This window comes from Zalophus californianus, chromosome 14 (genome assembly GCF_009762305.2).
Source record: "Zalophus californianus isolate mZalCal1 chromosome 14, mZalCal1.pri.v2, whole genome shotgun sequence".
In the NCBI taxonomy this organism is placed as follows: domain Eukaryota; kingdom Metazoa; phylum Chordata; class Mammalia; order Carnivora; family Otariidae; genus Zalophus; species Zalophus californianus.
In genome coordinates, this window is record NC_045608.1 from 4,395,268 (window position 1) to 4,539,446 (window position 144,179).

The window sequence follows — 144,179 nt, forward strand, 5'->3', positions numbered from 1 at the left end:
TTTAACTGATGCAGCAAATATGTGCAACATTTATCACATGCCTCCCATATACCAGGCATTGCTCTAAGTATGTTATTCACATTATTACATTAACGTTTCAGAACAACTCCTAGTGAAGTTACCCTCCCCAATTTTGTGGATGGGGGAAGCTGAGGAACAGGGAGGTTATGTAACTTGTCCCAGGTCACAGGGCTCTACGCGACCAGTATGACTCAATAGCCCACACTTTAAATCCTAACACTGTAAGAAATATTGGTTCATATTTACAGGTTGGATACATAAGAAAGAATAATAGCGGGGCAGCTGGGTGGCTCAGTCGGTTAAACATCCAACTCAATTTCGGCTCAGGTCATGATCTCGGGGTCGTGAGATCTGGTCGTGGGGTCTGACACGGGGCCGTGTCAGGCTCTGCGCTGGGTGGGGAGTCCGCTTGGCATTGTCTCTGTCCCTCTACCCCACCCCCCTCCCTGTCTCAAAAAAAAAAAAAATAGGAAGGGGCAGAAGGAATGATAACCTTTTAAGCCCCTGGTTGCTTTTTGGGCATTATTTCACTTGGCCTTTCAGCCCTCCTATGGGGCGGGCACTGTTATTATTCACGTGTTAGATGAGATCATCAAGGCTCAGGGAAATCAAGTCAATTCCTCCCATGAAACTTGCAGGCATCGGCCGCATCTGCCTCTGAGGCCATGATCTTCATGCCCTCTGAGCCTTCCCTCTCTGTGCGCGCAGCGGAGTCAGACCCGTCAGAACCCCAAGCACAGACCACTGGTACCCTCTGTGGTTGCTGCTTCCCTGGGGCCTGGGCTCTCAAGGGCCATCTGCCTCCCACAGCAGTTTGGGCCCCGGGGCCTCAGATCCCCAGTCTTCTCTCTGACAGGCACCCCCTCCTTGGGTCCCCAGTTTCTGTTGGGGCCACAGAGAAGAGGTCTGCTCTGGACTGAACCACCCCCCCAGCAAAGTTCCCATGTTGGAGCCACCACGCCCAAGGTGACTGCCCTGGAAGGAACGAATTAAGGTTAAATGAGGTCATGAGGGTGGAACGTTGGTCCAACGGGATTAGCATCCTTGTAGGAAGAGACACAAGAGAACTCTCTCTCTCTCTCTTTCTCTCTCCACCGTGTGAAGACATGGAGAGCAGGCAGCTGTCTGCAAGCCAAGAAGAGAGCTCTAGCTTGAAACGGAATTGGCTGAATCTCCATCTTGGACTTGCAGCCTCCAGACTGAGGAATAAACGTCTGTAGTGTAAGCGGGCAGGTCTGTGGTGTTTTGTTGTAGCAGCTGGAGTGGCCTGAGACAGTGGAGTACAGGGGTGGAGGGAGCAGAGCGCCTTTCAAAGCCTTGGCCGGGAAGTGGCGCAGACCATGTCCTCTCCGGTGTCCCTGGCAGGGTTACTCTGGCGTCTGCGCCTTGATGCAGGGGGCCCCCAGGAAAGGCAAGCCAGGAAAGGCACTTGGGGACCACAGGCCCCCCCCACCCCCCGCCCCACGTCTGCCAAGCACCCCCGGGCAGGCACCTGCAGCAACGCACAGAGAGGGGTCCTTGCTGCTGCGAACAGACCCCAGGAACCAAACAGACCAAGGTGATGTGCGGTCAAATACAAGAGCGTGCTGATGATCCTTCCCTGACTCTCCAGCCAACCTTCTCCAACAATGCAGCTCCCCTTTTCCCTCGGTGACTCGGCAATGTTTCAGTGAGCTACTCTATTGTGACAGATTCTGTACAGAACCATACAGAGAAACCCTCCCCACCCTCCTGGGGCTTGAGTTCTGGTGGAGGAGATGTGCAACACCTGGAGCAAACACGGGAGGCAGGGGTGAGTCTGGCACTAAGGGAAAAGGTCGGCAAAGGGTCTAGAATCGCCTTTGACTGCCAGTCGGTCATACTCTTTTCATTTGAGATTCTCAGCAGACCTCATAACACTGCTCAATCAGCATGTATTCTTGAAAACCAGGCCTGACCCAAATTCCATGTTAAAACAACATACGGTCTAGTGTATTACGTATACAAATGTGCGTATATATGCCTTAAACATGGACGTGAATATATATTGTCTATTGTATACATCTTCTCTATGTCAGATGAATACACTAACTATATACTTAATGCATTATCCCTGATACCCTGTAAATGTTAAGAAGTTACTGGAAATCTGTTCAAAATGAAATGCTCTGCATCCACATGCTTCCCTAAGAGCAAATACATAGATATTGAGTGCTTTTAGCTCCGGTCATGTGCGTGCACCAGGAGTGGCCAATGTGTGGGTTCACGGATTTATTTTGCCTGATATTTTGATTTGTGTATGCTGGGCAGTTCAAAAGCATTTGAGCCAATATTTTTCAATGGGCAGCTTTCACTTAAAAATTCAAAATGCTAGCCCTCTCTTGAAAAAGACAGAATAAAGTGAAACGAAATCAACAGCTCTGCATGGCACCCGACTGGCTGGAACTGAGCGAGTGTCTCCGTTTCAACACTCAGGCCCCTGGGCCCTAACAAAACTTCACCCCTGAGCAGATTGTCAGCTCTTTATCATCCTGCTTGCTCTGTGTTCATGCCCCCTCATGGGTAGGGAAATGTCAGGTAGCCTGCAGGGATGGGATTTAGAAGGAAAAAAGTAGGGCCAACACAGTGCTCTATAAAGTCAGTAATATGTCTAAGGGTTTAACATGCAAACAAAATAACGCTAAATGATCCGTCCACCTACTTGTGCTACGTGCCTCTCTCTTGTTGGCCTCAGGTTTTGCGACCTCTGCTCAATGCTCGTCCACCTGGACCTGGGACAGCAGACCAGGCACCAGAGAAGGTTAACGTCCGGCCCTCCTCCTTCAGGCGTTAATGATAAAGAGGTGTGGAAGAATTGGAGAATAAGATCAGACAGTAAATTATTATAATTGCAGGAGAAGTTCAATTCCTAAAATCTATGCTAGCTGGTACTAAAATCTACCGAAATTGTCTGAAGCTTCTTGAAATTTCAAAGTGATCCAATTTCTATTAGAGATAAACAATGACATTGAAGAAATCCCCCCCCAAACAAAAGAATTCATGTGAAGATCAGAAGGGCCTTGGTGGTTAAGCTGAGTCCTGCACAGCCCCTGAAATTATTAGTTATTAAATCAGGAGGCTCTAGAATTTCTTAAGTGTTCATATCACAGCAAAGGCTAAAGGCAATTATAAATAAAGGGTATGGAGGAAGCTCTTGGGCATGATGGCCGTGTTTATGGTATAGGTGGGGGTGATGGTTTCAGGGTACATTCCTCTCTGCAAACCCAGCCAGCTGTATGTATTCCGTACACACAGCCTTCTGTACGTTCATCGTACCTCAACAAAGTGGGCTTAAAAAAACAAACAATGACTTGGGGGGTGCACCTGGGTGGCTCAGTCGCTCAAGCATCTGCCTTCGGCTCAGGTCATGATCTCAGGGTCCTGGGATGGAGCCCTGCATTGGGCTCCCTGCTCAGCGGGAAGCATGCTTCTCCCTCTCCCTCTGCCACTCTCTTGCACTCTCAAATAAATAAATAAAATCTTTAGGGTCACCTGGGTGGCTCAGTTGGTTAAAATGACTGTCTTCGGCTCAGGTCATGGTCCTGGAGTCCCGGGATCGAGTCCCACATCGGGCTCCCTGCTCCGCGGGGAGTCTGCTTCTTCCTCCAACCCTCCCCGCTCTCATGTGTTCTCTCTCTCTCTCTCAAATAAATAAATAAAACCTTTTTAAAAAATAAATAAAATCTTTTAAAAAAATAAAAAATAAATAAAAATTTAAAAACCCAATGACTTGGACATTCAGCGGTTCCTAAGTATATTTATTGTCAAAGGCTGTCGGAGAGAGAATGCCATTCCTCCCTAGAGAAAGGGGGTGTCTGGTGACAACCGCCAAGGTCACTGGTAGGTGGTAGGTGACAGCACGGGAGGTGATGTCCTCTTAGATTTGTAGCTACACAGGTTTCCAGGGAACAACCTACAGCCCAGTAAAACCTCACTGGGCCTTGGAAATGCCAAAGGTTGTTGGGTAGCTGTGGAAGAGCATTTGTAAACCCTCCGCGTCCCCACCAAAAACCCTTCTGACTCTCCCATCCCTTCCTTTGATTGCTGTTATTTAAAAAGGAGAAAGACAAATGGCCAACCACGTAAATCACGGGGCGCTGAAAAGGTCACACTAACAGAGCTGGTAACCGACTTTTAGAGCACGTTTGAAGGATTTAAAAGCTCATTACTGTGTCCAGGATTGTAAAGAGCAAATGGTAACAGGACTTGCAAGAAGCACAGAAAGCAGAGGAGCTGACCATGTTCCCGATATCTGAAAAGCATTTGATGCTAACAGTGGGGAGCCCAAACGCCGTAGCTTCGGGCGGGGGACTGTGGACACCCCCGGGGAGGAGCCCCTCACCCCCACCCAGAGCGTGGCTCCGGGAGTAGCCAGTGGTCACGGGAACCCGCCTCGTCTTGCAGCAGCCTGCGTGCCCACCTACGAGCGGGAAGGGTTTTGTGTTGAAGAAAACACCGAAGCGCATCGTATCCCAGGTTTTCATGAGCTATTTCTAGAACTTTCTCCTTCCTGCCACAGACAGGAATAAATTCAAATTACTTCATTTGATGAGATTTCCGACTCTTGTTCACCACGACCTGTTCCATGTCTGCTTGCTTCCCACCCCCCCCTCCAAATTCCTCGTTCAAACATTTCTTCCGGCTTTACTGAAGTAGAATTGACAAGTCAAAGTGTGAATGTTTAAGGTATGCGGCGTGATGATTTGATACACACACACACACACACACGTTGTGAAATGATTACCACAATCGAGTTAACACATCCAAGACCTCATGCAGTTAGTGTGCGTGTGCTCTGCTGGCCAAACGCAAACACACAATGCAGTATCGTTAGGTGTAGGCATCATGCTGCCCATTGGTTCCCAGAACTTACTCATCTCATAACTGAAAATTCGTACCTTTACCAACATTTCAAGGCATTTTCACTACATCTTACTCTTTCTCTTTCTCTTTTTTTTTAAGTACTCTCTACCCACAATGTGGGTAGACCAAGACCAAGAGTTGCATGTCTGTACTGACTGAGCCAGTCATGGGATCCCAAACACAACCCATTTTAGTCACAGGATCAGAACTAGCTTCGGAAATCTTTTTTTTTTATAAGATTTTATTTATTTATTTGAGAGAGAGAGAGAGAGCATGCGAGCACGCACAAGAGAGAGCACAAGTGGGGGGTGGAGAGGCAGAAGGAGAGGGAGAAGCAGGCTTCCTGCGGAGCAGGGAGCCTGACGTGGGGCTCAATCCCAGGACCCCGAGATCATGACCTGAGCCGAAGGCAGACGCTTTATACCGAATGAGCCACCCAGGCGCCCTAGCTTTGAAAATCTTAAGGCTCTTTTTATGCAAAATAAATGAAATCCTTATTCTAAGATGCTGTGTTTGATTGCGTTTACTATTAAAAAGGATGGTTAGAATCCACAGCTGTCTTGTTGTACACAGCCTGAGAAATTATCCTCTCAGAACAAAATTAAGAATCCCTTCATTTGAAAAGCTATGATATAGGAAAACCTGAATTTGCAAGAGCAAAAAACCAAACCAAAAACAAAAAAACAAAAACTTCAAATTAATCTAACTGTAACAGAATTCAGAATTCAATTTACAAAATGTCATTTATCTATAATTTTTCCAGGGTCACTATCTAGGACTATTTCATGAGATACTGTTGAACACATAAGCAGGAACTAAAATTAAAAAAAAAAAAAATTCCTATAGGGTCCAGGCAGGTAACAGGAATCCATGAAGTAGATCTGGGATCAGTATTAGAGAATGCCATCCTCTGTGGCCAGTGGGAGTGAACCCCACCCAGATCACTGATCAGATGGACCCAATTGTTGCCAAATGAGAACATGGACACAATACGGGTGAATTTTCAGATTTTTCAAGAAAAACAAGAAATTGAGAATCTCCTAATTTCTCATGATCGGTAAAAAAGAAAATCAAACAATTTTTAAAGCAAATAATGCAGGTCTTGAGCTATATTTGCCTCAAGAATCATCATTTTGTAACCCGATTGGGCCTTTCTGATTCCACCAGAATTCCAACTTTTGATATGAGTTCCGCTGTCCGAAATGCCATCATCCACTCTTACTCTTGTTTGCCTGCTCAATTCCCACTCAAGTTCACCATTGGATTCAGATGCTCCTCCTTTGTGTATCTTCCCTAGCTCTCTGGTCTCAATTCTTCTATGTCCCATTACACTTTGTTCCCATGTTTACAGGGAAGTTTTTCAGATGGTCTTACGTATCTCCTAATACAGTGGGAGCTATTCAAGATCATAAATCATATCTTCATTACCTGTGTATCCCTAGCATCTAGGCAGAAACAGATCCTATGCTCGTTGGATGGGTGGGTGGGTGGGTGGACGGGTAGATGAGTGTGTGCGTGGGTGGGTGGGTGTGTCAGTGGACGGGTGGATGGGTGGATGGATGGGTGGGTGGATGGGTGGGTGGGTGGATGAGTGGATGGGTAGATAGATGAGTGGGTGGGTGGATGGATGGGTAAATGAGTGTGTGGGTGGGTGGGTGGCTGGGTGGATGAGTGGATGAGTGGATGTGTGGATGGATGGGTGGATGGGTGGATGGATGGATAAAGTGATTACCCGGTACTACACAGAAATGCAAGTCAATGGCCTCTCTTAGGTCAAATTTTCCCAAACTTCTGTTATTCATGTGGTACTTCCACAATTTCTGCCATGTCCACATTCTAGAAATTATGATTTTTATGGGACACTGCAAAGAACAGAGCGTAGCATGGTACTGTAAATTTAGAAAGTGAGGAACTCTGTTGGTGATTCCTGTGACCCAATCTCCCCCCTTCCATCTGCTGTGATAGAAGGGCAATGTTTACCTGTTGAAGTTTTACATTCATGGGCACATCTGCCCACATACCTATAATTCCAGCACTCATTTCCCCTAGTCATTGATTTCATGTTGCACTTCCACTAATTTCAGACACATATTCAAATAAATATTAAATAATAAAACACAAGTGTGTCCCTATACCACCAAAACTCACATTATAAACCTCCAGTGGCACATGAGCCATGCTTAGGGAAACAATGATTTAAGTGATTTGTTCTTGAAAGCACACCATTTGACACATCACTTGGATGATCCATCCATCATTCTGAAGATGCCATTGACTGGAGGATATCTTCTTTATGGACAATTAAGCAGAAACCCCAGGAATACAGCATTTCCTCCTTGGTGAGCATCATGAAGATCACTCAAACAGATGGTGTGACACACAATTCTTATACCCTAAATACCAGCCACTAAGAGCCGATGCACAGCATTTTATTTTAACAAGACTGCAGCTTGCATAATCCTCTTTTATTCCTTTACAAATGGAATTAGTTATTGATTCTCCCTTTTATCACAGAGAAGTACAATCCAAAATCACAGTAATCATTTTTAATATATGGACACCCATGCCTAATGGCCCCTGGGCATCCTTGTCGAAGTAGGTCACCAGTACTGCCTACCACAAAGAAGCCGGTTGCCCCACTAAATGCTAGAGTAGACAGGCAGGCTGGGTGACGTCAAGGCCCAGAATAGCCTGTGGAACACACAGGGATAGAGCTTTCTCCGGGAAAGTGGTTCTGGTTCTTTGTCTGATTTCATGCATTGAAATCCTGTGTGCCCATCTGAGAGCCACTTCCTTTGTCCAGCAAGAACAGGTGTCACTGTTCCAAAAGGAGGCAAAGGAAACTCACCCAGGAAACACAGACCTCAGATTTTGTAGTGTCTACCCCACTCCATACCTAAATCCCAAGTTGGCTGCTTGGTAGTACAGTCTCAGTTACTTTGTGTCTTTTTATCTTCCTTTATCTTAATAATAATTATGATGAAAATAAAAGCAAAATACCATCATTGATACAACCGATTACATTTTTTTTAAAGGTTTTATTTATTTATTTATTTATTAAAGATTTTTATTTATTTATTGAGAGAGAGAGAGAGAATGGTAGAGAGAGAGCATGAGAGGGAAGGAGGTCAGAGGGACAGGCAGACTCCCTGCTGAGCAGGGAGCCCGATGCGGGACTTGATCCCGGGACTCCAGGATCATGACCTGAGCTGAAGGCAGTCGCTTAACCAACTGAGCCACCCAGGCACCCCAACCGATTACATTTTAAGGTGAGTTCATTTAATCATCGTGGTTATTCCTAAACCTCCACCATTTGTGCACTGTATTCAAGACCTTCTCCATACCTGGCACCACCTTTAATATTACTCCCTTAATGCTTCTTAAGAATTCCCTTTAAATTGACTTTGTTCTTTTTTATTTAATCAAATGCTAAAGCACCTACCAATGAAGGTATATACTGAAACAACTACCCAAGTATTATTTTTTAAAAAGGATCTCAGCATCCTCTAAAACCATTTTCACCTCACTTTAGAGAACATTAAATTACCTCATTTGACTACCAGAGAGTCTTTTGAGGAGTGTGTTAGCTATTAAATTATTTCCTTTCATTGCCAAACTCACCCTTTATCATCTGCATTGCAAAAGTGGATATGGGTCCTTTAGACACGTTTCTACTGCTAGCAGGCATAGCCAAAAGCTTTGTCTAGTGGGACTGGAGAAGCATTATAGGGGGAATGCGCTCTGCTTCTTGATGTAAACAGGTGCCCTTCTGCACCCCGCCCGTAGGAGTCACTGGGCACAGGGAGAGCTGAGGCAAACAGGAAGTGTGTTGGAACTCACAGTCTTTTGTCTCTGACCCTGGAGTCTCGTGTCTTCTGAAGGCAATCCTGAAACTGTGGATGATAAATTGCTATAGGGTAAGCAGACTGGAACTTCAGCCCCTTTGTGATTCTTGACAGTGGGACGGAGAGAGCCCAGTCAGGGGAATGTTTACACAGGAAGACCTTTCGGGGCCTTGCTGGCCAAGAGCGGGTGAAGGCCAGCGTGAACTTGTGACGACCATATGGCTGCATTCTGCTGGGTCTTTAACCTTTCAACAGGCCTATCCCATAATTACTTTTTCATCCCTCACTTCGGTGTTCCAGTGGATTTCTCTTCCTTAGGTAGAAGAAAGAAACTTTTCAAGGATTTTCTCTCCTCTCCAATCCACATCCTGCCAAATTTCATTTGTTTCCAGGACTTTCTTAAAATCTTCTCCCAATTAACATTCCCCATGCTTCCCCAGTGGTGACAGGATATAGTCCACCCTCCTTGCCTTGGCTGACGTGACCGTCCCAATCTGGCCCCTACACCCTCCCCACACCCCCTCCTGACCTGCCCCCTATAACCTGTGTGCTCCTGCCAGGGAGGCAAGGTTTTATTAAAGCTGTTCCTTGGGGCACCTGGGTGGCTCAGTCGGTGAAGTGTCTGCCTTCGGCTCAGGTCATGATCCCGGGGTCCTGGGATGGAGCCCCACGTCGGGCTCCCTGCTCTGCTGGAAGCCTGCTTCTCCCTCTCCCTCTACGCTTCCCCCTCGCTCGTGCTCTCTCTCAAATAAATACAATCTTTAAAAATAAGTAAACCTGTTCCTTCTGTAGGAGACCCTTTTTTCACTAACTAACCACTTCACTTTCATAGAACCATTAAGACCAAATTCAACCTGTCCCCCAAGTCATCAAAATAGAGTTTAGTGACAACCAATTCTAGGTTTACGTTTCTTCCACATCTGACTTCTCAAAGAAGATTCAGGGAACTTAGAGTCAATGCCTTTGTGTCCGAATTTCCCAAATCAGTGGCTAAGCTTGGAAACAGCTTCACATCTTCAACTTGTTTCTCTGGAACAAAACGCCTTGCAGAGGGGATCTCATGCTCTGTGACTCCCTGCTAATGACTCCACTTTCTTCAGCCCTGGACCACTCTGCAGAGGAGTGGGTGCCCGAGCCAGCCCCTTGGCAGTCCTCCCTGCCGGCGCCCGGCCTGGGCCATAGGCTGGGAGCCCAAGCAGGGCAAGAGCTCTTCCCTAGGAAGCTCTAAACTGAAACTGGTAATAAAATGTCTTTTTTCCCTCTTATTACAAGTCTGTACGAATAGGAGCCTCACTGTGCATTTGGCCTCAATGTCTTCCTTGCAGAAGAGTTAGTTCGTCTGGGGAAATAAAACTGCAGCACAAAAGAGAAAGAGAAAGAACCTTGACGTGGGTCATTTTCTTCTAACTGTCACCACGAGGACCCCCATCTTCCCCTTGTCTGACAGTGGATAAACTCCTCCTCGCCCATCTGTTTTGGGAGGTGAGTCAGACCGACCTTGCCGCTTATTACGAGGAAACTGGATTAATTCACTTTTCCTTCTAATCCTGAAGGCTACTCCAACGCCCTGCTCTCCCCTATCGAGGAGAAGACACATTGTGAGGAATAAACGTTGGCACTACAAAGGGCGAAGATTTTGCTTCAAGTCAACTGATTTCCTCTTGCACACGTCCCGTACTGGAAGCAATGTCAAATGCATTTCCTTTATCCCCTGTTTGTCCCTATTCCTATAATCATTACAGCCTGATCTTTAGAGTTAAATCTGGAAACTACAGGACCCATTAGACTTGACTTTCTGAAATAACTCTAACTCTGTTAGGGATTCATGTTTTATTCAGACTAGAAATGTGGGGCCTATTGATTTAACTCTAAAAATCACACTCTTCGATTAGAGTAGCTGTTCACTTTCCTGCGGGTTTGGGGGCTCTGTGTGGTCTAACAAGCGCTGGTCACTAAAGTTCCATAGAGTAGTACAATAGTGCAAATCACTGATTTTTTTTTTTTTTTTAGTGGACCAGTGAACAATGCATAGCACAAGTAGATTCCTATTGACCCAAACAAAAAGAGATGTCTTCTCTAGCAGGGAGAGGCCTGGGTAGTCTTTGTCCATGCGTTTCTTTTCAGTAAAATGCAATTGCTCTATGAAGAGAATGACTCTCATGTGTTGGGGTGGTCCAAGAGGAAAGTGTTTGCTCTTGCCCAGTCTTTTCTAGGGAATCAAATTCTCAAAATCTCTGAGATTAACCTCAGCATTCATGGGTACCACATCCTTCAGCCTTCAGGGGAAAAACGCTATGTACCGCCCATCACAGCCATGCCACAAAGATCACAGCCTAACTCCAATAAGAAATCCTTGAGATCCACTAAGTCTTTCCTAAGTGTTATAGAAGAGATCATGGCCCGCACCACATACCCAACAGAGCACATATCGCAGAGTAAGGTAAATCCGAAATCAAGATCCATTTCCATTCGACATGAAGCTGCTCTGAGCTTTCATCTGCTTGTCCAGAAATTCAAGACTATATATTACTCATTATAAAGAGTTAGTGTGGCTTTCACATGAAACAACCCCCCTACCAAGTGTCAAAACACCTGGAAGATATTCAGTCACTTTGAGTCGCCCTTCTGTCCTGCTTCAGAATTAAGAGAGTGGGGTGAAGGAAGAGCACTCGGAAAGGGGGGAATGGAATTGGACATTTTTAAACAAATAATTCTTAGTAAAAAAAATTTTCACCTGGATTCACTAATTTTCTGAATATATGATGTGCACCTAGATCTTGGCCACAGGCAACAGGGAAGGTGTTGGGCGAGGCCCTGTTCAACCGCAGGCTGATGACTCGATGGCGCACAGTTGTAACGGTCTCTCTTCACAAGCACAGGATAGCATATATTTATTTATTTGGGGAAATAAATCCCTCTTGCATTCTATAGATGGCTAGGGGCCATAAGAATTTTTTCTGCATGAGACAGTTGGGCCAGATACTGCCACCACTTTTTGGCAGAAGAGTAAAGTGAAGTCAGAGATGCTAAGCGGTTGGCTAACGGCAGGTGGGTGGCACCTATAGGGCAAAGCGGGAGGCGAAGCCCCTTCTGCTGACACCCTGATCTATTGGTTTTTTTCTACTATCCATCCCTTTATAAAGAAAAGAAATCCGTATGAGAAGAATGTGCAATCATAGTGATGATTATGAACAGTTATTAGTGGCTTACCATATGCCACTCTGTAATAGGTATTTTTAACACACTATTGCAATGGTTAATTTCATGTGTCAACCTGACTGGGCTAAGGGACGCCCAGACAGCTGGTCAAATATTATTTTTGGGTGTGTCTGTGAGGGCGGTTCTGGATGAGATTAGCATTTGAATTGGTAGCATTTCCTGGGCCTCTGGCTTGCACAGGGCAGATCACAGAACGTCTCAGCCTCCACAATTTTATGAATCCATCTCTCATAATAAATCTCTTTCCCTCTACCTGCATCTAGCCTGTTGGTTCTGTTTGTCCGGAGAAGCCTAATGTAACTGTTTTGTTTAGGGTGTCACAAATTTCTGGTACGGACCCGATAGGCTAGACCACAGTTCCTTCTGCCCTGGGAGAGGCTACAGTAAAAGAACAGAGAACTGTGGCTAGCGAATCGGCAGCTTCTTTTCTTTTCTTTTTTTAAGATTTCATTTATTGATTTGACAGAGAGAGACACAGAGAGAGAGGGAACACAAGCAGGCTTCCCGCCCAGCAGGGAGCCCGATGCGGGGCTCGATCCCAGGACCCCGGGATCGTGACCTGAGCCGAAGGCAGACGCCCAACGACTGAGCCACCAAGGCGCCCCTAGCGAATCTGCAGTTTCTCACAGCACTGTGATGCCCAGCCCGCAAGGCTGTCGATGGGGAGTACGGGAAACGCAGACCCCGCGGCGGGGTCTCAGATAATGGATGTCTAGGATGTCTGTGCACAACTGTATTCAAAACAAATCGAGAGTGTAGCCCACATACTCACTGAACACCACACTCAAAGTATGTTAGGCCATATTTGAGTGATTTGCCATCCCGCGCTGGGTAACATGTCCCCTGGGAAATGGCAAGGTTGAAACCCTTGGTTAGCAAGAATGGTTTCTGGCCAGAGGAAGTGTTAGAAGTTGGCTTTATTCAGCAGAATGTGGGCTGGTGCTTTAATTTGAAAAAAAAAGGGGGGGTGGGGAGGTGCCTGGGTGGCTCAGTCATTAAGCGTCTGCCTTCGGCTCAGGTCATGGTCCCAGGGTCCTGGGATCGAGCCCCGCATCGGGCTCCCTGCTCGGCAGGAAGCCTGCTTCTCCCTCTCCCACTCCCCCTGCTTGTGTTCCCTCTCTCGCTGTGTGTGTCTCTCTCTCTCTGTCAAATAAATAAATAAAATCTTAAAAAAAAAAAGAAAAAAATAATCATGTAGGGACTGGACAATGGGGTTTTAGCAAAGGTCAGTAACATACAGACACTTGATTTGTCCGTATCCGGGAGAGGCAACCTTCCAGAAGGCTGAGGCACACCGTGAGGGGGGAGGAATTACGGATGGAGCGTGAGGTGCCCTCACCAGGGTGGCCCCAGCCCTAGCAGTCTAGCCACTTCCCTGGCAAATCCAAACAGCAGTTTAGGAAATGCAATTAGAAACGAAGGAATCAAGGCTATGGATGGAAATGATCATCTTTGCTGTCTGCTTTTCCCACTTGGCAATAACTAGAAGAAAGGATCCCTTCCCTGTTTAATGGCTGAGCTGTGTAAATTCGAAAATTCCTCTTGCTTTATCATTTCCTGAGGTTCTCAGCTCAGCTATGATTTGTATTTCCTCCAGCTCCTAAAGCCAGAACTACCGTCTGAGCATCCGTATGATCGAAGTGATATGCATCAATAAAAAGCCACTAAGTCACTAAGTTCCCTGCATATTTGAGGAGCAGTAAGAGAGAGGCATCCTTTCTCATCTCTGCCTCGGGCAATGCAAATGCTTTTTGAGGAAGAAAGGTTTCAGGGTCTTCCCTGCTGGATCTTGTGTGTGCCTTAATTCAGAATCTAAGCCAATATATATTCAGCTGTTTGCAGTGCTTTAGAAAGAAAAGGACACATGCCCAGTTCTGACACACAGTAACTCAAAACTGTCAGATCTTAACTTAAAACAAGTTATTTTGTGGACAATTCAAGAGCAAGAAAGTAAAATGAAGAAAGAAGCCACACCACTATTCACTCTGGGCTGTGCTCAGCAGAAGGCCGGGGTGCCTCCTCGTGGGACGGGGGAGATGAAGACAGCAGGTGCCGGAGCCCCTTGCCATCCGGGTCGCCTGGGGCACACTCCCCACCTTCTGTGTGCACCGGTTTCCCAAGCCAGGAAAATAGGATTCCCAATAGTTTTCTCCCCTCGGTGTCGCTGGAAGACTGAATGAGTTAGAATATACAGAGCATGGAGAATACCGCCGGGGACGTTAGCACACACACAGTGCCCGGTGGGCACACACCATCGCTAACACCGCTACATACAGAGGTGGTCCCTGTGGCTGACTGTGCCCAGCCCATCACCCGATCACATTCCCCCGTAGTGAGAACCGAGCCAAGAACAGAACGGAAGTCAGCCCAACTCCAAAGCCCTGCTCTCACCTCAGGACTAGGTGCATCATTTGCTGGGATAAATATGCTTCCCTAATGGGGTCACGCTGGACCCCTCATCTGACATAGATCCCAACGTCCTGGATTTTGAGTTGATGCTCTGGAAGGGTGAGTTTTCAGCTCTTGGGAAGGGGTAAGTGTATTTTGCATAGAGGAAAAGCATAAGTAATCTGGGGCCAGAGGGTAGACTGTGGTTACTTTAAAATACATCCACAAATCTTCAACACGTCTCTCTCAAACAGGTGGAGAATGATTCCCTCTCACTGAGGGTAGGCTGGATTTAGTGAGTAGCTTGTCTTGAATACAGTACGTCAGAACTGACAGTGTGTGTCCTTGAAATTAAGGCACGGAAGTCTCCATGTCCGTCTCTGTCTCTGCCTGTCTCTCTCAGATCGCTCACTCTGGGGAAATCCAGCTGTCATGTCACAAGAGCATTTAATTGGCCCTTATGAAGAGGTCCATGTGATAGGGTAAATTCTCCTGAGCAGCTGAGCCATTCCCAGATTCCTGACCCACTGGAAGTCTGTTTTAATACATGCATATTTTTCTGAGCAGCTAAGTTGTGGGTGATGCATTACGCAGTTAGACATTCCATAAGTCTTTGGTGGTGTAAAGCATTTCTCCAGTAGTTAGCAAATGGAGACCTGGAGATCTGCCATGGTGCCTCCTCACAGTAGGACTTTTAGCAACACCTGCTGGCTGCATTCTTCCTGAAGGAAAGGGAACATTCACGGGCACTCCTCATGGGGAGCTCAGGCCACGTCCGTCATTCTTGGCCTGCCCAGAGTGCAGGCCCCTAATGGCTGTTTTCTGCTGAGCTCTCCTCCCAGTCCCATGTCTGGATATGCAAGCTAAGTCTGACCAGCAGGCATACCCCACCCGTGTCCACGGCACTACTGCTCCGCACCAGGGCCCGAGAGCAAGGGCTTCTTGCTGAAATGGTTGCGAACCAAGGCTTTCCTCCTGCTGGACTCGAAGCTACCGTGACATAAGCCCTGAAACTATGAGGGCCCCAGCGCAGGTGAAGCCCGACAGCAAATGAGGACAACACAGAGGAACCAGGAGTGAGACACAGAAAGAAACCAAGCCCCAAGAAAGCCCTCAATCCAGCTTCGCCGTAAACCTTACCAGCCCTTTTCGGCTCTGGGATCCAACCAATGTCCTTTTTTAATGTTAATAAAATTCCACCTGAGTTTTCCTCATTTGTACGAGAAAAAGCCTAATTAATGCTGGGAGCTGCGTGAGAGGTGCCGGATCCTGCCTCCCACACCTGTCTGCAGCTTCTCCACCTGAATCTTCAGGGAGGTCTCTGTCTCCGTTACTGTGGTTCAGAGTCCTCTCTAGCGGGTCCCGTTCCGAAAACACACCACTGTCATCTTGCCCTCACACACCCAGCCTCCAGGAGCTCGTTCCTAGGTGCGGTGCCTTAACCCATGTAATGCAGATGCTATTTCAAAGCCAGTGTCTTTCTCCCTTAAAAGCCGGCTTTCTGCACATTTCTAAGCAAAGAGCAGGGCCATTTTAATTTTCCGTGAGACAGCTCATCCATCAGAAGACATTGCCTTAAGCGCTCTCAAGCCAGACTCAAAAACAAAGGGCTTCCCTGGGGCAGGGAAGTCTTAAACACGTTAACATCTTTTTATTAGGTCTTTAGCATCCCATTATTGTCTAGTCCGGCAGAAACCAGAGGCCTGGACACAATTATCGCAGAGATAAGTTGATGGGCGCTATCTCTGGGCCAACATGGATTTATTTATATTTCTTTTTCAAGAAGGAAAAGAGCTAAGGGCTTGCTAATGATGTGTGGTGGGCCTCTGGGGTCCTGGGAGCTACAATTTATGCACAGTGTAATTACTAGCCCATAAAAGCAAAAACCCAGCACTTCATCAGAAAAAGAGGCATGAAAAGATTGCCCCTCTGGAAATACATTTCTCATCCTCCCTGGGAAGATCTTCAAAGAAACCTGGCAACGAAAAGAAATCATGCCTTTAACCTGATGTGGCTGAAAACAACAGTGTGTTACAAAAGGCAGCGAAGCTCATTACTTGCCCACTGACCCATCCGACGGGGGAGCAGTGGGGACGGTGCCTCTCACCATGTCCTCCACAATGGCTGATGTGCTTTTAACAGTGCTGGGCCAACAATAAAGTTTCCCTATTAATACCCATTGTCTACATCCCACTACCAAGGGCAGAAACCACACGCGTTCTACTTTGGTAGCCCCCAAGCTCCAAGAGCGTTACGCTACCCACGGTGGCGGTTCGGTGAATGTCTCTGGACTACACGCACTCCCTGGGGACCAGAGGGAACTTGGCTCACAGTATCTAACTACTGAGGTCCAAGCCCCCACCCACTGAAAACTCACGTGACCATAGAGGCTCCATATTTCTAGGATCACCTGCAGTGAAAAGGAATTCACAGGAGATGTTCCAGGAAACGTGTCAAGCATGAGACAGCTCATGAAGGTGCTCAGGCCACCACTGGATCTTCCTGCTTTCCTTCCTCCCTTCCTTTCTTCTTTCCTCCCTCCCTCCCTTCCCTGTGACGCAGTCCTAGAGCCTCTGAAGCTTCCGGTTGAGTGGGGTGAAAACCTATACACATATAAATACCTACAAATACATACGGCAAGTCAAACATTTGCGAGGTCCTTTTTACAAAGGTAGCCCTTCCTGGTTCCCCTCCAGAAGCGACTGCACGACTTACACATTTAACACGTGGCAATTCAATTACATGTGATAAGAATAAAAGAGAAAAATAAAATCTGTCCGGGACTCCGGCTATACCCCTTTAGACTTCTCCGCCCCCTTTGCCGCGCTGCTGCACTTCTCTACCCCCTTTGCCGCGCTGCCGCACTTCACTGCCCCCTTTGCCGCGCTGCTGCACTTCTCTACCCCCTTTGACCCATAAGGACCCAAGGAAATGAGCAAGAGCCAAAGGCAAGGAGAAAAAAGAAAATTCACTCTTGGGTCTTGAGTCTCAAAGAGCCCAAATCCTTGTGACTGAAATTTAATTTGAGGAATCTCAAAGGCTCATCTGATGATCGGCAAGTTTGCCCTACACACTCAGATGCAGAGCTACCCTGTGCATAGGTGGATTCTGCCAGACCATTATCATCTCCACCCTACACAAAGGATGTTGAGGCATCAGGAGTTAGCAGAACTTGTCAAAGTTTGAGGAGCTAGAAAGCCGTGAAGTCACATTTGAAACCATGCCTAAAAATCTAACCACGTCCCAGGGATGGCTAAGCACTTACATCCCTCAACTATTTCTCCGGTCATCTGATTCCCAGGGCCCTCAGCACCCCAAATGCTCTCTGGAAGAGTGCGTTCCAATTACCCGACAGCACTTTTATGAGCTGGAATGAGACAGAATTCTAGGACAGAGGGACAGACTGAGGTCTATCATTTTTGCCCACTTTTTAATAGAGACCAGTGTATATGAATTTCCCACTTTTCAATAAACCGTCCTATTAGAAGTGTGGTGAGAAACGCCCCAGGCCCCTCTGCCCCCCGGCTGGTGGGGGGCACTCAGGCTGACTGGAGGGCATGGGTGCTGTGTGATGGGGTCAGATGCTAGGCAGTCCCGGGTGATGTCGCCCACCAGGAAGGTGAGCCTCGCTCAAACTTGTCAGGAGAAGCAGGAATCGATTTTTCTGAAATTGTCCATTTGTGTATGTGGGCTACCAAAGTTTTCTCCCGTGGGAGGTATGGCTGCCTCAAATAAGAAGGAAATGTCTCCTCCCAGACCTGCTCTACTCTGGGGGAAAGCAACTTAAACTAAGCTTTCGTTCTCTCCTGAAGAGTCTGTGATTGAGCCAAGTGCAATTCATCACATAGACGAATTTATCTTTGTTTTTGGTTTGGGGTTTTATTTAATTAATTAATTAATTTTTTTTTTTACTTTTAACCCTTCAATGTGTATTTTTAAATTTTTTAAAGATTTTATTTGTTTATTTAGAGAGAGCAAGTAAGAATGAGCAAGGGGAGGAGCCAAGGGAGAGGGGAATCTCAAGCGGACTGTATGCTGAGTGTGGAGCCCAACGTGGGGCTCGATCTCACAACCCTGAGCTCACGACCTGAGCCAAAATCAAGAGTCCAATGCTTAACTGACTGAGCCACCCGGGCGCCCCAACGTTTTAACATACAAAACTCATGTTTCTGGATGGTAGACCTGGAGTGTGGCTAAATTTAGTTTTGTTTTTTTTTTCCTAAGTCTAAAGGGTGAATTCATTTAAAGAAAAACAAGTAAGTATACAAAGGCACAACGCTGTGTGCCGTTGGCCAAACCGTGAAGGTGGCGTGAACACACATCAGGAAATACTGTCCCTGGGAGCGTTATTTCTGCTCACGAGCAAGGTATTGATATCGCAGAGGGTGGGAAGGCTCCCTCTGGAACCCGGCAGGGTCCCTGCTGTCAGTCACCCCCTCCTCAGCGTGCTCATCTGGGACAGAAGGAGGGACAATGAAAGGGAGTGAAGGTTGGACGTGTAGATAAGCAGAGACGGACAGCCACAGCTTGATGTGCAGCAGGGAGGCTCGGGCTTGGAGGGCCAGAGGGAGGGGAAGGCAGGGAACAGGCGAGCATAACCTTCGGTGTGGACCGTCTGTGCTTCCCGAAAATTCCTTCCGAGCTTGTCTCCGGTTCCTTGCCTGGCCCTGCCTTGCACTTTTGCTATCTCTGCTTCTTCTCCACGGCACCCTGTTAACAGCGTCCCTTTGTCGTCTGAAGAAATCTCCCCCCAGCTTGGGCTGGATTAAAATTTAATAAAACATCAGGTTGCCACAGGACTAACAAGCAACTGACAGCTGTTTAATTAAAACTTAAAACTTGATTAGATGGCACCACAGAGGGAAAACACTCCAGAGGGAAAGCATAAAACTGTTAAAAATCAAGACTGAAGGAAAGACGTTATTTAAAGACATTGTGGAAACTATAAGTCAGCTGGTGCTTTGTGGGATCTGATGGCCGCTCTTGGGTTGACTTCCCAGCCCCCAAACAGGCCCCATGTCTGCCTGCCCCCCGGGGCTGCCCTTGGAGCTCCGTCAAGGTAAAGAAGGGGCCGACGCTAATTCTGTGTGCCAAAGTGCAGGAAAGGGCCCCAAACCCAGGGGGTGCCTCAAGACAAAACACAGAACAGCACAGCGACCACTCATCTCTCGTGGACTCCCGTCTGAGGTTGAGGGTCCGGCGCACGGGGGGGTGGAGGGGCAGGGCAAAGCACACTGTTCCCTTCCTCAGCCCTGGACCTTCCACAGTGAGCCAAGACCCAGCATTGAAAATGCATCAGAGAAGAGTATAAAGAGTTAAGACCCATTTGAGGAATATCCTACTGTTTAAAAAAGAAAAAGAGAAGAACACTGTCCTTGAGGGAAAGTACAATGGAGAATTTTGATCCCTTCCCTTCCCCCCAAATCAACTCAATGTGTCTCTTTTGGATAAGAACAGAGCAAGGAATAAGATTCTTGGAAACTTATATTGATGTGAATTATACATCACTCAAGGTTATAAGTTATAGGACTGTTTCTGCCACATCGTACTCACCAAAAGGAAACCCGTGGTGTTTGGTGGAGCCTGAGAGTATCCAAGTCAGAAGAACCTGAAGGAATTCTTTTTTTTTTTTTTAAAGATTTTATGTATTCATTCGTCAGAGAGAGAGAGAGAGAGAGAGAGCCCACAAGCAGGGGGAGGAGGCAGAGGGAGAAGCAGGCTCCCTGCTGAGCAAGGATGCGGGGCTCGATCCCAGGACCGTGAGATCATGACTTCAGCCAAAGGCAGCCGCTTAACCAACTGAGCCACCCCGTCATCCCTGTAGGAATTTTTCTAGTGCCTCATTCACAAAATAAAAACTTATGAGGACAATTATGACAAGTATTTTTTTTTCCTGTTTGATCAGTGATTAACCACCTTCTCAGAGAGAAGAGGTAAGCAATATTAATCAACGGAAGCAGCTTAATGTCTAAGTCAGATGTTCTGTTAAATTACTGTAATCCCAAGAAGTTCTGATGTGCCTTCCGGACGCACACACGTAACATTGCAGGACACGGGTGCAGAGTTATGGAGGTGCTTCCTGTAAAAGGCTCTTCTCAGCTTCCCTGGTCCCGTCTCATCCAACTACACCATGTCTTCACCTGTGCCACAGACCTTTGTTCAGTGAGATGAAAATGTTCTATCATTGGTGCCTATCAGGCAGAGTTGTGGCTACTGAGCACTGGACATGTGGCCAGTGTGTCTGAGAAACTGAGTTTTGATGTTATTTAAATTCAGATCGCCACGCGTGGCCATCATCCTGCCCAGCATGGTTGTATATGCGTCAATGTATTTCTTAAGACCAACATAAAATGACACAGAAAGTAAACAGTCCCGTTCCTCTTTAGAAAAACACAAAAATGGTACTTACTACTTATTGAAAGAAAAGCCCAATCTTTCTCATCCTTTAACAAGACAGGAGGAAACCGTTTGTTTTGGCTTTTTATTTGTTTTTCAGATTTTACAAAGGACTCTTAAAATCCAGAAGGAGGGACTGTCCGACAAAGGCAGTTTGGTTTCTGTTACAAGAATCGCAGTATTTGGCAATCTACCATCCCACAGCAATCTTAAAGGTGGCCCCCCTGTTTCCAAGGATCGCCCTGAGATTAGGACATGTGTCTACTTCTATAAGAGCCATGGACCATTAATTGAGCAGTGTCCAACCAGTACCTCTGTCCTAGTCAAAGCTGACCATCACATGCTCTTCCCTAAAAGATGCTACCGGCTGGGATGCAGGTGTCCACGGGAATTGAAGGTTTGAAATACATTTGTTTTATAATAACCCTGCTTCTTGCTGTGCTCGAGGGGACACTCCCTGGAAACTTATGCTCAGGTGGATACCAGCTGTACCAACCTGGAAATGGAAATGAGAGGAGATGGAAAATGACAGGAGCTAGTTAAATCGGCACAGCTGGGGATTTCTGCTATGCGTGTAGCTCATGGACACCAACTCTTGTAAGTTCCATCTGAAAGGAGGGGGCCCCCGGGGAGCAATTTTCATCATTTGTTTGAAGCTGGTTCCATTCCTGGATAGGAAATATCATGCATGTGCCGACTTGACACTTCAAGGTAAGGGCTTGTGTTCAACACTGCGAGGCCGGGGAAGCACGTCGGAAGGGTCAAGGCCATTGCCAGATGGGGTGACTTACAGTGTATGGTGCCCACTTGCCTCGTTTTCACACTGCCGCCACTCGCATGGGATCTGACCGCCTTTAAACAAACAAAACCATCTGGAGGAAAATGAACAAAGCTGGAGGCTTCCCACTCCCTGGCCTCCACCTATATCCCAAAGCAATGATAATCGAAATGGCATGGCACCCGCGTAAAGACAGAGAGCAACAGAACAGAACAGACAGCCCCGAAATGAATGGCTATACGGTCAACGGATCTTCCACAGGGTGGATAGGGGAGGCATCAACCAGACGGAGGGCTGGGTGGTCTCCGCATCCAAACAGCGAAAACAAGCAAGCCACTACAACCCACAAAAATCGCCCTGGGAAAGCTCTGGACAAGGAGGAAGCAGCCCATAAAGTGCAGATGCAGAAACACAGGATCGACACGAGGAAAAGCAAAGGATGCAGCACCCCATCCCCACCCCGTCCTCAGCACCTGGGCACCGGCACGGTCTCCAGAAAGGATTTCACCACCAGGAGCTCCCCCCACCACTGCCGCCCCCCCCCATGGATGCTTGCCCCTTTTGCTACCACGAACCCCACAGTCTTCACCAACGCTGAGCCCAGCTGCCGGGAGTCCCTGCCCCTGCCCGCCATCCCCCCCCCCGGAGCTGTCGCTACAATGACACCTGCCCCCCGGGGCCCCAGTGGCTGAAGTAGCCCCAGATCTCCAGGCTCAGAACGCCTCAGCACAGGGCCATCTGCCAGCCCTGAGCCGTCACTGCTCTGCACCCGCCCACCGGGTCCCCACCTCATGGCTCTGTGCTGCCATTACAGGGTTTGGGGACAAGCTGGGCTGCTAGGTGCCCCCCCATTTGGTTCTCAAGTCGGGGCTTCTCTGCACCCCGACCCCTGGTCCCCATGAGTAGCTTTAATAGACTGAGCTATTGCTACTCTGTGGCCTTGATCGTAAATGGGTTTTTGTTTCTTTCTTTCTTTTTGTTGTTTTTGGGGCAGAGAGGGGCTCCCTCCTTCCTTCAGAATCCAAGTGAAATACATTACAAATGTGCTCATAAATGCTCACATGCCCCAGAGGAACTGCTACTTTAGAGTCCAAGGCTGAAAGCTTTGGAAGAGGAAAGAGTCTGTCGTTAATGGAGAATATTCAGCCCTGCTGGGGATTTTCAGACAGAATTCCCCCCGAAGGACCTCGGAACGCCGGGGCCGTCAGACGGAGCTTCGCATGTCTGCCCACTCGCCAGGTTGGCAAGAGTTTCAAAGAGTGACAGCTCACAGCCAAGGATGGGAAGGAATCTGCATTCTCCGTGCTGCCCACGGGAAAACTAATCTGGCAGAAATCAACGGAAACCAGGACGCATACTTCTTGATCTTGCTGTCCGATTTCCAGGTGTGATAAAATTTCCGGCACCAGTAAGAGGAAGCTGTGTGAAACAGGTGGTTTGTGGCATCTCTGTTTTGAAAGGACCAAAACCAGACAAAATAGGGGCATCTGGGTGGCTCAGACGGTGAAGCATATACCTTCAGCTCAGGTCATGATCCCAGGGTCCTGGGATCGAGTCCTGCATTTGTCTTCCTGCTCAGCGGGGAGCCTGCTTCTCCCTCTCTTGCTCCCCCTGCTTGTGCTCATTCTCTCTCTCTGACAAATAAATAAATAAAATCTTAAAAAAAAAAAACAGACAAAATAAAACCAAAACCTGGAAATAGCTTGAACATCCAAATAAAATGGAAAGCGGAATAAATTACATATATTGAAATTATGAAATATCATAGAATGTTTCGGGTCTCCTCTGCTGACCTCTAGTGGGAAGTGTAAGTCGTAAAGAAGTGCGCATAGAATGAACACATTCTTGTAAACATATAAAATGAGCTATCGGAAGCAAACAGGGAAACCCTGTAAATGTGTGTGTGTAGCCTGAAGAAAACTGCAGAGGGAGGCACGTGGGGCGGGATATACTGAATATTTTGGAGATCCAGAACGTTGGGAGAATAAAAACAAGAAGTGAAAAGAAACAAACCATCTGGTCGACACTCTCATCTCACTGAGGCCCAGAGACAGGGAGGGGTTCTCCCAAGGTCACACAGGAAGGCAGGCCCAAGTCCAGGGCTCAGAGAGCCACATGGAAGAAATACTGCTGGTCGCGCTGGTTGAAAGAGAAGGACGTCCTCCCCCAGCACAGAGTGGGAGCGGCCCCCCTTAGGCACCACCCTGGTCCTCAGACCTTCTGAATACCCCTGCTAAGCAACCTGCCCCTTCCCAAGACGTGACCTCTCACCTCCAGCAGATGCCCACCACTGACTGCACTTGAGCAGGTGAACTTTTTTTTTTTTACGATTTTATTTATTTATCTGAGAAAGAGCAAGAGTGAGAGAGATCACAGAGGGAGAGGGAGAAGCAGGCTTCCCGCTGAGCAGGGAGCCCAATGCAGGACTCGATCCCAGGACCCCGAGATCATGACCCAAGCAGAAGGCAGACACTTAACCGACCGAGCCACCCAGGTGCCCCTAAATAAAAGTATTCTTAAATAAAGTTTCCTGTTACATCAATGGAAAATGTCAGCATCCCCTGTCACCCACAGAGGGAAACTTGGAAACGATACGGTGAGAGAAACACAGTCCTATAAGCTGAAGGTGGGTCCTGTTGCTCTGAGGCGGAAGAGCACGCCTCGGTTTAAAAAGAGGGATCAGTCAGGAAGGTGCGACTCCTCCGTCTGACGGAAAGCAAAGGAGGGCTGGCCCACAGTGGCCCGCTCGCGTGGGCTCACAGACCCGCAGATGTGCTTGTGGGGCGGGACGGCGTCAGCGGGGAAGCCGAGCATGCCTGCGGGTGGGCAGTGGGGGGATGCAGGGACTCTGCACTTTTCCATGACCCTGAAATTGCTCTATGAATTGACATCTATTCGAGGGAGAGAGGGGACAGAGGCGGTGAAAGGCTCCGAGCTGTCTTACTTATGACACCGCCCAGCACGCTGTCACAGTGGTTTCGGCCCCCACAGAAACCTCAAAGCTCCTGTGTACTCAGCATATTTGGTTCCATCAGCAGCATGCTGATGGGGGCACAACTGCCCCCAATGGGTAAGCCCACCCTGCGTCCCGCCCCCATGTGAACTGTCTGAGCACGTCCCCCATTGTTTCCACTTGCTCTGCGGTGAATACAAACACCTTTCCAGTTCCCCAAACACACCAAACACGCCCCCGTCTCAGGGCCTTTGCACCTCCTGTTCCCTGTCCTGGGAAAGGGTCTCTTCCAGACGAAGACCTACTCACTCCTTCACTTCCTCTAGCTCTCTGCTTGGACTCCACTCGCCCGCGAGGCTCTCCACGACCACTCCCCAGAGCATCCCTCTTGCCCCACGCCCCTGCCCCCCTGCTTCATTTTGACTTATAATACATACAAATCCTGTCGTCGCATATATTTATCTCTGGGTCTTTCTATTTTGCATCTCCCCACTGTAAGGATTATTGATCTGAAGCACTCGGGAGTCCAGAGATAGATTTCATGACCTCAGGTGCAATAAAAATGGCGTTTTTATGTTCACAAACTTCTAATGTAAATTTAACATTTCCTTCAAGGATTCTATTATAAATATAGGCAACAAACCAGTATCTGCGACTTCATCACCAGTGGAAATTACAGGTATTTTCATATCATGTTACAGTCACAGCAGAGGTTTCAAAATGCCAATTACACCCAGCCCTATTGCAAAATTAGAATAGCTGTTGGACCTGCCACTTGATCTTGTTACTAACGCAGTAATAAAGAAGTGCATGTTTTCCTACTTCACGGATTTAGATAACAACATCTCCGCGTAATTCACTGCCTTTACAATGCTACATATTTTAAGTACGCATTTAAGCGCATGAACGTGAGCTGGGTCTACAGGCTACCCCACACTGCCGAAAGGAGCTACAGCGCAAAAGAGATTAAGATGCACCTGCGCTCACTTTGCTATAAGCTCCATGTGGTGTTCCTCTGCCTAGAACAGTGCCTGGCATGTCCTCAGAATCCAAAATGATTTCACTGCACCAAGTTACGGAATGACTTTTGTGGACGAGGAAATGGAAGCTAGCTTGAAGGATGTGGACAAGCTCACGAGGGTCCCAGGGCCGGGAGGTGGGAGAGCCAGGATTATCTCAGCCCCAGGGCACAGGCTCATCCCAGCCCAAATGGCCCCTCAGGCAACAGGGTGGGTCCCCCTTCTAATCTGCAAGGGTGGGAAAAATTTCCCTTCTTCCCTTCTGGGTTCTCCGGCCAGTCTAATAATTACATTGACACGAGGAAGATTAACAGAAGGAAAACAAATTTAATTTCATAAGTATGGGAGCTCCCCAAAGATAGGAGACTCATGGCAAGTCGGGCAGTTGGGGCTTCTGTGCCATCCTGGGCGGAGGAATGGGGGAGGGCCTGGGGCTTCAAAGGGGAGGAGGCTGACTCCCAGGACGAGGAGGGGCGCAGGGGTCAGGTGATTAGGTGTCTGCCACACAGATCAGTCTTTCAAAGAAAAAGCTATCTCTGGGAATAGCTCTCGATCTAAATTCACGTGGGTAGTCAAGAGGGAAGTAAAAGTTGTTCTTGAGTCTGCTCGGTCTTAATTGCCTTCAGGTCAAGGATAATCCACAGGGCACAGGGGCACATTTTGGGGTCCCGTATCCTGCTCCCCCTCAAGTGGACCGTAAGCTTCCATAGAACCACGCTCTGAAGCAGGAAGACAGAGAATCTTCTCTGGTGTGTGCCTGAAGACTGCAGAATGGACGCCCCTGGGATCAGAGCCCACCCACTCCAACCCCTTCTGCCACAGCTCAGGACCATCAGACGGAGATCTCAGGGGGTCTCCCGGGCCATATGAGGGCTTGGACTCCTGCCTACCCGTTCAGAGCTCTCCCCGGCGGATCACGACGCCGACAGCATCTTCAGCATCCAGTGTGGACTGAGTGGCTTGCTGCCCATTCCGAATGCAGAGCCTCCCAGGAAAGAGGATTGGGTCACCCACTCTCGCTGCACCCCCTCCAGCTGTGGCAGGCTGACCAGGACCATGTGCACACCGAACACTGAGCTCCAGCAGACCCACCACGTGCACTCAAGGTGGTTGTGTGTCATTCCCACACGCGAGGCCCCGCTCTGGCCCTCCGTGCCTGTTAACTGATTCACCAGCCTCGCACACCACGCAGAACTCGTAAGGCAAAATCCCACCCCAGCCCCCCACCTTGTGCTTTGTTGTCTGTAAGGGGCTTTCAGGGACAGCCTCAGGTAAGCTCCAGACACACAGCACACAGCGTGGGTAAGATTCATTTTGAAAGGAAAATGCTACAGAACAAAACAAAGGACGAGCAAAGCACAGTTCTCATCGGGCATCCCCACAGTCCTTGGACCATAGGTTTTCCTCGTCAATCTCTGGCCCATGAGGCTGGTCCTGGGAAATACAAGTCCACCTAAACCTACTCATTGGCTGACTTGGGTCTGTAGATGGTACTCATTCCCCCACTTGAAGAACAAATAAATAAACACATATGAAATCATTAAAAAGTCGGCTTCACATTGATCCCAAATGAACTGCTAGGTGAAAGCACAGACACAAAGCATCTCAAGTGTCCACGAAAGATTTCCCTTGCTCAGGCAGGGGTTTGGAGTGACCAAGCTGTAACTCAGACTACTCAACGGGTTGATATAAATCAGCTCAGAATATTGGCTCCATGGCCCCTTGAGTTCCTCTCCCAACAAGCCCCTCGCAGGGTGAGGGGCACTCGGGAAGGATCCACGGTAGCCTCTCTGGGAACATGACAGCTGAGCTGAGACCTGAATGAGAAGCAGGCTTACTAGGAAAACGCCTTTGGGAGCAGGCTCTCCTAGAACCGCTAGCGCAATGGCCTAAGTCAGACCCAAGCCGAGCAGGGGTGCTCACAACAGAAGGGCAGAAAGCCAGTGCCTTTGGTCACTCAGCAGGGGACAAGGAGGCTGTTTCAATCTAACACTGAAGTAAGAGGCAGGGGACCGGTCCCGATGGGCTGTGCAGACTGGAGAAAGTGCGGTGCCCTCCAAGCATGATGGGACACAAGAAAGCATCGTAAGGTGGACAGTGTGTGAGACCCGTGGCCGTGGGGACACTAACCACCCTTCCCTTTGTGGATTAGCACATGCCTTTTGCATATTAAAGGCTCTGAGTAGTTCACCAGTAATGAAGCTGTTTAATTTCTTGTGATAAACAGAATAACTTCCCCCAGGATGCCTGCACCCCGATCCTCAGAACCTGGTAATATGTTGCCCAGTGTAATCACAAGGGTCCTTCTAAGTGATAGAGGGGGACAGGCATGCCAGAGTCAGACTGGTGTGTGGCCGGCTCAGAGATGGAGGTGGTCCCCAGCCAAGGGATGCAGGCAGCCTCTGGGAGCTGGGAAAGGCAAGAGAATGGATTCCGCCCTGGAGCCCCTGGGGGGAACACAGCCCTGTGCGCACCTTCGTTTTAGCCCCGGGGGACCCACGAGGGACCTCAGATACACAGAGCTGTAAGATAATACATTCGCTTTGTTTTAAGCCACTGTCTGTCCGTGGTTAATTGGTTACAGCAGCAAGAGGAGGTGGGTACAGCTCATTCCTTCAGGGGTCCCCCAGCTTTACTGGGCCCCAGAACACCTTCTGAAAAAGGGCTGAGAGGGAAAGGAGTGTCCCGGATGGGAAGTGAACAAAATGTCTGAACAACGATCCCGTTATCAGCTTTGTCAAATGCTCGAGGAAAAGGATCTTCCTTTCTTCCCTGGGCGCCTCACGGGTGAGAATCACATCAGAGGATGTATAACAAAGTGCTTGGGCATGACAAATCCCTGTAATAATGCAGAGTGCAATTATCACCTGGCCGCCCGTACGGCTTTACCTGAGATCAAAAGCCTCCTCTTAAGCTCTGCCTGTGTGACAAACATCACCGCCAAACACCAAACAAAACTGTCCAGAAGGAATTTAAACAAAGGACAGATTTAGAAAGCTCCGAGCCAAACGGAAGCACTGGCCTTTTCAGTTCCAGAACGAGGGCCGAAATTGATGTCACTCGCAGGAAGTCAGGCGTTGCTTATGGAGACATCTGCATGCTCGGGGCCATTTGGAGAGAAAGCCATCCTTCCAAGAGCACATACCACACAAGGGCCATTAGCTCAGACAACTATCTTGTGCCTCGACCTGCTACAAGGCCATTGGCTCAGAGTTGCCCGATCTCCAAATATCTCAAGTCAGAAATCTCAACATCCGGTAAAATTCCTAACCTCCAGTCTTGAAAATGAATGCACAAGACGTAATATGTTGGATGGTCAAACACAGCACGCCCATTTGAACCCGAAATGCACAGCACATGCAGTGAGGCAGGTGCGTGACTCAGAGCTCCACGATCAACAACACAGTTCCCTCTAAAAGTGATCCTGTTCACTAAGCACCAGGCATTCTGCTGTGCTCTCTGAGCCGAGCAGTGCCACCCCCATAACCAGATGGGCATACTGAGGCTCAGGGAAACCTGCCTGTTGCTCACAGCCTGTAGGGGGCAAAGCAGAGATCTGAATGTAGATTTTCCTGAATCCAGATACAAGTCTCTGAACTACGGTACTCCCCGCCGCTCCTTCCACTTCTCCTCCAGCAAATCAACTCGTCAACTTCTCCTGCTCAGACACAGACCACAGCCGGAGTGGCGACAGGACCAGATGACTCCGTGGCAACTGCAGCAGACCCTGGCAGGTGTCTCTGCTCCTAGCCTGCCACCCCCTGCCGGGAGCGGCCGTCCAGAACAGCCCGTCACAGAATGACCAAGCCCCAGCAGTTCTTGCTGGAGACGCACCTGCTACGTGTTAAGTAAAAGCTGTTGTTTCCCCAGCAGACGTCTCTGTTTGGGTTTGTATACATTCATGTGCTACAGACAGAGATCGTGCTTAATTAAACACGGCGAGCTGGTTCGAAGCGTCCCGACCATCGGGGAGGTGCCGTCTCCCACCCTCTCCCGCCTTCCTGCTGGAGCTTCCTGAGAAGGCGCTGACCCGTGTGGCTCGTCCTGTCCGCGGAGGCAAGAGCATCTTCTCTCTCTGCTTCATCTCTCCTTCCCCCCACCTCACCCCCGACAGAACAGGTAGCAACAGAGGCATCACCAGCCCTGGTAATCTCTCAGTAACTAACTCTCGTCACTTACTACTTATCTCGGGTTACGGCTTTTCCATGGAAAAGCCCAGCGCGCTGTCTTCGGGCCCCACGGGTGAGGGTCTGTGGTCATGTATGGGGATCGCCTTGCTGACTGCCTGCCACCCAGAAACTTTCGATCATCTTCAGAGTCATTTGTAGGGAGGACTAAAAAGAGACTGGGGCCTTCCCGCCGAAGCAGGGGACTCGGGGTTGGTTAAAAACCGAAATCAACACTTACAAGGCCATCGTAGGCACCTTCATCAGAGTGGCCACAGTATCTCGTGGCCTCGGCATCCCTGAAGCAGGCTGTCTCCACCTCAGTCCTACGGACACGTGGGGCCAGACGCTTCCCTGCTGTGAAGGGGCAGAGCGTGTCCAAGGCCTGGCCTCTGCCCACCAGGTGCCAACGGCAAGAGCCCCTGCCCTCGGGCAGGGTACAGAGCGGTCTGTAGACCTCGCGGACTGTCCCCTGGTGGCAGGATCCTCCAGGCTGAGGACGACTGCCTAAGGCTACAGACATTGGTCAGAACATCACTGACGCATAACCATCCACAGAGCTTGCAAATGTGGGTGTTGTTTGTTTGTATGTTTGAACCAGTTTTTAAAATAAATAAATTTAAAAAAATAGCCAGTTGATTTGGGCGTGGGTTTGAAAAATTTGGAGGCTCTAGCTGTCCTTGACTCCCCTTCCTACTCGAAGGTGATCAGCTGGAGCCGGTCCCTGTCCCTCTTTTATTTAAATAGGAATGCGTTCTCCAGACTGCCCGTCTCTGTGCTTTCCTAGTTTCTCTCACCCCCCCCACCCATCGCGTTCCATCATCTAAGGGACAATTATATTTTAAGACTGTTGGACAGATGGCATCCGAAGCCCTATGCCGAGCACCGTGTTTCACAAACATGGGACTATGGCCATGCCCTCAGGAGCCAAAATGATCCCCACAGAAGTCAGGAATCATAGCGAGCGGGCGTCCTCACTGGGTGAGTTTTCCAGTGCTCTGGAACCCTGTTTCTTTAAAACTTGGCAGGCCACAAAAACAAACAAACGAAAAAGGCCACAGCCAGCTTGATTTGGGCGACAAGGACAGCCTTCTCATACTCTGTCCAGACCCAAGAAGAAATGATGCTAGCTATACAGGGCTAATGCGAAGTGCACACATGAAAGAAGCTCACACGTGAGAGGCACAGGGAAACAGGGATATGGCCATGAAATCACAGTGTGGATGCATGGCCCCTCTGAGATTAGACTGTGTTCTGTCCCATTAGGTCTCCTACCGCCTGGGCAGCTGACTGAGCTAATTTACTACCTCTCTCTGTGAGTTCTCCTACCGCTTGGAGAGAAAGCAGGATCTTATCATCAATCATCGCTTAGAATGATTCGCTTTATCAGCCAAGAGTGAAAATTTTCCAGAGCTAGAGATGGTTCGGGGGACAGTGGCGGGGGGTGGGCAAGTCAGCTTGATCCCACGGCAGACTTTCCGTCGGTTTCCTGGGAGTGGCCCTACTCCAGGTGCCATCTGTAATAAAAGCTCTAAGAAAACAGGAACAGGGTGAGACCCCCACAGTGGTAAAGGACAGTTATGCGAAACCTGGGTAAACATCCAGGGCAATGATGAAAGAGTTCATTGTTGTTTCCCCCTCAGATCTGAAACAAGGCAAGGACATCCACTCTCACTACCTTTATTCAAAAATGTTCTGGAGATCTCAGAGCCCTGCAAAAAACAAAATTGGAATAGAATAGAATAGAAAGCATAACATCAAATAAGGAAAATAGGTCTGGAGGTAAGAAGACGATTGTTCCTACTTACAGGTGATAGAAAATCTCAGGGAACCTACAAAACAGTTACTAAACTTTTTTTTTTTTTTGCAAGATTTTTGCCAGGCTATGGATATAAAATTTTAAAATACTCAGTTGGAAAAAAAAAAAAAAGAGTTGGATTTACGAACAGCAGTCAATTGGAAAATGAAATCTTAGAAAAGTTATGGTGGATCCAAAATATAAAATACAAATACTTAGGGATAAATCTAACAGAAACTTTCATGATTTAGACACAACAAAACATTGCGGAGAGAAACTAAGTAAAATTTACCGAAGTAAAAAGGTATACCATGTTCATAGGTGGAAAACCTCAGAATGATTACAATGTTAATTCTCATCATATGGATCTAAACTCAATGTAGCCCACATGAAAACAACAGCAGACCTGGGTAGAAATTGACATGTTGGTCCTACAGTTTGTGTGGAAAATCAAACAACCTAGAATAACCAAAGTATTTTTTTTTAAAACAAAGCTGGAGGACTTAACATACCTGATTTCCAGATTTACTCTAAAGTTATAAAACAGATATGTTTGCAGATATGTCTTGATGTTTGACAGCTGTGACAAGACAAGTTAATGTGGAAAGAAGAGCTTTTTCAAGAAATGGTAATGGGTCAACTGGATATCTGTATTTAAAAGTGAACACCATCCTTATCTCATACCATACATAAAAAAATAACACACACTGTATCATATCACTAAATATAATCTTATAAAATTATAAAATTTCTGTGAGAAAATATATGACAAATTTTTAGCCAACTTGACTATGGTAAATGTTTCTTAGATGAAACACTAAAAGTAGGAATCACAGAATATGATGTATCAGACTTCATCAAAATGTAAAACTTTGGATCCTTGAAAAACACCATTAAGAAAACAAAAAGGCAAACCACATGCTTATTCACAACACATACACCAGATAAAGACTCCCTATAAAGAGTTCCTGTGATTTCACAACAAAACAAACAACCCAACATGAAAATGGACAAAGAATTTGAAAAGACACTTTATAGAAGAGGAAACGTGAATCATCAGTGAGCACAGGAAAAGATGCTTGAAATCATTAGACAATAGAGAAATGTGAATTAGTATCAAAACAAGAGAACGTGGCAGACCCATCAGAGTGGCTACATTTAAAGTAAACAGACAAACTGACCATACTGAGTGCGGGCAGAGATGAAGCGGGGGGGGGGGGGGGCTGTTCTCAGACAGAAAACGGAATAGCAGAAGGCACAGTGCCTTCTGGAAAACAGGTTAGCATGTTTCTAATGTTAAGCACATATACAGCATACAACCATCCTTCCCTCTTCTAGCTATTTACCTAAGAGCAAAAAAGAAAACAAAACAAAAAAAACAAAAAAAACCTCCCACATGCTCACAAAGGCTTGTGCATGGATGTTCAGTAGCTTTATTTTTAAAACCGAAAACTAGAAACAACTCAAATGTTGATCAACGGGTGATTAAAAAAACAAGTTTTGGTACGTCCCCGTAGGGAGCATCATCAGCAAGAAGAAGAACCCTGTGGATAAGCCTCGAAGTCACTACAGTGAGTGAGAGAAGGCTGCGATCCCCAGGAGGCTCTGCCAGGTAAGCGTCCGCCTCTTGATTACGGCTCAGGTCAGGATCTCAGGGTCCTGGATCGAGCCCCGCACCTGGCTCTCTGCTCCGTGGGGAGCTGCTTGAGATTCTCTCTCTTTCTCTGCTCCTCCCCCTCCCCGTGCATGCTCTCTTTCTCTCTAGATAAATCTTTTTTTAAAAAATAAGGCCTGGAAATAAGATTTCATAATGCACACCTGTATAAAATTCTGTAAAAAGCTAATCTCTAGAGTGCACACACACACACACGTAAAACATAAATTTGAAAGAGAAAGCTAATTGCAAATGGACGTTCCCAGTATAACAGTACAAGACTACCACATCATATCATACTACCATATATCATATGCCATCATATCTATTATATATGACATAGTATATCTCCAGCAAACCACTGAGTGGGGATGATAACTTTCCATTTACAAATACAGCATTTCCAGAATGTGTGTATATATATATATATATATATATATATATATATACACAATGTATTAGAATACCTCTAATATATTTCAGAATGACCAAATTCAGGAGAAGAGCTCCCTCCGGGGAGGGAGGGACCAGAATGCAATCCTGGAATTAGTACCTTCAGGCTTTGATTGCTTCTGTTATGTCTTAAACACGACAGTTTTGAACCTGGAGTGTTAAAGAAAGTACAGGATACTTGGCAAAATATTGAGATTTGACAAACAGAATGATAGGTGCATGGGTGTTTGTCATACTGCAGTGTGTAGCTGTGGGTAAACAGGAAACAGAGTGTTTAAAAATAGAACGCTGTCATCCCAATTCTCATTTTTTCATGGATGGTGCTCAGCTGTTTGAATCTCAACAACATACCTCATCAGAAATGCTCCCCACAATCCCCTGACTCTTAATTCCTCTCGGAACGGTTACACCGAGCCCTACCCTTATATTACAACCACAGGAAAATTATTTGGGGTTCTTTCTGTTTTTCCTCTCCTTTACTCCATTAAAGCACAATCTACCTTGCGGATTGGTTTGGGTGACCATATTTTTGCTTAGCTAACACTCCTCCAGAGCCAAAAACAATAACTCTTGATAATGAGCAAATGTGCAGGTGCTTCAGTTTCCTTGGCTGCCAAACCCACAGCCATTTCTCACACTAAGAGCCCATGCTAACTTCCAGGCTCACTAGATTTTGTAGAAATCACCGTGACAAGCCTGGGTAGAGCTAAGACAGTTGACCCAGTTGCATATTTTTTTTCTGTCTCTGTCTTTGGCAACATCCCAAAACCCTTCCAGGAAAGGGAGGCGCAGAAATAATCTTACACAGATTCTCTAAATGCCGCCTTTAAGAGTTGTCCCTCTCTCTGATTTCCCCATTAATGTCCAGAATGAAAGCTCTTATCGTGCATAATAATTTATACATCCCTTGGAAGCATAGCTATTTCTGAATCTACTAACGTGGAATGTGAAATCCGTGCTTACTGACTTAAATAAGAATGTGATAGACCCTGACAGTGTTTGCAATGAATGGGTGTCAGTCTGTAAGAGTTTTCTCCTCCTTGTCCCTGGGGTGGATGTTTTTGGGTTTGAGCCAGGAACTGGGGAATCTGCATTATGATCTGTTTAATTTAATGATATTTTGAATAAATAACACATTCCCACACGATTAAAATTTCAAAAGGCCTACAGCGGTAATACAGTGAAGACTCCGTCTCCCACTGCTGTACCCCAGATCCCCCACACCCCTGCTTCAGGTCAGCAGTGTTAAGTTTCTTTATTAATCCGGCAAAGATAATGCAATGCATCTACAATGAGTAAGTGTGTGTGCTCCTTCTCGTGCACAGAGCCATAACACTTGGTTTGGTCCAAAGGGAGAAGGGGCTCTGGCGGTTCTCCAGTGGCCAAGGAAAACCCTGACCCGGGAGTGATGCACGACCCGTCCGCTACAGTGTCACGGCAGAGCGGCCGCTTGTCCCATCTGACCACAGGGGGCCCGCAACGCGATCCTACCACGTGCCCAGAAGTCAAACATCAGGGATGGTGGGTGAACAGACCCATGAACAGCAAGGCTTAGAGGACCCGGGGTCCCCACCCCGCTCTGAGGACTCAGAACCCGATCATAACTCTCCCATCACTGATTCATGGCCCCCTCCCGGACAGGGCAGCACGTACAACAAAGGAAGCAAAGAGGAGGACCCTGACATGGAGCGCTCAACTTTTCCAAAGTCTCTGCTTCCACGTGAAGCAGGCCCTCTGCAACGTGGAGCAAGGTTGCCCCGCCCCTGCGTCCGGGACAAGGTTGCCCCGCCCCTGCATCAGGTACAAGGTTGCCCTGCCCCTGCGTCAGGAAGAGCCTCATTAGCCACGGAGCCTCCATCACTAGAGGGCCGGTTGGCTTGTGCACATGAGAACAGCTGTGAAGGAGGCCAGAGCTCAGCCGGGCTCTGCTGGTTGGCTAGCTTCTCCACCGAGGCCTCGGAGGGCAAGCGAAACCCCAGCCACTCGCAGGCGCTCGGGCAGAGGAGGACCAAAGAGCCGCTGCATCCGCCATCAGGAGCAATGCGCCCCCACTCCTGCCTCACCCTGGCTTCCCTGGAGCAACACCTTCACGCGCAGAGGCTGGTGCTGTGCTTTCCATTCGGGAAACTCTGGTAACGAGATGGCACAGGCTTTCTTGGTGGCTGCAATGCAAAGGGTCGCACGTGGGCTGGCTGCGGAGAACCAGGTCCGAAGTGTGCTCAGACACCCCCTGCAACCGCGTGGGGGTATTCACTGCCGTGGGACAAAGAGATAGAGCTCAAAGGTCCAAGAGCCATGGAATTCATCCCTGCAGCCCAGACCTGGCTCATGAGTCCCCAAAACCCTGTATCCAATCCCATGTTCTACTTCTCCACCGCATGCCTAACAGGCATCTCAGACTCAAAATGCCCGAGACGGGAGTCCCGCTCCAGCCACCCTGTGCCCTTCATGTGAACTTCCCCAGCCCGGTTAATAACCCCTCCACCCTTCCAGGCTGCAGCTTGGCCATCTTTGACTGTTCCTGTCCATAGCAACTCACACGGCACCATCGGTAACCCGCAGTCTGTTCTACCCAGGAAACATATAAAAGCCTACTACTGCAGGCCACAGAATGGGAGGAAGATTTTGCAAATCACATACCTGATAAGGAGCTCTTCACTCCAATGAATCCTTCTAAGGGAGGTCTTCCTTGATGGTTTTGCCTAAAATCCCCTCACCTGGGTGCTACTCCTTCTCCCTCACCTCCCCCACCCCTGCTTTATTTCCTCTGCAGAGAAGTTACCATCTAACATCCCAGATATGTTACTTACTTATTGTGTTTATCATGTGCCTTCCCAGGTGGAACATTCCGGGGGTGGGAGGGCAGAGATTTTCTCTATCCTGCTGGTTGCTGTCCCCTACTAGTGGCTGGCACAGAATGGGCACTCCATAAATATATCGAGAATAAATGAGTGAAGAATGAACGAATGAATGAGGAGTGAACGGCCATATGGCTCAGCTGTAAGCATCAGAGGAAACTCACTTCCCTGTGTTATCCCTTGGTGTTACTGTCAGCTCAAATTTCCAGCCCCCGCTTGGGAGCCCACCACTGGCCACATCCCTGTCCCTGTCTTGGGCCCCAGGGTCCGCCATCATCTTCCTACACGTCCTTATTTGGACTTCAGGCTCTTGGCAGGCAAGTGAATCCCCACTGTCCCTTAACCGAGGCAGAGATTTCCAGTTTCCAGGAGGAGACAATGGTAAAGCCAGCATACTGACATCTCAAGTGGTCAAGTATGAGGTTTGGTCCCTGCATTTAACTGACATCCATGCTGCTGGTTCAAGAACCTTCTCCTGGAGCATTTATTATGCACCCACGGAGTAGCCAGCGCCAGCACCGAGGAAGACTGTAGCACCTGGGCCCTGTCCTGGAATCTACTTCCTCTCCGGGGTGTGAAGGCTGGATATACGGAGGTCTCAGGGCCTGTGGGTTCAACCTACAGAAAGCAAGGACTAGATCGAGTTCGTTGCCAAATCCCCCACCGTGCTGTGAGAAAATTAGTGCTCAATAAATATTCGTTACTCTCAAAATGTAGAGGAATCCACCTAAGATAACTACATGGGAAGAATCATCACAGCGGAGAGAAGAACGGTTTAATGTCCCCCAGCAAAGCAAGCAGTGAAATGTTCATGTTGTGAAGGCAGGTCTGGTTATAACCGACTCGGTGCCGATAAGGAGCGTAAAAATGACCCTTCCTGGGGGTATCACAAGGGCCAGACATAGCCAGCTTTGTCCAAGAAAGCCAGAGCTCCTAGCATGGCAGAAATCCCCGTGACCACTGGTGATTCTTCAAATGTCACTAGAGCAAAGAAAGAGATTAAACACAAGACTAAAGATGTGTGTGTGCCTATGTGGACATACACAAACATCCATACACGTGCACATGCATGAACACACACATGCACATATACACATAGATTCAGGACAAAGACCCCAAGTGAACTACGCAAAAACAATAGTTCAAAGAAAGGACATGTCCTGCACGTCTCCTGAGTGCAAGGACACTGGGGTTACAAAGACGGACCTAAACTCCAGGAAGCTTGAGGATTTAGTGAGGGAGTTACTATTCGCCCACAAGTGGAATGGCATTCTGAATGCCATTCAAGTAAAAAATCAAATCAGAATTCTTATAATGTTCAATTAACCTGGGGTCTCTCCAACACTTCTCATCTGGGCAGAAATTCAATGGAAGGGATTTGCTGGCTCTTGTAAACCCAAAGTGTGTAAATAGTCCTAAGTGATGAGCTCTCCTTCAGAAGAAATGAAACACTCTGTCTCCAATTAATGAAAATCCAATAATTCGGTCACATCTCCTACTGGGTTCATTGTGTTAATTACAAAAGCCTCAAACTCATTTTTAGAGGACAGGGTTTCTCAACCTGGGCACTACTGATAGGATAGACTAGATAATTATTTTTGGTAAGGCAGGAGGCGGGGGCTGTCCTGGGCTCTGTAGGATGTTCACTCAGCAGCTTTCCGGGATTCTACCCACTAGACGCCAGTAACATCCCAGCATGACAACCAACAATGTATCCACACTTCGCCCAATGTCCTCTTGGGGACACAATGACCCTAGTGGCAAACCACTGGCCAAGGATAATTATTCTAAAGTAATTCAGTCTAACCACGCAGTTAGAATGAACTATGTGTCTGCGACTCTCCTTTGCTGATTGGCTCCGTTCCAGCTCTCCTGAAATATTTTATGTGCAAATGCGCCCATATCCTCACCGGCAATCATTTGATGAGGAAAAATTCATTTGTTCCAACTGAGTAATTATGAGTGAAATTCATATATGAGGCGATGACACATGGTGATCAAAGTGGCGTGCTTCCCTTTTGTCCCCAAAACCAAAGTGGTTTGGGGTAAGAACTGGCCTCCGCCTTCATCACTCAAGGAGCTGTTTTTCTGGGCTCCAGGAGAGGGGAAAATGAGCTCACTCGGCGTTCTGAAACACACTGACAGAGCTAGAGAGAGGGTTTCCGGAGATGGCCTCAGTAGCGCATTTTCGGACATGACAGAGATGCCAGGTAGTGACAAAGTCTGCACGGGAGTTGGTGCCAGACTCCGGAGGACGAAGGCCACACTAATGAGCCCCAGAATGAAAGCTGACGTCCCTTCTCCTGGCTGAGCTGGCCCGGCGCCATCCACTCTGCACTAATGAGGAGCTGTGGGCCATTCGGCGGCCACTGGGGGGCCGGACCTTTGCCATTAGGAGCATGCCTCTCTCTCCCCACCACTCACCACCACAGGGCGGGTGGAGAGCACACTGGCAAACAAACCAAGCCAGTATCTCAACAAAGGGTGCATTTCTACTTCAGCTGAGAAGAGTCAAGCTCACAGCCCTGGGAGCTAGTGCCTTTAAAAACTCTGTTGAGCCCCAGAGCAAAACCGTGTCCTCTCTCTGATCTAGGCAGACTGACCTGCCCCAAAGAAGGGGGTCAGAGTCCGGAGACCATGCTCTTTGAAGAGAGAATCCAGTCATGTAGTCTATTAGGTGTTGCTTAATTAAAGAAGCATAATGTCTGAAGTTCGGCAGTCCTAGAAACTCCAGGTCAGCACCCCTGTGATGAGGCAAGACCCGAAGACCCCCAGTCACCACTGCGGGTCCCACGGGAGCAGGCGCCTCGGGCAGACTCACGTCCCACGGACACGCACTCAGCACCAAACAAGGAGCATGCTAGCTTTGTGCTAGGCACTGGTGAACAGGGGTGACACCCAGACAAGGGTGGCCCCTGTTCCTTCTGCTTGAGTGGGAGGAGGTAACTCGTAGGCAGTGAGCGTGACCTGAGTCCTGAGTGCCCCTCCCCACACACCTCCAGCCCCCCGCCTCGCCGGCACATGACGGCCCCCGTGGCTGGGTGGGCCCAGTGGCTAGCTCTCCCACGACCCTGTGAACAGCGGCGATGTGTCTCCCTTGCAGGCAACAGCCTCTCATTGCCTTACAAGACCCTTTGAGGCCCAGCGACACTCAAATCGGCAGGTGCTCCCTGAGCCTCGTCCCCTGGGCAACTATGGTGGTCAGAAGTCACCCAGCCCGCCCGAGAGGGCCCCCGTGGTCTGAGGAAGAAATAAACCTATGTCATTTACAATCACTGACATTTTAAAGTTGTTGGACCTCAGCATGAGCTGGTCTACGAGGCCGGCTCAGAGATCATGTAGACACAAAGATGTGAAGGAGAAGAGAGTAATTCAGAAGAAGAATAACTCAGTGCAGGAAAGCTTTTCCAAGGGCATGATATCTGAGTTGAGATCTCAGGGTTTGAGACATGGGAAGAGCAAGAGCAAAGGCCCTGAGGTAGCAACAGCATGTCATGTCCGAGCAATCTGCACACACACACACACACACACCCTTAACACAAGGGCGCAGGTGGGAAGAGACAAGTGGGAGGCCGAGCGTGAGGAAGGACGGCCCCCGTGGACCCCTGCAGACACATCCAGGAGATCCAGGCCATCAGTGGTGTGAGTCCATTGGCAAAGTGCTGCACAATCCAAGCCCTAGCTGCCTTTTCCGGAGAGCACGCTCAGCGTTGGGCCTTCTCTGGGTACAGAGAGCTAACACCTTCCGATTGACTGCTAGCACAAACCGAAGGCAAGATACGCTTCAGCTGCTGAAATAACCGGAGGACTGAGAGGCGTGCATGTTTCCCGGGTGGGCCGCGGCTGACGGATCTACATGGCCCGAAACCTGGCGTTTTAAACAGCATCCCTCCCGGCGCCCTCCGAGGGGAGGGGCCGGGGGCCTTTTCTGTTTGTATCCCAAAAGTGCCCTCTGAGAAAGCTACCATTACCAGCAAATGACACTAAATGAAACGGGGCAGAAGAGTCAAGTGAAGTCCCTGAGATGTCGCATTCCTGCTCCTTCTGCACCGCACGCGTTTCCTCGGGACTGGAACTGCCGAACTTCATCCCGTTTCCTTGGGACTGGAACCTCCTCCCACTCAAGCAGGGCTCACTTTTCGGCCACCACAGGAAAAGCTGAAACTCTGCATGCCTGCAGGTGATCGGCCCTCAGAAGCAGGTGTGAGCGTGCTCAGAGGGCCCCACCTCCTTTGGCAGCCAGCGATTGCAGCAGCTCGTGACCCCCTCCCTCTGATGGAGCGTTCTCCAATGCTCCAGGAACCCCCTAGCAATCCAGAGTAGGGAAACCCATTGTGCCCCTGGTCTAAAGTTTCAAAAGCATCGCTGTCACCTTTGGGCAGAGTGTTCCCCTGGGTACTTAGAATTCTCCAGCCCATGCTAATCTACGAGCTCCAGGTTTGAACTAAAGGAAGAAAAGAGAAATCAAATCTCCCAGAACATCCCCAAATCTTTTGACCTTGAATTCCTCCCTAGACCACTCTGTTGGTCAGGTGTTTTGACCTGAGTCACAGCGTTATCCCTGACGACATTCCCCAAGCGAAGGACAAGATGACTTTGATTTCACGTGTCTCTGGGTGGTTCGCATCCCAAACTCTTGTTACTGTGGTTGCCGTGTGGGTGGATGAACAAAGATAAAACACAGAGGATCTCACTTACTTCATTCCAATATAACATGATATGATTCTATTGTAAACATATCAGATAGATGAATTAACTCCAAAGAACATATTTGTTCTTGTTCGTGCCGAATACAAGGCATCTCATCCCAAAATCGTCTGGACAGACAAGGGTACAGGGGAAGCAGCCAGAATCCATCTGAACTCATCTGGACCCTGAATGCTGCGCTCTGAGCTCCCCTACCCAGGACCAGCCCAGCTGCCGTTTAAGTCATCCACATACAGATGGCCTCGTCTCTGTTATTTCTGTGTTGGAGAGTCACGCCATGTATTGCTAATACTTGCTGGTAACCACGCTCCAAACGTGATGAAACACCACCAGCCAAGAATGGCTATTACGCTTAGCAGACTGATTAGCAAGAGAGGGGAGCTGTGAACTCCACACAGGGTAAATGGGATGTTTTAATTTATACTAGCTCATCTATCATCATTTTGTTTTTAGTGCAATGGCTTGTTACACATATAACTAATAATGCTAAACAGTGAAATGTCAAGCTTCAACTCTTAATAGCCTCATTTGAATTACATTTGTATTTATTGTCCTTCTAATTATTTTCCCAGCCATCTGAGCAGGACACGTCCCTACACCATAGAGCTGGCTAGCTCCCTGCCACAGGGTTCGTTAAAATACCCAGGCCCTTGTGAAGTCAAAATGATGGCAGGAGGGACCTTGGCAAGAGACCCTCTGCTAAAGCCTACATTTTCCTTTCTTCCCAAGATCCCATTTTGAGAAAATGCCTTCAGAAATTGCAAGCCAGTCACTGACTGGTTAAATGGTCGCTAGGCCACATTTTTAATTATAAGCACGACTTTCAAATGGACAGCATAATGGACAGCTTCTCCTTCCGAGGCCTCTGTCCAGATTCACATAATAAAGCTCGCCGCTGTGATCTCCCTAGGAAACTCCGTAGAATCTCTGTTTGGGCTCATTCACAATAAGCAAACAGTTCCTGAGCACCTGGAGCCAAATGCGTCCAGCCTGGAGGCAGGTACCAGCTGTGAAACTGTTCTACACGAAAGCGTATCTGTTCACAAACCACGGCGCAGGCACGCACGCGTGCTGGGTACTTGAGCTGGTTCCAACCGCTTCTAATCCCAGCCCTCCCCTCTTCCATGCAGTGTGGGTGGGGCTGGCCCTGCTCCCCAAGTGCAGGAGGGGGCATGGGCACCCTGCCCATCAGAGCACTCTATCCACGTGGGTGGAGATGTCCACCAGACCCCCTGGGGCAGGGAGTTACGGGCAGGAGGTTAAAAACTTTTAGGAATCGTAGGTGGTATTTAGGGCTACGGGGAGGTAAGCCGGGGGCTTCCAGCTTTTGGTACGTGAAGAAAGTCTGCGGAGATGAAGCTGACACAGGGGGCAGAGCCAAAAGATGGTCAAAAAGTCGGTCCTGATGGAAACGTCTTAGACCCTGGATCAAGTTATATCTCACTTTTATTGTTTTCATAGACTTCATTTTTTTTAAAAGATTTATTTTAGAAAGAGGGAGATGGGCAGAGGGAAAGGGAAAAAGAATTTCAAGCAGACTCCCCACTGAGCACAGAGCCTGATATGGGACTCGATCCCATGACCCTGAGATCATACCTGAGCCAAAATCAAGAGTCGAAAGCTTAACCGACTGAGCCTCCCGGGGCGCCCCTCATAGACTTTACTTTTTAGAGAGGTTTTAGGTTCACCACAAAATTGAGCAGCAAGTACAGAGCTTTCCCATGTCCCCCCTGCCCCCACACATACATAGCCCATCACCAATACCCCCACCAGAGTGGGACACTTGCTATAATCGACGAACCTACAGTGAGGCACCGACGGTCACCCAACAAGGCTCACTCTTGTACGTTCTATGAGTTTTGGCAAATGGATAATGACATGTGTCTACCATTATAATGTCACACAGGCTAGTTTCACTGCCCCCCAAACCTCCTGTGCTCTGCTGCTCATCCCTCGCCACCAAGCCATGGCAACCGTGGCCCCTTTCACTGTGTCCAGAGTCATGCCTTTTCCTGAATGTCATAGAGTTGGAATCATCAGAGCAGCAATCATATAACCTGTAGCCTTTTCAGATTGGCTTCTCTCACTCTGTCATAAGCATGTAAGATTCCTCGGTCTTTTCCTGGCTCGCTAGCTCATTTCTTTGCATCCCAGAATAACAGTCCATTGTCTGCATGGGCCACAGTCTGTTTACCCATCCACTTACCTGGTTGCTTCCAAGTTTTGGCAATTGTGCACAAAGCTCCGATAAACATCCAGGTGCAGGTGTTTGCATGGACCTAAGTCTTCAGCTCTTTTGGTGCCTCGGCTCTGTAGTTCCGTGAGCCTATAATTATCTTTATTAAGCAAGCCACTAGGAGCTGGGTTTGCTGTCATTTGTAATCACGGGAATCCCGGTTCCAACGCGACTTCCCGGGTTATATGTGAGTCAGAAGCTACCTGAGTCCCTAAACCTCACTCTGCCTGGTTTTGTCTGCTTTAAGGAGGGGTAGGAATACCCCGGCTCGGCATGTTACAGAATAGTTACCCTCGGCGACTGGGGGACCATGTCAGCACGTGAGGTTCTTGGCGGGCAGCACCCAAGAGGTTACACGTGCCACACCTATCTGCATCCCAGCCCTCGGCCCAGACTGCACATGGGCAGGGACCCCTCTCCGTCACTCCCAGCACCACTTAAAGGGTCCGGGCATCTGGACCCAGGCCTTTCGTGCTGCTTCATGATGGTAACCGGACATCACCACAAACGGAGAGCAAGATACCAGACCACCCCAAAACCAGTTGGGTGCGGGGGCAGGCCAGAGGGTTATGAGTGAAGTCCCCTCCAGCTAAAGCTTCCTCAACCAGTGGCCGCCATGTTGAATAGCAGGGATCCAGATCATTACCATCACGGCAGAAAGTTCTAGCAGTCAAGACCACTCTTGAGCCTTACGGTGTCATTTGAGACATTGGTTGAGCTTCTCTCCCTGTGGCTACTGCACACCTGGGGGCATACAGTTGTTGTTCGATTCAGTGCCGGTTTTTCGGCTGGCCCCCATTGTTAACGAGACATTGTCATCAGACCTGCACCTGTCGTAACCACATCCCAATGGGTGTTTGCTTGCACTGGGGAGAAGAAAATGATAACGCAAGGTGTACGAAGGAGGAAAACATGATGATGTGCGGTGTAAAAGAATGAAACAGAAGGTTCTCTCAAGTGGTGAGAAATAGGCAGCTTACACCAGAGGGCCGATGTCAGGCTGGAGCGCCTACCCCACAGGGGCTGGATTCTGTCACACATACAACTGTGACTGGTAGTGTAACTTCATAGATGACGTTGAGACACCCCATGGGACACTGCAAGGCCAGTCTCCCACATCACACGGCCTGGGGCTCGCAGGCGGGTGGGACTTCCTATACGTGCGGCATGGTGTGCTGCCGACAAGGGTGCCTGAGCACTGGCTCTGATCCAAAGCCGGCTCTGTTAGAACCAGCCTCTTCTCCCCTCACCCCTGCCCGGACGACCTGTGTCTTCACAGCCTGGGCGCTTTACCCGCCACGGTGCGGTCAATCAAACGCACACTCGTGCCCCTCTTTTCAGAATACTGTATGTTTTCATATAGTCACTTGGACGTACCTGAATAAACTATAAAAAGTTTCAAACTCAAAAGCAAGTGTATCCTCATCTTTCAAGTTGATCAGAAAACAAAACATGAGCGAACCCTCTAGATAGCAAAGTGAATTCAGCTATTGTCCCGTGAGGTGCCCCTTCTCCCTGTCCCCCTCCACCCTCCCTCTGGCCTCATGAGGAGAAAATTCAGCAGGATTTTTTAGGTAAGAGAGATCATTCTTTATTCACTTTCTTTCTCTTTTATTTTTTTTTTTTAAGATTTTATTTATTTATTTGAAAGAGCGATAGGACGAGGCAGGACTCGATCCCAGGACCCCGAGATCATGCCCTGAGCTGAAGGCAGACGCTTAACTGACTAAGCCATCCACCTGCCCCTATTCACTTTCTTTTTCTTTTTCAGTAAAACATAAATTTTTTCCCTCGGACTTTAATTATGCTTCTTACTGAAATAAATTGTATTTAGCTTTGAGAAACTTGAATTCTTTCAGTTTCAGTTAACATTGACCAACTGTTGAAATATTTGGTAAAATTCAACCATAATTCACTGGGTACTTTGGATTTTAATGGCCTTCTTTCCTCCTTTCTTTCATTCTTTCTTTCTGTCTTTTTAAAAGATTTTATTTTTAAGTCATCTCTACACCCAATGTGGGGCTTGAACTCACAACCCCAAGATCCAGAGTTGCACACTCCACCAACTGAGCCAGCCAGGTGCCCCAATTTGCTTATTTCTAAGTGGACAGACTGGATTTTTGCAGAACTGACTACAGTCTGACTCTGATCCAGAATGGGACCATTACCTTGAGAAGAACAGAATCTAGCCAGAATGAGGGTAAACAAAGCGTAGCATTTATTGGTAGTACGCTGGACTCATTTGTGAAATCAAACATTGTCATAATAAGGCCAAAAGTACCCTGAGCTCCAGAACCTAAGACGAAAGAATTCCTCCACCTGGTTTTTCAACTAGAACCTAGAGCCTCCAATCAAATTCTTTTTTTTTTTTTAAGTAGGCTCTACACCCATTGTGGGGCTTGAACTCACAACCCTGAGATTAAAAGCTTCACGCTCTGCCAATTTAGCCAACCAAGTGCCCCTCAAATTCTCTGATTGATCCTTCCCCCCACCCTTCAGGCAAACACTTTAACAGGAAAGCTCTAAAGGCGGCTCGTGGAATTACAGTCAGACCCCATCCAGGAGTCCGAGCACCAGAAGGCTCTACGAAAAGGGGGAACACATGAGTCCAGGAAGAGTGATCAACTTTTCAGTTGGTTGCTGGCTTTGGAGCCCCAAGATCTTTCAGCTCGGCATCCCTCTCTCCTCCCACCCAGACCTGGGGGCAGGACGGGTCTCTGCACACGCATCTGACTGTCACTGGGCCCACGGCGATGTTCCGATGGCAGCCACCTCCTCCATCTGTCTTGTGACATCCCTGCCCACGGCTGCTGTTCAAACGTTCGTTAGTGTCTGGAAGTGTCCTCCAACATTGTTTTATGCCTTTTAGACAGTTAATTAGAAGCATCCGAGGTCTGTCAGACTTGAGTGTGAATTTGTCTCTTCAAACCTGTCTTCCACCTTTTGATGAGACTCTGGGCCTGGGACGGAGAGGGAGGGAGACCCAAGGGTGAAGGTTGGATTTGCCTTAGACACTGGGGCAGTTCATCTGTTACCACAGCATCATGCGCTGGTTATGTTTGCAAGCTTTTGCAAAATTGGCGCAGGCCTTTAGGACTGGTTCCTCTGTGAACTTCATGCACAGAGGTAGAGACCAACCGGGCAGAAACTCCCCCTGGGTATGGATTTACCTGCAGGGGCCCATCAGTTCTCTGGGTTAGTAGGAGAGCTTTTAACGGAAGACCATAATGCACCCCACTGTACACTCACACTCCCTCCCCTGTGGTGGTGTTGTCTTCCAGAATATTCCTTGATCCCCAGCTACCCCCCCATGGTCTGTGGAAACACTCATGCACTCTTGTGTGAATTTCTGGGCTTCGGTTTTCTTCTTTCATCTTGTAAAGGAAGATATGTTAAGATAATTTTGTTGTTGTTGTTGTTGGAGAGGGAGAGCATGCATATGCGCGCATGGGGAGGGGGCAAGGGGGCAGAGGGAGAGAGACTCCTAAGCAGTCTCCCTGCCTACCACGATGCGGGGCTCATCTCACAACCTTGAGATCATGACCTGAGCCAATATCAAGAGTCAACCCCCTGAGAGAAGATATTTGCAAATGACATATCAGATAAAGGGCTAGTATCCAAAATCTATAAAGAACTTATCAAACTCAACACCCAAAGAACAAATAATCCAATCAAGAAATGGGCAGAAGACATGAACAGACATTTCTCCAAAGAAGACATCCAAATGGCCCACAGGCACATGAAAAAGTGCTCAACATCGCTCGGCATCAGGGAAATCCAAATCAAAACCTCCATGAGATACCACCTCACACCCGTGAGAATGGCTAAAATTAACAAGTCAGGAAATGACAGATGTTGGCGGGGATGCGGAGAAAGGGGAACCCTCCTACACTGTTGGTGGGAATGCAAGCTGGTGCAACCCCTCTGGAAAACAGTATGGAGGTTCCTCAAACAGTTGAAAATAGAGCTACCATACGGTCCAGCAATTGCACTCCTGGGTATTTACCCCTAGGGATTTGAAGGGGTATGTGCACCCCGATGTTTATAGCAGCAATGTCCACAATAGCCAAACTGTGGAAAGAGCCAAGATGTCCATCGACAGATGAATGGAGAAAGAAGCAGTGGTATATATACACAATGGAATATTATGCAGCCATCAAAAGGAATGAGATCTTGCCATTTGCAACGACGTGGATGGAACTGGAGGGTGTTATGCTGAGTGAAATAAGTCAATCAGGGAAAGACATGTATCATATGACCTCACTGATATGAGGAATTCTTAATCTCAGGAACAAACTGAGGGTTGCTGGAGTGGTGGGGGGTGGGAGGGATGGGGTGGCTGGGTGATAGACATTGGGGAGGGTATGTGCTATGGTGAGCGCTGTGAATTGTGCAAGGCTGTTGAATCACAGATCTGTACCTCTGAAACAAATAATGCAACATATGTTAAGAAAAAAAAAGAAGAAGATAGCAGGAGGGGAAGAATGAGGGGGGTAAATCAAGGGGGAGACAAACCATGGAGATGATGGACTCTGAAAAACAAACTGAGGGTTCTAGAGGGGAGGGGGGGATGGGTTAGCCTGGTGATGGGTATTAAAGAGGGCCCAGTCTGCATGGAGCACTGGGTGTTATGCACAAACAATGAAGCATGGAACACCACATCAAAAATTAATGATGTAATATATGGTGATTAACATAACAATAAAAAATTTAAAGAAAAAAATAATAAAATATATTTTTTTAAAAAAAGAGTCAACCCCCTGAGCCACCCAGGTGCCCCTAAGAGAATTAATTTTTTAAAACTTTTAAAAATAGATCCTTTGTGACGTAGAATAATGTCCTTAATGTTATGGGATTCCATTAGGTTTAACATTTTAGGAAAACACCAGACCATTTCACATTCCCACCAGCAGTGTATGAAGGAGAATTCTAGAGAATTCTAGCACCTCCATGCACTGGCCAACACTTGGTCTAGCCAGTTTGTTAGTTTAGACACCGTAATATGTGTGCAGTGGTTCTCGCTATGGTTTTAACTTACATTTCCTAATACCCATGCTGTTGATGTTTCTCATTGTTTGAAGCAGGAGGGTAGGCTGGACCCAGTTTTATATATATATAAATACTTCCTATAACTATATATCCCCTGCCCTGGAGAGTCTCTCCTCCTTGGAGGAAGCCTGTAGGTGTGCTAAAAAGCATGAACTTTGGAGTAAGACTTGGGTTTGAATCCTACCTCCATCACCCAGTCCCTGTGTGGCCTTGGAAAAGTGACCACATCTGAAAACTAGAAGTAGGAGTATTGCCAACCTCAGGAGTTTGTGAGGATTAAATGGGATCATGCACATGAGCAAAATGCAGACCAGAGAGCACACGGTCTAGAAATTCCACAGGGTAGCATTCTCCCCTGTGGGCACATATTTCAACATACGTGACCAGCTGCATATATAATCACAAGATCGGCCATGGGATCTTTCAGCCAAGCCAGATGACATCTAACAGGTAACCAGCCCCATGGTGCATTCCCAGCAGGGGGAGTTCAGATGATTTCCACCCGAAGTGAGGCACCAAGTGTATATTGTTATACTCTAGCTTGAGGGAAGAGTTTAATAATTCAGGCCCACTCAGGTACCTTCCCCAAATGTGACATAAGGGGTATTGCTCATTTGATGACTTCTGTCTGCAGAACGCACCCCGCCCCAGAGTGCACGGAATAGAAAATCGGAATTATGATTATGCTGTGAAGCAGAAAAGGCAGAGGCAATTATAACTCTAAAATCCTCTTCAAGCCTTCTGGGAAAGAGAAGGTATCTGAACACTTATTGCTGAAATGACGTAAGTGCATCAATTCTCTTGCCCCTGAACTGGTTCACTGGAAGGTATCATCTGATTCAGCTGAAGAGTTCATGACAGCTCTCGAAACTACTGACGGGAAAGGCCCAAATCAGCCTCGGACGATCACATTCGATTCTCCGTAGAACAAACTCCATCCCGGTTCATGTCCTGGGGCTGCAGCAGCCACAGGCTGACTCTCGGGATGGGCAGACGACAGTGGTGTCCCAGAGACACTGCATCTCAGAAAGTTCCCCAAATTCAGAAGACTCGGGGAGATGGGGGGGGAAGGCTGACAGAAAACTTATTGTCACTTGTAGATGCTGTGGCGTCACTCGGCCTTACCTCCAAGTAGGGAAACAACCAGGAAGATTTCACATGGCCCCGCCGTGCAGGAGGTCGCCAGCCATGCAGTGTTATGTATGTGGGGCAAGAAGACGCCTCCCCGCTGGATTCATTCTCTCTGCGAAGGAGCATTTCGAGAAATTAACCATGATGGTAAGAGAAACTGACTTACAGAAGGGGGAAAAAAAAAAAGATTCTCGGAGGAAAAGGTAAACTTAAAAGTTGTCAAAGGATACACAGCATTTGGTGTCTCTCTGCCTTATTAAAATTTATTAAACCCAGGGAGGAGCAAAGGCCCCAAATGAGACCCACCCCCCTACCTCAGCTGCAAAATGACATCACCCATGAGCCTCTGTTCACAACTGCTCTGTGCTATTTCTTGCTCTGCAAACTTTAATAACAATTAAAGATGCCCTTAAGATAGAGCTCATAAAGCACCTTGGTACAGTAGCTCCTGTCCAGAGGATAAGGGCAAACAGAGAAATTTGCATTTAGATCCATTTACACGCTCCATTACACAGGACTCTAACTGTGCCACGGGGCGTCCCTAGCTCTAACCAACAAATTGGGATTTTTAGCTTGGGCCTGCCTTCCAGAAATGGTGATTGAAAGAGAAAATAAATTGTGCTTTAATGCTGGGGACTTATGAAGCCATCCCCGTCTTGGCTACTTGCTACTGCTGGAAAATGTTTCCCAGAGTAAATGTGGCCTCACAGACGATGGAGAAAATCTCACGGGACACAGGGATCCGAGCTCACAGTTGGAAGGCGTGGAAAATGATACTCAGTTCTTGACACCAGCACAATAGCACACAATTCCCGAATGCAAGTAAAAGAAAGAACAATGAGCCTTTTCCTTGTGCACAAGCTCTTCAACTTCCAGACAACTGTTTCACTCAAGAGTTGCAGTTGGAGTATTTGCACTAAAAAATGGCATGAAATGAAACCAACCCAAAGGATCTTATCATTTCAATGGGGAGATGAGTGGAGAGAAACCAGGGACAGCAGCGTTGGTGAGATTCTGCCCCAAAACGGGGCGCCCCGTGCAAGTCATGAGGTGTCCCTGTGGCTTCTCCTGGGAAGTCCCTGTCCCGCTCTGGTCGGCAGAATAACAGCCCCCCCAGATACCCCCGCCGTGATCCCCGGAACTACGAATATGCCAAGTTATGTGGCAAAGCGGAAGGAAGGTTGCAGATGGAATTAAGGTTACTAGTGAGATGACCTTGAGATGGAGAGATGCCCCTGGATCACCCAGGGGGTCCCAATGTAATCAGAAGGTCCCTAAATGGGGAAGAGACAGAAGAGCCAGGCCGAGTGATGCACTTCGACAGGGACTAGGCCCACGACCCCAGCGCTGGAGACGGAGAAGATGAGGAATATGGGTGCCCTCTAGAAGGTGGAAGGACAGGTGCCCCACCACCACCACCAGAGCCTGCAGAAGGATTCAGCCCTGCCAAAACCCTGATATCAGGCCAATGGGACCCATATTAGATTCTGTCCTACAAAACTGTAAGACAACAACTGTGTGTTGTTTTAAGCCACTAAATTTGTCGTGATTTCTTAGGGCAGAACAGGGGACTGACACATCCATCTATCCACACCACAAGAGCCTCTAGATGACAGAAGGCAATGCACAGCAAGGTGTTCCGAAGAGCAGAAAGCATTTAACAAGCGGAAGGTTCTCAATATTGTCATAAACTAATATCCATTAGGGACTAACGCTTATTAGGCTTTAAGGAAACATCTGTTGCCTTGTATAAGGAGGGTATGGTACGTTACGTTAGAAAAGAGAAGATCCTCCGTAACTAGGAACAATCGTAAGCCACTCTGAGTTTGGCAGGGTGGTCAGTGGTGGCGCTGGACAGGCTCCCTCCACACACGTCAGCATGGGAACCAGCAGGGCCTAACCCTGGCCAGAGAATGTGCAGTGACATCCACCGGGCTGTTACTAGAACTCTTTCTATATTCTCTCTCCTGGAGGCTAAGCTGGGGGAGGAGAACCCACAGACACTGGCGGCAATGTTGTTCAGGATCTGGAGGAGTCACCTTTGAAGGAAGCAGACACGGGAGAAGGTGGAGCTCAGAGCTATAGAGAGCCAGAATCCTGGAAACAAACACTCCTTGGGCACCTGGGTCCACCCATTCCTGAAACTAGTGCAGCCCCCATCTCTGTCCCGAGCACCTTTGCTGAGCTTCCCTTGGGGATGAGCAAGCTGAGGAAATATGAAAAGGTCTTCCTAAAAGGGTCTTCAAGAGGGAAGCACCAAAGACGCCGAGAGGTGCTTGAGCTAGCGGTGGATTTGTTCTCAGAATCCTACTAAGGGGGGACCTGGGGAACTGATCTGGAATGTCAATCCATGGAATTTGCTCTCAGAATCCTAGAGGGGGACTTGGGGAACCAATCTGGAATGTCAATCCATGGACTTTGCTCTTGGAATCCTAGAGGGGGACCTGGGGAACCAATCTGGAATGTCAACCCATGGATTTTGCCCTTGGAATCCTAGAGGGGGACCTGGGGAACCAATCTGGAATGTTAATCCATGGACTTTGCTCTTGGAATCCTAGAGGGGGACCTGGGGAACCAATCTGGAATGCCAAGGGGCCACTCCATTCCACCTCCCTCAAGGATTCTGGCTTTTGTTGCCCGAGATATAGTCAAATTATCCATCTCTATCTTCCTACCTGTTTATGCATTTATTTAACAGGACACTGGAGTGAATAACTTAACAACATGGATTCAAGCCCCAGGACGGTAAGTAAATTCAACTTTCTGTGTCTCAGTCTCCCCACCTGTAAATGGGAGCAATACTCCCTACCTCATCAGAGTGTTGTGCAGATCAAAAAACCCGACCTAGCAGGAGGCACCTGCTCAGCACAGAGCAATCCCCAGGTGCATCCTGGAAGCTCCCTAAATTACAGGGAGAAAAAAACCCAGGAACCAGCCTCCAAATAGCCACACTTACATACTTGAACTTAACAAAATGATTAAATCAGATCATTCTTAAACCAAAAAGCTAATTTGGAAATTTAATTATTTTGAAAGACAGGTCCCCCGTGGCTTATTCCATGACGCTGGAGTAGGAGAAAAAGTTAATAGCTTTCTAGTTATATCAACTTTCTGTTTTAGAAACCCGGTTCTCATTTATTAGTCTGTCAAGGGATTATCAAGCTAGTTGCTTTATGCTCTTAATTCACAAAGCAGAAATAAATTAGTGCAAATGCATTAGATCATGATCCCTTAAATCACTCCTTTTTAAGTTGAAGCGATTAAACTCATTCATTTTTATGGACGTTGTTAATAAACCCATTTATCAGAAATTTGACTTTATTAAGTTTATCCCATAGTCTTCATGAAATAACTCAAGGAAGACTCTACAGCCCCTGCCTCATATCTGCACACCTGACTTTACTTCACCGGCAAAGCCAATGACAAGAAAACAACAACGCAGAATTCATCCGAGAGATGTCAAACGGAAAGATCTCGACTTTCTTATGGCTGAATAAGAAACGTGGAGTCTAAACAAACCAAAACCCACAGAAAGAGGGAATGGATTGGTGGTTGCCAGAGGTGGTGGGGGGTGGAGGGGGCGGAGAGGGGTGGTTGAAGGTGGTCAAAGGACCTTCCGGTTATAGGGTGAACGCGTGCTAGGGATTCAGCATGGTGACTACAGTTCCTAATACTTTCCTGTGTATTTGAAAGTTAGTTTTCAGTACGCACACACACATCATAATGATGTAGGTGATGGATGTGTTAATAACCTTATCGTGGTCATCATTGTGCAATACGGTGGTCCCCCCTTACCTGTGGGGGATCTGTTCCAAGACCCCTAGTGGATGCCTGAATCGTGAGTAGTACCGAACTCATAGTACGTACTATGCTTTTTCCTACATATACAGACGTGCGATAAGGTTTAGTTTATGAATCAGGCACAACAGGAGTTTAACAACAGTAAGAATGAAACGGAACAATGATAATAATATATTGTAATAAAAGTTATGTGCATATGCTCGCTCTGTCTCTCGAAATAGCTTCTGTACTCACCCTTCTTCTTGTAACAACGGTGTGGATGACGAAATGCCCGTGTGATGGGAAGTGAGGTGAACGACATAGGCGTGTGACATCACATTAGGCTGCTACTGACCCCATGATGCATCAGAAGGAGCATTATCAGCTTCCAGACCCCAGTGGATCCCAGGTGACTGACACCATGGAAAGCAAAACTGCAGATAAAGAGGGAGAGACTATTGTATATACAGATATAAAATCTCTACGGTTTATACCTTAAACTTACACAATGTGACAGGCCAACTCTATCTCAATAAAGCTATAAAATGAAGAAGAAAAAAATCTGGATGTAAGAACTATCTACAAGATACCACTTGAAATTATGGTTCTGAATTCTTTTTCCCATTCACATTTTCCCACGTGACCTCCTGGCCACATCGCGGTGAAAAGTCAGGGGGGCAGAGGACGGGACCCATTTGTCCAACAGTGGATTCTGGCTCTAGATCTTGGAGATACAGCCTTGAAGACAACACTGCCTGCTCATAGGGACATTGCCTTCTTGGGAGTGTGACCTAAATCCAGTTGTCTACCGGTGTGGAAGGAAGGAAGGAAGACCATGAGGAAGGAAGAGGGCGAGTAGCTAGACCGCCGTGTAACCTGGACAGCCAAGATGAGAGGGGGCCGCTCTTTCTGACTCCTACACGCAATGTTCCAGACTCTCTTGCACATTCTTCTAGAGGCCAGGCAGGCACAAGCGTGGACGAACCAGTGGACTGAGCCACCACGGGCCTCCATGGCGCCAGCACCATTCCGTGAACACGGACTGGCAAGCAGAGGGGCCCCTCAGCTGACAACAGGGTCTGAAACGGTGGGGACCAGAGTCGAGGGTCTGCACTTTTCCTCTTCAGAACTGACAAAACATAACAAGTAAATTACATCCCTTAAGTTCCATCCATTGTCTTGGCAATTCCTAGTTCTTAGGAGAAATACGACACCGGGACCTAACTACAAGAAGGTTTGACCGGAAGAATTTTCTCGTTCTTCTATTGTCCATTGGCTGGCCACACTGGGTACCTGGGAGGGGTGAGGTGTGGGCAGATAAACAATGATGGAAATGGAGCCCAGGAAACTGGGCTTAAAAATACGTGTGCACAACTGTGCTTGGGTGGTTCGGTCGGTTAAGCGTCTGCCTTTGGCTCAGGTCATGATCCCAGGGTCCTGGGATGGAGCCCCACATCGGGCTCCCTGCTCCTTGGGGAGCCTGCTTCTCCCTCTGTCTCTGCCTCTCTCTCTCTCTCTCTGTCTCTCTCTGTCTCTCATGAATAAATAAATAAAATCTCTTAAAAAATACGTGTGCACCAACATGCACACATACACACACGTGCGCATGCACTTAGTTAAGGAACGTAGAAATCCCTGAATTTCATTACTTGATATCCCTCTAAGAGATCAATGAAATTTTATCCCAGGTTCTATATTCATTTCTCCCTCCTCCTGAAATGTTCCTCTTCCAAAATGTCTTTTTTCTTTTCCTTCCAAAACTTCTAAAGCTGACTCCTTCTAATTTTTCAAGTTTCTGTGAATATGTCGGCATCTTCAGAAAGGTTCCCCCCCCGGCCATCCTCCTCGTAGTGGGAACTCCCAAGTATTTCTCAACCAAATCCCCCAAATTCGTTTGCCTCGTAAACTTACACGCGGCTTGAGCTATCTTAGGTCTATATACTGTTTTCTCCTAGTAGAGGATAAGGTCCTGCACATCAGGAGCCTGGTCTAGCCCCACTTTTGCTGCTGCAATCCTAGTGCCTAGAAGAGAGCCCAGAGCACTCCACATATGTCTGTTGAACCAGTGAACAAACGTAGTTATGTCCTAGATGAGTAGACGGGGGCCCACAAATGTTCAATATCTTGACCAGACCACAAAGGTCACTAGTGCAGGGCTGGGATACAAATGTGTGACACCTGACAGTTAACGTGCTTAAGTTTGTGGACTCCTGGGGGAGAAAAAACAAATCCTCACATTTGGATTTTTTTTTTTTCTTTTACATTTGGATCCTTGATGCTTGTAATGACTTGAATACTGATGATGTGGAGACGCAGAGAAATGTCAAAAATGCATTTTTTTTCGCCACCATCAAGTCTTGCCACCCGGGAAGAAATTAACATTGAGGATTTTCTGAATCACTAACATTTCACCTCCACAAGAGGTTTCAGGAACTCTCCTCTCCCACAAACGACATTGGCAATTTAGAAAATGATTTAAAATAAAAGGGCATCTCCGAATATTGCCAATAACAGTTAACAAATCTCATTAATGAGATACTCTGATGTGGAAATCACTACAATTCTTTTTCACAGCAAAATACTGTAATTAAGCCATTGTGTGTCTGTGTTATTTAGCAAATGAATAACCACACTAAGCCCTTGAGGCTTACTGCTCCTTTGGAGCATCAGGCTAATACCCTCGCAAGTCTTGTCTGGAACTCAATTTAATGAGCAATATATTCTGAGCCATGCTCAAGGCAACTGACTGCTTTATACAAGGAGATAGTAGGGCAACAGCAAAATTACCCAGTGCACTGCAGACCATAAAACAGGAAGGACAACGGATCCCTACTTAGACTGCCTCGGTTTCTCCAGTGACGGCCACCGCGCCTCCAGCGTGTGAGACAGCAGGGAGGTTCCCTGCTCCGGGAAGTCCACTGCCTGTGGCATTTACAAAAAGCAGAACATCCACTTGAACAACGACAATAGCACCATCTGTGCCTCGTCCAACCTCCCCTAGTCTAGGCCCGCAGAAAAGATAAGGAGGTGTGCGCTGGACCGAGGAGACGGGTTACAGCCGGACCCCCGAACAGCGCGGATTTGAACAGCGCTCATCCACTCGCAGGTGGGCTTTTTCCGATAAATACAGTCCAGTCCTGTAAATGTATTTTTCTGCCCCTTATCAATGTCTTCCTTTTCCCCAGCTTACTTTATTGTAAGAATATACTACGTGATACATACAACGTGCAAAATCTGGGTTAATCCACTGTTTATGGGAGCGGTAAGAATTCCGGTCAACAGTGGGCTGTTAGGAGTTAAGTTTCTGGAAAGCCGAAAGTGGTACTCAAATTTTCCACTGTGCAGGGGGTTGGCACCCCTAACACCCCCCGCCTCCGTGTCCAAAGACCAGTGGTAATGAGGCATGGAGCCCTGTTAGGTCTAGCTAGCCTCACGTAGGCGCAACATCAACAAGGCGGACGATGGTGCAATGAACAAAGAATGAACTCCCCAGAAGACTGGCCTGAATTGGTACTAAAAAGGCACCACAGCAAGGCTTGTGCACAGTATCCTTCTATGCGGTCATTCCCAGGGACCTGGGGCTGATGAGTATAAGATGACCACGAGGTGGCAGTCCCACACAAAGCATCTCATTGGGGGCAGCTTGGAGAGGATTGCATTTAGGGATGTCCCTGGCAGCCTGAGACATTCCAGAAGCTGCATGGGGGGGGTGGGTGTTAGGGTTAGAGGGAGGGGGCAGGGAAGTGCTGGGGGGAAGGGAGGCTGGGGGCAATCAGAGCTCCCCGGTGGGGGGAGGCAAGTGTGAGACCAGCCACCTCCCACCAGCTCTCAGCCCTACAGGGAAGGAAGCAAAAACAAAAGGATCCGAAAACCCAGGAGAACCCCCCAGCACAAGTCCAGAAGGGCCCTTCACACAGCCACCGGAGGCTCAGTTCTTTACAGGAAGGGAGCCAACAAGTCAACCACATCTGTGTGATGTTTCCTTCCTCTTAAGAAACGCTCAGAAGCCATAATGGCAAAATGGCAAAATCTGTAATGAAGCTAGATGGGAGCTAAGCGGATATTTGCACAATAACTTCTGCATATGTAAGCATGCTTGAAGTAATTCAAAATTTAAGAAATAAAATTAAAACCAAATTTCTGCTAAGGAGAAAGCCTTTTGCTTCTAAGAAGATGCAGGGCACACCAATGAACCCGCAGCGGGGCTGGAAGTAACTACCAATTTTTTTTTTCAGTTTCCCTCCGATGTTGCTTTGTGTCTTAGCAGTGCACAGTTTTGCTTTGCCTTCCTGGCTCTCTAAGGGTGGCGCCTATCCAGGACTGAATCCAGGGCTTGTCTCCATCACCACGAATCCTCCCGTTTCCTATCGGCTAAGTCCTCACCCCCTAGAGACCTCAAGCTCCCATACATATCAGCTCCTGTCAAACAGCATTGCCTCCCGGAGTCTTAAAAATGGGTTAAATTCTTAGAAAGCCTTACTAAAGGCGAACAGAGTTGAATCTTACAGGAGAGTTTGGTGTTCAGGGTGCACACGGTAAAAAAAAAAAAAAAATGAGCCACTGTTAAAAAAAAAAATCACCTCTAAATATCCCTTCAGGCAGGCACAAAGCACCTAACCCATAGCTTTTGCCAGGGAAGACCCACACTTCCTCCAGACCCTGAGACCCCAGAGTCGCACATGTGGGAGCTGCCTGGGCCCTGAGCTTCCTGAGCAAACTGCGAGTCACCCAGGAGAGCTGCTTCACCTGCCCCTGCCCGCTCCCTGCAGCAGATGCCTCGGAGTGCAACGGCCAGCAGAGTTATATTTAAACTATTATTTCAGTCTCCCTCTTTTCTACGGGTGCTTACAAGTAAATGTGTGTGGGTTCGGGGTGTGTAGCCTCGGACTCTGCACGCTTTATCTGCCAGAGCAGCTGAGCCCCCAGCATTCCAGGACTGGGGGCACCCCTGCACTCCAGGGGTGACAGAGCCCTCCAGACAAAGTTCCCCAGGTAGCAGAAAGAGCAGGAGCCTTCTCCCAGTGAGATGATCTGGGATATCTGGAGACCTGGAGGTTCAGGAGGAGCCAAGTCCAGTGCACAATGGCCTCCAGGTCTGGGGGGTAGGAGGAAGGGCAGAGGGTGAGGAGTGAGCCCTCATGCACAAGAGAATAAGCCCAGGATTTACTGAGAGCCTCCCAGGTGCCACAGACTGACTTCTCTGGCCGGACTCACTCGGCCTTCACAAGACATCGGAGTCTGGCAGCCTTGGCATTCTAAGGGTGGGCCACCACCCAACTGGGTTGGGTCCCAGGGAATGTCTGGGCTCAGGGCTCTGGCCCTCCCTTCCTCCTCTCACGGCTAGAAATGCTTCCAAATCTTCACACGTCCTGCTCCTCCTCGGCCTCAACGTTAAACCTGGGGTCAGCGCTGCCAAAAGTCACACCCACCCTGGCCAGTGACTGGCTCCACCCCTAGTGGCTGTGCTCCCAGGACACTCTCCCCAGCAGCTCCGCACCCAGCCTCACCGCCTCCACTATCAAATATGCTCCCGCTGCCCAGAAAGCGATGGGCCTCCAGCTCATAGACAACCCTTGTTTCTGCTCAAACGCCAGAAGACTTTCTGGATTCAGAAACCCCTGCAAACAGAAACCCCAGAAAGATGGGTTTTAGATCTCCAAAGAAGGCAGGAGCGCCCTCAGGAAGAATGCAGCTTTGCTCTTCCTTGTGTCTTGAGCTGGGATTATGACAGAACCCAGTGGGTGGGATCTTTAAAAAATGTATCTTAGGGCTCTGCTATTCTCCCAGACTCTAGAAGCATACGCTCTTGCTCCTGGGGAGGACCGCTGAGCTTTTCACTCAGTTCCCGTTCCAATGGGGACGTCAAGGCAGGCTCCATAGGGTGGTTTCTGGCCATACAAGATGATGCATTCATTTCCTTTGAGACTTGCTTCCCAGTGGCACAGACAGAAGTCACGCAAGGAACAGCGCCCTGTCCGTGCTCTCTGGTGGCACAGGACAAGGAGGGAGACAGGATACTGAAATGTAAGCTTGTCTCATGTTGATGTTACTCGGGTTAAAGGTTTTTGTTTGTCTCCTCCCATAACCTTCTGTCCCATCTAAAGAAAATAAAGAACTCATCCTCACAAACCAAAATGACCACTATTTGTATTACCCTCTCTTTTTAAAAACATTTACAGTTCACTCAGTCCTAGAGTCCAACAAACTATGTATTTTTTTTTATTTTATTTTACAAGGATTTATTCTGGGCAGGGGGAATACAAAGATGTCACTTGCAACATTATTGCCCCCAGCAACAAATTATGAAACAAGATAACCAAAAGAGAATTATGGGATTTTATAGGGTAACCTTCATACTGTGGGAAAGATTTTATTCCCATGGTTAAAACGAGATGCACAAGAACGACGTCCCCTATTGCCGATAGAGCTGTGGGTGCTGGCGATGTCTGAGGCTCTGCAGCCACATTGAGATCATGAGGGAGTCAGTTTACTGGTGTGCTTGAAGGCAAAGACCAAGGAAATCCTCCGGGGGTCATTGTGGCCTGGAAGATGCATGCTCCATAAATAGGGTAGGGGCGCCTGCGTAGCTCAGTTGGTTGAGCGTCTGACTTTTGGTTTCAGCTCAGGTCATGATCTCAGGGTCACGAGATCCAGTCCAGCATCAGGCTCCGAGCTGGGCGTGAAGCCTGCTCAAGATCCTCTTCCTCTTCCTCTGCCCCTCCCACCCCCACTCTCTCTCTCTCTCTCTCTCTCTAAAATAAATAAATAAATCTTTTAAAATAAATAAATAAACAGGGTAGACAGAAAGCCCAGAGGATTCCGTGGATGGCTTTCACAACAAAAGCGACAACTTGTCTTGCCTGTTGAATACTTTGAGGCAAAGCTCCTATCTGCTTCTGGGTTTCACCCAGAATTTAGTCCCATAAACTCCAAGAATGACCTTTAAGAGAGAGAAGAAAGCATGCCAACTAGAAATGCAAAGCTCATCTGGCTTAATATTCTGAAGTCCTGAGGTACCACTGGGTCTTAGCAAAGGGCGAGAGCCCGGCATTCCACCTGCGACACGACCATGTCACAGCACAAAGGGCCAATTACTCCAAGACCAGCGTCCCCTTTGCTTTGCACGTGACATGTACATCTCATTCCTGCTTCGTACATCATTTCTGTTTTCTCCAAGCCTCTCCTCCTGCACCTCAGGAAAGGGACGAGGGGAAGAAGCCCGCCAAGCAGAAGTCTGAGATATCCAGTATTGGAAACGCTATTCTGATTCTGCTGAGGTTCTCGTTCTTCCAGCTCTCAACGAGGCCTTACTTCCCGCCGGCTACTGTACGTAAGGCACCTGAAAATAGGAAGATGTACTCTCAATCAAACAGAAGCCTCATTCTAGAACAGTGCGTGTCTGTTTTGACCACTGTTCATTTTCCATGGCTTACCTTGCCATGAGTATAGCAGATAAAAAACTGAGCAATGAAAGCTGAAGAGAAGAAAAGGAAGAAAACAGAGTGATGTGTTAAACTGTCCATGAAGACCCTCTACCTGACTACCTAATAGATGGAACACAATCAACATGGCCAACTGCTACAGATTTTACCCCCAACCAAGTCAGCATGCCCTCTGCCCTCCACGGTGCCTTCCACGAATAAATAATAGCATAATGATCCCACCAAAAATAAAAGCACTAAATTTTATTGAGCACCTGTGATGTGTGAAGCGCTGTTCTAAACACTCTACATTTCCCTTCTCATTTGATCTTCCCCAGGTCTCCATGGTAGAGATGGCATTACGATTCCCATTTGCCAGACAAGGAAACTCATCTGAAATGTCCCCATGGAAGGAAATTGGACAATGGTAGTGACAGGGGATAAAAAGTCTGCGCCCCGCTTTAGCAAGTGGAAGGTAGCAGAGCATCTTCTGAACAAAAATAGACATTCTCCGGAAGTTAGTTACTGAAAATATACTGGCTGAAGTATGCAGATGTAGTGACCAAAATACGCCATTTAATCCCAGACATTCTACGTCTCAGAAACCTAATAAAGTTCATTATCCTTATGAGTTGGCGTCAGGGAAAAAAAATGGTTTAGGCTTGGTGGTATTCATAACATTCGCCACAGAAAATCAAATAAACCTACAACTGCACAAAACATGCCCGTGACCTCCCTACTCACAGACACACCGACTCCACATCTTACATTCTATTTATATTTCTGCAGGATATTCTTTGTCCATGTATTTGTTGATCGACCCCCTCATGTATGAAATTACATAAAGATAGGAAAGTCGTTGGTGAAAGAAAATACCCATTGCTGAACTCATGGCTAAGAAATTAGTCCTGTGAGAAAGAGCAATCACATCAACATCTTTTTTTTTTTAATTTATTTAAATTCAATATAGTAAACATATAGTGTATTATTAGTTTCAGGGGTAGAATTTAGTGATTCATCACTTGCCGGTAACACCCAGGGCTCATCACATCAGGTGCCCTCCTTAATGCCCATCCCCCAGTGACCCCATCCCCCCACCCACCTCCCATCCAGCAACCCTCAGTCTGTTTCCTAGCGTTAAGAGTCTCACGGTTTGTCTCTCTCTCTCTCTCTCTCTCTGTTTTCATCTTATTTTATTTTTCCTTTCCTTCCCCCATGTTCATCGGTTTTGTTTCTTAAATTCCACATAGGAGTGAGATCATGTGGTTTTTGTCTTTGATGCCTTCATGGGCGGACTCCAGCCAGCTCTCAGACATAAACGGGGTGGGGAAACGACAGCGATGTGACTCTCCTACTTTTCAAGATTTCCTGAGACACGCTGCCCAGCAGAGAGTGGAGAACTCCCCGAGTCCAAGCAAAGCTACAGACCACGAGGATCCAGCAGGATCCAACCCTGCACACCACAAGTGTTGGCAGTTATCAGCCGAAGACGGGAAGAGCCAGCAGAGAGCCCAGCACGCACAGCGGCCCCGGGCAGGTGCTCTGGAACGATGCTGACGTTCTGCCCAATGGGAAAGGGCGCTCCTCCTTGCTGCACTTGGGCCCGGCGCCCATTGGCCACACAGTTCTCTCTGTCCACACTGCTCCTGAAAATGGTCATTTCATTCTCTTCACTCCATTCACTTGCGTTCATCCTCTAACAGTCAGTCAGTGCAGGAAGACTTCCATGGGTCCACACAGCTCTGGCCCGCCTCTCTCGCTCCAGTGTGCCCTTAATAGTAAACTGTAGCTCCACATCTCATCTCTTAACTGATTATTTAATACCCCTTCCCTCAAGACCCTATGATTCCTCTAACACTGAGGACCGTGTTTATCGTGGTCATCACTGCAGTTCCAAGCCCTTAACACTGCTGTGCTGCAGGAGCTATATGGCCGGCAAGCATTTGCTGGATTATCTGGTGAGTGAGTCCCAGAGGCAGTTGGGAAAGTAAATGCTCATTTTTCCAGGTGTGAAACAGCCCTGACCAATGAGACAGAACCAGGTAGGGGCTGGGGGGCTTCTGGAATTGCTTGACTGTCCTGAACAAGCATCCCTGGTTTTGGCTCCTTCCACACTATGTCCTGCCTTGAATATGGCTGTGATGCTTGGAATTAGGCAGCCATCCTGGGACCATGAGGGAAAGTCAGAGCCAATCATATGGCATGCAGGCCTAATGTTTCTGAAAAACCAAACTGATGTCAGCAGCTGCTGAGATCCAGACATCTTGCTAAGTAAGCAAAACAACGCACTATCTCAAGTGGGTTAAGTTACCAGAGTTTTCTGCTACTTGCAGCGAAAGCATTTCTAACAGATGGTAGTATGTGTTGCGTGAAGCTATCTCAACACCTTGAGATTTCATCATCTGAAATTAAAAAGGAGATCAGATACCTTACACTCAGTAGAGCAGATATCTCTAACACTCACTAAAACTGATTTTAAGGCAATCCACAATCTGATAAGTGGTGGAGAGAGAAGGAAGAGATATAAACACACAGTTACAAAGAAGGTGTTTTAATTGTTATGCTGATCTAAGAGGGTGGCTCTCACTTATCTCTTCTTCCAACGTTACTACGAGTACTTCACCCACAACGTATAGTTGTTATTAACAAAGTACATAGAGGGTGATGTGTACTTTTTAAAGCAGCCTCCCGCCCCTCCTTCATCCCGATATTAATTATGTAACTAGTTATGTAACCGATCGACATCCACATACTTGAAGTCTGATCTTTTGATTTCATCATGTCAGTTCATTTCCTTTAGAATTAAAAAAAAGCAAAGAACAATGTTTCTCTAGTCTATGACTAGCTATAATTAACTGCAAAAATATCTGTCCTTCAGCCACATAGAGTACTTTTTATAGTTGTTGGAGGTGTCACTGGTAAAGTACACATTGACACTTCATTCGAAGAGCTATTAATAAGGCAAGACTTGGATGTTTTTTCTGTACTGAAAGTTCATTCCCCACCTCCCAGCCCTTGAGTGACTGCTGTATTTTTAGCCAACCAAGCTCAACCACTGTGATCACAGAGTCAGGATCTGAGATTGAATTTCTTACAGAAATCAAGAATGACCTGGAGTTTTCCCGTGCGCATATACAAACAGGCTGTCTTTTTTTATATCTGGGCTCAAATATCATACTGTATTCTGTTCTATCTAATTGCACTAAAATTTCTGACACAATATCCATTAGATATGAAATTTACATGCAAATGGCAAATAAATAGAATCTTGCCGCCGCTCCTTGGTCTGTGGTTCTTATGGTCAGCAAATCCTATTAGGGGCTTTATTAGCCTGCTCCGTGATGGAAATGCTTTATCTGATCCTAGGACTTCAGCTGTGCAATTCCGCCCAGCTGCATTGCAAAATGGAATCTAACTCCTATGGCTTTTTTTTCTCCAACAGGAAGCCACCAAAATTGAGTTATTGAGTTTACACCATCAGTAGCATTAGGAATATCTGCACAATCTCATTTCTCGTTAAGCCACAAATGCTCTCCTTTTCCCTTCCATTCCAGAACATAATTATAACTGGCTCGTGAGCACGAAGGTATACAAGTTGACCGATTCACATCTGAAACTACTGCAAACTGAGGTAAAGCTAAGTCAGAGGAAAGGGAGAGGGATCTGCAGGAGAAGCTGCCCTAGAAAGCCTTGCAAGACTACCCCACAAAACTTCCTTAGTGACAGAGGCTACTTGTCTCCCACCTTCAGGTTGAACCCCCGCAAGAAACAGCTCAGATTCACAGAATTGACAAATCACAAGCAGTCCTGATTTACTGCGACCTTTAAGACCAGCTGCCTGTTTCTAGATGAGGAAGGAAAAAACCTATTTCGAGATGAGCTGAACTCAGGTGTGCACCACACAAACCCTAAAAATAAGCCAAATACTGGAGAATTCCTGTGTGTCTCAGTGGAACTGAAGTTTAAAAAGTTATTTCAGATTTTTTTTGAGAATTAAAAAAGAACCCACTAAAAAATAACAATAATAAGCCCATGAGATGCTAACATAAATGACATATTTATGAAAAATAACTATTTTTAAAAAAACAAAAAAAGTCTGTGACAGGAGGGACACAGTTTTGCATTTTTGCAAATCTCTAAATGCCTGGCTTAAGACAAGACGACTGGATTTTCACATCAGTTTCTTTATTCAATCTGTTGCAATACCACACATCATGCTGCTTCTGGAAAACTCCACGGCACACACATGAAGAATGAAAGTGAAAAAGCTAATAACAACAAGCTGCTGCTGATAATAATGGTGATGATTAGAGTGTTAGGAACCTCCGGGGGTCCCTGGAACCCACATTGAGAACCACTGCTTTAGCTCAACATCATTTCACGGATGAGCAGCATCCTTTGGGTGTGAACGGCCAGTTATCATCACCCTGATGTCCACGGGGTTGGAAAGCTGTTCACAAGAGGCTCTACGTGGCTCAGGTTCACGTCACACCCTCTGCCACATACCCTTCATCCAGCCCTCTGCCAAAAGAAGCAAGTAGCCCATTTTTAGTGTCTCTAAATTGGTTCTACCAAACCTCGGTATAGGAAGATGTAGAAACTGAGACCCAAAGAAATCATGTTATGTCCAAAATCTAAGCCCTAGTAAGGGGAAATCAGAAGATGGCTATAAAGTCACAGAAGATGATCATGGACCAGTCCCCAGCCCTCGGCTGCCTTGATCATAGTTTAGCTGAACTAGGTCTATGGCTCATACGTTAATCTGCTTCATCTTCCCTAAGGGACCCAAGGATTCTGGGATTTCAGAGTTTGAGGAAGAAGATATTCCAGAGAGATAAACTTCAGAGACTTACAGGGTCTTGAGAATATCTTTGCTCCCTTGCTAACCATTTCTTCCGCATCAGTCCTAAAGGAAAGTCCCGAATGAGGAGATCCCAAATCTGGAGCAGGATCCCCTGTGTCATCCAGCTGCCAAGCAGAGGCACCAACAAATCGATCCATCCCACAATTAACATCTGCCCTCCTGAAATCTTCACACGGGTGATGAATACATATGAAAAATAGGAGTCATACAGGTGGGACAAGGAATAGGGGTTCTGACTTGGAGCGTCTCAAATTTGATAGGATTTGTCAAATCAGCACGTTACTACTTTCTATCACAAGATAGCACAGCACATGAGTTCCCTGTTGGATCCAAAAGCTGAAGGGGTGTTTGTTCCACAGATACTTACATATTGAGCCCTGTTCTTAGCCCTGGGTAAAGGTGAGGAATTCGGGCACAGTCTCTGCCTGCACGAAGCTGATGTTCCAGTGAGCATCACCGATGCTAAATAAATAAGCAATAAGACCACCCCAGGGAGGAGTGATGAATGCAGGGAAGACAATGAAGCTGGGTCATGGGAGAGACTGTTTCACACGGGATCTCTTTGGGACGGAAGAGAAGGCTCTTCAGAAAGAGTGGGTGTTGGGGCTTGGAACTCTCCGAGGAGGAGAAACCAGCTATGCAGAGATCCACGCAAACTGCATTCTAGGCGGAGGGAAGAGCAATCACAAACTGTCTTGGGATGGGGACAAGTGTGGTGATTCATGGAGCCCCCGGAGGGTCCACGTGGCTGGAACCTGGGAGCAGGGAACGTTGCAAGAGGAGGTCAGAGAGCGTGGTGAGGTTTTGGAGAAGTTCCCAAGTTTGAGTTTCCTCACCATCTGCCATGACTCATCTGTTCAAAATCAAATCCTTCTCAAATCTGCAGGGAAAAAAAAAAATTGGCCTTTCTACTTTATATCCAAGCCAAATTCCAAATACTCCAATCAGCATTAAATGAGATCCCAAGCAATTCAAAATGGTCACTTTTCTGGCTCAGTGAAACTTCTCCTTCCTCCAGAGAAACAGCTCCTAACGTTGATCCTGACACCCCAGCCCCAAGGGCAGGCAGAAAGTTTCTTAAGCTAAGCTCAGGGGAGCCCAAGGACTGTATAAAAGTCTTCATTCCCATTTAGAGGGAAAGCCGCAAAGTATTTATTAAGCATGAATGCAAGCATATTGCCACGATAAGAACTGCGAAGGACCTTGCAGGTTGGGGCAAGATTTTTAATTTAGTATTTCAAATTTAATTCAATTCAACAAATATTTAATGAGCTCTAACAAGCTGCCAGTCCTATGCTGGGGATGCAGAAACGACCAGTCAGCGACCCTCAGTGAGAAGCATATAATCAAAATGACAGACACAATTCAGATAATCAGTTCTGGTATTGGGAATAAAATGTGAAAAGAGCAAAGAAGAGGGGGGGGATAAATATTTGCAAAGAGCCTCATGGAGCTAGACCATGTGGATCAAAAAAAATGCACATCTGCATAATTAAAACATCTCATTACATAATTATGGATTATAAATTATAATGGTATGTAATACATTATCTTCTTCCTTTATCTCATTAAGTGAACTCTGAAGTCATCTGTCTAAATGACAGTGAGCAGTAATCAACCTCAAACAGGACAGAAGTATTTTTAAAATGAAATTACCAGAGAGAAAGGCATACTCCATGTATGGAAGAGAGCCAAGGAAAATGTCACCAAACGACACCAAACTCCTCTAGTTGGGATGAAATCACAAAATGCACCCCATATGCCTGATTAGTGCTGCCCCTTTGAATTTTTTTAAGAACTGTTTACTGCATAGGGTCATTGCAAAGAAACTATAAAGCTATAAAATGTGGAACAGGTCACCTGACCCAGCTACCTATCGATGAACTCAGTGAAAAAAAATGTAACACTTCCTTGGCAGAAATTGGTGTTGCTGTTGTTATTTAAGTTAAAAAACTCTAAAGTGAGCAAAAAAGCATTTCTTAGAAATCCACGTGCAAAACTGGTAAATCCTCTCAGACCCTCAGGAAAGAGCCTGAACTTTGCTTCTGCCTCTACACAGGGTCAGGCTTCTTGAAGCATTTACGACACAAGAAAACTAATTCGAGTTAGACATGCAGCCCCGTGCAGCTCGGCCACGTATCGGAGGCAAGGTTCCTTGGTGCCTTCCTGTGCTCCGAGGCTCCTTCAGATCCCGCTCCTCACACGGATGGTTTGTGCAATGCTCGACCTCAGGGCCTTCACACGTCTCGGCTTCATCCACTTGTAATGCTCTCCCTAGGACTCTCCATGGCTGGCTCCTTCCCGTTGTTCCGGCGTCTCAGCAGAGCTTTCCTTCCTAAAGCACGGATTCTGACCAGCTCTCCTCACTCCCCAAGCCCTGCTGATAATTCTGGTGCTTATTATTTACCAGGGCTCACGTTCTTCACCATGCTTATGTCCTGACTTTCTATGGTGTAAACACCCTGGGACTTGGTCAGCCCTGGTTCTGCCGTATCCGCATGGCCTAGAAGGGAGCCTTACACAGAGGAAGGCCTGGGGCTCTGGACACAGCAGGAGAAGAGACGGAGGCTGTGAAGTTAGTGATTCATCCAAAGTTGGAGAGCTAGGGGGTGTCGTGCTGGGATTCCGACCCAGCTGGTGCTAACCAGCAGGCCACACTGCCCCTCACTCACACCCATGTGGAACGCAGCTCACAGAGGAGCTAGGCTCCCAGCCTCACTGAGCCAGGGTGGGCGTTTTCTGTCCCCTGTGCGAGAGCGGACAGAAATACACCTGCTCTGTTAGCAACAGGCTCCCAGTATGCACAGGAAAGGTCAGGAGCCAAAGTCAGGGGATGGATTCCATGACCTCAACTTTCCACTCCAACCCTAGCCTCCCCACTTCGACTTTTTGATTAGCTTCTGTGATAGGCGATGCCCCCGCCAGACGCCCGTGACCTACTCCCTGAGTGAGCAGGTTGCACTGAGCAGCAGAAGGAACTCTGCAGATGCAATGAAGGTTAGGGACTGAAGGTAGGCAGCTTGTTCCGGACTATCCCCTTGGGCCCTAATCACATGAACCCCTAACAGTGGAAGAAGAAGGCAAGAGAGTCAGCCAGAGAGATGTCAAGGCAGAAGAAGCAGAAGAGACCAGAAGCTTGGCAGGGACTGCCCCTGCCATGGTTGCTTTGAGATGGAGGAGGGGACAATGAGCCCAGGAATGAGCCCTTGTCCCTCGACAAGCCGGGAACGACCCTCAGTGCACAGCCAGCAAGCAAACCGGCATCAAGAGCAGCCACTCCAGGGAAGGGAGCTGCTCCCCTCTCCTGGAAGCCCAGGGCTCACGGCACTCTCGTCCAGCTGGGAGCCCAACATGGTAAGCAGGTGGAGGGATGAGTTCTGGTTTACAAGGAGTTTCCAGAGGAACCGGGGCAAAAGGGAAGGCTGAGCTGAACTTCAGGGAGGGAGAAGGAGCTTGGAGATCATTTCAGAGCACCCCATCTCTGAGACCGTGTGTCCTCCCCCTGTTCTTGGAAGAGCCCCTTGTTTCTTTCTGGGAAATCACCCTGTTTGGATTTAGCCTGCGTGGTTTGAATGGAGCCCAAATGTTCTAGGGGTGGACCTGTGACCAGGGTTAGAATAGACAGACATGTGACCAGGCACAGCCAGTCAGAACATCCATCCTCTGGGTCACAGTCATTGGTTCAGAGGTGAGCCTCTGGCTCTAATCAGACCAATGAGAGGCAGGCCTGGGGTCTCCCGCAGGACCTCAGTGTTTAGGATGGCAGCTGACACATAGTAGGTGCTCAACAAATAGCATTTATTTAATTACTTGATGTGTGCTGCTATTCAGTTGCGAGCAAATCAAACTTTGCAAATACATATGCTTACTTTGGCAATAGTTTCAGTAAGGTTCCTAATTATTATCTCCAGCACTTCACTTACTCGTGTTCCGGAAAAGGGTGGATGTCTCCCTTGATAGAGTGAATGTTTCCACCGGGACAAGCGTTAACATTTCTGCTGCCTGCTGCTGTAGCCCCGGTGTCTAGGAGAAGACCTGGAACACTGCAGGCACGCAGGAAATGTCCGTGGAATGAACGAATGGCACGCTCTACTCCCAGCCTCAGAACTGTTGCTCCTCCTGGACTTTATGCTCGGGCTTGTCTGGGAATTCAGTTCAGACTCTGATTCTCCAAACTGAAAAGAGTGAACACACTCAAGTCGAATTCAACCAGAAACAGGTCCCAACAATAGACCTCACTGTACTTGGCCTCTAAGACGGCGCCAGCCTACGGGTGGGGGCCACTGATGTGAGATTCAGTTCAGTGGACCGAATACGTCACGTGCGTTACACGCTGAGTTGAGCCAAAGCAGGTGTTGGTTCCATCTATCGATCACATCAGGAAGAGCTTCTTGTCTCGGAGTCAGTCTAGAAGAAAATGTGCGAGCCTGACCACTGGATGACCATCCACCTAATTAAAATTTCAATTATTAAATATATCAGGCAGCGAAAGAGTGCAGAAAAATCACACGGCACCCCGTCCCCACCCAGCTCAGGAAATAAGATACAGGTGTGCTGAAGTTCATGGGAACCCCCACCTCATCCCATCCACCCCCTGCCCTCCTCAGAGACAGCCATTCTCCCGACGCTTCTATGATTTCTGCGTGTATTTTTTTTTATGTTGTGCTTTCTCTATGTGATTACGTATTCATAAAAACGTATGACTTTTTTGCATGTTTTAAACCGTATATAATGATATCTTGTTCTAGGTATGCTCTGGCAACTTGCTTTTTAATTTTTATATTCAATTTTACCTTTTAAAGGCTTTATCCCTGCTAAAACATGCAGCACTAATTAATTTTCATGGCTGGTTAGCATTTCCCTGGATGAATACAAGAAGGTGTGTCTGTCTTTTGTGCTCCTGCTGGTGGGCAGTTCAGCTTCGGTGCCTCTCTGAGCACAGAGTACTGGTGAGAAGTCAGATTCTGGGGATGAAAAGGCTCAGCTCAAACTCGCCTTCCTTAACTTTGCTCCCTTGTGAAAGTCACTTCACCCTTCTGAGCCTCTGTTTGCTCATCTGGAAAATGGGGATCATAATCCCGAGGATTTCTGAAGACTGTGAGGAATTAAATAAAATGGATGGGTGAAAAGCATCTCAGAATCTTCAAAATGCTGAAATAGGACAGAGATGAAATCCCAGGGACTGAAACATCCAATCTCAGCTGACTAATGCCCCATGAAAAGCAGCAGCCCGTCACCAGGTTACATTCATCAAGCCAAGCCCTAGTCATCCACCCAAGCCTCCTCCTCCAGGAAGGCTCCTCTGGTTGTCTGCCGGGACTGCATGGTCGTCTCTCTTCTCTCAGGTCACTTGTTGTCCGCATCACTTCCTCGGGGACTTGAACAGTAGTGTGCACGTTCAGACAGTCCCTCACTCAGAGGGTCCATGTCACTTGAAGCCCACCATACAGGTCTCTGTAGTAGATGCTCAGCTAAATCATGCTAATCGACAGTCTTCTTCAATTCAGCATCCAGCAAGACAACCCTGATGCCTTCTGTGGGATCTCAGTAGTATTGCTTCATTTCATTCTCTAATTCCTAAAACAGAACTACTGAAATGGAGTCCTATCTATTTCTAGACTCATTCATTCAAGTTACACTTTGGCCTGGGGAAAAATATGTTAACTTATGTATTTGCCTTTTCTCTCCCTCTACAGGCTCTGTGAGTTCCATGAGGGCTTGGTCTATTTCTCAGAAAAAAAAACAAAACAAAACAAAACAAAAAAAACAGGGAGAGAGAAGTGAAGAGGAGAGGAGGAAGAGTGAGGGGGGGGATGGGAAAAAAATTACCAGGATTTGCACACAGGACAAGCTAGAAACACCTGTAAAATGGAAAGTGTATTCTAGCAGTTTCTAGGAATCACACACACACACACCCACAGGGGCACAAGCCCCACAGAAATGAACGGGGTTTCTGGAGTCAGCAGCCGAGACCTTGGGCAACTGAAGCAGGTCAGCAAAGGGCCATCTTGGGTATGTCTGCGCCTGGACTGGTTCTAATCTCTCTGATGATGAAAACGGATTTTCCAAGGCCTGACAATCTAGATTTGGTTCTGGTGGTGCAGAGACATGACCTTAAGTACCACAGAGTCATAGAGTGAGGCAATCTCCTTCAAGTTCTCCTTCAGCCCTCTAGTCTGGACTTCAGGAAGAAAGTCTCTGGTCGGGGCTAACCTGCCTCCTTTTGGATGGAGAGAGAGCACGCCTCCGCCCAGGCCTCGCTGCAGGTAACAGTAACTCAACTGAATTTCACTTTGTTGTTTCCTATGTGTGGTCTTTATATCTATGATAACCTTATCTTTGTCATAAGCCGGTCTTCTATTGATGGTGGTGAAGGTCAAGTTTCCTTTTTAGATGAATTATATGTTTTGTAAAATGAACTGACTTAAAGACAAAGGAAATAATTATACACAGGATGCATATCTGGTGAAACTCATGAAAATCGCACACTGTTGATACAGTAAAAAGCAAAACCACCAAATGGTAGGTAGTTGGCATTAAGGAAACAGCAGACAAAGCACATGAGTATATCAGAAATGATAAATCAGCCATAATGACCAGGCACGGGGAGGAACTCTTTCCAAGAATGAGACAAAAGCCCCAAAGTATCCTAACCTTCCATGCTCGTTACATTTTATTGGCTGGGTCGCCAGCTGTTATGGTGTTGGCAATCCACATACCTTATTCGGGATCAGTCTTATACTACTTCTAAAGTCAATCGTCCACCCAACAAATATGCCTTGATCACACAGGTCGTGTGGCATGCCAAAGATGGCACAGCTAGTTCAGGGGTGACCGGGATTCACACGCCGACGGCCCGAATTCAGTCTTCATTTTTATCCGCTCTGCCCCCGGTTCCACGAGATCTCACAGATCTGAGCAGCCCCTCTGTGACCAAAGAAAGGGCTGTCACAGGAATCCAGGAATGAATTCTCCCAGGGTCTCCCTCAAACTTTCTTGGTACCACGATCAATCCAATTCCACCCTGACAGTGCCCGGCCCCAGCACTGCACACACTCCACATGGTGTGTGTCTCCCCCCACCCACCCCCCCCACTGCTGGAGGTTTCTCAAGGCATTGTCAGATTTAGATACCAATAGTTAACCTGAACATAATTACATGTCACTGAAAAAGAAATTCAATTCTTCTGAAATTGGGACTTCTCAAAATCAGACTGAAATAGCAAAGTGACATGTAAGGAGAAAATTCACAAGAAAAGATATGAAAATGGCTGTCCAACAGATGAGAAAGTGTTCAGACTCACTCATAATTAGGTGAAAATTAAAACAACACTGAGATGCCACGACTCGGCTAACGGAATGGCAAAAAATTACAAAGCACGCTAACACATGTTGCTGGCGAGGCTGTCAGCAAACGTGGCAACTCTTAAGTAAACTGCATATGCACTTATGTCTTGACCCAGCGATCTCACTTCTAGGAAGCCACCTGAAGATATTCCCCCCAAACATATAAAAATACGTGCACACAAGCTGACTCCTTATAGCACTGTTTGTAGCTGCAAAATATTGGAAACAATAAAACAATAAAAACATGTCCGGACATAGAGGAGTGGTTGAATAACTTGGGGTGCATCCACAAGCGAAGTACTAGGCAGCCACAGCAGAGGATGGGGGGCAGGATGATGGTAGTGGGGGAGGTGGTGTATGGGAACTCTCTGTTCTTCCCACTCAGTTTTGCTGTGAACCTAAAACTGCTCTAAAAAACAAAATCTACTTAAAAGGAAGAGGGGAAAGAATGAGGAACTGAATTGGGTGTCATTTCCAGGACCTAGTGTTAAGCGTACACGTGAGCATCTATGACACACCCGTCCCCCTTGGTGCAGAAGGAAGAGGGCGTAAGAGAACGCACATGCATCTGCTTATTGGTGCAAAATAATCATAGGGAAGATAAACCAGAAACGAAAGAGATTGGAATGGAATGTGAACAGCACTGACGAGCCTATAGCCATATTACGAATGAACAACACAGCCACACTGCAGGATATGAGAAGGAAAAGATCCGGCCTGAGTAGCTTTGGAAACTGTCTCTTGACTGGATACTGTAAGGTTAAAGGCAATGAGCACTTCTGAAACAGCTTACGCTAGGAATGAATAAGTACGGAAACATAGACCATGAGAGCCAGATTTCCAGATGTCAGAAAAAGAAGGTAAAAGTAAGAAGAGTGGAGATGAACCCTGGTGATTTACTGGAATCAGAGGTATCAATAAAAATCAGGTTTGTGATGGATGGATGGATGGACGGATGGATGGATGGATAGAGGGACAGACAGATGTGTGTGTGTGTGTGTGCGTGTGTGCAGATATGTGGGTTGGTGTCCATATGTACATTTCCTAGCTCTGTCTACATACTGGGCTTCAGAGCGAGCAGCCCACCTAGCACTGAGACCAGTGAAGTGCAGGGCTTGGCAACGTCCCCTAAACCCCCTGGCACAGCTTAAGAATGTTCTCAATTTGAAGTAACTAGACACACAGCCAGTCAGACTGGAGGGTAAAATGCTTAGATTGGATCTTCTAAGGAAACCGTTAACTTCTTGAGTTTCACGTGCAGAAAAGGAAATGAAGGGAAATATGAATCTTAAGGAAGTTTTCTTTAATTATCAATAGGTTTGTTACACCTCCCAGGGACTGATTTACAAGAAATTTAAGGCATGTTCTCTTTCTTAATGACTGTGGCAAATTCCTCTGGGAAGTCGAGGAGGTTTACCCTTCCGTCCCACCTTGCCTCAAGCATAATGTAAGACAAATTTTGTCTAAAACCTTATATGGAAAGTCATAAACATCAGCAGGCAGGTCCCCATTTTGTCCCAGAACCAGCTGACCACAAAATGTCCTATCAGGATTTAGGAACATGTTATGAAGCCACAGGGACGTGTATTGATAAATGCCTCATGCCTGGGCAAGCCATCATCCCCCTGTTTAATCTCAAAACCCAGCGCGGTACCATCAGTCTTTTTTTCCATTAATAGGTGGTACAGCTGCTGTCCACATACTGAATGAGAAATGAAGCTACACGGGCTCCAGCATTTTCTGAGATTGCCTCCACCACCCCACTGCATGAGGCGTGTCCTCAGAGGAGAGCGTGACAGAGCCTTCGGGAAGCCCAGCTACGGGCGGGCTCCTGTCGCTGCCCTCATTATGAGCCACGAGTTCGGAAATGGGCAAACGCCTATTCACCCATGCATCCACGTACACACACATCCATCTACCCATCTATCACTAACCAGACTCACTTTGAAACCTCTGATTTAAATAAGAATAAGCTCAGAGTTTTCCAAAAGAGAGCAAGAGCCGGTGTCCCATGATGGGAATGTTCTACACGTTAACCATTCACCAGTGAGAGGACAGGAGGGTTGTTTGCAGTTTGGGGGTTATTGCCCATAAAACTGCAATGAATATTCACATACAGGTTTTGGCGGGGACGTAAGTGTGCATCTGCGACAAATGTCTGCGAGTGGCTTGCCTGGTAAGTGGGTATGAATTTTTAAGAAACAGCCAACTTTTTCCAGATTGGTTGTACCATTTCACATTCCCACCAGCGATGCAGGAGAGATCCAGTTTCTGCCCATGCTCACCACCATTTGGCAGTGTGCGTGTGTCTACGAAGTCTTTATTTAAGTCAGTGGTGAGCTGGTCACAGAAATTAATTCAGGGATGCCCAGGGGACCACAGGGAATGGAGACTTGCTCGGGGAAGAAACCTTTACACTCATGCAAGAAGCTGAGCGACCAAGAACCCAGGAGGTGCCTGAGCTGTCCGCACAAGATTCCCCTGTGTCTCCATCTTGAATCCCGGACCTCGGTCTTCCCTAGCAGCCCCTCCCCCACGGCCTTCCTTCGCATCCCATTGGGCACATCAATGTCATGTGACCACCCTTAGCTGCAAGGGTGGCTGAGAACTGTATTTTCCTTTCGTCCGAGCACACTGCTCTGCAAAAAAATCTGGATGCCGTCAGGGAAGAAGGGGGAGTAGGTACTGACTTAGAGTCAGTCACATTAGCAAACAGCCCTACAAGGAAGTAATCACCAAAAGAAATAAAAAACAAAACTGATAAAGAATTTAAAACGGATTCCCCTTAGGAGCAAGGCTGGAAAGAGAAATGCACGAGTTCGATTTCGTTCTTCATTATATGCCTTTCTGGATGACGGATGTTTGGTTCTTAATAAATCACTTATAGTCCCATGAGCTGAGAGAAAATACTTCCACATGCATTCCTTACCCTGCTCCCATGGGATAATTGCACTTGACATTATTTGTTCCAATTCTGCAAGTACTTTCTCTGATCTGGCCTCCTGGTCGACTTAAAATGGAATCTCTCAAAAGGTGCTTCTCTTTTTTCTATACAGTCCCCTTGAACAAGAAGAGCTATTTGCATTTATGGGTGGGAGGGGACGACAAGACAGAAAGAATTTTTTTTTAAAGATTTTATTTATTTATTCATGAGAGAGAGAGGCAGAGGGAGAAGCAGGCTCCCAAGGAGCAGGGAGCCTGATGCGGGACTCGATCCCAGGACCCTGGGGTCATGACCTGAGCCGAAGGCAGACGCTTAACCATCTGAGCCACCCAGGCACCCAAGACAGAAAGAATTTTCTAAAACAGGGATGGTTTTACACACTAAGTGTTGACCCAGTTGTGCATGTCTCTTTCAAGTAGGAGATATGAGAAGATTTGTTTTTCACCTGACCTTTGCAACTTAGTTTTTTTTTTATACCAAGATATATGGAGAAGCCCACTTAACAGAGGATAAATCACCCACACACTATAAGCTCTGCGTTGTCTAAACAGCTTGTTAAAACTCATCCTTCTCCTATGACGTGGGGCTCAATTTCTAAAGTCGGCAAGTTTGGCATCAAAATTACTCCCGAAAATATCTTAAATCTCCCATAAAGGACAAAACAATGCCACCTCTTAATAAATCCAGCATAACCAGTTTTTTCTTGAGTGTCGTACCAAATTACTATTTCTTTGGTCCATCTCTGGATGAACTTCAGTTTAGGCAATGTTTTTATAAAATAAAAAACACAAATACACATACACAATCACACACAAGTGAATGCACACACACACACACACACACACAGTCTTAATCCTGCCTCTAAAGACTAGACTGATAGTCAAAACCAACAGAGGAGAGAGATGGGAGATTCACCATGTGCTCAATCCAGGCACGCACATATACGCACATATATACTCAAATGAAACAGACAAGAAAGATAACCCCCTAACACACTATCACACCTCTGCATATGTGGGGCCTTGTTTTTTCTAGAGTGTGTGGAAAGGGGCACCATTATAAACTTTAGGGAACACCACTGGAGACAACGCAGTGTATTGAGTTGTCAAGGAACCTGAGAAGGAGGGTGGATTTCTCTGGGATTCCAGGCTGTGCATGTACACTTCTGAGAAGCAAATGTAACTTTTCAGTATCAGTTGGCAGAGGGTCCGGGTGTCCTACCAAAGTGCTTCAAGCCCAGCTTAAACCGTCTCAGGAAGAAGAGAAAAATGATTTCCATGAAGGTGGACTTGGCTTTTGACAACCAATGGGTCCAGAGACGGGTGGAGCCGGGGCCCCACAGGCAAAACGCAGAGCCGCGGGCGACCGGCGGACAGTTTAATCCACGAGGTCCTGCAGACCCTCACCACTGTGCAGCGGCAAGAAAGAGGTACTCTCTTTTTTCTCTCCTCCTGGCCCCGCACCCCAGGACCCTGGCATCAGCTGTGGGCGCAGGCACTGTCCCTGCAGAGCTGAGGCCTCGCTCCCCCTGCCGGGGGGGGGGGGGGGGGGAGAACCACGGCCTGCAACTCTCCGCGCCCCTCCCGCGGCGTCCCCGCGGTGACCCCAGCCCCACGTGCGCAGAATAAAAATAGCAAGAGTCATAAGGCCAGCTTGTCTCTGGAACACTCCCGGCGCTGTGCTTTGTGCCCAACGTGCCCGTTAAATCCCCTCAACTCCAAGAGGTTCATTCTCTCCGTGCAGGAGGACTGAGGGGGCAGCCTCAGGTATGAGACTCCTGGGGAAACTCGTCCTGTAAGATGGACTCGCACCCGCCGTGGGGGACAGTAAACGCTTCCCCTCAGCCATGCTCCCTCCTCGCTCCTGGGAACAGAACCTAGTTTGGTTCCAGGTGCTCCACATGGTTCCCAGTTGGGGTGCTGAAGATCCTGGAATGGGCAAATTTGTCCCAATTCCCCACATGGCTGCCCATCCAGGGAAAGGGCCGCCCTGAGCCCCGCAGAGGCATTGCTGGTGTTATCAGCGCCCCTGCCAGATTTCCCCAACAAACCCCAAGTTCAGGCTGCCCCGCCCGCGGAGAGCCGGCGCGACAGAAGCCCACTCCGGCCTTACCTGTGCCCGGCCGCGCGCCAGCACCAGGCTCAGGGCCCAACACATCCCCGGGAGATGGGTCTGGAGCGCTCCCTGCGGCCCCGGGTTCACGCCGCCCGCTCTGTACCTGCGGGATGGTCCTCACTGCGGCGGCTCGGGCTCTGGCGGCTGCAGGCACTTGGATCCCCGCAACTTTTCTCCAGCCCCTCCCGCCGCCCCGCTTCCCGGCCCCGCCCCGGTCCCAGATCTCACCCCGCCCACCTGCGCCCCGCCCCTTCCCCCGCCCGGTCCTAGATCTCGCCCCGCCTACCTGAGCCCCGGCCCCGGCCCCGCCCCCGCCCCGGTCCTGGATCTCGCCCCGCCCACCTGCGCCCCGGCCCCGCCCCCGCCCCGGTCCTAGATCTCGCCCCGCCCACCTGTGCCCGGTCCTGGCCCCGGCCCCAAGCTAGGTGAAGGTGGAGAACCAGAGCCCTCCAGACGGAAGAGGAGCCTGGGAGAACTCCTCTAGGCCGGGAGGGGCTGCACGAGAAAAAGAAGGAAGGGGCGCTGGGCTGCTCCGGCAGACCCCACGGGAATTCGTTACTTTGCCCCTAATTTCTGCTTTACCCGCTTCTGGCCTTAGCTCTCCGCAGCGTAGCCCTGGAAGGTTGGAACCCGGTTCTCTGCGCCTCTGAGTGGAGGGTGGTGGGCGCTCTCTCTGAGCTCTGCGGGGGTGTGTGTGTGTGAGCACACAACAATCCGGTGAGGCCACACCTGCACTTGGAAACCGCGGTTCCCTGAGCAAGGGGACAGGGCAGATGAGATGGGGAGACGGCCGGGAGGAGTAGAATGCGGCTGAGAAAACGTTCCGACCCAAAGACGGTCTGTAAAATACTGATTCTTCGAGTTTTCGATGACAGCGGAGAATTATTTTCTTGAACGAGTGATGCTAATAATTCCCCCCCCGTTGTCCTCTTTGGTGGCTGCTGCAGACGGAACCCAGGGGAGAAGTCTGAAGCAGGGCACAGGGAGCTTGTTTTTGCAGCCCAAAGGGCTGGGAGATGTTTTTGTTTTCATCAGAGGAAGTATTTGGGGCCTCTCCAGATCGGTGGGGAATAAAATAGATCCCATTATTCCTGGCTGAGGGATGGGGGCCTGCTTTACTCTTCCTCCCTGACCTGCCACCCATCTGTAGGTTTATGATTTGTGGTTCCCCACACTCATCATTTTTTTCCTCTCCATGAGAATACAAGCCTCCCAGTTGGAGAGCGAAATGCAGATTCCAGAAACTACCATGAGGGAGTAGTCTGGGAGGTCTCCTAGGGGGAGTGGCTGACAGAGAAGGCTCCTCTATGGCCTCTTCTTGCTGCGCGCCCACCCCACTCCCTCCCCCTGCCCCCAGCCTATCTGTCCTCTAGGAACTGCTTTACATCTATTAATCCATTGAGCTCTATGGGATTGCTCTTTTTTTATTGTCCTTTTCAAAAGGTCAGGGAATTTAGATACAGAGAATGTAACCCCTATGTACAGAGGATTTAGTTGAATAGACAATTCACTATCTACTATCCTGTTTGTTTGGCTCTGTGCATATAATCTGTCTTCAACTCCTCTACCTGCCTTTCCTCCCATCCAAAATGTAAGCCTGATGTGGATGGCTTCATATTTTCTACTCCCCCCCCCCCAGAATTCTCAACAACTCAAACCAGTGTGTACTGCAAGTAAACAATTGTCAAATGGATGAATCTTGTGTATTTGCATAGTATCGTGGCCCATTTTACCAATGAGGGAATCTAGATTGAGAAATGCCAAGTGAAATCACCTAATGGCAATATTTACTGAGCATCTGCTTCAAGTTACAGCACTTTTCTAAATGTAATATTTAGGTGAAGTCAGTCTTTGTGGACACCTATGTGCATGTGCTCTTATTACACGCATTTTTTTCTTTAAATTTTTTTATTGTTATGTTAATCACCATACATTACAGCATTAGTTTTTGATGTAGTGTTCCATGATTCATTGTTTGTGCATGACACCCAGTGCTCCATGCAGAACGTGCCCTCTTTAATACCCATCACCAGGCTAACCCATCCCCCCACCTCCCTCCCCTCTAGAACCCCCAGTTTGTTTTTCAGAGTCCATCATCTCTCATGGTTCGTCTCCCCCTCCGATTTACCCCCCTTCATTCTTCCCCTCCTGCTATCTTCTTCTTTTTTTTTCTTAACATACGTTGCATTATTTGTTTCAGAGGTACTGATCTGTGATTCAACAGTCTTGCACAATTCACAGCGCTCACCATAGCACATACCCTCCCCAATGTCTATCACCCAGCCACCCCATCCCTCCCACCCCCCACCACTCCAGCAACCCTCAGTTTGTGTCCTGAGATTAAGAATCCCTCATATCCGTGAGGTCATGTGATACATGTCTTTCCCTGATTGTCTTATTTCACTCAGCATAACACCCTCCAGTTCCATCCACGTCGTTGCAAATGGCAAGATCTCATTCCTTTTGATGGCTGCATAATATTCCATTGTTATTACATGCATTTCTTGAGATGTAAGGAGATTCACTAAATTGCCCAAGGTCACACTGGTAGCACGTGATGGAGCTGGGATTCAGAGACAGGGGGTCTGCCTTCAGAGCCCACATTTGCAACTCCTTTACTAGAATCATTTGTGCTAAGAAGTGCCTGGAAATCACACCTGTCCTTTGCACCAGGCATCTTGATGACCTGTGTTGACTCTCCCTTCCAAGGTCACCCCTCTGTGTCAGGTCTTGTCATCTAGATTTTTCTACCTTGAAGAAAAGGAAAGACGTTGATTTATCACTCCTACTGAGCAGTGCAGGAAAGCACCCCAAAGCAGTTTCTTCTCAGGGGTTGAAGCTTAACTTGAAGTCAGCCTTGGTGGACATTACTGTCCTCACAAGGGACACTCACCCAGTGTCCCTGAATAAGATTCAGTCAGCTTTTGTCTGCACAATCAACTATTACGATTGGCTCCCAAATGCCCACTCTTATTCCTTGGCCTGGTCTGTCTTGGAACCCATCTGCTTGAAGCACAGGGTCTCGACAGAGCAGAGCATGAACTGTCCCCCCACAACCTTGCACTCTGGGTTCAAGCTCAGAAAATCACCCATTTGGTGTCAAAGATTGCATAACAGAGCTCAGATTTTGCAGCAGATGGAGTCCGTGCATTACATCCACCTTCCCTTTATCCGATTTGCACACATTACAGTAGGAGCTGACACTCAGATGGCCCTTCTTGGGAGCTGGTTTGACATGAGCTAATTCATTGAATCCTTATGACAACGCCACCAGGTTATTATTTTTCCTAATCATTTTCGAAGATGAAAGAATGTAGAGACAGAGGAGTTTTGTTTATCAAAAACCAGCCGTGAGAAGGCCTGGCATTCAAACTCAGGCAATCTGGCTGCAGAGTCCACATTTCAGGCCACACCACTAGCTTACATCTCTGTGCTCCTCCTCAAGAAGAACGTGTGTTCTTCTGCGTTTCCCTTTACTCACGCACTCACCCAATTCTTCGGGCCACCAAATGTGTGGGTGTTTTTCCCACCAAGCAGTTCTCCAATTCCTTGTCGACACCAAGTGGATGTCCTATGATTCCATTTAATTCTGCTACTGTCTATCTGGATCCCACACAGCAAGGGCTCAGTCCCGCAAGACTGCCCCCTCCAAGACTTCAGTCACAGGATTGTCACCCATGCTGCTGACCCACCTGCTATAAATCAGTGGTTCCTACAACCCCCTCCACGGATTCTGTCATTTCCCTGAGCGGCTCACAGAACTTAGGAAAACAGTTTACTTACTAGATTACCAGTTCATCATGAAAGGACATAACTCAGGACAGCCGGATGGAAATGATGCAGAGGGCAAGGGATGTGGGGAAAGACACAGGGTTTCATGACCTCTCCAGGTTTGCCAACCAAGCCTATGTTTGAAGGGTTTTTATAGACATCTCTTCACATAGGCATGAGAGATGATCACCTCAGGCTCCAGCCCCTCTCCCCTCTCTGGGGCTGAAATCGCTAAGCTTCTAATCATAGGTTCGTCTTTCTGGTGACCAGCCCCCAACCAGCAGCTCACCAAGAGTCACCTCCTTAGAACAAAAGACACCCCTATGAGCCAGGAAATTGCAAGGGATTGAGGATGAGGGAGTCAGGAACTGGGGAGAAAGACCCCAAAATATATGTCTTCTTATATCATAATAGCACAGGATAAAATCCAAATCTATCCCTAAGTACCACTTTTGTAAACCCATTTTTCTTCCCTCTCGCACATTTGCTTTTAACGCACCTCGGTGCTTTGGCACAGTTCTATTACAATGCCTTACTTATCTTGCGATCAGATGACCATGTCTATTTAGTATGTATCACACACAGAACCCAAAATTTGGGGTGGAAATATGAAAAGGAGATCCTGTCATGAAGGAACTAATGACCACTAGGTATAACAGACAGAATAATGCCCCCCAAGGATGTCCCTATCCTGGTCCCTGCAACCAGAGAATATGAAAATTAAGATCAAGGACCTGAAAGTATGAAGGTAATCCTGCATTATCCACGGGCACCTGCATGTGGCAGAGGAAGGCAGCCAAGGGCTGAGTGATGCCCTGACAGAAGATCCAGGAAAGAGTCTAATTGTGAAGGTTTGACCCACGGTTGGTGGCTTTGAAGCTGGAGCAAGGGGGCCACAGGCCAAGGAATGGCCAAAGGCTCTCAGAGCTGGGACCAGCCTTCCTTCAGCAAAGATATGGAGACCTCAGTCCTAAAACCAACAAGGAACAGGGTCCACACAACAACTTGAATGAGCAAAGAAGAAAGGCATTCTCCGCAGAGCCTCCAGAAAAGAATGCAGTCCCACTGGCACCTGGCTTTCAGCCTTGTGAGACTCAGAGCAGGGGAAGAGCTAAGCCCCCCGGACTCCTGAACATACAAAGCTGTGCGATCATAAATGTGTGTTGCTTCAAGTACCTGAGTTTGTAGCAGTTACGGCAACCACAGAAAACAAAACCCCCTTTGTCACACTGTGCTGGTTTTATTACCCAGGACAGGCTGGGTCATGCTGTGACGAGAAACAACCCCGTCATCTCCGTAGTGTTAACAGAACAAAGCTTCTCACTCGGGCTTCGTGTCCAGTGCCTGTCAGCTGAGTGCTCTGCACCACTGTCTTCCTCTTTGGAACCAGGTGGATGGAGCTGAGACACCGCAGGGAATGCGCTGGTTAGAGCTTCTACCCTGATGGCACCCAACATCATCCCCACTCACATTTCTTTGGCCCGCAAAATCCTATGACCACGCCTACATTTAAAAGGATCGCGGATGTGCAAACAGCCTTGGATATTTGTGCCCGGTGTTGCTCCAGACACACTCAGTGGGGATGTTTTGTTGTTTTTCAGTGTTGCAGTGAGTTATTTTCCTTACGTTGGTTGGACGTAGAATACGTGAATGTTATTAATTACACTCCATATGCATTTGTTACCGAGCAAGTGCGAGAAGAGAGAAAAGTGCACGCGTGTTATGTTGTCCAGTTGTCATTATCCTCTCTGTGCCGCTGGTGGGATCACAGAGGCTGTGGAGATATAACGGGCACCCTCTTGGATAAAGTGTTTGGAGCTGAGGTTTTTTTTTTAATGACTTTATTTTTTTTAAGATTTTTATTTATTTATTTGAGAGAGAGAGAGAATGAGAGATAGAGAGCACGAGAGGGAAGAGGGTCAGAGGGAGAAGCAGGCTCCCTGCTGAGCAGGGAGCCCGATGTGGGACTCGATCCCGGGACTCCAGGATCATGACCTGAGCCGAAGGCAGTCGCTTAACCAACTGAGCCACCTAGGCGCCCAGGAGCTGAGTTTTTAAGTAAAACGGCAGCCGGCCTCATGATGCCCTCGAGAGTCAATGTCCTGGGCTTGGGGGCACACGCATGGAGGGTGATCGGGTCTTCTTGCAGAATTGACCGTTTCTCAGAACGTCCCTCCTCCTGCTGATAACAACTCTTGCTCGGAAGTCTACTTAGCCTGATATTAATACAGATACTCAAACTTTCTTTTGCTTAGTGTGGACCTCCTAATATACCGTTGTTATTATTTTTTAAGCTTTAGCCCAAATACGGCTTTCTGTGTGTCATGGACTGGAAGCAGAAGTAACTGACCCCTCGTCCACTGATCCCTTAAACTTCATGTAGTCCATTCCAGGCCCTCCAGATTCCCTGGGTGACTCAAGAGCAGCCATTCTGTTCTCTCTTAAGACTACGCATGCCTAGATTAGTCTTCTTCCTGTGCACCTGGTCAGAGGGGATGCAGCTTCTTGAACTTGAGCTAGGTCTGATGACGCTGTTGATATATGGGGTGGCACAACCAAAAGATAGGGAGAACACGGCTTTTGATCCTATCACTGAGCTACATGATGTGTCAGCCTTGGAGCTACTCCCTTGTTATTTGAGATACCGAACGTTATCATTTAAGCCACGCCAGTGACTTTTCTGTGATTGAGCCAAATCCGCAGGCTCAGGACCGTTTAGACCTGCACGCTCAGCCCAGCTCTGCTGCTAACTGGCTTTGTGACTTTGAGTGGGTCCCTCGTCCACACTGGCTCTCTTGTTCTTGTATCTGCAAAATGATCTGTCAAGCCTCGGACAATCTCGAAGCCCCTTCCAGGTTCTAAAATTTTAATCTCTTCTAGTTTAATTCATTTGGCCTTCAGGACTAAAGCACTGTATTTTCCTGGCAGCAAACCTCCTTTGGAGGGAGCTGAGGCACATGCAGGAGCCAGCTGGCAGGCACCGGGATCTTTAAACAAGATGTCCCACTTAACCCATCAGAGTAAGCCCACCAGATGCTATTACATGCCCCATTTTACAGACATTATCGTCAAGGCCCAGAGAGCTTTAGTCGCTTGACCAAGGGCACACATCCGGAGGCTGACAGAGCAAGATTTAGAACGCAGGTCCGTCCGAATCCCAAAACCTGTGGTTGTTCCTGCTTCCCGAATCTCTGGGAGGGAAGGAAAGGGATCGCCTTTCTCTAAGACCATAGTGAGAGGTGGTTTTTCACACTAGAGCCATTTCAGAGTTATTTGTAAAATATTTGCACACCCAGACGACATCATAAAACCTAGATATTTGGAATGACAGAGAATTAAAGGAGCAGAGCCTTGGACATCTGGCAGGTTCCTGGTCCCCATGTCAAATGTACACTCTTGCAAGTAGAACGAGTCATTACAAGAAACTCAGCCTGTCTACACAGCATCTACTTTCCTCCTCTTCGGAGATTGGACTCGATATAATGATTCTCATCAGCACTAAATTCAATCAGGTCGTTCAGCCATCTGATCAATATCGCCAGAAGGGGCAATTCATAAGCTCTGGAGAGGTGACTTGGGACTGGATTGATTTAATCTGGCGAATAAATTACAGTGTATTGGTAGCTTTGTAAGCGGGATCCACTGTGTTTGGTTTTTTCCGTAATAAAAAGAGGTATAGTGCTTGGATGGAAGCATCTAAGTAATTTGAAATATGTGTTTGAACTTCTGAGTCATAACTTCAACTATATGTCTTCAATTCACATACACATTTACCTAAACCTTATCACGAACATGAACTGGATCCTAGCAGAAATCAAGATGTCCACAAGATGTGACTGATAGAGCTGCGGCAACTGTGTGTCTTGCTCCCAAGGTCCCGTCTTCTCCTTTGGGTCAGGTTTTGTGAATTCAGGGTATTTGGTATCTACTTACATAGGTACGGAATAGAAGCCCCTAGACTGGGACCCCGTGGAAGACGTTTCCTCCAATAGCGCAGAGTGCAGCAAAAACTTCCAAATTAAAGGTCCCAGATTCCATATAAAGGTCCAGAGATGCCTCGTCAATTTTACATCCAACCCAAAATATGAAAGCCCTTTCTTGACCAAAAAGGGAAATGATGATATTGTGTCACCCTATTGAGCCTGTTTTATGAAATGAGAATCAGATTCTACTTACTCTGACAGGTCAGGAGCCTGTGAGACCCCTACTACCTGTGCGACCTCATTAGGCTCCTCACTGGCAAAGGGATAGAACCAGATGATGCCATTTGCCGAGAGGGTCCGTGCTCTGAAATCACATGTAACATGGGAGGCAGAAGAAGAGACAAAAAGATGAGTCATTACCGCGGGCGAGAGGGGCTAGGGGAGGAGAAGTTGGGGCCCCTGACACAGGTAGGAAAGGGACCCTCCTTTTCACCTCTCCTGGATGTGCCCTTCGGTGCTGAGAATTCTGGAGCCCAAGAGAATCTGGGTCTCCCTGCCCTGTCTACCTCTGCTTAAAGAATCATGTGTGCATTTGGGAGGGATTAAAACAGCCGCGGAAATAAGAAGGAGCCATGTCAAGTGCATCAGGAAGGCTTTGGCAGAATTAGCAGAACAGTTTGTTGGAGTTAGCATAAACAAACAAGGGTTGTTTGACCCCCACAACAAGGGGTGTGGAGGCGGGGAGCCAGGACGTGTGGGGTGTCCCGGTTTTATCGGAGAGCCCAGGACCATTCCATTGTCCAGTGCCATCACTATCAGGGCTTGTCACATCGTGGTGGCAAAATGACTGTTGCACGCCCAGGTATGATGCCCGGTGTCCACGCACGGGGAAGGGGATGCTTACTTGTGACATGGCTTGTTTTTTTTTATCCCAAAGAATAGAAAAGAGCGGGTTGGAGGAAAAGGAGGGTCCAGAGGAAGAAGGGGGGCTGAGATTAGAAGGGGAAAGGATGAGGGGGGCTGCGAAGGAGCCCTAACTCAGCTGAAGCACACAGACCTCTCCATTCTGCACTTGCCTTGAGTGGGGACCTCCTGGAGATGTCGCCCCAGCCAGACACAAACAAACACAGGGAACCGCGGCGCAGGGTTTGGGCCACGGGGGGGTTGTCGGGGGTGGGAAGAGAAAAACCTCACCCTCTGATGGAGGCAGACATTCTGCCTGAGCCTGGACGGGGGTGGCCACGCCTCCACGCTCCCCTCCACGTCCCCCGGGGGACACTGCCCCTGCTCCAGGCAATGGCGATGTCAGTTACCACGGTTATTTCACAAGGCTGTTTTGAAGAACACTTTGAAAAAGAAACATCAAAGTCCATAGTAAAGTGCCATGTTCAAGCAGAAGCTCTTTAGTAAGGAAATTTAAAAAAAAAAAAAAATTCAGGTTCTTCCTTAATGTCCACAGAGGTTGATGGAGTGGTTTTGAAAAGGTCGTGCTGACTTTAGGGAACAGGCAAGATGCTCTCCTGATTACAAGTAACCACTAATTCATCCAAAACAAAGCTTGTTTATTCAAGTAGGTCAAATGGCTTTCATAAAATCTTGCTCAGTTTTTAGAAAACCCTCTGGTTGCCCAATAAAATAAAGATCCTGGTTTGTAATCCCTGTGATCCGGGTAACTAATTCTTACCAGGATGAGAATTTTAACTAATGGAAAAAGGTCCAAAATGTGTATCAGTATTCCAGGCTGGGGATCATTCTGGGCTGTCAGATGTGGGCTCGCTGGGAGGTACAGAAGGAAGGTGGGAAATCAAGCAGGTGGCTTAGCATTCTCGAAATTCTTAAAAATGTTAAATACCACCAAAACGGACAGAGTAACTTTCCAGCATGCCTACAGCTTTATTCTCCACTCCCCAAAATGGAAATACAACACACATGAAAATAGATTTGCCAAGTCTTAAGTCTTTCAGTCGGCATTGCGGATGATCAATACTTTCCCTTTCGTCTGATGCTAAGACCTTGATGGATTAATATCACTTCATAACAAATTACTCCCCCCACCGAGTCTCATCGCCTGCCATGTTACAACAACAGTTCGGGGTCCAGAAGCCCATCATCGAAGTCAGCCCCACAAGAGGATATAGTAAATGCAGTCAGTTGTATGCAATTCCTCTCCATCCTCAGACTTTTGAAACTAAAGAGGTAAGTTACCTGCTCCCTCCCACAGACCACTGAATGAAGTTTGAACAGATACTACATGATCGCTACTGTAGACAATCCTTTCCGAAAGGAAGGAAAACAAGATCCATAAAGGAGTCACAGGTCCGTAGTAACCCTAAAATAGAGCCAGGCAAATGCTGGAAGTCTCTTGTTACTAGGGCTCAAAGCCCGGAAATAATTCTCGTGGCTCTCCATTCCACTCTCTGAGCAGAGAGTGCATGAAAAAAATAAGTAAACATCTATTTGCTGCTGAGTTCTTTTCTCGTCTGGCTTCCTACCTTAGGGTTTAGGGGATCTGTATGCTTTCTTGCGTTTTTATTTTCTGTATTTCTTTAGGTTGAAGATAGTGGTGTTTCTGCTGATAAAATTCTCTCAAACTGTATGTGGACCTCCCGTGAATCACACTGGGGCTCACCGCATTCAATAAAAGCCATATCTGTGAGCTGCTTCCCTATGATATAATCTTACACGCTTTGATTGTTCGATTAGGAGGCAGATGTGAAGTCTCTCTATAGAACCTCCTCTGAATGACTGAACAATTCTCTAAGGCACTCTCTTTGAACTTTCTAAGATTTTAACAAGTGTCTTACGATCAAACGCTCACTCGTTTCAAGACAACTTTTTCCTGGGAGCCCCCGGGGTTTCTTCCTTGCTTGGGGAACTTTTCTTAATTTTAAGAAATTAAGAGGGGAGCGTGGAGGCGTGGCCACCCCCATCCAGGCTCAGGCAAAATTGTTTGCCATTGGGGGAAGCTGAGAATTTTCAAAACCACCGATTGCTCCCCCCCTTCTGTTAAAGATTTTATTTATTGGAGAGCATGGGCAAGAGAGAGACTGACAGTGAGAGAGAGACAGAGAGCAGGAGCAGGGGCAGAGGGAGAGGGAGAAGCAGACTCCCCACCGAGCAGGGAGCCCGATGCGGGACTCAATCCCAGGACCCGAGCTGAAGGCAGACACTTAACCCACTGAGCCACCCAGGCGCCCAGGACTGTCCCTTTCTTTATTAGACTTTTTCATCACACACTATACTATCAACAGCACCTTCACCAATTTGCTCAAGAATCTGCTTAGCTAGAGCTCCAAGGTCATTGGACATATTTTCTACTCTGCAGAATATTACAGGCGCTGCCACTCCGTGACCAGACTCTCCCTGTTCCCCTTTTCGATATGTTCCTCGCTCATTCGTGAGCCTTCTCTGCCATTGTCCTCAGCATCCAGAACCAGACTTCTGTGGCTGCCTGACCAGGCCATGTGAGCTTTCTCTGACAAGCTTCCGATCCCCACGGACGCTGCCCAACGCTTGGCTCCGTGCCACCCCAGAATTCCCTGAATTCTTAGGTTTCTGTGGGACAGGACTCCACTCGCAGGCACTAAAATATTCATTTCGTTACTGTTTCGTAGAAGCAGAGAACAGAATGAGGTGCCAGGTCTTGGGGCCGGGGGGAATAGGAAGACATTGGTCAAGGGCACAGGGTTTCAGTCATATGATGAAGAAATGCTGGGGATCTGGCATCCAGCCCCGTGAGCGTCGCTAACAGTACAGTAGAGTACACTAGAAATTGCTGAGAGTAGATCTTACGTGTTCTCACTACAAAAAAAAAAACAAAACAAAACAAAAAGAAAGAAAGGAAAAAGGATTAACCACGGGAGCTGAACAGCTGTGTGAGCTTTATTCTGGGGATGATTTCACAATGCACGCATACATCAAAACATCAAGTTGTACCGCTTAAATATGTACAATTTTTGTTAATTATACTTCAATAAAGATGGGGGCAAATTACCTCAAATTATAATAGCTTAAGACAGCAAGTGTTTATTATCTCCTCATTTCTGCGAGACAGCTTAATTGGTGGCCCGTGGCTGCAGGTCTCCAACAAGTGCTGTCACCAAGCCGCGGGCCAGGATTCGCTCACCTCCGGGCTTGCTGGGAGGTCTGCTCTCTCATGAGCAGCTGGAGAAAAACAAGGTGCAATGTCCTAAGCTGCCCAGCTGGTGAGGACCTGCCAACAGCCATGTACAATTAAAACTTGGCTGGAAACAGAGCTGGAAGATCATACTTGGAGGAAAATGCATTCATTTGGCCACTGGAAGGAAGCATGGTTGCCTGTGATTTTGTAACAAATGAAAAGCAAACAAAGGACCCTGGAATCAGGGAAAAACAGAAGCAGGAGAGTTACTGGGGGCCTCCCCACAGATACCCCAGAGCCCCCCACCAGCCCTGTCCTCGATCCAGGCTCCAGGGCTGGCTGAGCCCGGGGCTAGTGCCCTAGCATAGAAATGCGCAGAATATAAAAGAAGCTTTCCCCAACGTGTTATCAGCTGGGGTCCCAGTAGGAAACAGGTGCACAATTCAAATGGGTCCTTTGAAGACAGTTAAATCAAGGGACCCTTTAGAAGGCAGGAGTGGTGTGAACACAACCGAATAAAGACAGACCACAGGGCTGGTGAGAGTTGAGAGGGTCTGTGCCTCCTGTGCCTCAAGAGGAGAGAGGAGTGGTTTTCAGAAACAGGAAATGGGGGCCACGGGATGGGTCCATTTCACAGGAGCTGTGGCCTTTGGCAGAGGGACCTGTATGGAGTACCCCCAGTGACCTGACGGGAGCAAATTGGGGGAACCAATTCCAGGTGGCCTGATCATCGTTCACTTGCCTTGGATTCTGAAAGCTCCGTGCCTTGCCGTGAGTGTCGCTCTGAGTCGTGGCTCCGGGTCGTGGCTCCAGGTCGTGGCTCCGGGTCATGGTTCCTGGTGAGAAAACAGAGCCCTCGTGTCCTTCCAGGGACAGGGGACACCCCTGTACCCTGACCTACCTCCACCTCACTGTCTCTCCTGCACCAAACACACTCAAAATGTGGGTATCAGATGATTCCCAGAAGGTCAATCTTTGGCTTCCTCTCTAAATTCTTCAGATTGACATATCTGGGTGGTATATTTTTATTTTTAAAAAACCTGGGGTTTGAAATACCTAGTGTCCACCTTTTAAAAATACACACAAATCCCATGTCTTTCTTCACTACCATCTTTAGAGTATACTGGAAGCAAAAGTTTGGGTATACTGGCAGGAGCCAAGCCTTCTCATCAAGTTTTAAGAAAGACTTGAGAGGACATTTGAGATTAACGTGTGAAAGATACTCTCTTTAGAAGCTCAGTGACTCCTCCCGAAATCAGGCAGTAGTAGTAACAGGAATTAGATTAAAAAAATAAATAAATAAACAAGAAGAAGAAGAAGAAGAAAGAAAAAACAAACTGAAATTTCCATGCAGATCCGGTCGTGAAAGACAAAGCCATCGACATGCTGGCTTCTTTGTGGTACATAGTGGTTCCTCACAGAGTGTCTTGGGGTTTTGAGTTTTAATCCAGCAGACTGAAGCAAATGCCTCATTAGAAAGCACTTCTGTATGCAGAGCCCTTAAAAAAGAGGAGATATTTGCAACTAAAACACTGATAATCAGGCCCACGTGTCCCTGTTGAAGTCAATGAGAAGAGATATTTCTAACATGAACCTCAGCAGGGGATAGGCTGGGAGGCTAGCTTGAAATCTCCAAATGTTTTCATAAATGCAGGGATCAGACTCCGGGTCACCCATATTCTCCCAAGTTTTAATTTATTTCGAAAAATAATTATTCCATCAGTTTAGAAAGCCCTCGGGCCTTCGAATGTTCCTTCCCTGTATTCCAGGCTGCACTCCTAGCAAGCTATTTGGTGCCGTGTCCAATTGTAATTATCCTTGAATCATAGATATAATTTTAGTCTGGAATGAGCGAATGCGCAGTAAGATGAATGACTCCCCAGCTGGGTCCAACTTTGAAAAGACTTTCAGTGTGAACGCTTGCATTTGGAGAATTAATGAAGACAGTGATGGTTATTCACATTCCAAAAGAGACTCCCTTTCTTTCCTTAAATGTGAGCCCTCCTGGTCCACGGCATTATATTTGCTTACAGATCAGGAGCTATAAACGTCTAGCCCCATGTGGACGCTCACGTGGAGCTGGCTGGAATTTAAAAGCTGGGCTGTGTGAGCCGGGGAAATGCAAAGCGAACCTGTTCCGTTTGCATCACAGATTAAAAGACAGAGGTGACATTTTCCTGTTAATGTGAAAAAAAGGGACGGGATTTATCTAAATTAGCTCCCAAGGCTGCGTCTGTGACGTAAAATGCCCTTGGGCTTCTCTTTGAAAGGAAAGCAGATGTTAAAAGCAGGTCTGTCCCCAGGGACCTCCTCTTTTTTTGTGTTGTTGCCCACCCGGCAAAATGGAGGAACGGGTAGAGAGTATGGGGAACCTTCCACAAAGGGCTAGGAGCACCGACAACACAGAGGGTATTGCTCGGCAGGCCTCACCCCCTCCACCCTCCTGCCTCCTCTCCCCCATTCCCTCAGCCCTACACCCTGTATGGCCTCAGCCTACATTCCTTTCCCCTTCGGCAGGGTGCCACCTAAATATTATTTCACATATCGTGCAAGAATCACATTTCGGCAAAAACCACCGTAGTAGAAACGTCCCCCTTACTGGAGATAACCAAGAAGTCTCAGCAGGTGCCTAGGCCCTGTTGTTAGCAGGAGCGTGGGCACCAGCCCTCCACTGGCACAACCCAGTTGGGGCGTAAGGGGACAACCAAGATGGCTTCCAGCACGCGCCTTCTGCTCTTCTAACTTACAAATCCATCATCTCATGCCATATGAAGTCAGGATAGTCTTCATTTTGCTGTATTTTCAGACATGAGAGGAAAGACTATAAAAATAACCTTATTTTAAATTTTAAGCATCCAAGTCTCTATTTTGGAAGAGACTGCAAGTTTCCCACACTCTCCCAAAGAACTCTCTTCTTTACCAGGGAACACGGAAATAAAAGGGGAGTGAAGACAAAGCCATGCAAGTTGGAGCCATCCACGGTCATTTGAGGAGAAGGTGGCCAGATTTCGCAAATAAAATACAAGACACTCCGTTCATTTGGAATTTCAGCCGAACAACAAACGGTTTTTGTGTAAGGGCATCCCATGCAATATTTGGGGATATACTTATACTGAAGTCTTTGTCATTTATATGAAATTCAAGTTGAACTGGGTGTCATAAATTGTACCTGGCAACCCTGCTGAGGGTTAACTACAGAGTTTACAAAAATGTGTGCTTAGTAAGTGCTAGTTTCTTTTTATTCATTTAGCATTCTTTGCAGAACAATCTAGAAGTAGTTTATTTCCTAGTCTATAAGACATAGCAGAGTGTAAAACACACTCTTACTTCTTTAAGGAAATATTTATGGGGGAAAATCCAAGTATTTTATATCACACATGGGTGGGAAATGCTTTTAAAATGATATTGTAGGGAAAAAGTATAATGTTGCTCATGTAAATACAGTATGCTATATATTATGTATAAGGAAACAGTTCTGGATCTGAATTAATAGCCAACAAGTGCTGAGAAATTATAAAAATCACATAGTTGAAAGAAATATATTGGCATCAGGGAATGAATCCCGGAAGGCAGCAGCAGAAACACCACAAATGTGCTAGTAAATTGATCCTATCCCTTATGTTTATTATTATGAAAACAAATGCCAGTATGGTAGCTCATAGAATATTGGTGACCGAAAAGCAAGGTACCATACAAAATAAACGACAGGGGCATGAATTCCTATACCGCGTTTGCAGTCCGGGTAAATCAAGCAACAAAACCAGCAAAAATATAAATGTGAATCCATGCCCACCCAGGTTGTCAGATGAATGTAGACAAAACAAATATTTCAGCCAAAACAGAAGAATACACAGAGGATAAAAAAAAAAGAACTTGGTGAAATGCCAGTGTTATACTCATGCATGCAGAAAAAAAATAAATATTTTGCTGATAATTACTATAAGACAAGCAACAAGGGAGAAAAACTATCTTGATCAAGAACTCACTGGAACTTCTATTGCTATTAGAGACGTATATTGTGGCAGTAATAAATATGAATCACATACAGGTGGTAACCCAAGTAATAAACATGAAACACAAGTGATAACCCAAACCCCACCTATTAGAGTATCCCAAGTCTTAATTATTTGGTGGATCAAGAATAAGAGGTAAACACAATAAAAAATATTACAAGTCAACCACAAATTTCTTAATTCAGTCCTGATTAAAATGAAGAACAAAATCACAAAATTTTCTAGCGACTTTGAGAGCAACTGTAAGAGGAAATAAAAGGAAAGGCAAACAAATATTTAACCCCTTACTGTAACGTTTAAATCAGATTAATTCTTTAGGTTTCTTTTTTATAAATCAGATCATGCTTATTCTGTATCATGTCATCATAACTCTGAGTTTGCTTCTATTATAGAAAGGCAAATGATTTTCCTGCAACATGGACAAATTTATTTAATGATTATAAGGACTGTTGATTTTGAATCATGAGACTGTGAGTATTGTTATTGAAAACCTACATTCCTAGACAGTATGTTTGGAAAACAACTTCGTTTACTTAAAAAAACGGAAACTAGGTTTGCCAAAAGGAGGTTGATTTTACCCAAGAATTTAGGCTAATGAAACCACCAATTCTAACTTCACAGATCTTGCTCTTGTCAATTCAACCAGAAGAAGGGGACTGAACAGAATCTCTTTTCTTTGATCCAGACCAATGGAGGGCTGCCCAGGAAGGAAGCAGTAGATGGAACAACAATGTTAGCCAACTGGGGCTTTTGGATTTTTTTTTTCATTTTGCAGAAGGAGATAGTGAAGGTCAAGAGCAATTGCTCTATGCTCTACATTTCTACATTGTTCCCTCCCCGTTTAAGAGCTTCTCTGATCCTGAGGCCCTTCATTTCTCTCTCTTTCATGATTTTCTTATTCATTTTCATGAAAATAATTATTTCCCTTACTATATAAATGCCATTTGTGTTTCATTGGTCCTTGTATTTCTTAAAGGCAAGTTTCACGCCTCAGCATCTCCCAGAAGCAGCAAGGAGAGCTCTCTGGACATAGGAAGTTTTCAGAAACGTTTTTTGAATGAGTGTTGGTTTAAGTGCACATCTCTTAGGGGAATTACGGCATAGCAGGACAACAGATTATCTAAAAGTATCGCTTCCTTTGTTCCCCACCCTTCTTCTCCCCCAGGCTTTCCTGCGCTGCTAAATGCACCACTTTCCACCCAGCCCTCAAGCCAGCACGTTGGGATCATCCATGACACAGTCCTCCTTCCCCGCGGAATCCAGCCACATCCTGATGGTCTCTAGTCCCAGCTACTAGGACTAAATCCGCTCCTCCTGCATTCATCCATTCTTCTCACGTTACCGAAGAGAAGACTGAGGAACACAGCAAGATCACATCTTTCCCTTGCTAGAAACCCCTCAACAGCTCACAGTCTGCTTTGGGGGAAAAGCCACCTCCCTTCACTTTGCCTCTGAGGCCCCGTGTGATCTGGTCCAAGACCACCTCACTCTTGCCCTACTACTTCGTGGAGAGAGGAGAATGGATCTCTAGGAAAGCATGAGCAATAGCAATGAATTAATTCAACAAACACCCATTGAGTGTCTACTATGCGTCTGACCTGATGCAGGATGCTCAAGATTCAGTGGAAAGCAACTGTGCATATATCCAGTGCAGTCGGTACCCCCCGACTTACCTTACCAGTGTATCACTCTCCGAATATCTCTACCATTCCGGCAACTGTGTGTGAAACACTGAGGTGCCATTAATGTCAATGGGAAGATTTTGGAATGCATTCCAAATACGACAATTAGTACCCACTGATTGCCATAAACAGTAACACAAGGCACTTTTCCTTCCAAAATGACTCTATAATTGTCTATATTATCTCCTTAAATACTTTAGAGTGATTATATATTTAAGTCTATGTTCACAATCAATATGTAAACATGATTCACAGCGTTCATATACTTCAAGCTCTCAGGCCATCTCTTTCCCAAAAACGAATAAACCCAATAGCACATTAAGGAAAATAATTTAAGCACACAATGCAAATAATGCCCCTTCACTGAGCAGAGGCACACACCCCTGTCACGAGCCAGCCGACCACCAGGGAACTGACAGCAACCACAGGACTGCACACTGCTCCTGCCTTGGACGGCTTAGGGACCCCTGAAGGTATCCTCAGAATGGATGTGAGCAGATGGACGTGTGTGTTTGTGCGTGTGTGTGCACGTGCACTTATGTGGATATGGGGGATGCATTGGGAAAGTGACCTCTCCAGGATAGAACGTGAACATTTTGAAGCCAGGAATGGCAACCAAGACATGGTTTAATTGCTCTGTAAACAAACTGGCAATGAAGGAAGAGAAAAGGGGAGGAAGGGCAGAGAAATAAGAGGGAGACGCGGCCAGACAGCAGGTCAGAGGAAGAAAGAGGAGAGAGGAGGTCAGCTTGCCGGCCGTGATGTCATGGAAACCTCACCTTCTCTCCAAATATTCAGGGAAATCTACTATGCATACAAATGACAATAGGACTTTTTTCTTTCTTTCTCATTTTCCTTAAGCAGAATTTGTATCTGCCTGGCTCCAACCTGGAAGGAAACGACCAAGAATTTGAAGCGGAAATTCACTACACGGATTTAGTAACTGTAACAGGCGAAGGGGTAATGGTGGGCTGGCTAGGAAGAAGCAGAGAATCGTAAGGAATGTCAGGACCACAGCCACCACCCCGGGGCTGAGACAGAGCCCACACCCACCACAGCCAGGAGGTATCATGCTGGTGGAATTTGCTGGAAATCTGCCGCCTGGATTTCCCGGACAACTGCCCTCTAGGATGCCAGGGAAAGCTACTCACGGAGCAGAGACTCACCAGAGGCCATCCATTACAGAAGGACAGGAGAGGGAAGCTGCTGGTGCTTTGGCCCCCGAGCACCCCACCCCGGGGGGCCAGTAGCCAGCCCGCAGGAGCTTGGGGCTAGAGCAGCTCTTCATGCTTCAGGAGCTGGAGGCACCTCCCCCCAACACTGGCTGGGGGGGCAGGGGGGTGTCCGGGGGCAGCTACTGGCCACCATGCGCCACACAAAGTGGACACCTGCCGGAGCCACGTGCCCAAGAAGTCACCGACGCTGAAGGAGCGTTCTGGAACCCAGAGGCAACATATGTTTATTCCTCAATGTCTCTCCGGCGCCCTCTATTGAAAAACAAAACAACACAAAGGGCCAAGATCCATTTTCCCAGGCTGTGTTATACCAGGGTCTCCAGGGAGACAGAACCTACTGGATATATGGACATATAGAAGAGGAGGTTTAGGATAGGAACTGGCCCTCCTGTTGGAGGCCAACTGGGCAGGACATGGCCCCCTGCCCCCACTCGAGCAGAGAACGGAGCTCACCCTTCCTCCGACTCTGCTCTATTTGGGCCGTCAGAGGACTGGGTGATGCCCGCGCATGTTGGTGAGGCTGATCTTCGTTACTCAGTCTCCTGAATCAAATGCTAATCTCCTCCAGAAACACCCCAACAGACACACCAAAGATAACGTCTACCGGCTATCTGGATGTCCCTTAGCCCTCAGTCAAGGTGACACATAAGATTAACCGTGGAACAGACCAAGCGAAAAGGGTGAATTTAGAGCTGAGAGGACATTTAGAACGGGCACGGAGATCAAGCAGAAGGGAATGTGCGCCCTGTGAGCCTCAGTGGGGCAGAAAACAGCAGAAGCTGAGGAGGAACCAGGAATCCACTAGCACACAGAGTTGGAAATCTGCTCTGCAGGGAAAGACCCAGGAGGCGGGGCCCCGTCTGCTTGCTGGGGTGCACCTGCCTCAGACCAGGCACCCAAACAGCATTCGCGGGGTGAATTCACAGAATGAATTTTAACTCCCTCAGCAGAAATTCAGGGTGAAGACAGAGCACTTCCCTAAAGATGTGGAACAGGAGGGATTGCTAATTAGCTAAATACTAAAGGTCACATTGACTTTGTATGTGACTTTGATTTTGTCTGAGGTATGTGTGTGCATGTGTGTGCAAGGGGATGGACTTGGGGTGTGTCAATTAATACCTAAGTCTGCTATCTTCAAGTAGTATGTTTTTAGGTGTTTTCTTAGTTATATCATTTTATGATGAATACATGTGATTTTATAATTTAAAAAATAACATCCAGTGAATTAATAAAGGAGATACCACAGCCTAAGTGACAAGTGAATGATGAGCAGACGGGATATTGATCCTTGGGTCACCAGCTTTGGCCCCAAAGTGACTTTCACTCCAAAGATCCCAAACCTGGACATCCCTGAGAAGATACAGGGGTAAGGAAGGTGGGCAGAATGCATCATTGCCTCCAGAGTGATTATGTCCCAGGGGCTGTCCCTCCGACTGGGGAAAGCAGAGCGTCTGGTTTCAGAATCCGATCACCAGCTCATACCTTCCCCGCTCTTGGGCCGTATTTCACAGTTAGGACCCCAGCCCGCCCGCCTCCCCCATAAGTTGGTCAGACACCCAGATTTATTTTCCAGGAGAGGCCCTGGTGAGCTTCGAGGACATTCACCAAACGATAGTGATCTTCTCAGTAATTCTACCCAGAACAGAGCATCTGCCTCTGGCTTATGTTACAGCCTGAGGCTGGGTGTGTGATGGTGGATGCCACAGGTGAGAAATGCAAGCAGCGGCTGGGAAGCATGATGCCCCCACCCACTGGGCACCAGAGGAGGGGCTGGGGAGAGCCCAGTACATGCTCCATGTGGGAGGACCCCCCCGCCACAGTCACAAAGCCACCCAGGGCCCTCCCGCTGCCCACCCCTCCCCCCCAGAGGAAGACAGGTGGACGAGTCTGAGAATACTGTGGTGCTGATAAAGCCTGAGGACCAAATCCGAAATCACAGAGTGGGGCCGAGGCCCTGTTACCCACCCAGGCCAAGGGAGCTGAGGTTCTTTCCAGAACTTGCTTAAAATAGAGCAGGAGGAGAAGGGGAGAAGAATTGTCATTTTAAGCATAAAAGGGGCTCACATATCCAGGGAGGAGGGAGATAGAGAAACTGCTACCCGACCGGGTAACGTAAGCAGCGTCCTTGATGAAAACAAATACGGGCATACTCACCAGTTCTGGATAAACAGCCAGATGCTCACGAGGGCTACCGTCCCTCTTCAGTAAGTCTGCTTTTCTTGTGTGGTTTTATTTAAGAAGCAAAACATCCTGTAGCAACAGGTGGGTGGGTGAGTGAGCCTTGTCCACACATGCTCCTGAGCAGGATACTCCATCCTAGGCAAGAACCCAGAGATTGCCTTCACCCCCGGGACTGTCCCTGAGCGTAGAGCAGCCCCATCAGCTGGCTTCTGTCACCCATGTACCCGGCACAGGGAAGTTCCACAGGGCACATGCAAGCTCTTGGTGGCCTACCGAGGTTTCTGGTTTCCCTTAAAAGAGCCGATACTCCAAGCGCACTGGATAGCCATGCCCGTGCATCGTCTGCCTCCCTGCACGTGGTCCCCGTCATAGAAGCTGAGCACCCGTGTCGTTTATCATGCACTTGAGCTGTTATTTCCATACAGCTGAGCTAAGAGAATGAAATGAAATTCATTTGAAAGGCATTTTGTGCCAATGTCCCTAACCACAGGAGAAAATAAAAAATGGGGTGGCCCCTGTGTTTCAGGCAAAATGGAAGAGAGCAGATTTCTTTGTGGAAATGGCATCTCTTCCTTCTTGTCTGATATGCACATGGTGTCTGTGCCGCAGGGGTGTCCTCTGGGGTAGTCATTCACCTGCCAACCTGGCCCGAGCTGATTCCTGCTTGGGCTCCTGCTGTAGGGAGGAAGAGTTATGTGGGGGGGGGGGACACACTTGCTGATTGAAGGGTTCATGGAACGTTTTTACGGAGTTATAAAGATCGGTAGAGGGAAATATAAAACTGGGCTTGGAATTGGCTGCTTCATTATGTTCAGAGGGGTGCTTGGAGGCAGTATGAGCTGCAGCGGATGGGGAACCTGCTCACAAAGGTGAGACCCTAATCCAGGTCTTAGGGGATGAGCAAGACTGGGTTGGGAGCAGCCGGTTAGCCCCGCACCTTCCCAGGTTCGTTTTCCTAATGCACAGTGAGAAAAGGCGTTTCACAGTGGGAGGACTCACCGCACGTGCACATGCACATCGTTTCAATGAACATTCCATTAAAAAGAGCGTGTTAACTTTGTTCCAAGAATATACCCTGCTATCCTTTTATCTTATTCCATGTATCTAAAAAAGGGATAGATGAGACCTCTTAAATTGATGTCATGGCTCACTAAGAATTGACCCATGGCTCAGACCTAAAAGATAGAACATCCACTGAATTTGGACCTAGAATGTTCTACAGTTTAGACACAAGTCAGGTCTGGCTATTTTCTCCTCTCTCCTTTTGTGGATTAGCACCATCCTGAGCTTTCTAAGACCGTTCAGGTAGGCGGCACCGCCATGGTGAAGACCTAGATTTTGAAGCCCTGACTGCCAATTCGTTGTATGTGTGGCTTGTTTGTCTGGTCAGCCTGAGACCTCGCAAAGCTGCTGGCTTCCTATGGGCAGAAGTCATCTCCTGTCCCAGGGTGTGCAAGGCACAGGAGGCCTCTGTTCTGGCTGAAGCAAGGTGGGAGGAGCTCTTTGCCTTGCCTTAAGGGGAAAACAGCCCCAGGCTGTCCCTGGATGATGAGGTCCTATTCAGGGCCATCCGGCAGGACATCAGCAGCCTCAGGCCACTGGCCAGTCTCCAGTACAGAGAGAACCACTGGGGCTTTAATGAGAATAACCAGTGCACCTTCTCCCTCTTCCAGATATAATGAGCATCCATCTGCCAGGAGTACGTGCAGATGCCTACCTTAGACCAGAAGGGACTGGAGTAAACAGCTTGATTTTACATGTGATTGCTTGAGACGTTGCCTTCCACTTTGCCAGGAAAGGAATTGCTAATTCACAGCTAAAACCAGATCGGAAAAATCAATGCTGGAAATGTGGGTGCAATTAATTAAGGCTTCATGAGAAAGCAGGGCTGTACATCATCGGTGTTGAAGCCTTTTCAGGAACTGGCTTCTAACCCAAATCTGATAGCCTGAGACAGCCTAGGCTCTGTAGCGCTGGGCTGTGGCAAATGCCAAGGGCAGGCTGACATCACCATGTGGAAGCCTCTGGGTGTGCAGAGATGCTTTACTTCCCACTGCCTTTGCCCCCTGGCAGGACACAGCCAGTGGGACTCTGCTGGGTCACAAGACCGCCTCGAGCCAATCACCACTGCTAACTTGCTAGACTATACTGATTGACTAGACTTGGGTCAAGTTCCCATCCTCAAGGGCATTGATAGTCAATGTGAGATGGGGGTGGTCTGATTATTGGAAAATCGGGGCATTATTTCCAGAATCAGGGCATAGGAATCCAGGGAAGAAAAAAATAAATCATTCCAATTACACGGGGTGTAGCCTACCTGAAAATATTCCCAAATTCTCATAAGTGCCTCCTAGTAGAAACTTAAAACCTAGTTTCTGGATGTTCCTTGTAGATGCTAGACTAAAATATAATATCATCATTAGATTAAAAAAATTCTTTATTCATTTATCCTGCACAGTACAATGTATCTTTAGGAAGGAAATAGCACAAAAATGACATATGTTCACACAAAGAGACAAATAATGCTTCTCTTTCCCTCCATGTCTCTGACACACACACACACATTCTCTCTCTCACACACACACACACATGCACCAGCAACTTGAGAAAAGCATAAGCATATATTTTGCAAAACCAGACATTGTCCCAAGCATTGACCCTGGTCTCCGGGGACACACTTTTTTCAGGAAGTGCTATTTAACCAACATACACCTTCTTCCCTCCTAACTCTGTTTCTGAAATGCCTAATGTGATTAGGAGTTTATAAGAAGAGATTTTTCCCAAGCCTCCTGCACTAATGGACCTTTCAGAATGTTAATTGACCCAACTTGACATGTGTCCTTGAATTGAGGGGTTTTTTTTCCCCATTATTTTAAAATGCCTGTCATTTTTTGGTAGACAATAATTAGTTCAAAGAGACAAACTTCTGGCAAGAATGCAACTCAAAACTAAGTCATCCTTTCCACCGACAGCCTGTCCTCCAAGTGCCGCTGTTTCCAGGAAGGCAAACTTCCCTCATCTGGTTCCAAAATGAGCTCATTGCTGGCCCACTTTAAGGATGCCTGTCTCTCTCTGACTGCAAGTTGCTTCCCTGGATGGGGCTGATGATCCCAGCACTGGTGGCCATGTGGAGAAAGCTGAACCATATATATGGGGAGTTAAGGTGTTGGGAATCTGGGTTCTTCCAGGTTCCCTAAGGAAAGGGCAACCGTATAATTATAACCAATCCAAGACAGCATTGAGAGTGGAGGGGAGCACTGTTAACACCCTCTTGGGACAGAAGGCACATGTCAGGACTGTCCAGGGCAGAACAAGATGTGTGGACATACTACTGTGCAGCATTTCTGGACTCCCCCGCTTTCGCTCTTACTACCCATTCTCCTTCGAAGCGCTTTCTCTCTCTATGATTATGTCTCATCCAGGCCAAATGCCACTTCTTCCACGAAGATGTCCTATCCCTGGTTGGCGTGGGTCCAGTGATGTCTGGGTCTTTGACTTGCGTCACGCTTTGTCTTTTGTATTATTGATACTAGAGTTGACTTTGTTGACTTAGATCCCCTTTGTGTTGCTAGTGCCAGAAACCTAACTCAAACTAACTTAATAAAAAAAAAGAGAGAGAGAGAGACATTAAATGGCTCATATCACTGAGAACTTCTGAATATTGGTTTATGCACTGCTTGATCAGGGGACTCAACGATTGGAATCTCTCTCATCACTCTTGGCTCTGTCTTCCTATGCTTTGGCTTCAATTTCAGGATCTCTTCTTTGGAAAATCAAGGCTGTGGCACCACTGGGACCTCATGCCCGCTGAGTAGCAGCTGTCTCCTTTGGATGGGACACACGTTCCCTTCCTCACTGCAGCCCCCACCTCTCCTGCTGGGGAACCTGGAGGAGGAATGCTGCACAGGACGACAAAATAATGATGGGGAGGCAAAGAGAGCAGATATCAACCACCCCGTCCTACCTCCTGCCGAAAATATGGCCTCCTGGGCTGGAAGGAGTTTTGACAAGAAACAAGCAAGCATATGTCTAGCTGGCCTGAATGTGAGGTTCCCTCCATGACCAACTGTGCTCATTCCTTGGAGACCCCTCCGCTCTCTCCATCTGACTGAGGGAAGTACTTGTCATTGGACAGCTCCCTCTTTTGAAGTCAGCAGACGGCAGTGGAATAAACTTTTCTATTAACACTAATATTCTGCTCCTGCCCACTCCCTGGTAATTTTCCTTGCCAGGAAAGAAGGCAAGAGGCACATCTAAATCAAGTGCTATGTGCTTAACGAGACTGACCTCACTGAACAATCAGCATCCATGGCAGAGATGTCTTGATATCATTGCACCCTTTGGGTTGTCTGTGTGTGAGCAGCATGGCTCCCAAGGCTTCTAGAGTCCGTGTGTGTGTGTGTGTGTGTGTGTGTGTGTGTCCTTCTTGTAACTTCACCCTCTCTGACAACAGCTAAGAGCTCTTCGTACAAAACAGCAGAAAAGGTGAAAGGTAATGTTTGGGTTACTTGAGTTATTAGAAAAATCGTCATTTCCCTCTCATTATACATTTTAATTTCCTGAAATCCACTTAGTGGATGTATTTAGGACTTAAGTGCCACGTTCAGTTCATTCACACATGACCTTCAGCCGCTGGAGAAGAGAAGAGGTATCCATCTGTTTTGCCACTTCCAAATTTGATCTCTGTCATCTTCCTTTTCTTTGTCCTTGTGGGAGTGTGCCACCTCCCACTTTCTTTATAAAGTGACTTTACTGTAATTTAACAGTCCCTCTGAAGAAAGTAAAATAAAACAACACTAAATAAATAATTGTGTTTAACTGAAACCTACGCAAACTTTCTTTTGGACATATGGATTAGAGAGCTGGAGAGGACAATTATATGGACAGCTCAGGGCTGCCCCTATGCGTGGAGGTCCCTCCGTGGAAAGAACTGCCCTCAGTAGGTGGTCTGGTGAGGTGGGTCCAAGCACCTGCTCATTGGGTGACCTTGAGCAAGTTACTTTGCTTGTCTAGATTTCAGTTTCTCCATCTGTAAGATGAGGATGATCATAGTGTTTTCTACCCAATCGGACCATTGTGGGGATTAAATAAGTTAACAAAGGAGGTAGTATTGGCATGAGTAAATGCCATTTTTGTATTTATTATTATTATTATTCAGGTGGAGGAACGGTCCCGTCCACACAGACTTGGGGACACTCACTCAGTTTGTTACCAGCTACAAAGCAGTTTTGCCAAGACAGGGAAGACCAAGCTGGGGTCCGGATTATCCTAATTGCTCCCTCTTCTTGCTTCTCCCATTAATTCCTGACCCTCGGGACATGAATTAGGGGAATGGTGTCTCTCTTTATCTTTATGGCCTTGTTTTCCTTGGTTGGCATGCCACCATTAAGCCAGATGCGCATCTTGGCCTTTGGAAATTCAGCATACCAGAACTTTAGTATCTCTGCAGATGGATGAGGGCAAGAACAGTCAGGAAGACGGCTTGAAGTGAGATCACCTTTCCATTAGCTCAGGAAGAAAAATGACACAAGTCAATCGCCACCAGTCAAAAGGGCCATTAGCATTTCCTTTATCTTAGAAGTATGCCGGGCACTTCCTTAACTTTAGTCCAGTTAGCCAGCTGGGTATTTTATATGTGACATCCTTGCAAGTCTTGCCCAGTTGTCTGGAACCAGACCAGGGAGTGACCACCGAAAAAGTGCCATTGGACTTAAAAGAGAACAGTGACCAGATTGGTTCATTTGACATTTAACACTCATCAGCTTGAACTCCTGCTACAATGTTGTTACTTAAGTTATGAGGTCCCCTGCCTTTTGCTAAATGTCAACTTACTTATGGCTCAAATTTAAATTCAAAAAATATTTTTAACACATAGTATGAGCTTTTATTTAATTTATCCTTTTTCATCCATTTATCCATCCATCCATCCATCCATCCATCCATCCATCCATCCATCCATCATTTCACACAAAGTGTCTGAGCTGTGAGAAGCAGGGAAAAAGTAAGTGGTGCTTAGATGAAGCCCAGGACATAGGAGATGGTGAGGAATAGCAGGTGTGAGGCTCAAGAAGTAGACATGGCGATGGACCTAGCGCTGCCAAATCCAATGTCATTGAGCTAAGTAGGTATCACGTATGTGTAAAGATGCCAGGGTAAGGCATAGGGAAATGGTGGGGATGGGGGTGGACAGGACATGCTTATCCCATGTAAAAGTAAACATCATGTGAACAAGCGATCCACACCGTTGTGCTCCAACCTACAGGCTACACTGGGTCAGAGAAAAGCTCTAAAGAGGGCAGGTGACATAATTATGCTTTTTGTACTCTTGAAGTGGATCTCTGTATTGGCACCAGTCCTGCTGCCCAACGATGCAAAGCTGAGCTGAAGTGGGTAAGACACACTCTGTGTGTCTCCTCTCTATGCTCTTCTGGACGTAGGGACCAGAAAAGGATTCTTAGTGGTCTGACCTTCCCAATTCCATCCTGTTTGTTATCACCAGTTCCAAGACAGACTGGTTTTCCAGGTATACTGTCCCTCAGGAGCTCTTCAGTAAGAGACCCATGCAAGATGAGAGTCCACTCTTGGAGCAACTCCAGAGAGGAGCTGCTTTAGAAATGGCAGGTAGGTCTACACAAAACAGGAGTGCTGAAGAGACATCAAAAAGTATTGGGAGAAAGAGGGTTTTCTTATGAAACTAAAAAAACTTTATTGTTGTGTGGTTGTTTTTCCCTTAACAAAATCCTGGCATTGACAAAAAGATTCCTGGAGCACCTGGGTGGCTCAGTGAGTTAAGCGTCTGAGTCTTGATTTCAGCTCAGGTCATGACTGCAGGGTCATGAGATTGAGCCCCAAAGTCGGGCTCAGCATGGAGTCTGCTTGAGATTCTCTCCTTCCTTCTCCCTCTACCCCTCCCCCTGCTCACACTAAATAAACGAATAAACGAATAAATGAATAAATAAATAAATAAATAAATAAATAAAATCTTTAAAAAAAAAGATTCCTGAGTGGCATGAAGTTCCAATTTTGAAGAGATATAGGGAACCACGATAGCTCAGTTGGAAATTCATTTGCCTGCAGAACCCGAATAACCTTGGCTTAAATCAACAGGGGCACTTTTTTCTCCTCTAACAAGAAGTCCAGAGCCAGGCCATCTGGACCTGATGTAGCTTGCAGTGAGCGAGCAGGGACCCGGGCTTTTTCCTCATGGTCCAGGGATATTTGAAAGCTGTCATGTCCAAAGCAAGAAGAAGGAAGGAACCGAGAGAAAGAAAGTCTAGATCAGCAACATCAACAGCCTCCCAGAAACCCACGCACTCCCCCATTTTGCATGTCAGTGGTCAGTGTATGTCACAGCATCATGCCAGGCTGCAGGGAAGCGTGGGGAATGAAGCTTCTCTCTCTCCAATCTTCTACAGGGAAATAAACCAAGGAGGAAAGTCATTCAGAACAGGTGTTGAGAGAACCAGTTTTTGCTATCTGCCGAAAATATCAAGAAGGATGTTGAAGGACCCAACAGTGGACAGAGTCGTTCAGCCATGCTGAATGCCATTCACTTCCCGGTTGTCCGGAGCTTACCTACCCTTTAAGGCAGAGATAGCAATATGGCTTCTCATTGGTCAGAAACACCTCACAAAAGAGTCTCTTTGGCTTGTCTTCCTGCTGTGTCTTTTTTTTTTTTTTTAATTTTTGAATTGGTTGTGGATATCAATAAAATGTATGGCACACAAAGAAAATTTGCTCTTTCTCTTAAACAATTGGAAAGTCTGACCCTAGGGCCCCACCTGCCCCTGTGGCAGCAAATCACCTGGAGCTGGGACATCTCTTGCCCCTTTCAGTGGGATTCCCCGCTCAACAGCCCCAGGTTTCTGTTGCCCCTGCTCAGCGTTGCTGTGACATCACGAAAACAGCCATAGACAACCCATAAATGATCAAGCGTGGTTGTGTTCCAATAAATCTTTATTTATGAACACCAGAACTTCAATATCACATTACTTTCAAATGTCACAAAATATCTTCTTTTGATTTAATTTCAACCATTTACTAATGCAAAACTCAGCCTCGGTTCCTGAGTGATACAAAAATAGGTAGCAGATTGGATTGGCCCTTTAGACCAGTTTATTGGCCATGGACCTAATCCATGTAAGCATATTCTGAGCTCTGGGAGCTCAGCTGTGGAAGGTGGTCACCTGTTGAGTGAAGACATTCTGTCTTTCATTAACAAGAGCTAATATATATGGAGAAATCAATCTGTTTTAACTTAATCTAATGTGGTCATGAAAGGCTCCTCTCCTTTTTTTATCTAATACCGAAGTGCAGGCAATAAAATTCTACACTGGCTCCATTAGGAAGCCAAAGAATTAAATAACTAGGCAATCAATGGAATAATTAAAAAGTTTTCCATTATGCTATGCAGGGCCCATCAAGAAAGGGTTGGGCTTCATAATGCAAACGCCCTCCACAAATGTCATTACTTAGAGCCAAAGGCATCTACTCATTCTGGTGTGCAGGCAAGATTGGGGGAGCGGTGGGGCTCACCCTTGGGGGTCTAGAGAACCGATGAGCAGGTGGCAGCACTGAGATGCCATCAAGCAATTTCATTGTTCACCAGAACCTCTACTTTTCATCACCTCTGAAAATGCATCTGAACTTCCTTTCAAATTGTCCCTAAAAGGAGGTTTCAGACCACGTGCTTCCGTGGCCTCCGGTTTCTTCCTTATATTCCTTTTTCCCCTTCTAGCATCACCCCTGTGAGAACAGCAGATGCCTGTCACCAGGACAGCCCCCTGCATGTGATGCTTTGGGGGTGTCCCTGCCCTGACTCCTGGCTCTGTGGTGGAGAGAATCCTCAAATCCCAGCCCTCTGTTTTCCTCTGCAGACTCCTCCCCTGTGTCTTCCTACGTGATGTGCTTTTACTGCATTCCCTGATGTAACACATCTCAGTGTAAAACAAAACTCCAAACACCCTCTATACAGGTATACTTTTACAAAAATGATAACCGAGCACCTTTTATAGGCTTATTATAATGCCTACAACAATACACTTCCTCTGCTTCAATCCAGCAGGTTGTCCTTCTAGTCAGTACTCCCCGACAGACCACGGCGGACATGGCCACTCAGCTGGGACCGTCAGGGGAGGCGCACACGGAAGTTGGTATTTGAAGTGGATCACATAGAAGGTAATAATAATTAATAATAATAAGAAGAAGAGCAGCAAGCATTTATATCACGTTTACTGCAAACCAGGTATGTTCAAATACTCTATTCGGCAACCTTATAGGATGGTATTATTGTCCGCATTTTACAGATGAGCAAATTGAGACACAGTAAGGTCTGTTCAATGAAAAAGATGTAGAAGAAAATAAGGTGCAGAGGTCAGAATATTCAGGGAGCTTGAGACCTGATGAGCAAACGTTTTTATTGTTACGTTAATCACCATACATCATTAGTTTTTGATGCAGTGTTCCATGACTCATTGTTTGTGCATAACACCCAGTGCTCCACGCAGAACGTGCCCTCTTTAATACCCATCACCAGGCTAACCCGTCCCCCCACCCCCCTCCCCTCTAGAACCCTCAGTTTGTTTTTCAGAGTCCATCGTCTCTCATGGTTCGTCTCCCCCTCCGACTTACTCCCCTTCATTCTTCCCCTCCTGCTATCTTCTTCTTTTTCTTTTTTCTTAAAATATGTTGCATTATTTGTTTCAGAAGTACAGATCTGTGATTCAACAGTCTTGCACAATTCACAGCGCTCACCATAGCACATACCCTCCCCAATGTCCATCACCCAGCCACCCCATCCCTCCCACCCCCCACCACTCCAGCAACCCTCAGTTTGTTTCCTGAGATTAAGAATTCCTCATATCAGTGAGGTCATATGATACATGTCTTTCTCTGATTGACTTATTTCGTGATGAGCAAACTTTTTAAACCCATGCAAGTGAGAGGTATGCAGTAGGGAAAGAGAGTTTGGAGCCCACACTTTGGGAACCTTGAATAATGGCGTGGTGGTTTATTTTTCTATCTCACGATTTTTTCCTAACTCTTAGGTCCTGAAATATCGTTTCCTAACTCTCGGTGTGGGCCATTTTCCCCCTATTACAACTGCTCAAACAACCTCATGTCTTTCTTTTTCCTTCAGAAAACACATCTCTTTTTATATTTGTTCATTTATTAACATGATATTTGATTAATAAATAATTGTTAAATAGGTAAATAAAAAGCATGTTTCACAACTAAGTAAAATCTTACATAGAAATTACTTTTCTGGGCGCCTGGGTGGCTCAGATGGTTAAGCGTCTGCCTTCGGCTCAGGTCATGATCCCAGGGTCCCGGGATCGAGTCCCACATCGGGCTCCCTGCTCAGCCAGGAGCCTGCTTCTCCCTCTGCCTCTCTCTCTGTCTCTTATGAATAAATAAATAAAATATTTTTTAAAAAAAGAAATTACTTTTCTTTCTATTCTAGAATAGACTTCCACTTTTTAATAACAGTTTTCCTTCACTAATATTAGAAAGGCTTCCTAATTCCCAAAATCATACCCAAACTCACCTATGTTTTTCTCTAGTAGTTTGATGAGAAGAGGGAAGATGATCGTACCTAACACGTATTGAGCTCTTACTCTACACTAAGCAGCATTCCATTTGCTCTCCATAATACCTCTGCCACGTAAGTAGTATGGGTCTTTCATTTTACAGAGAAAGAAAGACAGCTTAAACTTTCAGAGAGTCTTGACCAAGTTTACAGGGCCAACTGAGTCGTGGAACCAAGATCCTGAGACAATTTGACTTTAAAGTCTGGACTGATGTGTTACTGATTCTGCCATTTATTTTTCGAATCGTTATCAAAGGAGTATGATTTCATAATTAAATGTCCCTTAGTCTCCTCCTCCCTGTGTTGGCTCCACTCCCTTCCTCTGCAAAGCCTCTGCTGTTTCTAAGCCTTCAGTCCTATGGAAACACTGGGCTTGCCGTCTTTTCTCTCCCCTTGTTTATAGGCCACGCAAACAGACTGTATTCACTGGTGCTACAGAAAACCCTTTTAGATCAAGGCAGTCGTGACAGCCACAGGGGGAATAAAAACTTAACTTCCCATATCTTCCAGATGGAATTATTCAGTTTCCAGCAATGTCTCTCATAACCCATGGCAGTTGTTTTCAGAGTGGTCTCTGGACACAGAACCTTGTTGGAAGTAAAAATTCTCAGGTCCCAGACCCGCCTGGTCAGAAACTCTGGGGCTGGGGCCGAGCAGTTTGTTTTCACAAGCCTTCCAGGTGATTCTGAGGTTGATAACCATTGACCTATAATATCTTCACAAGTGGGGGATTAAAATAACAGCATAGAAAGCACGCTATGGGCTGTCCATTGCAAAAGCATCTGTAGGCAAGTTCAAAGATGGTAGCCTCGGAGACTCACACTCCGATGATGTCAGGTGCACTGTCACCTCCAGCTGGGCTCTCCTTCTGCTTTTATATGTCAAAGGTGAGTCCCTGCATTGATCAGCCTAAATTAAAATGGGTGCTATAATGAATTCCTTGCACACGCAGACATGACATTTGCAGGCTAGTCACTAAGCACACGTCTTGATAATGTTCATTCATTTCCAATGGATTCTCCTCTCATTTAACATCTCGTAGGAAAGACCCCAGCTAATGAAGACCGGGGCTGGCTGGGAAGGAGAAGATGAAGGGGAAGAAAGCAAGTGTTTTGCAGTGCTCATAACAGTCCTGAGAACCAACAGGGTCAGATAATTGCCTCCCGATGTGATCTTTCCTCTGAGACTTGGGTTGTTGACACCATCACCAAGCATCCACGGGAGCTCTGGTTCTGCAGAATTTCTAGATGCTGTTGCCTGGCCAGGCTTAATTTGGGCTGGCCCTAAGCAGACGTCTCAGACCCCTCTTGATTTTCCTGGCCCTGTCTGCGTGTGAAAGACTATAAAAAACAGCAGGGTAAATCTGCCTGCCTTGTTTTCTCTCCTGTTTATACTCCATCATGCTCTAAATAAGCTATAATTGTAAGAGCTCTTGTCTGCAGAAAGGGAGCTAAACATAAAGAACACTGTCCCGAGATAGCAATTAGTCTCTGGTCACTCATCTCCCTGCAGGGACCAAATTGTTTTGTAATTTCTCATTAGGCGTCAGCTAATTAAAAACACACAATCAGTAATCATTTTAATTATAAGTTGCTCTCCCAGAAAGGACTTAAGATACAGTTAAAATGGAAGCAATCAAATACACAGATTGCCGGGAAATACAAAGTAACTAAGACAGGACTCTCCCCTAGAAGTCATTATACGAATAGCAAGTTGCAGATAAATAAAGAGAAAGCCGGTATTTCTGCCCATCAGCTTTGCTTCTAAGAATTGAGTACTTTTTTAAAAATTCAGTGCTGATTTTTAAAATCAATAAATCATTATACTCTTGTGAAAAATAGAATAATTTATCATACCTGAAAATTAAAATGAGCAACGTTGGCTCCGTGTACATTTGGAGTCAGGAATGCATTTTCGAAATCTGCTGTCAGAATGGCTCTGCTATCATATCAGGACTCCACTCGTGGAAATTTTAGGAAATAAATACTATTTCAGCATTGTAAAAAATAAAATAAGCTCAGGAATCTGACATTTGCATATAAATAGAAAACAACTTGGGTCCCGACTACGAGAAGAAAAATGATTTCAACATTCTTCTGTAATTCCCAGTAAATTCGCCTTTACAAATGCCCTTGTCATGTTATTTTAAAATGAAGGTTAATTTTTGTAACTTCTTTTGAAACAAAAATGAAACAAGGTCTTCCAAGAAATATCTGCATGATGCAGTTGAGCCCCAATGGGATTCTTTTTTCCCCCAATTTCCAGCCAAATGAAGAGAATATTAATGCTGACAACTTCCCATCTCTCTTGGTTTCACTGATTCCACCTGTATTCATAGATTTCCACCCTTATCGTCATGGAAATCTAGACATCCGAGATGCCAGGAGGCCACCTCTCCCCCTCCTGCCTTTAGGATAACGGTCCTTGTGTTCCTTTAAAATCTCTCTGGACTGGCATCTACGTCATCTCAAGCGTTTAAAGACTTTGAAGCAGAGACAGATTTCCTTGTTTCTCAGTGTCAACACAACGGGACTGACAGACAAACGTGTTGGACGAGCTCAGTTACGTGTTTTGCTGCCAGGAAGCCCTCATCTAAATGGTCTTGGTGGAATTAAAAAATGGGAAATGCGGGCCAAGTCTTCAGAGGGCTTAAGCCTGGGCTGGGTGACGGCGAGGCAGGTCTCACGCTGGGATATGGATGTCCCGAGCACAGCACAGCATATGTTTATGATGACAAAGTCACCATCTTCCTTCCACTCCATGCCTGAGCCCCACAATCTGTCCATCATGGGTCCTGTGGGTGATCCTATCTGACAGGGACTTGGAGCTCTCCAGGGACCTGTCGGGGTGTCATCTCAGGGGAAGGCAAGTTTCTGCATGTTCCCGTGAGCCTGGCACATCATGGAATGTTGAGCGTTGCACAGATGCCCGTTCTGGAACTAAGCAATCACTAGCACTTATTGTCAGGGCTGTTGAACACAGGGAGAAGGGGTTAGAATGGCTGAGGCTTATTCCCTCCCATTCCCTCCTCTAAGGAGTCTTTGTAGATCTTTACCTAACTCCTGCCTCCATTTCAACTAATGCAGGACTTAAAGAAGGTGAGCATATCATGTACTAAAGTGCAATGCATATCACATTCACTGTTTTTCTTACTGCCATCCAGTCTGGCTCTGCTCCATCCATCTGGTTTTGCAGGAAGCAACCTTGGTAATTTTCAAGGGACTCTTTCCCCATCTGTCATGGAACTTTCTAGATTCCTGGAGCTTGGTCAATCCAGAATTGAAGAAATCCTTTGGTCTTCAGTCCATCATGGCTGCCACCCTTGGGTGCCCCCCTGACCTATGTCCATAGAATCCACTCAGAGACATCAACTCCCCACCTTTAAGTGTCACCGGGGCTGGAAAGATTTCCAACCACCTCCACTGGACGTTCAGGCCCTTTTGGGTGCTATCCTTGAGTTACAAGATGGAATGACCAACCATCCCAGCTTGCCTTGCCACAGAAAGTCAGAAAACCCCAATTTCCAGGAACCCCTTCATTCTGGGTAAACCAGGACAGCTGGCCAATCTAACCACAGACCCAAATTGGGTCACTTGCTGCAGAAACCCTCTAACTGGGTCACCCCTGGGAAAATCCAGCCACCTACCACCAAACACCCAGACTTTTGAAAGCCCAACTTTCTTACCTATTCTCTGTGGCCAGGAAAATGCAGACCTCTAGGAAGAGAAACCCACAGTGTGAGCTTTTTCCTTGAGAAGGGAATTAAATCACATGTCCCATTCTCTGAGAATCAACCTTTTGCTAGAAAAGAAGGCACAGTTACATTCTCAATCAAGTCATGTCAGCACTCAGGGGTCTCCCTGTGGAGGTGGTTTTCAGCCCTGGGTGTCTGTAGAATTATCTAGGAAACTTGAAAAATCCCCCCCAGATTTTTTAGAGGCTTAACAGACCCTCCTCCCAGTCAATTCAGTAAGAATCTGTGAGGTGTGCCCTGGGCATCAATAGGGTTAAAAACTTCCACTTGTCAGGGCTGGTGGAAAGAAGGTTCTCTTTGATTTCAGTTATACTCATAAGACATTCAATAAACAGATAAAAGTGGACAACAATTTCTATAACTAGGATCCTTAAAGTCTCAACTATTGACCCATGGAGGTCAAGGCAATATAGCTCATGTAAAACAAAAAAAAACTAGCCTATGTGCTGAAATTCACTGACAGTGAAAATCTCTCGATCCATGCCACTTTAGTGCTCCATTTCTGGGCTGACGAATCCTGCAATCTCAAGATTTGGGGGTGGAAGGAAGTTCCCCCTCCCCCATCTTCTCCTGCAACCCAACACAACTCAGATTGTTGACATTAGTAGAAGAAGTAGTAGTGTTTTAATTTCCTGACCTCCTTCAAAACCTTGCCTAGCAAACTGTGACTTTCTTCTCTAAAGAGTTTTTCTAAATTGAATTTTGGTTACGTCAGCTCTCAAGAGCACACAGGAGTATGTATCTTTAAGTATATATTTAATCATAAATATAATAATTTACAACCACTTTCAAATGCTTACTCTGGACTGCATCACAAATGCCATACTTTTATGTTATCTTGACATATTTATAATTGCCTGGAAGGATTTCTTAGACAACTAACACTTTTATTGGGTCAGGAAATCTTGATGTGACCTTAATTTTATATACGGCTATTTCTGTTGTTAATGCAAAACATTGCAATAATTTAAGATCCTGCTGAGTGGGAAAAATCAGAAGAGGTAAATGGCATGATTATTGCTTTTTTTTATTCTAACTAAATAATTCAGAGAAGTTTGGATAAAATATATGATACAAAATAAAACTACCTGGGAAACGTTCAAGACCATCTATTATTTAAAACCCGTATGTGTGAGCAAGAATATTAATAAGATTGTGCCGATCTGGGTCTGTTCAAATGTGGCCACTAATGAGAACAGGCTTCACAGGTGTTGAGTCTTGAATTAATAACTCATCAGCCAGAAACTCTGGAGCAGATCTTTCTCTTCCAGGAGGGGTATGGTTGGCACTTGGACAGAGCTTAAGACCAGTGAGGGCAGACCCCAGCTGGGAGCCCTGATGTCTTTCCTCTGTGGCTTTTTTTGGGGGGGGGGGGGTACATAGGCTTAAAAACATGTAATTAAGAAAAAAAAAAGAACGTAGATTGGAATTTTAACCTTATTATTATTATTTTTTATTCCTTCTAATTCTGTTTAAGCCTCTAAAGCAGAGGGACTTCGGTCCTGGGTGGGACATGATCATCTAATGTCGCTTGCTTCTCTCAGCCACTGTGTCCAAGGAGATGGGCAATGGCTGAGGTCAAGGGCCTCTTCGATGCATCACTCCGAGTGAGTTCACAGACAAAAGGGCTTACCATTCGATGTTCCTCTGCCGCCCCCTTTCCAAGTTCTGGAGTTCCTTTGATGGCCTCTATTACGGAGACACAGGAAGGCAGAGTGCAACTGATCTGCAAGCAATCTCCCTGCATCAAGGGTCTAACTGCTCCATTGGTCTGGGACTTCCCAGGTTGGCACTGACCACCCCAGGTCCTGGGAGACAGTGCAGTCTCCAGCACCCCGGGTGCTTGGGCCCCTTACGTTCTGTTTTCACGTACCCAGACACAGACAGGTAATGCTCCCTGCTTACAGTTCTCCACCTGAAGGACTGGGAGACCAAGAGAAGGGAATGTGAGATGTTCACAGGACGGAGCCCAACCTGCTTTTCTGCACAGCTGAAATGATTCGAACTGCAATGTGGGTTAAAAATATATGCACTCGTGGCAGCTGAGGTCCTTGAAGAAGATGAAGTCACCATCTTCAAATCGAGAGACAAATTTTGGAATGAAATGCCACAGTCCTTTTGCTGCTTCCCTAACTGAAAATGAAGCCCCATTCAATCTGAGCCACACTGCAGTGAGATTTCACCAAGGACCTTTGTCAAGACGGGGAAGAATAGTAATTCAGCCATCTTAGCTTATTCTGGTGGAGACCCGGGACATAATCCAACATTTACTCCCATTCATTTTACGGCTGTCACAACACATAGAAATAGGACAGAGAAAAGGGAGGGTCTCCTCATTGCCCAATAATTATACGAGGAAAGGTCTGGGGGACTTTTCGTGTTGCATTTTTCTCCTCCCTGACCTCTGTTTCCAGCCTGCTGGAGATCACAGACCGCCGGGCGCTTTCTGGATGGTTGGGGGGCCAGGGTGGGGCGGGGGATACAATTCACAGCAGCAAGTGATTCAGAGTTAACTCGTTGGATGTCTGGAAAGGGCTGACTGACGAAACACAGTGCGGAAAATTAGCCCAGTAAAACAGCTATAAAATCTGAGTCACAGCATCGTAAAAATGCCAACCGACCAAGAACAATAAATATCACAAGCAGCCAGGAACAAGGCCGGTTTCCATATGCACAGACCTAGAAATACCATTCCCTTTCAAAACCTCCTTGTTATGCTTTTAATGGAGCCAGCTCCGAAATAAAAGTCAATGTATCGAAGAAGATGGATCCACCATGAAAAGTGGAGGCGAATGTTAACCCCGTTCTATCTCATTGCATGAAAAAAAAAAAAAATCCTAAGAATGGAGAAACAAGAATCATCTAGACTCTGTTTCCCTGAGTAGAAGCCAATTCTCACTGTCCGCGGTAGTTACGTTCTATACAGTCACTGCCAACATTGAGTTAGCAAAACCTGAGCTATTTTTTTTTCTAGAGGAAATGCAGATTTAAATTTCTGGGTGTCTCCTGGCACATTTTCATCCACCGATCAAAATGACCCTTTTTTACGTGTCTTTGTGCCTAAAGACGCCTTGCTTAACGTATATTGTTGGTTCGTTAATGCTGACCTCGGGGCCAATGTTAGAACGAGTATTGGAGGGAGTTTATCTAGAGAAGCTTCTCTGGGAGCCACAGGGCAGCCTTCTTGCTCACGGCACCACTAGACAGCTCCTCAGTGCTAGCTTGACAAGGAATCACCAACAGCACAAAAATGAAAAACAAAACAAAACTGTGGCAGTAAATAGATCATGGAAAGGACACTTGTTTCTGGTCTGAGAGCTGAAACAAAAGGCAGAGGGTAACCTTGCTCCCCCTCAGCTGGGATCGGGCACATCCGCCACTTAGATATTTTCCCCTGCTCTGTGCATATCCGCCAGTGACCGCGAATGTGCCCTGAGTATTGATAATAAATTTCCTAAATCCACTGAATCGACTTCTCTACCTCTGAACCGTCTAAAACGCCAATATTTGGAGAAGAATGTGCAAAACCACTAAAAAGGCATATAGCACCGTGAGGACACTTTCTCAGCCCCAGAGAGAGCGGACCCCCCGCCCCACCCCCAGTTAGGGACCCAGATTACTCCTACCCTCCCTGCTCTCCAAATATGTCCAGGCTCAGCTTCTCCGAAAGCCTGACTCCCTTGCCTGACGTTGTGGAAGACATGCTTCGTCTGCTTCAATTTCTGGTTTGCACTGAGGAGAGAAAAGCAATCTCTCCTCTCTTGGGGGGGGGGGGAAGCCATTGGAGGAATCTATTTTTGTACACTCAAAACAGTACTGCTGGTTTTTGATGAATATCAAATAACGATAGTAGAAGGAGAAAAGGAAGGGGGAGAGGGAGGGAAGGAGGGAGGAAAGAAAAAAGGGAGAGAGAGAGAAAGCCCTCAGAGTGGCCTGTAACCTCTGGACAGCGCAAGTAGTCCCTGGGAAAATTTGCTTGCTTCTTTTCATATATGGAAAAACAAGCCACATATGTAACTTTTCACATAAAAGTTCATTGAAGGAGTGCCTGCATGGTCCAATCCAGTCGGTTAAGCATCCGACTCTTGGTTCGGCTCAGGTCACGATCTCAGGGTCGTGGATCGAGCCCCTCGTGGGGCTCCACGCTCAGCGGGAAGCCTGCTTGGGATTCTCTCCCCCTCCCTCCCTCTGCCCCTCCCCCCTTGTTCTTGCTCACACCCAGTCTCTCTCTCTCTCGCTCGCTCTCGCTCTCTAAAATAAATAACTAAATAAAATCTTTTTTAAAGAAAAGTTCATTGAAGTCACAGTAAGCTAAGCACAGGGTATAAACACTTCCTTGGAGTTTCATGACATTATTTTGTGGCTAAAATAGCTTTCTGAGATATTACCATTTTTCATGATCTTCTCCTCGTGCTTCCCCTTTTTCCCATTTTCCCTGTCCAGCAGAGTCAGCCCTCGGTTCATGGTCTCGTGGAAGGCAGGGGGGGGCGAGTGGGAAACAGGATCACTCTATCCTTTCTGGGGGCACTTGATTTATACACGGCTGGTCCTTGGGCAATGATGATGACAGTGAACACATATATCACACATGCGATATGCCGGGCACAAGTTCTTCATATTCTTGCCTTATTTAACAAAGGCAGGAGCTCTGGCATCATCCCTATGTTAAAGAACAGGAAAACGAGGCACATGGAGGTTAATGAGATTGCCCAGATGTGCACAGCTGGGAAGTGACAGAGCCAGGATTTGAACCCAGGTCGTCCGGCTCCTGAGCCTCGCTTCACACACACCCCTCCCGCACCCACCACAGGGTCACAATGCTGTGATGCTACACCACACTGAGATGCTTTTCCCAAAACCTAGGTAGAGTAACAGTCAACGACCATGGTAGCTACTAGATTCAAGCAAATTCCCCGGAATAATGTAGAACTATTGTTCTCTGTTTCTTAACTGAGAGGTACAGCAATAAAGGTTATGGACACAGTCTCCTTACTTGCAGTAAGTCAATCAGCTAATGGAATGGCAGACTTTATAAGGATCATTTGTTCTTAGGTACCCACCTTTGTACCCACCTGCTGTGTGGTTGCCCCAGTCGAATCTAGTGATAAAGCAATTTCTGCGTCGGCGTGGTCTGTTTGGCCCAAGGTTCATCTCTTTTAATTGCCTTAAATGTCTGTAGCTGTCTTTACTAAATAAGCAGCCTCCGTCCTTACAGAACGCAGATTCGCTTACTAAAAATTCAACAATGCACACATTTAAGTGTTAAAAAGCATACAAAAGCACATTGTAAGCTTTCGCCAAGCCCAGCCACATTTTTATAATGGTGACTCAGAATAAGGGATTGAGTGTCTGTGGGCAGCAACGTATTTTAAGTTTGATTGACATCAAAAGAGTCTTAAAGGCAATTCTTTAAAATCCTTTTTTTATTCTCTCTTATGTGTTTATACCCTTTAAAATCAAATATCCCCAATTGCATCTGTGTATATCTCAACTTTCTGACAAGGCCACTTAATTATCAGCGGCCCTGACTGGAAAGCTCCCCCTTATCAGCACGGAGGCTGCTTTTCTTTGTGTGGCCAGCAGCCTCTAAAACGCTTTTCAGAGCTAAATCCTAGTGCCAGGAGATTTTCGTCTTTCCGAAGGTCGCCTGTCATTGTGACTGGATTATCTGGCTATTAAACACTTGTCCTTCCAGAATGCCAACCCTCCAAGGAGATTGCTAGAAACTCAAGAGATAAGCAAGTGACTTTCTGTAAGTATAAACAAGCCGACTCCAGCCTTACTCCTGAGAAACATGGGCATTCCAATGTGCCAATTATTTAATCGCAAACAGCTACTGGGCGCCCACTCCATGCGGGAAGCTGCCGGAACGTTAGCACCGTGCAGGATGACATTCATTAGACGAGGATTTTAAATATGATGCCATTGAGTTAAGTTGGGGCTTTCCTTGCTCTCATTTTGCAGTTGGAGAATTGGAGAAGGGCGGATAGAACAGACGGACCAAAGCCTACGTGTATTTCCTGCTTGTCATGGGGAAGGGAAATAGGACAATGTGAACTGTAAACAAACAGGACGAAAAGTCAGCAGTACTTACATGGGATGAGATTACGGTTGATTGTGGTTTCTTGTTTCTTCTCTTCTGTTTTGGCTGGTTGTTAACCAACACTGGCACGGTTAAAAAACAAAACGGAAGTGCGAATATTATCTGTATTACTTATAATGCTTCAGCTCTAATGGGATAAATACCCATCCCACAGTGGCTTCAGTGAAAAAGACATGAATCGTTTCCTTCACAGAGAACTTGGGGTTTTGTGATTCTGTGACAATGTTCACACTCTCCGTCATTTCTCTGGGATTCAGCCACTGTCCATCTTTCTTCTTTGTATCATTGGCATGTTGACTCTTCATCCTCTTGGCTGTCACTTCATGGTGATTAAAGGGCTGAAGAAGCTCCAACCAGCCCACGTGTGTGTCCCAAGCAGGAAGGAAGTGGATGACAAAGTGGCTTTCATCCGAGAGGTTCCCCAGCAGAGATTCCTCCCTGGCTGCAACAGAGATCAAGAAAATGAGTGTCTGATAAATGGGATCAGGGTGGCCACAATTATCTGTGGCCAATCAGAACTCAAAGACTGTGGATGCGCATGTCGCACCTCAAGCAAATCCAGGATTTTACGGGCAAGGAGATGGTGAGATTCACTGATGGACAGGCAACAGTGTAAGCCCCTGACTCACTACCTGTCATGTCTAGAGCCCTAAAGATAACCCTGGTCTCCTGATTCTCACTGGAGACCTTTGATGGTGGGTCAATATCCGTAAGGAACACGACCTGAAATCTTTGCTTCTGACTTTATTGGCTCAACTCTCGACACTTCACACAAGGCTGCATACTAGAGCCTCACTTGCTCAGAGGACAAGTCATCAGAAGTGAATCCAAAGCTTATGTTATTCTGAATATTTGTTTGTTTATTTTGACCAGTGGATCTGGGGATCTCAACAAGTCTTCTCGTTACTTGTGTAAGGCTCTGTGAGTCCTCTGGTAGAAAAGAGCCATGCGTCTGATAAGGTTGAGAACATTCTGCAAGAGAAATGAGAGAAAGCATTTACTCTGCTCAAGGAGATCCTGCAGGGAAAATGTGTCTTTTACAGGAGTGTGGGAGAAAGAGAAATAGGGAACTGGAGAGCAGAAATAGCAACTTCTGATCATTTTATCAGCCAAAGCCACTTTTGGCAGAGATGGTCATGATTAGTCATCTCTATGCAGATGCCTCTGCTTTATGCTTAGGTTTCAGATGTTCTGTGAGCCAAGTCTTCTCTCTAGATGTCTGAAGTTCTTGAGATGAAGCATTTCCCATAGTAACCTTCTGTTCTGAAAGCAAAAACAGTTTTCCTAGGGGGCAGGAAGGATAAATAACACAGGGAGAACCTGATGCTACATCCATGGGATGAGACTAAATAGGTTTTATTCCTTGTTAAAGAAAAAGGAAGAGCATCCAAACAGATACAGTGGAGCCATTCAAGAGGTCATGATTTATACGCTGTGTGGTTCCGAAGACAGTACAGATGTGAAAACTGCTCAATAAACCCACCAAGCCTGCTGTCCCTCCATTGCCACTGGTCTTGGGACTGCTGATTGCACAAGAGACCCCATAACCTAACACACATCCTACCTTGCCTTCCCCTTATTAAGACATCACTAACCCTCGGTCAAGGCGGTGTTTCCTTTGCTGCAGTAGTTCTAATAAAAACTCAGCTTTGTTTCATCAGTGGTGTGTCTGGTGGCATTTCTGGGATAGGTGACACCAGGAAGCCTGAGATCAGAGCCATAGTTGCACATTTAAGGTATCCTGGAATCCCAAGTGTACTCTCCCTTTTGAGGGGATCATATCAACCCTACATATTTCAGCCATTGCTTTATGGCTCTGTATATGAATTTTCTCACGTCATCCGTGAAAATCTGGAATCCTTGTTGATGGTGGCTAGGAAGGGGCTATTACGGCCCCAGTGCCCAGGGAGAGTAGAAATACCAGTGAAGAAAGAAACAGGCTTTAACGGGCCAGGAGGAGTGAAGCCCCTCAGGGACCTACACCCTATGACATAGACATAGAGATGAATTTCAGTTGAGCTACAATACCCTAAATGTCAAGCCAGCCTGCCTCATGCTGACTCCTAGGTGTTATCAGCCCACTTCCCTGCAGAAAAATGAAGACATTCCTTTGTGGTAGTTCCATGAAGGACATGTGGCTCTCAGTCAATCTCAGCCTGAAGAGAAAGTACAAAGAGATGTTTACACTTTGAAAAGGTTAAATTTTCCTGGAAGTGATGAGTGGCCAGAAGATTCTACAAGATAAGAAATAGGACCTTCTTAATGCTGAAGGCTAGAAAGAGAAGATTGGAAAAAGCAATGTTTAATCTGAACAGATCACTAATAATGGAACCCCAGGCATCTCAAGAGGTCACTACTTAGCTCATTGTAGACCCAAGACCCAAGATAAAGGCTGAGCCTGCCTCAGTGGAGGAGGTCAACCATGAAAGGCAGGTGCAAGAGGGGCTTTCCATGAATAACGTGCTGGAGCTCAGGAGTGTGCCAGGCTCCCACTGGTCCAGCTTTGCTCATCTGTGGCCCCTGGAGGTGTTTAGATTCGTGACCACAGATTTAGGCAAAGCATCAGCCCTTGGCTATCTGTTGATTGGTCCCACCAGCAGGTATGGTGCCTCTAGGTTGTTGTGGTCCACCCCCTTTGGGGTCTCACCCAGGACACAGACCTAAGGGCTGCAATCCCATTGGGAGTTTTCTCACACTTTCCACGTTGATTGAGGGCAGTGGCCCCTGCAGGTTGCCTGTCAGGTTGGTCTATAGACTTACTCAGTAGCCATAAGATACTGCTAGGGTGGTGTTTCTTCTTGGGTCTGATCATTCTCATGTGTACACACTTGTGAATGTGCTCTTTTTCATTTTATTTAGGTACATCAGTTCCTGCCTGGTGGTAAGTGATTGTGAATCCACCCCGACTCACAGAGCAGCCGTGCATCCCTCCCCCACTGGCCCCAGGACGCTGCTCTATGGCGTGTCCATATTGCAGTTACAACTGAACTCAGCAACTTACACATGGAACCACTTGTTTTCCCTTGTAGAAGATTTTCCCAAACACATAAACATGCTGCATGGATTGAGATCTTTGCTCCCAAAGTGCAGTGCCAGATCACTCATCACTGGCCATTCCTCTTGGAACTCAGTGAAGAATCTTTGAAAGACATGGTGTATATGGGATTGTGTCATCTCTTTAATTTATCATTTATTACTGGTTCCTTATTCTCAGAAGCCACTATATACAGCCTGAGCAAGACATGATTGATTACATGCTCCAAAAACTCTTGGGATATTCTTCCCTCAGTATCAGAACATATACTAAGTGTTCAATAAAAATCAGCTAGTGCTAGTGTGAATGACATTTAAGTCCTTCATCTATTCACTCAGTAACTCTGCACTGCACATCAACTATGCACAAGGCCCTGTGTCTACCAGTCAAAAGAGAAGGCACGTTTGTTTCGAGTAGAGTTAAGATACTGGGGGGCCAGTAGCAAACCCAAACTAGTAAATAGAGTAGAGTTAATCTAGTCCAGCTTTTGAGGTTGCAGGATATGGACAAATGCTCGGGGCAGGACAAGGCAAGTTTAGACATGTTGCATGAATGTCCAGAGCTTCCCCCCTGTGCATTTAATTCTGGAGTTATATACCAATAGATCAATTCTGGTTTTATCTGTGTTTATCCTGGAATTTAACCTATGAAGGGATTGGGCCACCCCTGCGAAAACAGGAAATGACACTGCTACCAATGTTACCACCAGATGACAATTGACTCATTGCCCAAAGCCAGAAATAACGGTCCCTGCCCCCACACCATCAACCATATGCCCCCAATATTATCATTCTAAAAACTCCAGTAATAGCAATGTTAACTGAAATTTATCACTAAGTGTTATCTCCACGATGGATATTTCATGTATATATCTTATTCGATCTATGAAGACCCTGGTGAGAGATTATTTTTATTAAATGTGGGAGGAAAAAGAGGTTCAAAGAAATTGATTAACTTGTACAGAAGAAACCGTAAGTCAGCACTGGAAATGGCCAGTCTCCAAATCATGCACTTTTTATATAGAGATTTTGTTTTTTTGCAGGATTTTTCCACTTTTCGCCATTTTAGGTAATAAAATTCATATTTAAATAGCTGAAATTCATACTACTAAGTCTTAGTTTTAATATTACAGTGAGAGGAGCCTTTCCAAAAAAGAGAGCAAAACATACAAAACCTTACCTAGTTTGGTGCTTCCTCATTAATTCTTATTTTATTTTCTATTATGGTTTCAAAGAGGGAAAATATATTTTCTAACCTTTTATTTACTAGTTTGGGTTTGCTACTGCCCCCCCAGGTGTGCACTGTGCATATTTACCTGCCCTCTCTTTTCCCTGTGTCTCTTTTGGGTCCCCCTCTGAGCTGCTGGAGGAAGCAGGCCACCTGCTACATGCTTCACATTTAATTGCTACATGTCCTCAGACTGGCTGAAGAATCAGCAGGAACTGCAAAGGCAGACTGGAGTGTCCAAAGCCCTGCTCACACCTCTCTTCCCTGTGGCCAAAGTCAAGAGCAAGAGGAGAAAGTATGTAAAAAGCCCCGTCTTTGAAAACACAAAGACCCCACTGAGGACTTACTTTGTCTCATTCGGAAAGTAGTGACCTTTCACTACCCTCGTAAAGAAGGGAGCAACGTTCTTTGCCCAGAGATATCCAAGGGGATCAATACTGGTTACTAATTGAAGTTTAAATACGGCATTCACCCCTGCTGCCATCCTAGCAGTGCCACATGCCTCGGGACCTCCATGAAATGACCATGGGCAAGACAGCCCTAGACTTGACTTTACAGGACGATGCTGAGAACTCTCCAATAGAACATGCTTGAGATGAAACCTCTTAAGTGTTTCTGAAATACGTTTGGAGCAATATCCTTGTATACCCTCACTGATTTATCTAGATCCCTACTTTGCCAGTGACAGAGCTTAGTAGCACAGACTTCCAAGACAGGGAGTATCATATACTCACTTCTCACTGGGAAGAGTAGTTTTCCTATTATCTCTCCTTAAATTATACCCTTTAGGCTGGAGGGTAGTGGGAGGAAAAGCTCAAAGGGTCTAATCACGGAGTGTTCTAATTCTAATTTCAATCAGCTATTATTTATGTGGCTGTGAAGGAAAACTAAAATTATTGAATCTTGTGGATAAACACTGATTTTTGAAACCATTTAACAATATTTAGCCTCATCAGCCTACATAAAAGAAATAATTTTACATTCATGGTATCTAGGGGCTAAAGTACACTCAGGTTAAAGATACCATTTTTGAGCTAATCAGAAAGAATATGAACTATCAAAAACGTAATTCACATTTCAGTACATCTTATCTCCTATCTTTCTAACGGCTGCTTAAGGCAGAGTGACGTCCCCTTGGAAAGCAGATCTTCGATGCATGGCACCCACTTCCCAGGTATATGTCACTGATTTACCTACTCATTTGTTGCTTTGACGAAGGTGGATGGAGGACCAAGAGCCAGGCACTTCGTTAGGCTTATTCATACTTGTTTTCTAAATTCACATAGGCTACCGTCATCACTTTCCAAAAGAGAAGACTGAGAATTATAGAGTTTGAGTATGATTTCCCCGGAGTGCTTTGATCACAAGATTTGAATCTTTTTTTTAAGATTTTATTTATTTATTTTAGAAAGAGAGCGAGCACAGGTGGGAGGGGCAGAGGGAGAAGGAGAGGGAGAAGCTCAAGCAGACTCCCTGCTGAAGCCCGGAGCCCGACACGGGGCTCGATCTCACCGCCCTGAGGTCATGAGCTGAGCCGAAACCAGGAGTCAGACACTCATGAGCCACCGAGGTGCCCCACAAGCTTCAAATCTTGATGGTTGGCTCCCTTTGCCACCAAGTCCCGGCCACTCCAGCATCCACTTCCTCATTGCAGAGGGCACGACAGTGGAGGTGAGCATGCTGCTTATCCCTCTCTCTCGCCCTCATGCCACTCGCCTTTCTTCCCTTTGTCATTTCTCTCTCCTTTCCTCCGTTGTTCCTCTCTCTGTTGAAGCATCCACGAAATCGGTAACTCTTCAGAACTGGGCTGAACTTAGTCCTTCATGGGTCTTCCTTCCTGTTGGATTTTGTTTTTAGAAATACAAGTTTGACCGAATGAGAGACCATTCCTATTGATATTTTACCTGTGAGACACAAAATGTCTCTACTTGTTGAAAGCCTTATTTTAAAATTCCGAGTCTGCTATATAGTTGGTGATGTGCCCCTGAAGAGGAAAGGTTTGATCTAGAGGTACATTTTTGGCAGTTACCATCATAACGACTGTGGTTTAAAAACCATAAGAACGGGGGCGCCTGGCTGGCTCAGGCAGCGGAGGGTATGACTCCTGATCTCTGGTTGTGAGTCTGAACCCCACGTTGGGTGTAGAGATGACTTAAATTAATAAATAAATCTTTAAAATAAAACAAAACATGAGAACAAATGAGAAAGATACCGAGGGAGAGTGTATGCATTGAGAAGGCAGATGGCCGAGGCAAAAGATAACCAAAGAACCAACCAGCCCAAGTCAAGCAAACCCTAGGAGCAGCCTCACATAAATGGGAGGCAGAGGCCGTGGGACCACACGGGAGCTGGAGGAGGGCAAGTGACATCAGAGAAAGTCTAGGGCTTGAGGAATCCCATAAAACACAGAGGAGCGGTACAAAGACGAGTGTGTTACACTTAAATTACCAAGGTCAACATTTAACCCAAATTGCTATCTCGAAGCGGCCCATCTGCCAGCCACCAATGCTCATAGACCCCAGATTCTAGCCTCCAGCCTCAGATCAGCCAAAGGAATCCAGCTTTCACGGGAGAGAAGCCGATTCTAAGCCTTAGGGCAAAAACAAAGTCGGGAGGGTTCTGCAACTTGTCACTGTCGTCAGAAAGCAAGACTATGTTTTCAATCTTCAAGGCAATTCTAAAGGGGATGAGAACTTTAATTAAAGGCTTTCACTGGCCCAGTTATGAAAATCTCGAGCGTTTAAAAACCAGAGTACTCATGGTATGGTATAGGGTTAATTGAAATAAAGTGACTCTGTGAAAGGCAATGAGGCAATTATATTCAGAGGAAAAAAATTGGATTCAAAAGGAAAGATATAATAGGGGATTTTTATTCAAGTCAGTACACGGTACTTGCGCGCACATATATGTATGTGCGTGTATGAATTTCATTTATTCTGTTATTCATACGGCTGCATATGTGTGTGGGACTAAATTAATTACATCAATTATATGGTGTTTTAGAATATGCTGGAATGTAAGTACAGTAATAAATTTTATAGTAATTGTCATCTTTATGTATTTGTTGGTAGAGTCTATTAAGTAATTTAAAAAGAACAGCTGTTTTAAAATGTCATTTCATTTCTCTGAAGACATTGAATGAATGGGCTACTGCCATGTTCAAGAGCTTAAAATATTTTTAAGTCATATATGTATGTATATATATATACACACAGACATTTGTATTCATATTTTTGTATATAATCTAGAGAGTCTGGATTAACAGAGGCCTGATTTAAGCAGGAAATTACCCACAGTGACCAAATAGGACTGAAAATATTCACCTGATGCACGGTGATTTCGTTGATCGCAGGTTGAAGATGAAGGCCCAGAAAGTGAGTGTCCTTGGAGTGACCTTAGCCACTAAGACCAAAGAGGCAGGCAGAGATGTAGGTGCATCCCCGTGTGTGTTCATGGAACCATCTGCGAGCCAGTGGCCCTGACTGGAAGGAAGAACTTGAGAGTGATGCGAACAGAGCTGAGTAGCAGATGGATTGATCTACTCGACGGCCGAAACAGTCTGCCATCCTGTGTCCAGGGCCGTGGGCTGTGAGATCCTCCACATGGAAACAAGGGTCTCTCTATTAACAGACATAAAGTCACTTATAAAGGCCTAACAAGGAAGTCCAGGTGGTGAGAGTTTTGTCTGCTCCTCGGATCCCCTGTCCTAGGTGAACATCTCCAATCTCCAGGTCAGCTCATCCCACTGAGGAGGGGGCTTCACCAGTGTTTGAAGAATAAATTTCAGAAAAATCGGGCAAGATGGCGGAGGAGTAGGAGACCTGGATTTCGTCTGGTCTCAGGAATTCAGCTGAATACGGATCAAACCATTCTGAACACCTACGAACTCAACAGGAGATCGAAGAGGAGAGTAGCAGCAACTCTCTGAACAGAGAAGCGACCACTTACTGGAAGGTAGGACGAGCGGAGAAGTGAATCCGAGGCGATATTCGGGAGGATAGACGGCGGGGGAGGGGCCTCCGTCGGCCGCTTCTGGCAAGTGCTAGAGCCGCGGAGCACAAAATCGGACCTTTTAGAAGCCGGCTCCGCGGAGGGACGTCGCTGCAGTGGCTAAGCGGGGGGTGGAACCCTCGCGGGACAGTGTGGTCTCAGGACCCTCGGGGTCACAGAAAGACCGGGGGTGCCTGAGTGCGCCAGAGCTCCCAGGGATCGGAGCGGGGAAGCCGGCTGCAGAGACGGAGCCGAGGCGCGGGCTCTCAGCTCGGGGTGGCCATAAACTGTGATCCGCGGCCCAGTCGGGGCACTGCTCCCCCAGCAGGGACCCAACAAGCGGCAGAGCCGGGGAGACTCCCCTTCCTCCCCCGGGAGGAGCGGCGCGGGAGGGAGCGCACCGCAGGGATCTGCTGGGTTTGGAGACTCCACACGGGGTCGGGTGCCAGAGATAGAAACGCTCGGTCACAGGCCGGGTGAGCACGGAGTGCGGCCGGAGACCGGGGACACGGGAGTGACTGCTTTTCTCTGGGGGCGCACTGAGGAGCGGGGCCCCGAGTTCTCGGCTCCTCCGGGCGGAGACTGGGAGGCCACCATTTTCACCCTGGTCCTCCAAAGCTGTACCAAGAGCTTGCAGGGAACAAAAGCTCCTGAGAGCAAACCGGAGCAGCTTGCTTAGCCCGGACCGACAAGGGCGGGGCAATTCCGCCTCCGGCAAAGACATTTGGGAACCACGGCAACAGGCCCCTCCCCCAGAAGATCAGCACGAACAGCCAGCAAGCCAAGACCAAGTTTACCGATCAAGGAGAACGGGAGAACTCCAGCGCTAGGGGAATACTGCACATAGAATTCATGGCTTTTTTTACCATGATTCATTAGTTTTTCAAAGTTAATTTTTTTAACTTTTTTTTTCTTTTTCTTTTTCCCTTTTTGAACCAACATCTTATCAATCCCCTTTTTAAAAAATAAAACATTTTTTTTCTTTTTTAGAGTCATATTTTATCCCTTCATAGTAGTTACCCTTATTTTTGGCATATATATATATAAGTTGTTCTCTCTTTAAAATTTTGAGATACAGTTTCTTCTAACAGATCAAAATATACCCTAAATCACTGGTGTATGGCTTTGTTCTCGTCTCCTGCCTGATCACATTCTCTCCCCTTTTTTTTTTATTTTTTTTTATTTTTTATTTTTTTTTTTTTTTTAATGTTTTATTTATTTATTCGTAAGAGTCAGAGAGAGAGAGAGAGAGAGAGAGAGGCAGAGGGAGAAGCAGGCTCCCTGCCTAGCAGGGAGCCCGATGCGGGGCTCGATCCCAGGACCCCGGGATCGTGACCTGAGCCGAAGGCAGACGCTTAACCATCTGAGCCACCCAGGTGCCCCACCCCCTTTTTTTTTTTAAACCTTCTTTCTTTTTTCAAACAACTTCTTATCTTATCAATTCCTTTTATAAAATCTTTTATAATTATCATCTTTACAGTCATCTTCCATCCCTTCATTCTATCAACCCTTATTAGGTACATATATAAATCTTTCTTCCTTTAAAATTTTAGGAGGCACTTTCTTCTAACAGACCAAAATACGCCCAAAATCCAGTGTGTGGCACTGATCTATGCACTAACCTGATCATATTTGATCATATTCTGTTTTTTTTTGTTTTGTTCTGTTTTTGTTTGTTTTTATCTTTTTCTTGTTCCTCTTTTTTTCCTCTTCTTTCTTTCTCTTTCTTGTCCCCTGGTTTCAGGTCTTTTTTGATTTTTATAGAGTATATTTGCTGGGGACGTTGTTAACCTGTTAGCATTTTGATCTCTCATACATCTGTTCTCCTCTGGACAAAATGACAAGACGAAAAAAATCACCTCAGCAAAAAGAACAAGAGGTAGTACCATCAGCCAGGGACCTACTCAATACGGATATTAGTACGATGTCGGACCTAGAGTTCAGAATCATGACTTTAAAGATACTAGCTGGGCTTGAAAAAAGCATGGAAGTTATTAGAGAAACCCTTTCTGGAGAAATAAAAGAACTGAAATCTAACCAAGTCGAAATCAAAAAAGCTATTAATGAGGTGCAATCAAAAATGGGGGCACTAACTGCTAGGATAAATGAGGCAGAAGAGAGAATCAGCGATATAGAAGACCAAGTGATGGAAAATAAAGAGGCTGAGAAAGAGAGAGAGAAACAACTACAGGATCACGAGGGCAGAATTCAAGAGATAAGCGATACGATAAGACGAAACAACATTAGAATAACTGGGATCCCAGAAGAAGAAGAAAGAGAGAGAGGGGCAGAAGGTATATTGGAGCAAATAATAGCAGAGAACTTCCCTAATGTGGGGAAGGAAACAGGTATCAAAATTCAGGAGGCACAGAGAACCCCTCTCAAAATCAATAAAAATAAGTCAACACCCCGACATCTAATAGTAAAACTTATGAGTCTCAGAGACAAAGAGAAAATCCTGAAAGCAGCTCGGGAGAAGACCTATGTAACCTACAATGGTAGAAACATTAGATTGGCAACAGACCTATCCACAGAGACCCGGCAGGCCAGAAAGGACTGGCATGATATCTTCAGAGCACTAAATGAGAAAAATATGCAGGCAAGAATACTATATCCAGCTAGGCTGTCATTGAAAATAGAAGGAGAGGTAAAAAGCTTCCAGAACAAACAGAAACAAGAGGAATTTGCAAACACGAAACCAGCCCTACAAAAAATATTGAAAGGGGTCCTCTAAGCAAAGAGAGAGCCTAAAAGCCGCATAGATCAGAAAGGAACACAGACAACATACAGTCACAGTCACCTTACAGGCAATACAATGGCACTAAATTCATACCTTTCAATAGTTACTCTGAATGTAAATGGGCTAAATGCCCCAATCAAAAGACACAGGCTATCAGATTGGATTAAAAAACAAGACCCATCAATATGCTGTCTGCAAGAGACTCATTTTAGACCCAAAGACACCCCCAGATTGAAAGTGAGGGGGTGGAAAACTATTTACCATGCTAATGGACACCAAAAGAAAGCTGGGGTGGCAATCCTTATATCAGACAAATTAGATTTTAAAACAAAGACTGTAATAAGAGATGAAGAAGGACACTATATCCTACTTAAAGGGTCTATCCAACAAGAAGATCTAACAATTGTAAATATGTATGCCCCTAACATTGGAGCAGCCAATTTTATAAGGAAATTAATAACAAAATCAAAGAAACACATTGACAACAATACAGTACTAGTGGGAGACTTTAACACCCCCCTGACTGAAATGGACAGATCATCAAAGCAAAAGATCAACAAGACAAGACTTTAAATGACACACTGGACCAAATGGACTTCACAGACTTATTCAGAACATTCCATCCCAAAGCAACGGAATGCACATTCTTCTCTAGTGCCCATGGAACATTCTCCAGAATAGATCACATCCTAGGTCACAAATCAGGTCTCAATCGGTACCAAAAGATTGGGATTATTCCCTGCATATTTTCAGACCACAATGCTTTGAAACTAGAACTCAATCACAAGAGGAAAGTCGGAAAGAACTCAAATACATGGAGGCTAAAGAGCATCCTACTAAAGAATGAATGGGTCAACCAGGAAATTAAAGAAGAATTAAAAAAATTCATGGAAACCAATGAAAATGAAAACACAACTGTTCCAAATCTTTGGGATACAGCAAAGGCAGTCCTGAGAGGAAAGTATATAGCAATACAAGCTTTTCTCAAGAAACAAGAAAGGTCTCAAATACACAACCTAACCCTACACCTAAAGGAGCTGGAGAAAGAACAGCAAATAAAGCCTAAACCCAGCAGGAGAAGAGAAAGAATAAAGATCAAAGCAGAAATCAATGAAATAGAAACCAAAAGAACAGTAGAACAGATCAACGAAACTAGGAGCTGGTTCTTTGAAAGAATTAACAAGATTGATAAACCCCTGGCCAGACTGATCAAAAAGAAAAGAGAAATGACCCAAATCAACAAAATCATGAATGAAAGAGGAGAGATCACAACCAACACCAAAGAAATACAAACAATTATAAGAACATATTATGAGCAACTCGGTGCCAGCAAATTAGATAACCTAGAAGAAATGGGTGCATTCCTAGAGATGTATCAACTACCAAAATTGAACCAGGAAGAAACAGAAAACCTGAACAGACCTATAACCACTAAGGAAATTGAAGCAGTCATCAAAAATCTCCCAACAAACAAAAGCCCAGGGCCAGATGGCTTCCCAGGGGAATTCTATCAGACATTTCAAGAAGAATTAATACCTATTCTCCTGAAACTCTTCCAAAAAATAGAAATGGAAGGAAAACTTCCAAACTCATTTTATGAGGCCACCACGACCTTGATCCCAAAACCAGACAAAGACCCCATCAAAAAGGAGAACTACAGACCAATATCCTTGATGAACATGGATGCAAAAATTCTCACCAAAATACTAGCCAACAGGATCCAGCAGTCCATTAAAAGGATCATTCACCATGACCAAGTGGGATTTATCCCTGGGCTGCAAGGCTGGTTCAACATCTGCAAATCAATCAACGTGATACAATACGTTAACAAAAGAAAGAACAAGAATCATATGATCCTCTCAATAGATGCAGAAAAAGCATTTGACAAAGTACAGCATCCTTTCTTGATCAAAGCTCTTCAGAGTATAGGGATAGAGGGTACATACCTCAATATCATAAAAGCCATCTATGAAAAACCTACAGCGAATATCATTCTCAATGGGGAAAAGCTGAGAGCTTTTCCCCTAAGGTCAGGAACGCGGCAGGGATGTCCACTCTCACCGCTGCTATTCAACATAGTATTAGAAATCCTAGCCACAGCAATCAGACAACAAAAAGAAATCCAAGGCATCCAAATCGGCAAAGAGGAAGTCAAACTCTCACTCTTTGCAGATGATATGATACTGTATGTGGAAAACGCAAAAGACTCCACCCCAAAACTGCTAGAACTCATACAGGAATTCAGTCAAGTAGCAGGCTATAAAATCAATGCACAGAAATCAGTGGCATTCCTATACACCAACAACAAGACAGAAAAGAGACAAATCAAGGAGTCGATCCCATTTATAATTGCACCCAAAACCATAAGATACCTAGGAATAAATTTAACCAAAGAGGCAAAGGATCTGTACTCAGAAAACTGTAAAACACTCATGAAAGAAATGGAAGAAGACACAAAGAAATGGAAAAACGTTCCATGCTCATGGATTGGAAGAACAAACATTGTGAAGATTGTCAGTGCTACCTAGAACAATCTACACATTCAATGCAATCCCCATCAAAATACCATCCACTTTTTTCAAAGAAATGGAACAAATAATCCTAAAATTTGTATGAAACCAGAAGAGACCCCGAATAGCCAGAGGAATCTTGAAAAAGAAAAGCAAAGCTGGCGGCATCATAATTCCGGACTTCCAGCTCTATTATAAAGCTGTCATCATCAAGACAGTATGGTACTGGCACAAAAACAGACACATCGATCAATGGAACAGAATAGAGAGTCTAGGAATGGACCCTCAACTCTATGGTCAACTCATCTTTGACAAAGCAGGAAAGAATGTCCAGTGGCAAAAAGACAGTCTCTTCAACAAATGGTGTTGGGAAAATTGGACAGCCACACGCAGAAGAATGAAACTGGACCATTTCCTTACACCACACACAAAAATAGACTCCAAATGGTTGAAAGACCTAAACGTGAGACAGGAGTCCATCCAAATCCTAAAGGAGAACACAGGCAGCAACCTCTCCCACCTCAGCCACAGCAACTTCTTCCTAGAAACATCGCCAAAGGCAAGGGAAGCCAGGGCAAAAATGAACTATTGGGACTTCATCAAGATAAAAAGCTTTTGCACAGCAAAAGAAACAGTCCACAAAACCAAAAGACAACCGACAGAATGGGAGAAAATATTTGCAAATGACATATCCGATAAAGGGCTAGTATCCAAAATCTATAAAGACCTTATCAAACTCAACACCCAAAGATCAAATAATCCAATCAAGAAATGGGCAGAAGACATGAACAGACATTTTTCCAAAGAAGACATCCAAATGGCCAACAGACACATGAAAAAGTGCTCAACATCGCTCGGCATCAGGGAAATCCAAATCAAAACCTCCATGAGATACCACCTCACACCCGTCAGAATGGCTAGAAACGACAGATGTTGGCGGGGATGTGGAGAAAGGGGACCCCCCCCAACACTGTCGGTGGGAATGCAAGCTGGTGCAACCCCTCTGGAAAACAGTATGGAGGTTCCTCAAACAGTTGAAAAGAGAGCTACCATACGATCCAGCAATTGCACTACTGGGTATTTACCCCAAAGATACAAATGTAGGGACCCGAAGGGGTACGTGCACCCCAATGTTTATAGCAGCAATGTCCACAATAGCCAAACTGTGGAAAGAGCCAAGATGTCCATCGACAGATGAATGGATAAAGAAGAGGTGGTATATATACACAATGGAATATTATGCAGCCATCAAAAGGAATGAGATCTTGCCATTTGCAACGATGTGGATGGAACTGGAGGGTGTTATGCTAAGTGAAATAAGTCAATCAGAGAAAGACATGTATCATATGACCTCACTGATACGAGGAATTCTTAATCTCAGGAAACAAACTGAGGGTTGCTGGAGTGGTGGGGGGTGGGAGGGATGGGGTGGCTGGGTGATAGACATGGGGGAGGGTATGTGCTACGGTGAGCGCTGTGAAGTGTGCAAGACTGTTGAATCACAGATCTGTACTTCTGAAACAAATAATGCAATATATGTTAAGAAAAAAAGAAGAAGAAGAAGATAGCAGGAGGGGAAGAATGAAGGGGAGTAAGTCGGAGGGGGAGACGAACCATGAGAGACGATGGACTCTGAAAAACAAACTGAGGGTTCTAGAGGGGAGGGGTGTGGGGGCATGGGTTAGCCTGGTGATGGGTATTAAAGAGGGCACGTTCTGCATGGAGCACTGGGTGTTATGCACAAACAATGAATCATGGAACACTACATCAAAAGCTAATGATGTAATGTATGGTGATTAACATAACAATAAAAAATTTAAAAAAGAATAAATTTCAATTTGCTTGGGATCTCCATTTTCTGGAAATGTTAAAATTATATCCTTAGTAGCTCTTGAAACCCAAGAAAGCTTAGAATCGATAACAGAGGTGATGAATTCTATCACACCGGCATATTTTATTTTTCTGTTAAGATAAGGAATTATGGCGAACATTTGCACTTGAAGTATTTAGAGTGGTGAAGATCATTTACCACATTATGTTACAGAACCAGCCATTTTCCCAGTTAGAATGCGATTTGAAATCAATTTTTTTGCCTTGTGATTTTAAGTTGAAAAGTAAAAGAAATCTAGCTAAATACTAAGATTACATTGGAACGTTAAAGACAATTTGCTCATTTATTAAATATATTATGCTTGTTTAAATACAGAAGATAGTTTTGCTTTTAAAATGACATCTGAACTGCTTAAAAAGAATGCAGGTATTTTAAATTTACAAATACAGTTTAAAATATGCAAAAAAATTTAATTAACTGGTCTTTTAAAGAACCCCTTAAAATAAATGTTAAAATGTATTAGTTTTGGGCTAGCCTGGCTGGCTCAGTCGTTAAGTATCTGCCTTCAGCTCAGGTCATGGTCCCAGGGGTGGGACCTGGGATCGAGCCCCGCATCGGGCTCCCTGCTCGGCAGGAAGCCTGCTTCTCCCTCTCCCACTCCCCCTGCTTGTGTTCCCTCTCTCGCTGTCTCTCTCTCTCTGCCAAATAAATAAAAATAAAATCTTTTTTAAAAATGTATTAGTTTTGTACATAGGATATTAGGATTTGTCAGTTGTACTGAAAGACTTAAGGAAAATCTTGGGTTTGGGAATTTTGCTTTAATATTTTGATTATTGATTTGAAAGCAAGTGGCCACAGATGGTCTTTTCTCTGCATGAAAACCACCCTGAGGGCACCTGGGTGGCTCAGTCAGTTAAGCCTCTGACTCTTGGTTTCAGCTCCAGTCATGATATTGGGGTTGTGAGATTGAGCCCCACATCTGGCCCCAAGCTCAGCACAGAGTCTGCTTGAGGTTCTCTCCCCCTCTCCCTCTGCCTGTCTCCCCACGCTCTCTCTCTCTGTCTATAGCTCTCTCTCACTCTTGTTCTCTCTAATATAAATAAATAAAATCCTTAAACACACACACACACACACACACACACACACACACACACACCCTGAAGTTAGCATTGCACACAGACAGAGAGGACCCGGCATCACTGAGCAGCTAGAGGACTTCGTGGCAGGGGCAAGGACCCAGGAGCCCATTCACTGAACCACAGTCAGCACCAACACATCCTGGGTTTCCCCTCTCTCTGGAGTGAGCCTCATCGGACCAGGTGAATGGGGTTAGGTGGGGGGGGGGGGGTTGGGATGGGAAAGAGTACTATCCTGGAGTGAGGAGGCTCAGAACTAAAGGTAAAAGTCCTGAGCAGAACCCCTCACTCAGCACAGCCAGCTCTCACCAGTGTTCCCAAAAGGACCCAGGAAACAAGAGGGCCAGGGCGCGTATCCAGGGGTAGGGACCCATGTGACTGCAGTCCCCCCACCCCCCCTTGTTCTGTCTCAGATCACCAGAATGAGGAGGCGGAGACTCCTGGAGCCCCGTACTCAACTCAGCATCCTGGTGGCGATGAAGAGCATGGGATCTGGGTGGACCACATAGGCTCCCCTCAGGCTTCATCCCAAGAAACCAAGTGAACCTTGGGCAGCTAAAGAAAGAACAAAACCCATGGGTCCGTTGTGAAATTAAGTGGGGGAAAAATCCATTTAATTATAAACAGTTTGCATAGTCCCTGGCTCTTCAAAAGTTGGTGAAGCTAAAGGAGCGTGGAGGGGCCATGACCCAGGGAAGGAAGGATGGAATAGAGTGCTTTCAAGCCCTTCCGCCAGTATCTTGCATCCAGGCGTTTCCATGGCACCTGCTTCATGCTGCCCTTAGGGCTTCCTCGGTTGGGTGCTGCCCTCTCAATGAACCCATGAAATGGGCGCTCCCTCCATCTCCACATCAAAGATGAGAAGTCAGGCTCAGAGAGGTTGAGTGGGTTGCCTGAGACCACACTGGCAGCAGGTAGTCAAGGGAAAGTCATGCCTTAGCTGGCCAGCTCCAAAGTGCCCATTCTCCACCACTACATTCCCCCTGCCCCAAGCCGTGTGAATTAAGCACTTCATCCTCCCGGCGACTCCATGAGCTGGGTACCAGTGTGGTCCCCGACGTGTGCACGAAGGAACTGAAGCAGGAAGAGGCTAACCGGTTTCCAGGAGGAGAGACCTTCACCTGAGCTTACCGTTACCAATGCTAACACCACCAGCAGGAAGAGGGACCCGCATTTACTGTGATACATTATGTAACAGGCACCATTCTAACCACTTTGTCTATCATAGATATATTAACTTCCACATCTTTTCAGTTACTCCCGGCACAGATTGTGTTACGACTTCCCTTGATGTCTGAGGCCACCCGAGCACAAACATTGGAAATGGCTGCTGTGAGCCATACCGGTGGTGAGGGGCAGACCCGAGACTTCACCCCAGGGCAGGCTGGCTTTAGACCATCCCTCAAAACCCCTCTGCTACACACACACAAACCCGTAATCACACAAGATACGATATTGAGCTACGTTCTTAACCACTATTCTATGTGTTAAAAGTTGAATCGTGGGGCACCTGGGTGGCTCCAGTCGGTTAAATCATGACTTCACCTAAATCATGATCTATGGGTCCTCGGAAAGAATCCCACATCGGGCTCCCTGCTCAATGGAGAGTCTGCTTCTCCCTCTCCCTCTGCTGCTCCCCCTGCTTGTGCTGTCTCTCTCTCTCTCTCCAATAAATCAATAAGATCTCTTTTCTTGAAGATTTGTATTGATTTATTGGAGAGAGAGAGAGAGAACAAGCAGTGGGGAGGGGCAGAGGGAGAGAGAAAGAGAGAAGCAGACTGCCCTCTGAGCAGGGAGCCCGACATGGAGCTCAATCCCAAGACCCCGAGATCATGACCTGAGCTGAAGGCAACGGCTTAACTGACTGAGCCACCTAGGCACCCCTAAATAAAAAAAAAAATCTTTTTTAAAAAAAAGTTAAATCATGAATTCCTCCAAACATAAAAATTTAGGGTCTGCACCCTTCAACCCACACGTGTCCTATGGGGGGTGCTTTAAATGGCTTCTGGAGCCACTCTTCACAATTCCTCATACCAGGAGAAACCTCGGCCAACACTGATGAGCTTGACGCCAGCATTTGTGGGAGGTGGATTTGCTGTTTCTTTTTCCTATTAAAATGGAGTCTCCCCTGAACAGGTTGAGGCACGGCAGCAATGAGCGGCTAACATCCCCAGGGTTGTCGGTTTTAGTCAATAAAAGTACCAGAGCTCAGTTACATGTGACTTTCAGATAAACAACAAATAATGTTTAGCATAAGTGTGTCCCAGATTGCAGTCCATCCTGTATCTGATCTGGTGACTGTATGTTTAATCTAAGTGTATCCCGCGTGGCGTTGTGTGTCCTACCCTTCATCTGGTCACCCTGCCTCGGAGCACGTGGACAGAAATTTCACACAGAGTGAGGTGAGGGCTGCCACTTACTTCTTGAATTTTGTGTCAGAAATGGGGAGTTTGGCACCGCAGGGGTCTCCTAAGTATATTATTTCTACCTCAAGACCATCTGACTTGCTCTGTTGGTCAACTTTATGCCACATTCCTGTCCTGCCAATTACAGAAAACAAACCTACAGAAGCTTCTATCCCCAGAGAGAGCAGGTGCATGCAGAATCAGGCGAGAAACTTCATTTGTTGTCAGCCTGATTGGCTAGAAATGCCCCCCCCACCTTAGATTCTTCTTTCCTGTGTAGCAATAGTAAAGTACACTAATTAAAATATTTAGAACCCTCACCCTGCATGGTTCATCATGCAAAATCAGTTCTTTAGAAACAGGGCTAGTTGTTCATGAAATGAACTACCTTTGAGGAAGTGAATTTTTCCTGATAAAGATACCTCACATTTCCTAGTAATAATAATTCCCCTTATAATTATTCACTTGGTTGTGTGAACAGGACTATCCTATTATGTAAATTGTGTGCAATTGCTTAATAACATAAAAGAAGTTTTAATCCATCTGTTTTTCAGAGTAGAAATGACCTGATCTAAATATTTCTTTTTGACACAGGTGAATTTTTCTCAGCTAAGTATCAGGAAGAAGTAGCACTTTGAAAAAGCTCACTGAACAAATGTGATTTTAAGTGGGCTTCACCAAATATATCTTGGGATAAAAACAATGTCTGTTTTTTAGTCCCATATGATTTAATGAAATTCACGAACCACTGGTTTGGTATAAATTAGAGATTAGTGTCATTTTTGGGTTTGGCTTAAAATACACGTGCCAAAGATGAATTAACTTTACACATGCTCGGAGAAATTGTATTAGGTTCACCCAAGTAGAACAAAAGGGAGGTAGTTATTAAGGAAAAGGATAAAATCGGAGACAGAAGTGATCTGAAAGAAGCAGTGATCTGTTCCGACGTTATAGGCAAGGAAGCTTGCAGAAAACACTTATGAGGGCGCCTGGGTTGGCTCAGTCATTAAGCGTCTGCCTTCGGCTCAGGTCATGATCCCAGGGTCCTGGGATCGAGCCCCACATTGGGCTCCCTGCTCGGCGGGAAGCCTGCTTCTCCCTCTCCCACTCCCCCTGCTTGTGTTCCCTCTCTCACTGTCTCTCTCTCTCTGTCAAATAAATAAATAAAATCTTTTTTAAAAAAACACTTATGAATTCACACCTCCGGAGGAAGCCCCACCAGGCTCAGGGTCTGATGATACTGTGGATCATTAGCCAGGGCTGAGCATTCCAAGAGCTTCCACAATCCGAGGGATCAAAGGAGGAACAACAGGCCACTTCATAGATTCTCCTTTTCCTACCTTCTCAAGTTCGCATGCATAGAGCGGTCAGACCAGAAATTCGAATCAGGACTCCAGGTTAAGCCCGTTGAAGCGGAGAGTATGTTCACTGAAGGGCATAGATCCTCCCAGCCCCGGCTGGCTGCCCCTACAAGCGAACAGATCTTCCAGCTTCAAGAGACTCCAAAAAATCTAGATTTTTATGTGAAAATTTCCAAAGTTTTAATCTTAGATACTAATACAACCTAAGTTAAAAAAAAAAAAGAAAACATAGTTTTGAATAAGGAAATAAGGCTACAGATGAAGCCAAGCTATTGATCATTAATTTGTTACCTTTGCACAAGCTCACAGTAGGACGTATTGTGTACAACATAAGGCTTGAGAGAGGCTGTACTTGCAGTGTAAATAGGAGATGGGGGATTGGGGCATCACAGTTCCCTTGTTCTAGAAAGTTCTGCTGTGACACAGTCAAGTAGAATCAGGGGCCATAGGTTTGATGCGTGAATTCTCTTCCTTGGCCGGGCCAAGGTTCTCGGTTGCCTTCCTTGTCTCCTGGAGCTGCCCTGAGTTCTAATATTCGCCCCCATTTTCCTTGTAATATGAGCTGGTTTTCTAGATAATCTGGGGCTTCTTCAGTGTCCTTGGAAAACAAGACAAATATCCATCCTAGGCAGAGGTTTTTAAGTGACCCCAAACAACGGAGATTCCATTCAACTTGGAAAAGCTCATTCTTTAGAAAAGCTCATTTAAAGAAACCCTCCAAATATCTTCAATACCCTATTGGGAGAATTGCCCACCCCCTCAGCTGGTGACACTGGGTTTTGTCCAGCCCACCTCCTTCATGCTGGAATTAACAACATGCAAGAACAATGGGCTAGGAATCACGAGGATTCAGTTCTAGTTCTGTGTCAAAAACCACTAACTAGGTGACCTCGGACATACCTTCTTCCTCTAACTAATTGGTCTGAGTTACTGTTTCCATTCACAACCACGGCTAAGAGGTTGTGCCATATCTCTGCATCCCTCGGTGGGATGGAGACGCGCGCACTCAGGCTGCGCTCCCCAGCTACTCTATCAAATGCTAATCCAGGTGTGTTGCTCAGAAGGCATTTTGCAGATGTGACTAATAGCCTTAATCAGTTGACTTTAAATACAAGACATTATTCTAGATAATCTCGGTGGGACTGACCTCATCAGCTAAAAGATGATCACCTACAAAAGCAGAGTGGAAGGTTCCCTGCCTGTGGATCAGGAGCTTCATGCCATGCCTGAGAGTTCCAGTCTGTCCCTCCCATGGCGTGCCTGGTGGATTTCAGATTTAAGCATTCCTAGGGCTCGATCTCTTAATATACACTACCTACTGCTTCTGTCCTCTGGTTCATGCCTGTCTGACATGCATGTGTTATTATTTACTTTATATATATATATACATATATATATAATTGCATACAGTCACAGAAAGAAAACTGTAATTATACTTATTTAAAAAGTAAGATTTATATCATGACTCTAAAGTAGAAGAGGGCATCATTTGATATTCAAAGCATGAGTCGGAGTTTCAACAAGAAACAGGACTCTCAAATAAGGATTGATCAAAGAAGGATTTATTTACCAAAAAAAAAAAAAACAAACTAATCACACAGCTTTAGGTGGGGTGTTCCAGAACCACAGATAAAAGTGCCGCACCCTGGTCTCTGGCAGGGAGATCGCTAAAGTCTGCCCCCTTGTGGGCTTTCTGGTTCCTGCATCTCCAAGGAGATAAGTCCACCTCCATCTGTGGTCACAGGTGCAGGTGGGCGTGGGGGATGGGAAGACATGATGGTGTTCAAGTGCAAATTAACAATATCTACATGAGACTCTTTTTCTCCCCTGCTTCACTGCCAGTGAGGTAAACCCTTCAATGTTCACGGGGTCTTGAGAGGCGTCCAACCACACACACACACACACACACACACACACACACACACACACACACCCGGACAGATGGTCATGGAAGGCAAGGACCCTACACTCAATCCAGAAATGGTGCTCTTGTCATTCTGTTTGATCAGGGGCAGATGTCTGCTAGATGAGTTCGTCTTCACTTACCCCCAAATCTGTGCTTGTCCCATTCAGTGGAGGATGAGTTCCTACCAGACCTCATCTTCATCTGTACCTCCCCTGAGCACAATGCTGGAGACAGTGCAGGTGCTCAGGGTTGGTTGTATGAAAGGATGGGTGAGTGGATGCCTCCCTATCACACTCACCCATTTATGATCTTCAAGCAGTCAGGATCTGTTGCCCTTCTCTTATGTAAATGAGCTAGAGAGGGTCCCTGTAGATTGGTCCCTAGACTGTGTATTTCTTCACAGCAGGCTGGGACGCATTAGTTCAAAACCCTGCTGGCCCCGGACTAAAATTTGTGTACGACCAACTGTTTTCAACAGAGCCTCAGTAAGTGCATTTTAGCTATTTACAGCATGCCTGCTTTGCAAACCCCACAAGACTACACCGACACCTGCTAGCCGTAGATAAGACAAACCCTCGTGCCATGCTGCTGAACAACATCACCTGGACACACAAGCCCCCTCTTCAGAGCTTCCTCATCCTCTTCCCCTTCTGGGTAGTGGCCCCCAAACTGTAGCCTCCGGATGGTTGCATGCAGTGGGGGAGTTTTGCCTGCAACCCTGACAGCATCCCCCAAATAAGCCCACTGTGTGCTACTGCCACCTGGTGGCCGAATGTTTTTTCTAGCTCAGCCCCCAAAGCTCTTGAACTCCCTACATCTTGTTAGCATTTCCCCCAATGAAGGAAGTCTGTGCCCCTCACTGCCTACGAACTGAGGGGCATTTTTCCACTGCCCCAGTGTACAGAGTGAATTCTCAGTCCGTGCTTGTATGAATGAACGGATGGATGGGTAGATAGATGATCCTTAGGAAATCTGGACCTGCTGTCCTCATTAGGGTGTCCCCAGCGACAGTCTTCTGCCATCACCACCCTGGAGCCCTGAGACAATCCCCCCTGGCCAGGTGTACACAGTCAGTGCTTAATGGGTGCTGTTAACTGATCAGTAAGAAGAGAAACCACATGCATCCAAGCGATCCTAGATTTTTGGTAAAAGAAGGACAGGGGTAGATCTACAGGGCCTAATGCGCAACATCAGCTCCAAACCCTAAACACAGGTACATTGGCCACATGCGTCTCTGTCCTGGGGCTTCATGAGGCTCAGGAAGCCTGCCCGGGGCTCCCAGCCACAGAGCAAAGCCTCTTCATTCAGTAAGAGCTGAACTAGCTGCACTGACGGGTTCGCTGATGCTTATGAGCTCAGGAGGGGGTGAGGACCCAGCACTGCCCCACGTTGCGTTCTCACCATGCCTCAATGTTTCCACCGTTGCCTCGGCTTTCTGTCTACATCTTGATGTTGGTGCATTGTGCATTCAGCCACTGCGAGCAAAGCCTGAAGCTGGTGCTGAGCCAAGGCCAGGCGGGGGAGCTAGGCAGAGTTCCCGCTGTCTTCTTCCAGTGCCCCCACTGCCATCTGGCCATCACTTCAAGGGTTTATATACAGCAGCTTCTTCATTATTTTCAGATTTGATACCTATGGACCGGAGCACACCCAATGCTGCAAGCAAGCTTCCCTGAAACCAGTAGGAAGTCTCTTTGGATTTTTCTGTTCTTCTGCTTTCCCCACCAGCCAATCATCTGGAAACTCTTCATCCAACGTGAATGTTTGACTTCCAGCATTCGGGGAAAATGAAATAATTCCCACCTTATGCTCCTGATTTGACTTACTCCCTAATTACATAATGCAGAATTCTTTTAAAGGGAAGTTTGAATATGTGGACACACTAGAATGAAATGTTGTGGCTGGAACAGCCCATTAATGCTGGCAAGAGACTGTTCCTAGGCAGGACTATTTCCCATCACCCAGGGAAGCCGCTTTTTTAACTTTGCATTTGATCAATTAGGCTTTGTATTCTTAAGGATTAGGCATTATCTGTGGCTACAGATGACTAGAAGTTCTCAGTGTCTGAATACCCTTGGGCAGAAGGTAAAGAGGGAGTTGTCTTGTGTTGAGGGATCTGATGGTATGAATGGCCGCCAAGATCAATACCAGGAGAACCGCTACTGACCACAGACACAGGTCTGAATCAATGAGAACTTGGGAAATCATCACAGGTGCCACATCCCCGCTTCGCCCAGCTTCCAACTGTGGACCTGCTTATACTACAGTACGCGAGAAGTTCATGAAAAATAGACGCGCCCCCACCTGGTTCTACCTGGCACCACCCACAACACTTCACGCTCTGTTCTCTTGAGAACGTGGCTCTGATCTAACAGAGCCGTGCCCTTGAAGAAGGCTTTTTTTTTTTTTTTTTTTTGGCAAATGCAACTTTTGGCTCCAACCCACAGAGTTAATGTGGGTGAAGACCATTTTCCTCTCTATGGACATTCAATACGATGGCCAGAGGAGGTCATTATTTCTCCCTTCAAAATGAATTAACAATTTTAGGAAGATGTCACTTTTGTCTTTACATAAGGAAAATCAGCTTCCTCATTATCCTTGAACCCTGGGACCCTTTCCCACCGTGCCTGTGTTGGATTTCTTTATTTAA

At 46.5% G+C, this 144,179-nt stretch overlaps 1 long non-coding RNA gene across 2 annotated transcripts; it reads right to left on the minus strand.

Annotated features, from left to right (window-relative positions):
- Positions 1-2,701: 2,701 nt before the first annotated feature.
- On the minus strand, positions 2,702-78,190 carry LOC113912275. Of its 2 annotated transcripts, none has more exons than XR_003516780.1 (4): positions 78,020-78,190; positions 53,588-53,766; positions 49,547-49,664; positions 2,702-2,820 (listed from the first exon to the last, which is right to left on the minus strand). It is a non-coding gene; the product is annotated as an uncharacterized LOC113912275 (long non-coding RNA). The 2 variants fall into 2 exon arrangements; XR_003516779.1 differs by lacking the exon at positions 2,702-2,820 and adding an exon at positions 45,094-46,332.
- Between the last annotated feature and the right edge of the window lie 65,989 nt (positions 78,191-144,179).